A 144179-nucleotide genomic window follows, 5' to 3' on the forward strand; every position below is an offset into this window, starting at 1 on the left:
GAGTCAATCGACAGTAATTGGTACCTGTTGTTGTGGGAGTAATTAGGTGGTGACTTAGGAACATCTGGATATTTATGACCAAATCTAGGTCTCTGAGGTCTTGGTGTAGGTGTTGTGGATTGAGTGTAACTAGACTTATTTGTGGTAGTGTGGTGAGGAAAATTTTGATAATCTGGTGATTTGTGATGTTTGTTGGTGTAATGGTTAGATGTCTTATAGTTGTGTGATACTCTGTATCTATTCGGTGAAGAGTGATGTCTATCATAATTTTTTTGGAGATGGGTGGGGGGTCTTTGTCTGTTTTGAGGATAGTAATTATTTTGACGGTGACGGTATGGTGGCGGTGAAGAAGAGTGATGTGAAGATTTGTTGTGACGGTAAGAGTTAGCGTGATGAGTGTGTTCATAATTTAGATTTCTATTCTTAGTTGTGAATGTATCAGTGGTGTATTTTTTGTGTAAATTATATGTCCTCACTTGATTATTGCCGTAATCTTGTTTGTCTCTTATATATTTTTTTATTTTGATATGTTTTGTGTCCGTCTCTACTTTTTCAATTTTACTTTGTATTAAGACTGAATTTTGTTTGTAGGAGTGGGTTTCTGTAAAGGGTAGTAGCTTTTCTTTAAGGTTATTTATCTCCATATCTAGAGTAGAGAGTTTTTTACTTTTCTTTATGATTAAGGTTTCCATGAGGCCGAAGGTGCATACCTCCAGTTTGTTAAACCAGTCATTCATAAACTCTTCGTCGTCTTGATCTGTAGTGGGTAATTTATACAGTCTTAGACCTCTTGGAGTAATTTTCTCGTCAATATACTTTTTCAGAGTTGCTATTTCCCATTTTAATTTTATCTCTGAGGTTAAAGATTTCTCTAGTTGTCTAAATAAGTCTTGTTGATTATGAGTTGGATGTTCATTAAAGATTAGATCGCTATTGTTTGTGTCAAAAGCATGATTTATGTCTATGGTATAGTTACGTCTATAATCAAAAATAGACATAGTTCCTATAGAGCACTCTGCTGCTATCACCAGAGGGAAATGGATAGACAAAAGATAGGTATTGGATCAGCGCTGAGTGATCTAATAGGACTGTGAACAAATCGAAAGCTGCAACCTATGGGTATGAGGTTCCCTCTAATAGCCTCAAAGGAAAAATGGCAAAAACACAATAATAGGTCGCGCTGGATACAAATGGATGTGAAATAACAATGTAAAATAAATAAATAAAAATATAAAATATAATCAGATCAGAAAGACAAAATGAATAGTAATAAAATTATTAATATTAATATCACTTGCATACACTCTTACAGTAAGGAACGGAACAGTAATAATGAATAGTCCCAATACTTAATAGTCTGCTTGTATATTCCAATAAATAAGTGGAAGGCTTGGTATGTAGGAATTTCCAATGAAGAGAATGAGTCTTCTAATTCATGGGGTGTCTTGACTCCGTGGTATACATGGAAAGACAAAATAAAGAAAATCCAATAGTGCAAACTGAGGACCAATAAGAGCAGGGTGAATATAGGAGAGGTATATTACTCACCTATTATTGAGCATAAACTAGCTCAAGTATAATAAGCATTCAGTGGCGTCTGCCCCCCACTGGCGGGATAAGGTGAAGGTAATTCCTCGGTATAAAAAGAGGGGAAAAAAAAAAAAAACAACCAAATATAGTGCTCACTGTAGATATGATAAAAAATGAGTATAAATAGTAGAAATGCAGGTACTCACATTTGGATGAGCAGGATATACTGCTCAATCTATTCGTTTGGGTGGTATAGTCCCCACCTAGGATTCTTTAGCAGGTATCAGCTTCACAGTAGTATATGACCAGGTAAAATAAATAAATAAATAAATAAAGGATATATGGCAAAGTAATTCTAGGTAAAACCAATATTCCTTTAATAAGATAATAAATATATAAAAACAGCCAAAACGCGTTTCGCCACACAGGGCTTTATCAACTGGCAATAATAAAAATCAGCCTGGTACATAGATGCTTAAATAAGCTAAGAAAACAAATGCTTATTCAAATTTTAGCGCCAAAATGACGTCATCAATACACAGTGTAAAATACAAAAACATATTAAAACAGAAAAAATACAAGTCTTTAATGATAATAATAAAAAAATATAAATAAAACCCTTAATATTAACTTAAAACGAGTGTTATTAAGTAAGAAGGATAATTAATGAGAAGGGAGTACTCAATCACGTGATCGTGGATAGCCGCGATCACATGGAGTTCCCTAAAGACTTTTGGGTAATGTAGTGCTCAGCAAGGGGCATGGGAGGACCGGATGTATGAGAAGGGCAACTAGACACGTGATCGCGATCGTCCGCGATCACGTGGTATACCGCAATGAGCATTGGGCAATGTAGTCAGATAGACACGTGATCGCGATCATCCGCGATCACGTGGTATACCGCAATGGGCATTGGGCAATGTAGTCTAGACGGAGGTCGGCACAACAAAGCACACCTCCGTCTAGGTAAACGAGCAGGCAGCATAAAGAAATGGAAATAAAATGTACAGGGAAAAATAAGAATAAAAACGAGCATAATGAAAATAAAAGGAAAAAAAAAAAAAGGAGAGGGGAAAGAAAGCAAACTTTGGAATAGTAACAAAAAGTGAAGAGAGAGAAATGTGTATATGTGGACAGAGTATGAATATGTAAATATGTAAAGTGGGTATGTGTGTAAGTGTAATGGATCTACAGGGATGACAAGAATATGTACAAACTGGATAGTTGCCTTATAAACAAACAGAGATAACTTCTGAGTAAGTAGTGGGAAATGAATATAAATAAAATAGTCATAGAAGAAGAAAAGTAAGAATAAGAAAAATTGTAACTTATACTGGAGCAGCAGAATATAAGAAAGTAATGTGAGAGAAAATATATATAGGTAAAAATAATAAAAATAAAATTAAATTGAAAATAAAATAAAAATAAAAATAAAAATAAAAATTAAATAAAAATAGAAAAGAATAAAAATACATTTAGAGATAATAATAGGAAAATAATAATAATAAATAACGGGAAAATAAATAAGAAAATAAATAAATAAATATGGAAGAATATATATGAATATGAGTAAAGGGATTTGGATATAAAGAGCAGAGAAGAGAGAAATAATGATATAGTATATTATAAAAAGTTAAAAAGATCAAATTCTGCATTAAGTCCTTGTGGGGCAAGGGTTCTGAGTTGAAATACCCAATACATTTCTCTTTTGCCCAGGATATTGGTAATGTTACCTCCTCTCCATGGGAGGGTAACATGTTCTATCCCAATGACTTTCAGAAGTGTCGGGTCTTTATTGTGTATCATAAAGTGCTTAGAGACTGAGTGGTTGTCATAGCCCCTTTTTATGTTACGGCAGTGTTCTGCCACTCTTACTTTGAGACATCTCTTAGTCATGCCCACGTACTGTAATCCACATGGGCATTCCAATAGGTATATCACCCCTTTAGTGTTACAGCCAATGAAGTCTTTAATAGGATAAGAGGTTTTTGTAATGTTAGAAGAAAAATTAGTAATTTTAGAATTTGTGGTACCTTTTGTGGTTCTGCATACAATACAATTGTTACACTTAAAACAACCTTTAGGTTTAGATAAAAAATTCTTTTTTTGTTGTACACTTTTTTTTGTATAATTTTTGGTAAGCATTGTTTTGAAATTCGGCGCTCCTCTAAATATAACATTAGGTCTATCTGGGATGTAGTCTTTTAAAAGGTCGTCTTGTTTCAGAATGTGCCAGTGTTTGTTTATGATTTTCTTTAAGGTTTTATTCTTGTTGTTAAAATCTAAGATAATAGGCAATTGTGGGGGATCTGCTTTTTTCACTTTATATGTTAGGAGCTCTTTTCTTTCTTTCTCTTTTACCGACTCCAGAGCTACATCTAATTTATTTACTTCATAGTTTTTTTCTAAAAACATATTTTTCAATGAGGTAGATTGGGCAATAAAATCAGCTGTAGATGAGCAATTACGGTGGAGGCGAAGAAATTGGCTTTTTGGGATGCCATCCAACCAGGGTTTATGGTGGCAACTTGTCTGATCTATTATTGTATTTGTACAAACTTCTTTAAAAAAAGTTTTTGTTTGGATGCATCCGTCTTGGATAAAGATATTTAAATCTAAAAAATTCACTGACGTATTGCTGAATTCTGAAGTTAAAACAATACCTCTATCATTCACATTTAAATGGTCTAAAAACAGTTTAAGAGACATTTCTGAGCCTTGCCAAATAAAAAATAAGTCATCAATATAACGGAAATAGGAAACCAGGTTTGCCCGCCAGCAATGATCACCCCAAATAGCTTCGGATTCCCAATCCGCCATGAAGAGGTTAGCATAGCTGGGGGCAAACCTGGTTCCCATAGCAGTACCCTTCTTTTGAATATAAAATGAATCTAAAAACCAAAAATAATTGTTAGTAAGAATTATATTGATACCTTGTATAATAAAATTGATTTGAGAATCTGGGATGGAGCTGTATTGTTTTAAAATCCTTTCTACTGCCTGGCATCCAATATTGTGTGGGATTATAGTGTATAATGATTGTACATCACAGGTTACCAGTATATAATTGTGACACCATTTAAAATCACTTAAAAAAGATAAAAGAGTCAAAGAGTCTTTTAGATATGATCTCGTTTGTTTAACCAAGGGTTGTAGTAAAATATCTATATACTCTGAAAGATTGGATAAAACTGATCCAATACCCGACACTATAGGTCTTCCAGGGGGTTCTTCAGCATTTTTGTGTATTTTTGGGAGAAAATAAATAACTGGAATTTTTGGGTAAAGGATATTAAGATAATCTAATTCATGTTTATTTAAAATTCCCATCTCTACTCCATCTTTTAAAAATTCACTTAGAATTTCTTTGATATTGGGGGTAGGGTCATAAGATAATTTGTTATATACCTCAACATCATTAAGCTGACGATTGGCTTCTTTTATGTACATGGACTTAGATAAAATAACTAAACCCCCACCTTTATCGGCGGGTTTTATGACGATTTCGTCATCTTTTTGAAGTTCTTTTAGCGCTTTCCATTCTTTCTGAGTGAGGTTTTGATGATCATACTTATTGTGTTTAATTTTATCGAAATCTTTGAGAACCAGTTTTTCGAAGACTTCAATAGGGCCTGATTTAAAATTGGCAGGATAAAATTTAGAAGGATTTTTTAAAACGGTATGTGTGGTAGAACTTTCTTTAGGTGTGTCTGAATTGGGATATTGTGAGGCTGAATTAGATTCTGTAGAGATGTGACTGTTGTGGTTAAAAAATCTTTTTATTGTAGCTTTCCTTACAAATTTGTTAATGTCGAGAAAGGCTTGGAAAGGTTTAAAAGCGTTAGTAGGAGCGTATTTTAGACCTTTACTTAAAACCAAAATTTGAGTGGCTGTTAAAACTTTTTGGGAGAGGTTAAAAATTCCAAGTTTTTTCTCATCTATATTATTTATTATTGTCTCTCTTTCCTTTCTCTTTTGTAGTCTTCTGCCACCTCTCCCTCCTCTATACTTAAGCTTCTTTTCCTTGTTCTGGGTAGGTATGGGGTCTGTGTGTGGGGTAGATTGTGTGTGCGAATGTCTAAAAAATTATCCTCAATCTCTGAGTCAATCGACAGTAATTGGTACCTGTTGTTGTGGGAGTAATTAGGTGGTGACTTAGGAACATCTGGATATTTATGACCAAATCTAGGTCTCTGAGGTCTTGGTGTAGGTGTTGTGGATTGAGTGTAACTAGACTTATTTGTGGTAGTGTGGTGAGGAAAATTTTGATAATCTGGTGATTTGTGATGTTTGTTGGTGTAATGGTTAGATGTCTTATAGTTGTGTGATACTCTGTATCTATTCGGTGAAGAGTGATGTCTATCATAATTTTTTTGGAGATGGGTGGGGGGTCTTTGTCTGTTTTGAGGATAGTAATTATTTTGACGGTGACGGTATGGTGGCGGTGAAGAAGAGTGATGTGAAGATTTGTTGTGACGGTAAGAGTTAGCGTGATGAGTGTGTTCATAATTTAGATTTCTATTCTTAGTTGTGAATGAAAACCCGCCGATAAAGGTGGGGGTTTAGTTATTTTATCTAAGTCCATGTACATAAAAGAAGCCAATCGTCAGCTTAATGATGTTGAGGTATATAACAAATTATCTTATGACCCTACCCCCAATATCAAAGAAATTCTAAGTGAATTTTTAAAAGATGGAGTAGAGATGGGAATTTTAAATAAACATGAATTAGATTATCTTAATATCCTTTACCCAAAAATTCCAGTTATTTATTTTCTCCCAAAAATACACAAAAATGCTGAAGAACCCCCTGGAAGACCTATAGTGTCGGGTATTGGATCAGTTTTATCCAATCTTTCAGAGTATATAGATATTTTACTACAACCCTTGGTTAAACAAACGAGATCATATCTAAAAGACTCTTTGACTCTTTTATCTTTTTTAAGTGATTTTAAATGGTGTCACAATTATATACTGGTAACCTGTGATGTACAATCATTATACACTATAATCCCACACAATATTGGATGCCAGGCAGTAGAAAGGATTTTAAAACAATACAGCTCCATCCCAGATTCTCAAATCAATTTTATTATACAAGGTATCAATATAATTCTTACTAACAATTATTTTTGGTTTTTAGATTCATTTTATATTCAAAAGAAGGGTACTGCTATGGGAACCAGGTTTGCCCCCAGCTATGCTAACCTCTTCATGGCGGATTGGGAATCCGAAGCTATTTGGGGTGATCATTGCTGGCGGGCAAACCTGGTTTCCTATTTCCGTTATATTGATGACTTATTTTTTATTTGGCAAGGCTCAGAAATGTCTCTTAAACTGTTTTTAGACCATTTAAATGTGAATGATAGAGGTATTGTTTTAACTTCAGAATTCAGCAATACGTCAGTGAATTTTTTAGATTTAAATATCTTTATCCAAGACGGATGCATCCAAACAAAAACTTTTTTTAAAGAAGTTTGTACAAATACAATAATAGATCAGACAAGTTGCCACCATAAACCCTGGTTGGATGGCATCCCAAAAAGCCAATTTCTTCGCCTCCACCGTAATTGCTCATCTACAGCTGATTTTATTGCCCAATCTACCTCATTGAAAAATATGTTTTTAGAAAAAAACTATGAAGTAAATAAATTAGATGTAGCTCTGGAGTCGGTAAAAGAGAAAGAAAGAAAAGAGCTCCTAACATATAAAGTGAAAAAAGCAGATCCCCCACAATTGCCTATTATCTTAGATTTTAACAACAAGAATAAAACCTTAAAGAAAATCATAAACAAACACTGGCACATTCTGAAACAAGACGACCTTTTAAAAGACTACATCCCAGATAGACCTAATGTTATATTTAGAGGAGCGCCGAATTTCAAAACAATGCTTACCAAAAATTATACAAAAAAAAGTGTACAACAAAAAAAGAATTTTTTATCTAAACCTAAAGGTTGTTTTAAGTGTAACAATTGTATTGTATGCAGAACCACAAAAGGTACCACAAATTCTAAAATTACTAATTTTTCTTCTAACATTACAAAAACCTCTTATCCTATTAAAGACTTCATTGGCTGTAACACTAAAGGGGTGATATACCTATTGGAATGCCCATGTGGATTACAGTACGTGGGCATGACTAAGAGATGTCTCAAAGTAAGAGTGGCAGAACACTGCCGTAACATAAAAAGGGGCTATGACAACCACTCAGTCTCTAAGCACTTTATGATACACAATAAAGACCCGACACTTCTGAAAGTCATTGGGATAGAACATGTTACCCTCCCATGGAGAGGAGGTAACATTACCAATATCCTGGGCAAAAGAGAAATGTATTGGGTATTTCAACTCAGAACCCTTGCCCCACAAGGACTTAATGCAGAATTTGATCTTTTTAACTTTTTATAATATACTATATCATTATTTCTCTCTTCTCTGCTCTTTATATCCAAATCCCTTTACTCATATTCATATATATTCTTCCATATTTATTTATTTATTTTCTTATTTATTTTCCCGTTATTTATTATTATTATTTTCCTATTATTATCTCTAAATTTATTTTTATTCTTTTCTATTTTTATTTAATTTTTATTTTTATTTTTATTTTATTTTCAATTTAATTTTATTTTTATTATTTTTACCTATATATATTTTCTCTCACATTACTTTCTTATATTCTGCTGCTCCAGTATAAGTTACAATTTTTCTTATTCTTACTTTTCTTCTTCTATGACTATTTTATTTATATTCATTTCCCACTACTTACTCAGAAGTTATCTCTGTTTGTTTATAAGGCAACTATCCAGTTTGTACATATTCTTGTCATCCCTGTAGATCCATTACACTTACACACATACCCACTTTACATATTTACATATTCATACTCTGTCCACATATACACATTTCTCTCTCTTCACTTTTTGTTACTATTCCAAAGTTTGCTTTCTTTCCCCTCTCCTTTTTTTTTTTTTCCTTTTATTTTCATTATGCTCGTTTTTATTCTTATTTTTCCCTGTACATTTTATTTCCATTTCTTTATGCTGCCTGCTCGTTTACCTAGACGGAGGTGTGCTTTGTTGTGCCGACCTCCGTCTAGACTACATTGCCCAATGCCCATTGCGGTATACCACGTGATCGCGGATGATCGCGATCACGTGTCTATCTGACTACATTGCCCAATGCTCATTGCGGTATACCACGTGATCGCGGACGATCGCGATCACGTGTCTAGTTGCCCTTCTCATACATCCGGTCCTCCCATGCCCCTTGCTGAGCACTACATTACCCAAAAGTCTTTAGGGAACTCCATGTGATCGCGGCTATCCACGATCACGTGATTGAGTACTCCCTTCTCATTAATTATCCTTCTTACTTAATAACACTCGTTTTAAGTTAATATTAAGGGTTTTATTTATATTTTTTTATTATTATCATTAAAGACTTGTATTTTTTCTGTTTTAATATGTTTTTGTATTTTACACTGTGTATTGATGACGTCATTTTGGCGCTAAAATTTGAATAAGCATTTGTTTTCTTAGCTTATTTAAGCATCTATGTACCAGGCTGATTTTTATTATTGCCAGTTGATAAAGCCCTGTGTGGCGAAACGCGTTTTGGCTGTTTTTATATATTTATTATCTTATTAAAGGAATATTGGTTTTACCTAGAATTACTTTGCCATATATCCTTTATTTATTTATTTATTTATTTTACCTGGTCATATACTACTGTGAAGCTGATACCTGCTAAAGAATCCTAGGTGGGGACTATACCACCCAAACGAATAGATTGAGCAGTATATCCTGCTCATCCAAATGTGAGTACCTGCATTTCTACTATTTATACTCATTTTTTATCATATCTACAGTGAGCACTATATTTGGTTGTTTTTTTTTTTTTTCCCCTCTTTTTATACCGAGGAATTACCTTCACCTTATCCCGCCAGTGGGGGGCAGACGCCACTGAATGCTTATTATACTTGAGCTAGTTTATGCTCAATAATAGGTGAGTAATATACCTCTCCTATATTCACCCTGCTCTTATTGGTCCTCAGTTTGCACTATTGGATTTTCTTTATTTTGTCTTTCCATGTATACCACGGAGTCAAGACACCCCATGAATTAGAAGACTCATTCTCTTCATTGGAAATTCCTACATACCAAGCCTTCCACTTATTTATTGGAATATACAAGCAGACTATTAAGTATTGGGACTATTCATTATTACTGTTCCGTTCCTTACTGTAAGAGTGTATGCAAGTGATATTAATATTAATAATTTTATTACTATTCATTTTGTCTTTCTGATCTGATTATATTTTATATTTTTATTTATTTATTTTACATTGTTATTTCACATCCATTTGTATCCAGCGCGACCTATTATTGTGTTTTTGCCATTTTTCCTTTGAGGCTATTAGAGGGAACCTCATACCCATAGGTTGCAGCTTTCGATTTGTTCACAGTCCTATTAGATCACTCAGCGCTGATCCAATACCTATCTTTTGTTCAAGTAATTTAGTTTGCCTTAACAGAAAGAAGAACTATGGAACAAATAGAATTTAAAACTTAACTTTTATTATAATAATTACAATTTGACATATTTTCCTAATCAGCTCACTCATTAGTACATGTATACTGGAAATAAATGTCTCAATTCACTATCAGCAAGTGTAGGAGAAAGTACTATTTTATAAAGTAAGATCTATCTATCTATCAGTATTGGACAGTGCTATTTAATAAGATGAGTATATCTATTCCTTTAAATCCCTTCCCGTGTAAGCCCAAACCAAATACCAGGGGTCATGGTTTCTTTAGAGCAGGTATGCCCAAAAGGTAAAACTACAACTCCCATGATACTTTGCATAACTTTCGAATGACAAATCCTCATGGAAGCTGTGGTTTTAAATCATCTGGGGATTTACCTTTTGGGCATCCGTGCTCTAGAGCTTAGACCGTTGTCTCTTGTTGTATTGCTCCACAGCTATCATTAGGGGGATCTCCATTTCCAATGGTACTATGGTTCCTATTCCAATGGTAAGATAGCCTAGGACTAGTGATATAACGATAGTAACATAAGATAGTACAATAAACTACTCTAAAAGATACTGTGACAAACTCCCCTTCCCACGTGAGTTTGCCACAAGCTCCTGGAGGAGCTTGCTTGCCAGCCTCCTGCCCACAGACTATGGGCCCTGCAGGGAAACCTGTAAAAGACTACCGAAGTTGACTGACCGTTAGCACTGATTTCATGGAAATGTTTTGGGCATGGGACCATGCGTGCGGTCAGTCAAAACTATGACTTCCAGGAAATTCATGAACCCCTGAACCGATCTGGGTGATTTTTGGATATGTTGGTCACCCAGATCGGGGCTATCAGGGGATGACTTTTGTGGGGTTTCAATGGATTTTGGGGTTACCTTTGGGGTAGTGTTAAAAAGTATGTTTTTCTGTGCTTGGAGATAATTGGATTAGATTAGTACAGTTCCTGATTAAATTATCTCCTAGGCAAAGAGGAGGGATTATCTTATTTGTGTATGGGAGTGTCCCGGACCTAAGAGCCAATGTCATTGTGTGGTTGTTTTTACTGTAGTCTACTCTCAGGTCCAGGGGGGAGTGCCCCTTGCATGGGGACCTGCATATAAGACCAGTTGTGGCTGTCAATAAATGAGTTCCTGCCTACCCTCAACATAGAGTCTCATCTCATGTGTAGGGGGGAACAGCTGTATCTGCTCTGGGAGTTGCTATATCACTATAATCCTCTGGTTTAAAATTACTTGCTCTTGTAAGAGCAGCCTGCTACACTCTCTGGGGTAGGAGACTTCTGCCCACTGGAAGCTGGGTCCTGGACTTGGGTCTAGGGTGGGTGGAAGACGGTGATACCCTAGCCAAGCTGTAACGCTGGAAGTGGGGACTACGGTGCTGATGATGTCTGGTGGAGTGCTTGGAAGTACTCGGAGGTACTAGGAAGCAGTGATTAGCGGAGGCACCCAGTCGGGGTGCCAGGTGGTCCGTCACAGATACATTTGCAAATACAATGTATCAATACTAGTAAAATGTCTTAAGAGCTAGATACCAAAGGACAGAGACATTATAAGATGAAGAGTGCTGAGACGGCTGTTCCCTATTCTGGTCCTTGCCTGGAGACTTAACCCATAAGGACATCCCTAGTTATACTTAAATTAGTATATAGGAGGGAAACGTTTAAGGGCCTGAAATGTCAAATGGGAAGAATCCCCATTGTGCTGTAAGCATACATGGTGTGAAATTGGTGAACCCAATGCAATCCTTATTGAGTTAATATGTTTACCAAATAATATACAGACATACATGAATGCTCAGAAACATGTTTTTTAAATTTCTTATTTTTTCAACACAAACCTTCTGGTGTTGAAGTTTTAAATAATAAAAAAAAACATAAAAGGTAGACTTTATATATAACATTTTGTTCTCTCTATAACATCAGGTTGGCTTTTTTATCCACTAATGTTTGACTATAACTGTGATACTAAACCACATTATAAAATCCAGGTGTATATTATATTTTGTTCAATCTTTTTTCCCCAAAAAGGGGAAAACTAACAGATACCTTACATTACATTGGATTGCCATCAACCAATGTTCATATATCAGCCTAATTATACACTGTTTATTCAAATGGTGCTTATGCTGCGTGATGTAGAATTATTAAAAATCTTTATTGAACTTGTACTGAATTATTGTACTAACTCCATTTTAACCTCACACTGTGACAAACCCTCCATTTTGTCCTCATTACCTGACAGATTCTCCATCTTAAACTACATTACATGACAGAATTTCCCAGCAACATTTAATACAATGAACAGAGACTGTATTTTCTATAAAGACATAGCTGACTCCGGAATTATTGAATCTCCTGTAACATGCAACAAAGTATAACCAAGGCCAGAGCCAAGGCCATGAGAACACTGTACTAATGAAATGTTCTATTCATAAAAGAACCTTGCACCTGACCACAAGATTGACATCACTGACTGTGTAAAATGACGCTCAAGCCCCCCTTTCCACCGAGTAAACCTCATGCTGGGAAAAATGGCGCCTGAGCCTTCTGTCCACACCCTTGTCCAGAACAATACCACCTCCCGGTGGGAGGACACCTAGCTAGTCACTCAAATCCCTGAGCCAATTAATAATATTGATGGGTGGACACTGATATAGTCACATAACATTTAATCCAATTAATGATGTTTATTTGTTATTATCTGATATTCAATGATGATGTCATTTTGCCTTTAAAAAGGTCTGCATAACTGTTTTCCAACTAGATGGCATTACATTTTCTGAAGTGCTTTTAACCTGAACTCCATGTGTCAGTGTGAGCTTACTTCTGCGTATACGCAATTTAATCATCTCAGATTTGGACAGGAACAGATAGACATTTAAACATATTTGTTTATTTCTAAATTGATCTACATCAATTTGGCGCTTTCCAACGTGGGGCATCGGGCTATGTCTGGCCGGTGAGCCGTCCTAAGGAAGATGCTGTTGGACGGGGGAATCCTGGGGGTAGGAAAGGAGACTGATCACCTCCAGGTACACGGTAGAGACTTCTGCAGAGCCACCGGTATGTTCCGGCCCCTTTGATTGACCCGTCCACGTGTCTGTGACTGCTTCCCGGGAGGACATCAAAGACAGGTAATATCTTGCCCGGTGTCTCGTTACTCACTTGTTTACCTGCATTTAGTCTATCTGTTGCCTGGGTGTGTTTGAATTGGCCTGTTTTAGTTAAGTGCCCGGGTTGAGTGTTTATTTGTTTCCCCTTTTTGGGATAAAAGGGGGGTGGACCTGTGGTAGTTTGCCTGGGGGTCCTGTGTTTGTCTGTTGCCCCCTTTTGGGATAAAGGGGGGTGGACCCGGGGGATTTGCCTGGAGTCCTGTTGCCTGTTTTACTCCTTTTAGGAGCCACTTGTCTGTGGCTGTAGGGAAAAAGGGGGGTAGACCTGTGGAAGTTTCCTGGGGGTCTTCTTTGCCTGTTTACTTCTTTTAGGAGCCTCGTGGCTGTGGCTGTATGGAAAAAGAAGTTTGTGGAACTGTGGGATCTGTGTAGAATCATAGTTTCCTGTGATCCAATTTTGTGTCACTTTGATAGCCTAGCTAGCTTCACTGTGCGCTTTCGGACCCTCCGGCTCTAGTTGAGTTGGGGGCATCCTGACCCGGACCCTCCAGCTCTAGTTGAGTTGGGGGCATCCTGACCCGGACCCTCCAGCTCTAGTTGAGTTGGGGGCTTCCTGACCCGGACCCTCCAGCTCTAGTTGAGTTGGGGGCTTCCTGACCCGGACCCTTCGGCTCTAGTTGAGTTGAAAGTTCCCTGATTATTTAATTGTGGTAGGAGACTTAGTCTTGTGGCAGGGGACTCAGTTTCCTGGGGGGATTCAGGCAGGCATTGCTTGTTTTCCGCATCACGTGGTAGTGAGACTTATAAAGTGGGTTTTATAGGGGCACTACGAGGGTGAGGGTAGCGCGGCCACTATTAGTGGACTGCTGTAACGAGGGAGGCATATGGATTTCGGACCGGTGTTAGCTGTTATCCTTGACCGCTGGTAGTGAGACTTACGAAAGTCATTCTTCCGAGCGGGGACACTACGAGATTGAGGGAGGTGACTTTGGAGTAAACACATGATTAAAGGAAAGGGACTACTGTTGATTTCATTTGAAATGTGATGCATGCACTGTATTTCAACTGTATTGTTGTTTTGTTTGTCTAATAGGAGTCATTCAAACTCCTGTGTCTGTCTCTAAGGATTTTTCCTTACCTTTTACCTTTTCTACACTTCCTGTACTATTATACTATCCACTCCCATTCCTCTTAATAGAGAAGTGATTGGTCACACACTTCTCACCTCGCTCCAATCCGTGTCTACCACCCCGGGTAGGCGGATTCAGTGACTAGTCTACATTTTGGGAAGACGCACTTGAGAAGGGCCCACAATTCTCAGGTGGCAGTCGAGCATTGTAGACGTTCCTGTTCAATTTTCCTTGTCTTTCCCTATATCTAGGACGCTGGTGTAGGGGGAAAGGGATTATGGGGCAGGATTTAAGTAAGCCCAGTAAGGGCTGGTTAGCATGTGATTTAGTTGATGACAGAGAGGGTGAGGAGATGGTTAAAGGTGTTGAAAAGATTGCAAAAGTATGTAAAATTGCTGTGCCGACATGTGGCAGATTGCAACCAGAAAGTTGGCGTAGATTATTGATGGAGAAGAGAGGCAAGCTTGCAAATAATGATTTATTAAAAACAGCTGAAGCATGGTACAGAGTAGCGAAGGCTATTCAGCAAGAAGGTTGGGTTGAGGAAGAACTAAATCACAAAGGGTTAGGAATATATGTATATTATAATAATTGTTTTTGTATTTTGTGTTAGCCATTACCCTGGTAGAGGGTGGGGGTTTTGTATTCAGTTTCACTGAGTCTCTTTGCTTTTGCAATAATTGTGACGTAACTGTCTTTCCAGCACTGACATAGTTAAAATGTCATGCTTGCAGTCCCCCCTCTCCTACCCCTCCCTTTTTGCCTTCTGTGAGACAGGGGAGGGAGGAGGAGGGGGGGCGTGTTTGGGACTCAGTGCGATTCAGATTTGTGTTCCGTAGAGTTATTAAGAACTTAGCAATGGAATTTTTGCTCGGAAATATTCTAATTGTGTATTTTGCTACTTACATAGGAGTGATGTGTCGTATAGGAGGTTTCTAGGGTTTGTGTGTTGTTGCTGCTGCCATTTGTGCGACGCCAGCAGGTTCCGTGGCGTTGTATATGTATTTGGACGTGTTGAGTGATTAATAGCTGGTGAATGATGGGGGAGGTTGGTTGCATCCCGTGAGTTTATTTTTTGCACCATGTTATTCCAAAGCTTCACGGGCTGTTAAATGTATTGAGCTATAATTTAGTGTAAAGCTACTGCAAGCTGAAATGCCCTAAAAGAAAATGGCCCCTAGAACAAAAGAAGGTTGTCCTTAGTACCCACGCCTCCTCCTGCCCTCACTCTGCCCTTAGTGAAGTCATATCCGCCCATATATCGTGTCAATTCTGGCCATCCAAGGCTGACGAGATCTACTTCTACCACGCTCATCCTATCCTAAGACATGCTGTCTTCCTTAATTCCCATATATTATGAACAAAAAAGTTACAATTACTAAAATTATCCTACTATTAGTTTCCCTATATCAGGAAAGTGTCTGTGACAAGTAATGGTTAATATGTAGATAGAATATATATGTCTATCGTTTCACGTATAAGTAACAAGTATGTTTTAACTTTGTGTACAAAGATTGATAACATGCTGGAAGAGGGGTTATCTTAAAGAACATTTACTAAAAGAAAGTTCTAATAAACCAAGATTTCTTGAACAAATGGTAATACAATTAGGGATTGGTTTCAAAATGTTTTGATCGAATTGAAAAGGAACCAGTTAACATTATAAGCATAACTATTAACAAATGAATAAGCCAAGTTTAAAGACTGACTAACATTATTTTTGTTGTAAGCCCAGATATTTTATTATTGCATATGCATAGGAATTGAGACTTTGGGCATTATAGTATATTAATTCTAGATCTGTTACTAGCAGCAAGTGCCTATTCCACGCATGCTTAAACACTTCTACTGAGTTAACCTCTACCACTCCAGTTGGAAGGCTATTCCATACATCCACTACCCTCTCAGTAATGTAATACTTCCTGATACTATTTTTAAACCTTTGTCCCTCTATTTTTGAGACTATGTCCTCTTGTTATGGTAGTTTTCCTTCTTTTAAATATAGTCTCCACTTTTACTGTGTTGTTTCCCTTTATATATTTAAAATGCTTTTATCATATTTCCCCTGTCTCGTCTTTTCACCAAGCTATACCTGTTAAGATCCTTTAACCTTTCCTGGTGAATTTTACCCTGCAATCCATGAACCAGTTTAGTAGCCCTTCTTTGAACTCTCTCTAAGGTATCCATATCTTCTGAAGATATGGTCTCCAGTACTGTATCCAGTACTCTAAGTGAGGTCTCACCAGTGTTCTGTACAATGGCATGAGCATTTCCCTCTTCCTACTGCTAATACCTCTCCCTATGCAACCAAGCATTCTGCTAGCATTTTCTGCTGCTCTATTACATTGTACATTGCCATTAACAGCCAGGAACTGGAGAACAAGAAATGTGAATTCAGGTATAGCTGTTTAACAATGCTTAACAAAATCTCCATTATCTTTTTCATTTATTTTGCAGAAGACAATGTTATTTGTCTACTTTGTATGTTTTAAATATACATTATCAGTGAAGAGTAGAATAAATTTTATCCCATTTGCGAGACATAAAATTGTGATAATGTATATTTGTGATATAAGTAGGAATTACATTTTGGGATGTTAGATATAAATTAATAAAATAAAGAACGAGAGTCAGGGATAGCGTCTGTCTCCACGGGCACAAGTCTGGTGTGGGAGATGTGGCGGGCTAGCCGCTGCGGGACACCCACGGAGTGAAACGTTCGAGGCTTGTGGAGACAAGATGAGCATGTTAGCCTTTTATTATTTTTCTCTAGGGAAAGCATAGGGCCAGTTAATAGTTGTTGTACATGGGCTATTTGCAGCCTCCATTGCATTTCTACCTAGTCTTGATTTCTGATGTACCCTCCATTGCTACATCACCTGTCTGCTCCCTTACCTGCCCACCCCTGCTTACTCCTCCCACCGATCCCTCCCCTTCATCTACAGTCCCCCACTTTCTCCTACTACTCCTCCCTCTACTCCACCTTTTCCTCCTCCTACTCCTTCTTCCTGCTCTTACTCCTCCCTCCTCTTCCTACTCCTCCCTCTACTCCACTTTTTCCTCCTACTCCTCCCTCTACTCCACCTTCTCCTCTCTCCTCCTACTTCTCCTCTACTCCTCCTCCTAATCCTCCCTCTACTCCGCCTTCTCCTCTTTCCTCCTACTTCTCCTCTACTCCTCCTCCTCCTTCCTCCTGCTCTTACTCCTCCCTCCTCTTCCTACTCCTCCCTCTATTTCTCCTTCTCCTCCTCCTACTCCTCCCTCTACTCCACCTTCTCCTCTTTCCTCCTACTTCTCCTCTACTCCTCCTCCTCCCTCCTCCTGCTCTTACTCCTCCCTCCTCTTCCTACTCCTCCCTCTATTTCTCCTTCTCCTCCTCCTACTCCTCCCTCTACTCCACTTTCTCCTTCTACTCCACCTTCTCCTCTATTCCTCCTTCTCCTCCTCCTACTCCTCCCTCTACTCCACCTTCTCCTCCTACTCCACCTTCTTCCCCTCTCACTCTATCCACTACTCATTCTTCCATCTCCCCACCACCATATCTATATCCTTTATATGCTTCCTCCCTTCTTATTCCTTACCAATTTCCTCCGCTCATAGACAACTCTGCCTCTACCTGACAACATTATATTTTGAAGAAAAGTTGCTCTGGCCACTCTTCCGCCACTTCCCAGGGGGGAATACCACACTAACGAAAAATTATTCAGACATGAAAGAACTGTTTTGAGCACTCTCAAGGAAATAGTGCGGTCCTGACCCAGATTCCCATGGAAGTAAGACACCTGTAAGGGAGGTGGCTGTCCCTCATGTTTTTTCTTCACTAAGTCCCCAGAAATCTCATGAAAGGAACCTGACTCATTAGAACAAAACATGAACAATCAATTCACAACTCTCTACAGAGGGGGGTCAGCAAGAGAACTGTAAATAGAAAGACAAATACCCCCCAATCTCACACAGAAATAGGTGAGGAAACCTCTTCTACTGCTCCTCATGGTTGTTTTGAACAGATGAAAGAAGAAACAAGACACCTTTCAACAGAGCATGCAGTAGCTTTACCAGATCCTGACTCCACTCTGTTTGCGGATAAAGAGGAAAGGTACCATACTGGATTTGCTGTTGCTACAGAAGATCAGGTACATCAAGCATCTTCACTTTCCTCACTCACATCTGCTCAAGACGCTGAATTGACAGCCTTCTCAGTGGCATACAAAATGCCTGAAGGAAGACATGCCAATACCTACACTGACTCAAGATATGCCCTGGGTGCAGCACATTATTTTGGATCAATCTGGAAGATAAGAAGCACCACTCAGCTGACTAAAAGCTGCCAACCAAGCCACAAGTGCACCAAGGGAAGTGGACAGAATGGTGTCCGCTAAAGAAACTTCTATACTCACCATGTAGATCCTACCTACAGATCTCAAGCTTCTGAAAGAATAACAAGCAGCTGCTGACCCTGAAGAAATACAAAGCTGGAAAAACAGAAAGGGGCAACCCTTGAAGCCGGGCTGTACTCCAACACTCTCAAGCTCTGTTTACCCAAAAACATGTACTGGGCAGTGAGCCCATGGAACTTTATACCCATCCAAGACCCTCATGAACTCTCTGATCTCTAAATACTATAAAGTACCTAGAATTACTCCTCTAATCATCAGTTACTACCGATCCTGTGTTATTTGTGCCAAAGACAGCTCAGGCAGAAGAGGAGGAGAATCCTAAGCACCTAGCTAACTCTCACTATCCCTTTCAAGAATCCAGGTGACAAAGAGCTGCTGGGTCAAATATGCACTAGTTATAATAGACATTTTGTCAGGATGGCCAGAAGCCTAGCCGGTCATCAATGTGACAACCAAGACCATATACCCAATAGTGCATTGTGAAAGTTGCAGAGATCACTCAGTGGATTCATTGTTCCAGATTCAAGACTCTCTCTCTCTCTGCAACATGAGAAGTGACATTTGTTGATTTTGACACACTTTTGACTCTAAAGAAAAAATGACTTGTTAATAAAAAAATAAAAAAATAAAAAGATACCAACAAGTAGGTGTTTGATGGCCATAATAATGCCTGACCACCTGCCATTGATGGAAAGCCGAGGACCCCAAAAGGAGACCTCGTGAAGCTGAAGAGATCCAAACGCCAAGCTTCCTCAGGATTATTTGTCCATCCTGAGTTTGTGGTGATATTAATATTGACTAAATGATCCGAGTCCACCCACGCTGATGTAGCGTGGGACAGGTTTAATACTACAATGCATAAGCAAATGTGCCCTAGCCAAGGTTATTATGTCCATACACATAATACATGACAAGGTACTCTTGACACACCACATTCATGCTTCAGAACATAAAGAGGAGCACCCCTCTAAAGGGAAAGTTGACACATATATATATATATATATTGATGCCATAGGTGTGCCAAGGGGGGTACCAGATGATTTTGCAGTAAAAGGAAAGTTTGAGTCCATTTTCCCAACCGTCACTGCTAATAATAATAATAATAATATTTTGATTTGCATTTATTATATCTATTGCAACCAACAACGTTTACCTGTCACCATGACTTGTTGTGCCTATATTCCAGATAACACAGGTCCATATGGTAATGTAAGCTTGTCTATTTATGATGTCCCTCTGAAGAACTAAGAAGACTTTAAGAACCGTTACTTCATAGGGTTTTGTGCCTTTGGGCTAACCTGTCTTCTGAAACTAACCAATGAAGTTTATCTTTTAGAATTTAACATTTCATAGGGGGGACTGATGTAGAATTATTAAAAATCTTTATTGAACTTGTACTGAATTATTGTACTAACTCCATTTTAACCTCACACTGTGACAAACCCTCCATTTTGTCCTCATTACCTGACAGATTCTCCATCTTAAACTACATTACATGACAAAATTTCCCAGCAACATTTAATACAATGAACAGAGACTGTATTTTCTATAAAGACATAGCTGACTCCGGAATTATTGAATCTCCTGTAACATGCAACAAAGTATAACCAAGGCCAGAGCCAAGGCCATGAGAACACTGTACTAATGAAATGTTCTATTCATAAAAGAACCTTGCACCTGACCACAAGATTGACATCACTGACTGTGTAAAATGACGCTCAAGCCCCCCTTTCCACCGAGTAAACCTCATGCTGGGAAAAATGGCGCCTGAGCCTTCTGTCCACACCCTTGTCCAGAACAATACCACCTCCCGGTGGGAGGACACCTAGCTAGTCACTCAAATCCCTGAGCCAATTAATAATATTGATGGGTGGACACTGATATAGTCACATAACATTTAATCCAATTAATGATGTTTATTTGTTATTATCTGATATTCAATGATGATGTCATTTTGCCTTTAAAAAGGTCTGCATAACTGTTTTCCAACTAGATGGCATTAAATTTTCTGAAGTGCTTTTAACCTGAACTCCATGTGTCAGTGTGAGCTTACTTCTGCGTATACGCAATTTAATCATCTCAGATTTGGACAGGAACAGATAGACATTTAAACATATTTGTTTATTTCTAAATTAATCTACATCACTGCGTATGAAATCCACAAACTGTGTACTTTGTCTTTAGGAGATATTGCAAATTGACAAGGTGTTAGAAATGGAACATATCGTTTTTCATAGATGTTTCTCAGTGCATAATATGTTTGCGCCATTTTGTCCCAGACGAATTACAATAACAAGCTTCAAGGCTATACTACGACTCTTTCAGTACACAATATACTGTGGTAACCCCAAGTTAATGGAACTTCCCCAAATCCGGGAATCTCCCACGACTGTGCACTTACGTCTTAGTATAAACAACAGATAAGCTATTCAGACTTTAAGATGCCATGTTGAACTAAGTCAGGAAAATTTCCATGACGTATGCACCCTTTAGTTATGGCCTTGTATCTTTGCCAAATTAAGGGAGGTCCTAAATTGATTTAAAGTAGACAAGTTACTTTTTCATATATGAACTATGGTGACTCTAAAATGAAGACACCTAAGGTATAAATAGGTGTACTTTTAAATGTTAAGGGACAGAGGAGAGACTTGGAGACAGACGCTGCTCCATCTTAAAATGACAGAGAGGCTGACATGATGACATGTTCAGAAGGGTATGTTAACCTACTAATGATATTTGCAAGCATTTAATTTCATCTTATAAACTCTGCTATAATGGATTTGATATGTCTATATTTATATTTTTATATAATAAATATCTAAAAGACAAAATCTATTGCTTCCAAGACAATCCTTATTTTATATTGTATTCTCAATTATTTATATATGTTAAATAGAGGATCTCTTACTAACTATATAAAATTATGGCTAAGATATCTGTATGGTTAGCCCTACTAAGTTCTATGCTTTAAGACATTATAGTGGTAAATAAGGGAACCGCCAGCGGTTACACTGCTGCGTATAAAAATCTACATGCTATGTTTTGATAAGTCCTTTTCTCCCAAATAAATTCTGATTAAAAAAAAAAAAAAAAAAGGAAAAGATATATAATATGTGTTGGTGCAATAAATGAGAAAGATGGAAATTGCAGTACAACACACACAAAGCAAAAATGACTAAATTGCTTGGGCCCTTAAGTACAAAACAAACAAACTGAAGCTGTGTTAGTAGGAAATTAATTTAAAAAACAGTGATTTGTAAATAAACCCCCAAAAAACTTCAACAAACTACAAAAAGAAAAAATGTTCGACTTAAAGTTGGAGGTGAGTATGAAAGTGATGAGAAGTGATTGTGACAGGGTAAGGGGAGGTGTTACACTGGCAGAGTGAGTAAGGGGGCAATAATATATGGGGCTAAGTGTCTGGGGAGAATTACATTATTTGGGGAGGCAGTGTTAAACGCAGTCTCCCACACTATATTACTTTTTATTTATTTTTTACAACACTTTCCCCTCCGGGGAAGGAAGGGGGCAATAATCCATTCTTTGGTTGTCCGGTGGATTCCCTGGTCGTCCAGTGGGCTCCCGGGGCAGCCACAGGCCTTCCAGTCTGGCGCTCTTTGAGTAAGTCAGAGCACAGGATGGGAATCCCGGAGCCTCTGACTCCCTTACAGAGCGCCGGAACAGCAAGGGACCGCAATTAGACCAAGGACCACCAGGGAATATTTTTTATTTAAAGGGCGAGAGATATTTTGAGCTCCGTGCTGGCTCAAGGAGGGCCCGCTCAGAGCTAAAGCACCAAAGGCCATTATTTGCTTCTTATTCTTTTTGATATTTCTGCCACTTTCAACACTGTTGACCACCCACTTCTCTCTCCTCACCCTTTGTGGCCTTGGTGAGATCTGTCTTTCCAGGTTCTCTTCATATCTCTCTTACTGCACATTCCATATCTCCTACTCCCTTTCTTCCTCCCTTCTGTACCTCTCTCTGTTGGAGTTCCTCAAGGCTGTGTTCAGGGAGCTCTCAATTTAACACTGCCTCTCTTGGTAAGCGAATATCATCCTATGGCTTTTAATATCATCTGTGTACTGATGATAATCTAATCTACCTCACCTCGCATGATCGTTCTCCCAGTTTGCTGGCCCGTCTCACTGAATGTCTATCATCTGAATAGCTTCACGGTTCCTAAAACTCAACCTCTCCAACACAGAACTCATTGTTTTTTCTCTTCCTAAAGCTACGTCTGTCCCTGTGTCCCTTCAAGTCAACAGAGCTTTCATAACCTCAAATCTGCAGGCACATTGTCTTAGTGTGCTCTTCGACTCTGACTTTTCCTTCACCCATTGTATTAGTCAACAAATCCTGTTGCTTTCATCTTAAACAAATTTCTCAGGATTGGCTCCTTTCTCATTTAGGACAGCACCTAAGCCTATCAGCTCACTCCTTAAGTTCTTATCCCTTATAACCTTCCTCTCACATCTACTGTACCCCCTTCTCTCAATCGCCTTTCCTCAAATATATCCTTATCATTTTAATCCATCGTGTATTTGTCCTTCATACTTTTAGATTATAAACTTGTTTAGGTCATGTCTTCTTCTCCTACTGTTCTCGTATATTAAATATGTCTTCTTTTCATTATTTCTCATTGATTACCTATTGTACACCACTATGGAATATGTTGGCGCTATTTGACTCATCGTAATTGACCTGAATGGTAGGTAATATCAGAAAAAGCAACCGCACAATTCTCATTTACCATTATCAATCTCAAAGTGTCACAAATAGTTCACTGGGTAAATTGTCAAAGTGTTTCTCAAGGTCAGGGGCCTCTCAAGGTCAGAATTATTCACTAAAGTGAATTTAATAATTTAAGGACAAAATGGCTCAAAACTAAAAAGACTGATGACTTGGAGAATAATTTCCAATTCGGCTCTTTGGGACTAAAATGTGGAGTTAGCATTGAATCCCACTCCATTCCCATTTAGCTGAATTGGTTACACTGGCTGTAATGTGTCCTTATAGGCCTCACATTACAAGCACGATGACGTCACTCAGCTCCTCCCACCTGGCCCAGCCACACAAATCCCGCGAGATGTCACTCTCTCGAGATCTGCTTGATCACCAAGCACGAGTTCGAAACACTAGAGACACAACCACAGTGTTTCTCTTGTCTTCCAGTAGCTGAGGCGATTTTTCTCGGTGCGTAAAGTAGCGCGCAATCTGCAGCATTCGGTGGGGGAAACGTGTTGTTTGTGCGATATTTCACAGAACACGGCGTTATAGAACCAGTAGACCCGAGAAGTACGATCTCTAGTGTTTGGAACTCGGCTCTGGTTTGACGTCACCACAAGCGTTCGGCCATCTTCTCCGCTCTAGGCAGGCATGCTCAATCGATGATCAGATCGCATCGAACCAGACCCCCTCAATTGTTGGGGTTCTGCGCGGTTTTTAGCGGCGACGTACGCACGTTCCCGCCGGAACCATCGTCCGCCACTCGCGCTCGGACGACCCGTCGATCGAGGTGCTCGACAGGCCGCCTGAGCCGGAGAGGACGGAAGCTCTGACTCGATTGTTCAGGCCTGGGTAATGGCGCCGCTCCCCCCCGCCATGGCTCCCTGTCTCCCTGCTCTCTCAGTGAGAGAGAGTGGCCGCCGCTTGCAGCAGCTCACTAGGCCCGAGCCAGCGCCAGCTCGCCGAGACAGACAGCCGCCCGCACCGGCCCCGGGCGGGGAGACCCGAGGTGAGGCCGCGGGGTGGGAGTGGGAGCCCAGCCGCCTGCAATGGCGGGGAAAGCGGGGTCAGGCTCTGGATAGCGCACCCGCTGCGTCACACAGGCCCGGGATCCTCGGAGGGGGATGGGGGGGACGGAGGATACCGAGAATACCCCGGTGGGGCGGCTGGGAAACCGGCCCAGGGGGCAGCTGGGAGATATGGGTATTGGAGGGGGGTGAGAGGGACCTCGGGGGGAAAGGAGGGGGGCAGGTGGGAGGAGAGGGAGTAAGGTGAGGAGGGGGTTCATTCATTTAAAAATAAATATTTATAAAGCCAATTTAGTAACACATTCCATTGAAAAAAATTTTTTTTTGTTTTTTTGTAAACAAAAGTGTGTGTGTGTGTGTGTGTATATAGTGAGATAATATTTTATAATATATTTTTTTGTTAATGTAGCACTTCTGAAACATTGGTTATAATCTGCCATACACAAATATTAAAAATGAGAGCATATGGAAAAAATATTCATGTTAAAGATAATTTTGCCACTCTAAAAATGTTTTTTTTTTTTTTTTTACCATTATGACCATAATTGGCTGTGGTAAATTTATAAAAAATAAAAAAAACTGTGGAAAATCTTACTTGAAGTGGTGTTTGCGAAAGAACACATTAAAGGGTTACTCGAAAAGGAACTACAACAGCTGGCTGTAAAGTTACCTTGGCATCCTTGTTTTGGTAAAAGGGGCAAACAATGTGGGTCTATGCATCGAAATTTGCACAGAACGGACATTAGCCAGCCATGCGCTCTTGGCTGACTGATGACATCCCGTGATGCTGCTAGAACAGAAATGTAATGTGTTATTTGCAGTATTTTACAACGAAACGTTGCACGTGCAGGCTGAAGTGGTTATGGTGCTTTGACAAACTGTTTAACACAAATTTGTATGGCACAATTCCATCTCCATATTATCAACATTTATATAGCTCAAACTTATTCCTCAGCGCTTTACAATATTATAAAAAATATCCGCAAATGAGTTCCAAAATGTTACAGGAATAATTAGTTAAAGTGGACACTGCTTGAAAGAGCATAACATTTATAGTATGACAACTTCATCTCAACAAAGCCCATGTGGGGGTTGGGGTCCTTCTGGACTTTATTACCTTAAACGGCACCTGTTTATGCTGTAAACAATTTATGATCATTAAGTTGAGCATTCAATTTGATCTATACATCTTGCTAGCAAATGTATAAATTAGGTGAAAAATCTATTTTAAAAAAATTCTCCCAGCTGTCCGTCAATGCCTCGGGAGAGCAGAATAGGAGCAGAAAATGCCTCTGTGGTTGGTATTGAAATTCCCTAGACGGTGCTTCTAGTGCTGGCTAGGGAGTATAGGAAAGGGATGATGTGATCTTACTCCGTTCTGATGTTGGCACTGACAGGATATGCATCTCCAAGCAGGGCAAATCAAGAAGAGGTGCAGAACTGATGCTGGAACCAAGGATAAGTGAGCAAACCTTTTTTGCATGGGCGCCCATCTGCCCTGCGTTCTCGGTCCATCTCTTGATTGCTGAACTAGTCTCTAAGGCTTGGCTTGAGTGCTGGTGATAGGCTCGGAGTGTCAGTGGTTTTATTTAGGTCAGGAGTGTTCTTTTAACTTGAGATGAACCAAAATAATTGCAATTCCTGTATACAGCTGCACAGTTATGACATTTCCTAACAACTCCGTTAATATTCAGTATTGGTGCTAGACTCCAACAGTAATTGACAATTTATTTTTGTGCACTTTGTTAAATCATAACTAACATACACATAAAACTGGCGTTCTCAATTCTGCAGGGACATTGACATTTTGTCAATCAGAGGAGAGGGGCATGGGGGGTATAGTCACCTGAAGCTCTCCCTCCTCAGTGCTATCAAAATATCTTATAAGGGGCTATGCAGTTACCTACAGAGTGCACAGGATACTGGTTCCGCAGCTAACCAATCAATAAAGAAATGGTCCAGCATATCTTTGTTTATTAAAGTGTGTTTAGTGTAAAGAGCAGCAACATTTCGACCACAGTTGTGGTCGAAACGTTGCTGCTATTTACATTGACAAGACTTTAACAAAAGGACACTGTACTGCAATAACTCCTCAGTGCTGTGATCTTTCAGTTCAGAATGTGACAGATGAAGCCAAGTGGAGTCGCATAACTAGTGTAATTTCAAACATTCATGCGAGTACAAAGCAGGCCTATGGAAGAAACTGCAGAATACTCGACAGATGATTTTATTTGCGTGACTGTTCCACTAGGAAATATTAATGAAGTGGCAAGTGGAAGCTTTTTGCAGATGATTTTGCCAATTTGTCATGCATAAGACCTAGTCTAAATTTCGTCTTAGAGTATCCATTGATTTTACTTGACCTTATTATACGCTGCCTGTAGCAATTAATGCTTAAGAAAAGTACTGGAATGTGGGGGACACCACTTTACTGTTAAACTGTTCTAAAATAGTTTAACACTTACAGGTAAGAGGTGCTTGTGAACTCCGGGCACCATGACCACTTCATTGACATAAAGTGGTTTTGGTGGCCGAAGTAGTCCTTTAAGTATCTATAATCAATTTTACTTCAACATTAAAAAATGTATAATTAATTTTGAAACCTAGTACAATTTCAATATAATACTATACTTTTAATCCACTAGTCTTAGGTGAGAGAACTTTAATGCAATAACTGGACTTTGTTCATCGGCCAACTGCATAATATTTTTAACTCTTCCACTTGTCCTTGATTCAAAGTGTTGCGTGTAACGCTGTGCAAGCAGTATTGATTGCTGAAGTTTCTTGAATGCCAGCACTATATTGGTATTCTTAAGTCATGTAAAATGTTACACAACACATTACAAATCGCCTAATGTATTAAGTTACTGTTTTTGGTTAATAAAGTGTACTTCCGTGACAGATATGTCTTGGGTGCAATTAAAGGTTAGACAACTTACTTGAGGTCTGCCTAGCACACCTGCCTCTTCCTCCTGTGGAATCATAAGCTCTCTGCACTGATCTTGTCTAGTGGCGCAGGCCCTATAGCTCAGAGAGGTCAGCTAGTACTTTCACCCAATAAACCAGCTCTACACTGCATGTTTTAGCTCAGGGGAGCTAATGGAATTGGCAAAGTGTTCTTCTCAGTCTTGTACATTTAAAACATAAACATGAGCAGTCATCACCATGAAATAATTTACATTTAATTTAGTTTATAATGCATTTGGCACCGGATGACATTTTAGAAATCTGCCTGGGTTCGCGTGAACGGAATTTTATTAGCATAATAGATAATATATAGTGTGCAGTAACACTAGCACTTTCCTTGTATTAGTGCATGTATTTTTATGACTTCTACCCTTTTATACAGTTCTTCAAACTTCCCCTTTTGCATTTTCCTGCATGGATATTTGATTTTTAAATATCTATTAAAGAAAAAAAAAAAAATATTGCTTTCATTACTAAATGTTTTTATTTACTTTAGTCTATTCTTGACAATCAAACTTTGAGATATACATGTGTGTGTAATTATGTATAGTTAAAGCTGGCAATCCTAGTTGATATTAAGTAACATCCTGTTTACAGACCTTTACCGTTTGCCTTTTGTGGAAAAAAATCCCCCCAGTTATGTTATCCGGTGCAGTGACAGACTTATAGTTCTGTATGTTCATACATGATCAAATTGTGATAAAATACGGATTTAACTAAGGGAGATTGTGAGATAATGGCAGGAAATTATGTGAAATTTCCCAGTAATGGGGACACCGACCCTAAAATTCCAATATTCTTAAGCGTAACTATATGTTGGCACTGAAAGTTCAAGATTCTGAATGGGTTTATAACCAGTGCTTGACAAATCCATGACTTAGGAGCCAGCTGCTGGTGCATTTATAGGCATCTTTATTAAAGAACCCCAATTAAATAAATACTGCAAGTATAAATCTAGGATTTATGGTTGGCTACTTTGCTCCTAAGATTTACCCAGTTTAAAGGAATACTATAAGTGCCAGGAGTACAAAGCTGTATTCCTGGCACTATAGCTCCCTCGGCCTCTCCTCTCCTTTGTGCCAACCGACCCGTGTAAATAAAGGGTTAAAAACCCTTTATTTACCTTATCCCAGCACCGATGTCCCTCAGCGCTGGGGCGTGACTCTTCGACGAGCTGGTGCTAATGCACATGCGCGGCTAATGCTGCACGCGTTAGATCTTCCCACAGGTAAGCATTAAATTAATGCTTTCATATGGGGGAAAATCTGATGCTACCTACCACTGTAGTAGTGAGCAGTAGCAACTGTGTTGTTTACAGTGCGCCTTTCCTAACTGTACAGCTATTAAGACTTATTTGCTGACAGAGAAGGTCGTAAAAGCACACCATTTTTAAAAATCCCCTTATTTCATTATGTTTAATACTTACTTGCCAGTGAGGCCTGAGTGTGACGTTTTGAGAGAAATGTAATTCTTGTTTGTGCACACCTATACACTGATAGGGGAGATGAAACTGCTTGGTAAACGGAGCACCCACATTTTATTTGCAAGCAACCTCACCAAGTCTGTACTAATGACTCAACAAATGAGCACTGCTACAGTTAAATAACCTAACCAAACTGATAACACAATAAATACACATACCAATTATGCCCTAAATGTTTGTTTTTTGGAAAAACCATAAAAAATAAAAAAAAGAGGAGCATAGGCACATCAAACACCCACCAAGGATTTTGTCAATAAGAATCATTGAATGCAATGTCGCGTAATGTCACTGCCTGTACATGAGAGCAGTGAAGTAACAGTCGTGGCTCTCCTATCCAGAGGGGCTGGAGGTGTGACTTGAAGCCGCACGTGTAGGTTTTCTAACTATTACTATTTTTCATTTTTGAAGCTAGGACATGGGGACTACTGTACATACCATAACTTCATTTAGATGAAGTTATTAGTGTGAGTACAGTGTTCCTTTAAATCTTTGCCTCACTGTAACCTTTAGTTCAAAGTTTTTTTTTTTTTCTTTCTTCATTTAACTAGTCAGGCAATTAAGGAATCTGCTGTGATGTGTGTAATCTGCTGTGATGTGTAATCGGCCCTAATTTCCCTTTTGTTCACTAATCTATACTGTTTTTGATAATTGTTAAAAATCTTTATTTTAGGACAAATAAGACATTCTTTTGACACACTATATTATAAAAAATGTCTTTAAGTTGCATACATAGAATATTTTATATATATATATATATATATACACACACACATACACTAAAGCAATAACTTTTTATGAACATCTAGGAACAGGATCTTAGGTGCAGGTTTTTGGAGGCGTAACATAAGTTAGTTTAAAAGTACACATCTGACTGCTAAGTCTGTCCTTAAAATAGTATCATGACCAGACTGGTTTCCAAAGGCAGAGTTTCAAAATGCCTCACTAACATGATCACTGCAGAGTCCCAGTATTCTATCTGAAGGTGTTTGCAGTGACCATCAGAGACAATATAGTTTTTTTGCTGGTGCACATATTTATAATGCATTTTTAGGTCAGCTATACTACTATGACATGACAACATTGCACATTTCCCTGCTTCCTGTGGACCTCCCAGGTTTATAACTGCAGGTTTTCATAAATTGCTGCAGAGCTCTAAGACTGCCCCCCCTGGCTTTCAATCAAATAATTTTTACTTTACTTCCTTGTTTGCTGTCCTATGTCTGCCCAACTTGTGTACCCCATGGGAGAGAGAAATAACACTCATTGGCTTATTAGATCACTACAGACTTCCTGATTTCACAATGTAAATAACAAGTGAAAGTAGAAATCCCTTCCCTCTTTGCAAGTTTTTGGAAAGACCCATATAGTTAGTAGAGTCAATTTTTCTTTTATAGCATACTCTACTGTTGTGATTCCAGCAAAAGCAGCAGATCAGATTTAGTCACAAAACTGGGAACTGCTGAGAATTCACATGAGAATGGCAAATTTATTTTCGGTTGAAACAACTGAGCTAATCCCTTATGACTAGATTGGTTTAAAAGTGCAATTCTTGTCAATTCTCCACTGTATCTGATCTATTGAAGAAACCCTGATGTAGTGTCTAGGTAGCAGGATTGTAAAAAAAGGTATAGGATATTTCCAGACGTTTAAATGATTATTTCCAGTAAGACAAGAGACCAAGAAAGTTAGTCGTTCTCTTCCGGCAGAGGCTGTTTGATTATTTTAAGCTACATGTTTATTAGCCACGGTATATACGGCTAATCTTTACATTAGTAAAGGAAATTAAGGATTCCGTTTTATTCCCGATTTAATAATGTGTGTGTGTGTCTATATGTGCTTTGGTTTAGTTGCTGATTACCTACCTCTTTTTTTTTTTTTTGAATTCTTTATTTTTGCGTGCAGTTCTCAACAGAGCATCTTGCGTGGCCACAACAGCCAGTGCAAGTACATTGGATACAAAGGCATAAAGCATGATAACATAAGCACAATTTTTTTTAAAGGTGTAACAAGCTGTGTCAAGTGTACTATTGTACAATGTTGTGTGGAGGCAGTCTGTCTAGGTGCTAAGTGCGGGTTGTAATGGTGCGTTGATCTCTAGACAAGAGACTGATAATGAGTGTGTTAATGCTGAGGTGCTTCACGAGGGTGGGATGGGCAGTTGGGGGTTGCGTGCCTGAGAGTTGTATGTGATGATTTATTCCCTTGATCTGCCGGTACTCGTGTGCGCGGGTTTGATAAAATATAAATGGTTTCAAGATATCTCAAGTTATGTGAGCGTTTGCATAGTGTGCAAGATCTGGGCCTATAAGCCTGGTTCGTGTTTTGTGTGGTCTAGGGTATGCAAGCGGGTTTGAAGCCCCTGACCAGGGAGGCTACGGGGGGGGGGGGGGGGGGGAGAGTGTAGTATTTTCCATCGCTTAGTGCGGTTCTGGTGTCTGCCGTCTTGCCGGTGTGATCGTGTTCTAGGCCTGTGCCCAGTGGAGCTTAGGTAGGTGAGTATATGATGGACATGTAGTGAAACAAACAAAAGTGGAAACTTTCAGTGGTAGTGTGGTTTCAAATGTCCTATCTGGGCTCTTCATTCGGGGGTATCAGTCTCTCGTTGGTTCGCTGCTCTGGGGACGAACGGTTGTATGGAGGCCGGGTCCCATCTTGCTGCAGTTGTTCCTTCAGTAGCGGGTGTATCCGTGGGTGTCAGCCCCAGGGTTTCCAGGAGGGTTGCCGCCTCTAACATAGACGGTATCGTGTGTGTCTTTCCGTCTTGTGACACTGATAGGGAGCCGTTCCATCCCCAGCGGTAGGTCAGCCCTGCGGTTTGTAGCAGTGTCGTGACCGGTTTGAATGATTTGCGGAGCATGAGCGTGGATCTTGTCAGGTCTTGGAAGAAGGCCAGGTTTGAGTTTTCGAAGGTAAGTGGCGTTTTGTTCTTTAGCGCTGCAAGTATTTGGAGTTTGTCAGGTAGGGAGGTGCAGCGGAGGATAACGTCTCGCCCTGTGGTAGACCGTAGGTGAGGGGGATTCGGGAGGCGGTATACACTGTCAATGGCTATTTTCTTGGCCGTTGCATGTGGCAGAATCGTGGCCAGTAACCTCCTAACGTAATGAGGCAGTTCCTCTGCTGTTATTGTTGCAGGAATGCCCCTTATCTTAATATGAGTGCGTCTTTGGCGGTCCTCCAGGGTGGCAAGCTTAAGAGAGGTGGTCTGTTGCTGATTTTGCAGTGCTTTTATGGAGTCTGCCATCTCCGTGAGCTGGGTCTGTACCTCTGTTAAGGTGGCTTCATTTGTTCGGACTCTTTCCGACACTGCTCTCACTTCTTTTTTGAGGATGGCCGAATCAGCCGCCAGCATTTTGTGGATTTCTGCCAGCATTAGTTTTAGGTCCTTCTTGGTGGTCGGTGCGGAGTCGTCGGATGATTCCGGAGATTCAGCCGGAGGTGTTGGTGAGTGTCGCGGCCTGTGTTGTGGCGCCGCGCTCCGGTCCTTGTCGGAGTTTTCATTTGCGACAGAGGGCCTCGGCTGCGACTGCTTCTGGAGCATGGCTCCAATGTCTCTGCCCTCCGCCGGAGTGTGTGACTTTTGGGAGCGCCGGCCCATGCCCGACATGTTGGTCGGTGAGGCAGACCGGGTCGAGGTATGGGGTGTTTCTGCGCTGATCGTTCCGATGCCGCCCAGGAAGCTCTCGAGGCCTAACAGCGTGGGGTAGGCCGCGGTTCTGTGCTTCCGTCGTGCCGACTTTTGTGGCTGAAAAAAAGGCATCTATCGATGCTCCTCGGCTTCCCGATTTCAATGGTGGTATTGTGGGGTGCAGATTGGGCTTGGTTCCGCCTCAATCCTTAGGATTGGGTTTTGGTGTTGGGGAGCTTTGGGAAATGGCGTCTGGTCAGGATGCTTGGCAAGCCCCGCCCTTGATTACCTACCTCTTTTAACGTGTAATTCTTAGCACCATACCCCCTGCAGTCCATTGTGGTGTTGGGGCTCTCCTTGCTCTTACAGCCTGTCCTTTTTGCTCTATTTATGTGAAAGTTTATTTCTGCATTTGAGAAGTTTTGGGCAGTAATTGGCACTCTCATCCTCTCATTGCTGTCCTAATTTGTCTATGTGGAATCACACTTGCATTCGCTGTGATGTAGGAGAGGATCAAGGTTGCTAGACTTGGGAGACATCTGTTTTTTTGCCAATCTGGGGGGGATTCTTTGTATCATAACCAAAACAATGCTTTGTTGAAGGTAATTCACATTCTAAATATAGTGTTTTTGTTTTGCAGCCGTGTGCTCTGTGAGGCCCATACTCTGTATGAAGAGTGGTTGAGTCTATGGCCTCAGAGCTGGAAGCCACAAAGGATGGCTTCTCCACTGACCTGGCAAAGCCCCTCCACCTCCAGTATCTGGAGAGAGCCCTTCGACTGGACCAGTTTCTTCGCCAAACCTCTGCTATATTCAACAAAAGCATCTCAAGGTACTGCGTTCTCTACAATTCTCAGAACTTGTGCTCCACAGCTCCCAACATATTACTGCTTGTATGATATTGTGTTTTATACTACTCTATAAAAAATATCCTTTTGTATTCTTGCTCTTGTTGTTTGACCCTTCAGTCATAAGATTGACCTTGGAGGACAGCAGAGAAAGAAGATAAAATTTGGTAACTGCCTCTGAGAGTGGATAGATGAAGGACTGGTAGCTAGCTGTATGAATTGTAATATTTGATATAATGAGATTTGAATTTGAAAATGGGGAAAACGGAAGTTGTTTATTTGGTGGTGGCAATTTATTTGCCAGTATTTCAGCAGTATATTTCATGATTTTTCATGTAGTATATTTCATGATATTTCAAATGGTCAGTAAGCCAATGTAGATCATGTAAATTAAAAAAATAAAAATGTTTTACTACATTGAGTGTAGTTTTTACCCTCAAAATTTTGAATAATGCCTCCCAATCACTTCAGGTAGGCCTGGTATAACACAATCAGGCAGTAATTGCTGCTTGTTTTTAAAGCAGAAATCCACATCCTTCACATCCTTATCTAATTTGTTATTAATTTTATTAAGGTGGTTAAATAGTAACTGTATGTGCACAATATGGGAATAGTGATGTATGTTCATATGCTTAAAGGAACGCTATAGTCACCTAAATTACTTTAGCTAAATAAAGCAGTTTTAGTGTATAGATCATTCCCCTGCAATTTCACTGCTCAATTCACTGCCATTTTGGAGTTAAATGACTTTGTTTCTGTTTATGCAGCCCTAGCCACACCTCCCCTCGCTATGATTGACAGAGCCTGCATGAAAAAAAAAATGGTTTCACTTTCAAACAGATGTAATTTACCTTAAATAATTGTATCTCAATCTCTAAATTGAACTTTAATCACATTCAGGAGGTTCTTGCAGGGTCTAGCAAGCTATTAACATAGCAGGGGATAAGAAAATCTTAATTAAACAGAACTTGCAATAAAGAAAGCCTAAATAGGGCTCTCTTTACAGGAAGTGTTTATGGAAGGCTGTGCAAGTCACATGCAGGGAGGTGTGACTAGGGTTCATAAACAAAGGGATTGAACTCCTAAATGGCAGAGGATTGAGCAATGAGGCTGCAGGGGCATGTTCTATACACCAAAACTGCTTCATTAAGCTAAAGTTGTTCAGGTGACTATAGTGTCCCTTTAAAGGGACATTATAGTTACCAGAACAACTACAGCTTATTATTTGTTCTGGTGAGCATAATCATTCCCTTCAGGCCAGGGCCGGACTGGGAAAAAAGTTCGGCCTGGTCATTTTTTATCACAGCGGCCCATAAAGAAGGGGACGGGGCAGAGAGGGTGTGTTTTGCCATCACCAATGACAAACACGCCCTCTCTCAAAGTGAGCATGTTGGTTCAATGCTCTTCTAGGGCAGACCATGCGCAGAGCTCTGCTGAAGAGCTCTAGCATGAGAGAAAAGCCCTGTATTTGTTCTGCACAGTGCAAGCAAATTTAATAACATGCTTGCACTGTGTTTCCTTGCAACTTGTCTCTGGTGTCTCTTCTAAATGGATACCAGGAGGCAAAAGGGCCAGGAAAGAGTATTGTGCATGTGTTTGGAGCCTGCTTGTGGGATTGCGTGTGTGTCGAGTGAGCTGATTGTGGTGTGGTATTGTGTAATAAGGTCGGTTTTAGTCGTGTTGTGTTTGTGGTGTAATGCATATGTGGCTAGGGGCTGTAGAGAATGTGTGTATAGGGGATGTAGCAAGTGTGTGTGTGTATAGGTGATGTAGGGATTGTAGAGTGTGTGTTTAGTATGTGTTTGCTTACAAGGAATCTAGTGTGTGTATAGGGGATCCGTAGTGTGTGTATAGGAGTCTAGTGTGTGTTTGAAGGACCCAGAATGTGTATAGGAGATCTAGTGAGTGTGTGTATATTACAGATTCAGAGTTTATATAGGGATCTAGTGTAGCGGAACGCTGGTCTCTCACAGACTATTTCCGCTGGTAGTCCAGGTGTGGCTCAGGAACAAGCAATAATCCCAGGCACAGTACCCACAGTGAGAGAATAATCCAGCAGCATAACAAACACAATCAGCAGTAAAATCCAATAGTATCCCATCACCTTTCCCAATAATTGGACGACACACAGTATCAGGAGCAGAACTTAACTAACTTTTAACCACACAACCCCTGTTTCTTATGCAATGCTCCCGTGCAAGGGAGCCACCCACAATAATTAGTACATTAACCAAGTACAAGGTACAACCCACACATCTCCTCATCAGCTTATCTGTTAACAGAATTAAAATGTACATATTTTTCCCCAAATACATAGGGTACACCCCTGATAGCCTTGATCTGGGTGAATAACATATTCAAAAATCACCCAGATTGGACCAGGGGTTCTGGAGTTATGGGGTTTTAAAGTTTTGACCAACCACACAGGCAACAGTAGCTGAAAATAGTTCCATAGGTTTTGGCCTTGCGGTCGGTCTCCGTTCGCGGAATAAAAGTCACAAAATGTTTGTCATCCATGGCTATACTGGTGCTCGTGTGAATCCCCATGTTTGCATTAGTCTTTCTACCGAACGTCGGCTCGTTTGGTAGTTTCGGCACGAATTTATGGAAGTCTGGTGGTCTCAGCGGTGTTTGCCTAGTCGAGTGTCTGATTTTAGTTCCAGACACTCGATGGCAAAACAGGATTTTAGTTCGTATACAGAATGCAGGAAGTCAGTACAGTTTTAGGTGAAGAATCAAACGAATGCTTTTTAAATCCACACGAAAGCCTTATGACAAATCCATACAAAAGTCTTAGTAGTTAAATAGCAAAGTAATAATGAATCCGCCGTACAGTCCAATGTCTCTGCTATTCCATATGTCGTTGGCTGGCTCTCAAAAGGGCCAGCAGTGCCATGCCAACCTCCATTATGCCCAGCCATTGTGTTTAAAGGGTTCCATCTTCCCGGGACCATAATCACTGGGCAGGCGGCGAGCAAGCAACTCCCTCCAGGAAACCGATGCAGACTCTTGTACAGGGGCTAGTCTGCTACATCTAGTGTGTGTATGTGTGCAGATGAACCAGAGTTGAGTAGGGGATCTAGTGTGTGTCTGGAATGTAATGTGTTTAGGGGTGCTGTAGTGTGTATGTGTATATATATATATATATATATATATATATATATATATATATATATATATATATATATTATAAATATGTTTGGAAGTATTGTGTGTGTGTGTGCGCGTGAAGGGTGCAGTGTGTGTGTATGAAGGGTGCTGTGTGTTAGAAGGTTTTGCGTGTTGGGGGGGTAAAAAGCAAGTAAATAAAATAAGCAGGTATTATATTCCCCCCCCTTCTTACCTTTAGCCTGGGTGGTACCTTGGAGGAGGGCGGGGGCGGCACTCTCACACCATCCCTGGTGGTCCTAGCGGTGCCTTCTGGGGCAGTGCTGCACAGTGCACCCTCTGCATGCAGACACTGAACTTTCCTCATAGAGATGCATTGATTCAATGCATCTCTATGACGAGATGCTAATTGGTAAGGGCTGTGTTTGACTTGTCCTGGCTCTGCCCCTTATCTGCCTTCTTGACAATATCAGCCAATCCAATGCTTTTCTATGGTAAAGCATTGTGATTTTCTCTGATCAACACAACAGATGTCAGCCAAGCAGGCAGAGCCAGCAGCAGCAGTCTGGTATAAAAAGTATATACTTTTGATATGTATGATTAAGGGGGGCAGGGTGTCTAGATGATGTCTTTAACACTATAGGATCAAGTTCAAGTGTATAATCTATTTAAAAATAGGTATTTCTCCCACCAGTCAGTCAGTAATTTGGCACAGACTATATGCCGAAGAATTGACTGATAAGTGAAAGCAGAAAAATGTCTCCCGCAGGCTCTCTTCGCATAGCAACAAAAGCTCATGTGGGATGGTTGCCATGGTAACCCCATAGCTGTCGTTGCTTGTGCTATCTAGGGAGTATAGGAATGGACTGACTGACAACACACAAACTGAGGATAAGGAGTGAAGGTATACATATCTCAAAATTTTACATTAATTAAATCATGTATTTCTGTGATATATGGTGTATTTAATGTGTTTGGGGACTATTTAAATAAATTTAAAAAGCAGGTGGCAGGTTCACTTTAATTCCCTTGCCCCATGTCAGAATACCTCATGCTATCCTTGTTTTATACAGAAAATGAAAGATGAATGTAACCTTTGATATGCCTACAAGAACATCTGTATTTCTGTCTGGATAATCACATTAGGTGAAGGAAAATACCAAGCATGGTACACACTTAACAGAAGGGACCAATATAATGCTTCCTCATTTAAAAAAGAGACTACCAATCCCTTAGTCATACCAGATGACTGGATAAACACACTGGATATATCCCAAATTGCACAGAAAAAAAAAAATGCTCAGACACTCATTATGTAAAGCTTAAGGCACCGTTTAATGGAACTTCAAAGTGCACAGCAACGTTTCAACCTGTACCCAGGTCTTTGTCAAGCTTGACAAATACCTGGGTAAACGGTCAAAACGTTACTGTGCACTTTTATGTTCCATTAAACTCTGCCTGAATCTTTACATAATGAGTGTCTGAGCATTTTTTTCCCGGAAGTCCCTGTAGTGGTGGTTAACCCACAAAGGTACCGTATATACTCGAGTATAAGCCGACCCAAATATAAGCCGAGGCCCCTAATTTTACCCCCAAAAACTGGGAAACTTATTGACTCGAGTATAAGACTAGGGTGGGAAATGCAGCAGCTACTGGTAAATTTCTAAATAAAATTAGATCCTAAAAAAATTATACAAATTGAATATTTATTTACAGTGTGTGTATATAATGAATGCAGTGTGTGCGTATGGGTGCAGTGTGTATGAGTGCAGTGTGTGTGTGTGATGCAGAGTGTGATTCAGAGCCTTGGTGGGGGGTGGGCATTTTAATATATTTTTTATTATTATTATTTTAATTTTTTTTGTTATATTATTATTTTTTTATTACTATTTTTATTATTATTGTATTGTTATTATTTTCATTTTTTTTGTTATATTATTAATTTATTTATTTCTATTACTATTATAAATTTTTTTGGTCCCCCCTCCCTGCTTGCTAGCTGGCCAGGGAGGGGGGCTCTTACTCCCTGGTGGTTCAGTGGCATTGGTAGTTCAGTGGGGGGCTGGCAGGGAGCTGTAACTTACCTGTCCTGCAGCTCCTGTCAGCTCTCTCCTCCTCCGCGCCGTCCGGTCAGCTGTTCTGTCAGATCACATTGTAAGTCTCGCGAGAGCCGCGGCTCTCGCGAGATTTACACTGGGAGCTGACCGAGGTGCTGAACGGACGGCGCGGAGGAGGAGAGAGCTGACCGGAGCTGCAGGACAGGTAAGTAACATCTCTGACATCCCCCACAGCCCCCAGTCTGTATTATGGCAATGCAAATTGCCATAATACAGACACTGACTCGAGTATAAGCCGAGTTGGGGTTTTTCAGCACAAAAAATGTGCTGAAAAACTCTGCTTATACTCGAGTATATACGGTAATTATTGCAGTTTCTTAAACAATGCAATAATTACCTTTGCCAGGGTTAAGGGACCTGGGACAGTGCACCCAGACCACTTAAATGAGCTGAAGTAGTCTGGATGCCTAGAATGTCCCTTTAAACATACATGTATTGTATTGTATACATGTTTTGCATCTAAATTAGGTGTTTTTATACAGTTTCTGGATATCGGTAGCTAGGGCGTGAATTGATCTGTTGATTCTATTTTTGTATAACCCTTGATAAGTGCTGTTTTTTTTATATGTATTGGGTTTCTGGCAGCAGAATGGATAGATTTCATGGATACAGTACTTATCACATCATATGTTTATTATTTGTTTTGCTACTTGATTTCTGTCATGCTATTTAATCTGTTGTAGTGATGAGAGTGAAGATGGTCTGGATGAAAGTTCCCTGCTTCCAGAGTCTGAGTATCCTTCCTTGCAGGTGAAAGAGGAACCTATGTCACCTCTCCTAGGAGAACCGTCTGGACAAGAAAACCCAGGGTTGATACCAACTCACTCACTCAATGGAGTCTTGCAACTAGGTCTGTCTCACACACTACCAGTCATTAATGCCTGTGTGTGTTGGTTTCATTCTCTAATGCTTGTAAACCCGTTTCTTTGTAAATTTTCTCCTCAGAGCCAAAGTCTGACAGAGGAAGCTTGTACAACTTCTCAAAGCTGAAGAAAAGTAGAAAATGGTTGAAGGTAAGTGAGATCAGTACTTGAGATGTAACAATAATGTTGGTATTGTTGAAGGAATATCTCCAGATATTTTTTTAAATTTGTGTTATGATATAAAATATCACCTATTTTGTAGACTTCATTTTTGTATAACTTTATAATTTACACAAGTAAGTTCTGTGCATCTCCCGGTTTACCCATTTTTAAGTTCTATCTGGTTGAAAGCTTTTCTTATCAAACTTAAAACTGTAAAGGTAACCGCAAGTTCAAAATACTGGGCATCTCACAAAGCACATGTTGAGATTGTTCTACCTGTTCTTATTGTTCATGATGATTGGTTTGATAAATTGTCACCCTTATAGTCCCCTTAAAGGGACACTATAGTCACCAGAACAACTACAGCTTATTGTAGTTGTTCTGGTGAGTACAATCATTCACTTCAGGCTTCTTGCTGTCAATACTGTCTTTTCAGAGAAAATGCAGTGTTTACATTACAGCCTCGGGATACCTCCACTGGCCAATCCTCAGATGGCTTAGAGGTGTTCCCTGGGGCAGTGCTTCACCCTCTGCATGGAGACACTGAACTTTCCTCATAGAGGTGCTGATTGGCCAGGGCTATGTTTAGCTTGTACTGGCTCTGCCCCATATCTTTCTCCTTGACAGTCTCAGCCAATCCAATACTTTCATATGGGAAAGCATTGTAGTAGTTGTCTCAGATCACCACTTCTGGTGATATAAGCCAAGCAGGCAGATCAGGGACAAAGCCAGCATCAGCAGACTGGAATTTAAAGTAAGATTTTACTATATTTGTGTAGGGGGTGGGGGGCTGCTATAAGTTATTATTTTTTTTTTTAACTATAGGCTCAGGTATACATGTTTGTGTTCCTGACCCTATAGTGTTCCTTTAAGATGTATGAGAAAGAGTTGTTTACATTTATGTTTGTATTAATAACACAGTGCCTATAAAGTATGTAGTTTTGTTTTTTTTTTGGGGGGGGGAGGCTTATATATATATATATATATATATATATATATATATATATATATATATATATATATATATATATATATATATATATATATATATATATATATATATAAAAGCTTTTCCTTAAACTGTCCTCCTTGCTCCCATGCCATTAAAGATTTGAAATATTTTTTGATGGAATGCAAGGCGACCTTGATAATGGTGATTGTTTATAAACACAGCCATACAGTTAACTTGATGGAATTCTCAGAAAACAACCTTATTTTAGCTTGATGAGTAACTTCATAAGTTTTTGTGTGTGCGGCTGCTGGATGCTAAATATTTTTAGGACTTGTGCTGTGCAGTTAGGGGGAAGCATAGCTTATACCTGTTAAATATTGCACTGTTTGGTGGATGTTGACCATCACTGCTGCTTCTAGAACGAATTAAAAGGTGACAATGACAGGGAGCTCCTTTCATCATAACCTATGTATGGAGCACAGGGAGTTCTGGTGCTTAGAGTGACTCAGGGTTATAAGAGGAATAAATGTCTCACTTTACGTCTATAGAACATCTTACTGAGTGAGGACTCCACCGACACAGACTCTCCAAGTGATGAAGAGGAGGAATATACGCTATCTAAAGAGGAGCTGCATGACATGCTGAGATTGCACAAGTATAAAAAACTACACCAGAGCAAATATCATAAGGATAAAGAGGTATGCTCCATGATGTTTACACAGATTTTTGATCATAGCTAAGGCCCTCGCTCTCTTTTTTTAAAATTAATGTATTTATTATTTATTTATTGGGGTGAGTTACATTCAAAGAAATAGAATTATCTGGGTGTAGCAAGCAATTGCTCAAAGCATCAACGAATTTGGATTAGAATCTACCCACTTTTATATGAGCACATAAGAACAAAGGAAATGCGATAAAAATTAAGGCAAACTATTAGTAATAAGGAGCCTATTGGGCACACAAGAATATAGAAATATCAAAGGCAAATTAAGTCATGAATAGCTTAGGCTTATAGTAAATGCTCCATTAACTTGATGGGGATGAGAGTTATGTGGGTTATAAAACTATGAGTACCGATTCAATAAGTTTTCCCAACTCGCCAGGTGCAGAGGAACCACTAGGGACAAAAACGTATCAATGTCCCAGGTGAGTGATGGCAATGAATCCTTGGTCAGAGATGCTGAAGCAAAACTTCAGCAGCCTCCGATGTAAAGATCAGCTTGTCTTTTCACCCTCCACTGTTGATTATCAGTATACTGGGTATTCCCCATGTGTATGAAATTGCTTCAAGATGGTTTAGTCACCATCTTGAGAGGAACATGCCACTGTACACTGGAATGACATAGGCTGTACAAAAAAAATCCAGAGAGTGTTGTTAAAAAATAAAAGGAGTGTGTTGTTTGACTGCATTGAGAAATCAGTCCTTGTCACATCGTGACTTGACGTATTAATGACATCTTGGGACATTGTGGGTTGAATGTTTTGGTAGTCTAGTGAAACGGTAAAGTCCATCTAAGTGGAATCCTCTCCTTATAGTAGAAAACAAGTTCTCCTGAATCAGTAGTATTGAGTGTACCTTGCATTTTCATGTATCCTCTAGTTGTTTCACCTTAGAGGTGAGAAGAGAGCAGGTTTTGATTAGCTCCTGTACTTGGGCTTGTGTGGTGCTTAATGTAGACCCCCTGGATGTCTTCCTCTGTAGCCTTAATTTGTTCAGTGAGAGTATTGAAGGCTGCCTTCAGGATGGCATGAAGGCTGTAAAAAAAGGCCGCAATGTCTGACATTCATTTGGAAATGTCCTTTTTTGTGGCCAGGTGTGAATCAGCTGCCCTGGGAGCTGGTGTTGAGCTGCTCCCTCGAGTAGTCAGCATTTCTGACAGATTAGAGCTCTCCTCCTCTGAGGTGCTTGTTCCCACTTGTAGAAAGTCATGATTTGTGGGAGCATGTTGCCAGGCATGGTATTTCTAAACTCGCTCCTAAAAAATAAAATGGAAAATGCCTAACCCACCAGTTTGTTTAGCAACACAAGCAGAGCTTGTAGGAGATGCACCTCTCACATGGTTTAGCTCCGCCCCAGCCATCTCTTTTTGATCACCTGAATGTTTAGAAGCTTTAATGTGTTACATTTTAGTGACCCTAAATACTGTGGCAACAAAAAATTGCTTTAAACTGCAGCAGCTGTGAATATTTATAACTACAAACATTAGATATTCTGCTTTTGTGTCCTTCATTGCAGTGTAGTGATGGGCCACACTCTCAAAACTTTGTCTTTCCCCAGCTCCAGCAATATCAGTATTACAGCGCCGGCCTCCTGTCTACCCATGATCCTTTTTATGAGCAACAACGTCACTTCTTGGGGCCCAAAAAGAAACGAATCAAAGAGGAGAAGAAATTTAAAGGTGAACTGATATGCCTTTGTCAAAAGCAGGAAGGTGTACAATACACCAACCAGAGAAGTGGAGTGTGTAAGGTGTACTATAGGATACACCTACCCTTTGTTGAGATGTTGGTAAGGTGTAGGTGTATCGTAAAGTACACCTTACACGGTCCACTTCTCTGGTTGGTGTATTGCACACCTTCCTGTTTTTGATTGTTTGCTCTCACGTGTGGGTTGGAATAGGGGAGATATCAACCTGAGTGTAGTAGCGTGTGAACTTGTTATATTTTTATAACTGTACCTACGCGTCTAAATATTCACAGAGCACTTTGTTTTTTTCCTGATATGCCTTTGTATTTGCTAAGCATACTGAATTCCTGAGTTTCAGGTTTACATTTTATTGATTTTATTTATATTTTGCTAATTTTTTGCAGAGGTATTATGAATGGTATAAAGAACAAAAATACTAGTCTTGACTCTCATCAAATGTGGGGAGACTCAGCTGTTGCTGGATTCCTCACAAATGAGGGATTCCAGCAATAGACTCCTCAAATCTCCCCAAGGAATCTGATCACAGCAGTGATTGGACACCAACTGGCGTAGGGGGTGCACTTGTCACTATTGTGGCATATACCAGGCCATTGATGGATGTCTAAAGAACACAAGACATCTGGCAATAGTTTTACAGAGCCTGCTCCTCCCTTGTATTGCTGTGTCAAGTTGTCACATGATCCAGTGCCTGTCAGATCTTGCTGCAGGAAGGCTCTGTCTGTTGCTAGACTACTTCACATTTTCTGATTGGACCACAGGCCTACTGATCACACTGAGAGCCAATCACATGACATGCCTTATCTTTCAGCGAAGACATATCATCACTGTGATTGGTAAGGAACACTATGGGACGGGGGGGTGGGGGGGGTGGTAAGGAACACTATGGGACAGAGGAGGGGGTGGTAAGGAACACTATGGGACAGAGGAGGGGTGGTAAGGAACACTATGGGACAGAGGAGGGGTGGTAAGGAACACTATGGGACAGAGGAGGGGGTGGTAAAGAACACTATGGGACAGGGGAGGGGGGGTGGTAAGGAACACTATGGGACAGGGGAGGGGGGGTGGTAAGGAACACTATGGGACAGGGGAGGGGGTGGTTAGGAACACTATGGGGCAGGGGAGGGGCTAGTAAGGAACACTATGGGGCAGGGGAGGGGCTAGTAAGGAACACTGGGGCAGGGGAGGGGCTAGTAAGGAACACTATTGGACAGGGGAGGGGGTGGTAAGGAACACTATTGGACAGGGGAGGGGGTGGTAAGGAACACTATTGGACAGGGGAGGGGGTGGTAAGGAACACTATGGGGCAGGGGAGGGGCTAGTAAGGAACACTATTGGACAGGGGAGGGGGTGGTAAGGAACACTATTGGACAGGGGAGCGGGTGGTAAGGAACACTATGGGACAGGGGAGGGGGTGGTAGGGAACACTATGGGACAGGGGAGGGGGTGGTAGGGAACACTATGGGACAGAGGAGGGGGTGGTAAGGAACACTATGGGACAGAGGAGGGGGTGGTAAGGAACACTATGGGACAGAGGAGGGGGTGGTAAGGAACACTATGGGACAGAGGAGGGGGTGGTAAGGAACACTATGGGACAGAGGAGGGGGTGGTAAGGAACACTATGGGACAGAGGAGGGGGTGGTAAGGAACACTATGGGACAGGGGAGGGGGTGGTAAGGAACACTATGGGGCAGGGGAGGGGGTGGTAAAGAACACTATGGGGCAGGGGAGGGGGTGGTAAGGAACACTATGGGACAGGGGAGGGGGTGGTAAGGAACACTATGGGGCAGGGGAGGGGGTGGTAAGGAACACTATTGGACAGGGGAGGGGGTGGTAAGGAACACTATGGGGCAGGGGAGGGGGTGGTAAGGAACACTATGGGACAGGGGAGGGGGTGGTAAGGAACACTATGGGGCAGGGGAGGGGGTGGTAAGGAACACTATTGGACAGGGGAGGGGGTGGTAAGGAACACTATGGGGCAGGGGAGGGGGTGGTAAGGAACACTATGGGACAGGGGAGGGGGTGGTAAGGAACACTATGGGGCAGGGGAGGGGGTGGTAAGGAACACTATGGGGCAGGGGAGGGGGTGGTAAGGAACACTATGGGGCAGGGGAGGGGGTGGTAAGGAACACTATTGGACAGGGGAGGGGGTGGTAAGGAACACTATTGGACAGGGGAGGGGGTGGTAAGGAACACTATGGGGCAGGGGAGGGGGTGGTAAGGAACACTATGGGACAGGGGAGGGGGTGGTAAGGAACACTATGGGACGGGGGTGGGGGAGAACACTATGGGACGGGGGTGGGGGAGAACACTATGGGACGGGAGAGGGGTGGAAGAACACTATGGGACGGGAGAGGGGTGGAAGAACACTATGGGATGGGAGAGGGGTGGAAGAACACTATGGGACAGGGGAGGGGGGGTGGAAGAACACTATGGGACAGGGGAGTGGGGGGTGGTAGAACACTGGGACGGGAGGGGGGGGAGAACACTAGTGGGGCGAGAGGAACATTAAAGGGGGGCACTAAGGTACAGGGGAGGTAAGGGAAACGGCATCTGCATCTTTTTTTTCTGTTATTAACTTATTGTTATTGCATGTATTATTATTTTTTGTGTGTTATGTAAATTGCATTAGAAAAACAATCCATGTCAACCAGCCTTGAATGTGCCTTTAATACCAGGTGGTCACTGAAATGGAATCTCTACAGTTTTTCACTGTCTGCTCAGTGTCTATTACTTTTTCTAAAATGGGCTGCAAGGGGATTTTGTGAAACAGCCTTGCATCCTGATGCCAAGAGCATTTTAGAAAATCCTGGAGCATGTGGGGGTTGGAAAAGGAAGCAGATTGGGGTCATGCAATGCCAAAGCATACTTAACAACAAGCTGGCTTAAATGGAAACCTGTTCTGCAAAGCCCAGGGAGGGCAGATACATTTATTTTATTCACAGTTTGATTTTTAAATAATACAAGCACATCTGAAAACAGGTCTAATTGTGTTATGTAATTGTTTCATTATAATGAGTTCCATTATTTTAGGTTTGCTGACTAAAAGCATCCTAGTTGTAGCTTAAATGTTAAAGACGTATGTGAATTTGTTATATATCACTTAGTGGTTGGAGGTAATGGAGACTGTGTGTTAACAACATTCATTCAAAATTGTTAATGCCTCAGCACAAAAGTAAAATTCCAAGGCTGTTGCTTGGTTGCAGCTTTGTCCCACATTTAGAACACCTAAAGGTATGTTGGTTTTAAAAAAAGCATTGCTGTCTACCCAGCTGTCTAAACATTCGTTTCCCTCTAAATCTCCTTATATTTCTAAATGGTTTATTAAGAGATGACAAGAATGCTAATATAATGAAACAATTTTACTTATGAAGTCATGTGAATTCATGAATTGTCTCTTAATTCTCATGTTTCTTCCTTTGTGCACCTGAAGCCAAGTTAAAAAAGGTGAAGAAGAAAAGACGGAGGGAAGAAGACATATCTGAAGATGAGCTGCCACGTCGACACCACCACCATGCCAAAGTGTTTGCCAAGTTCTCCCACGATGCCCCTACACCTGTGGGCAAGAAGAAACACCTGACACTTGAACAACTGAACGCTCGTCGCAGAAAAGTCTGGCTTACTATTGTTAAGAAAGACTTACCAAAGGTAAGTGTGGAATATCCAACCTTCTCAGTCTGTTCCATTTAAGAAAGAATGGGAGACTATGTAAAATCTCCAATTCAATCATTCTGCAGCTATCAAGGAGAACAAATCAAGTATGTATTAGAATGCGATTTATTTAAAGGAATGATAAGTCAAACCGTGTATCTTATGGAATGTTTGTTAATCTTTTCTACTTTACTGTTTTGCAGGCCTACAAGCAAAAGGTTTCAGCACGCAACTTATTGATAACAAATAGTAAAAAGGTAAAAAAAAAAAAAAAATTTAAATCATGTAACTATGTAACATGTACAATCAGATCTGAGGTTACTTATTTTATTTTTACTTGTAGAAGTTATTAAGAACATGCTGGCCATTCTTTATATGTTTTATGTACACCGAACAAAATTATAAACGCAACACTTTTGTTTTTGCCTCCATTTTTCATTAGCTGAACTCAAAGATCTAAGACTTTTTTTGTGTACACAAAAGGCCTATTTCTCTCAAATATTGTTCACAAATCAGTCTATATCTGTGTTAGTGAGCACTTCTCCATTGCCGAGATAATCCATCCACTTCACAGGTGTGGAATATTGAGATGCTGATAAGACAGCATCACAGGTGTGACGTAGGCTGGCCACAATAAACGGCCACAAAAAACAGTCAGTATCTGGTGTGACCACCATTTGCCTAATGCAGTGCAACACATCTCCTTCGTATAGAGATGATCAGGTTGATTGTGGCCTGTGGAATGTTGGTCCACTCCTCTTCAATGGCTGTGCGAAGTTGCTGGATATTGGTAGGACCTGAAACACGCTGTTGTATACGCCGATCCAGAGCATCCCAAGCATGCTCTATGGGTGACATGTCTGGTAAGTATGCTGGCCATGCAAGAACTGGGATGTTTTCAGCTTCTAGGAATTGTGTACAGATCCTTGCAACATGGGGCCGTGCATTATCATGCTGCAACATGAGGTGATGGTTGTGGATGAATAGCAAAACAATGGGCCTCAGGATCTCATCACGGTATCTCTGTGCATTCAAAATGCCATCAATAAAATGCACCTGTGTTCGTGTGTTAATAACATACGTGTGTTAATAACCATGACCCCACCGCCACCCCACTGCTCACCCACATGACGCCATACATGCTGTCTGCCATCTGCTCTGTACAGTGCAAACCAGGATTTATCCGTGAAAAGAACATCTCTCCAAAGTTCCAGATGCCATCGAATGTGAGTACTTGCCCTGCAGTCAGGTTGAGACCCCGATGAGGAAGACAAGCATGCAGATGAGCTTCCCTGAGACGGTTATGCAAAACGATTGTTGCAGCAGCTGTCTGGGTGGTTGGTCTCAGACAATCTTGAAGGTGAAGATGCTGGATGTGGAGGTCCTGGGCTGGTGTGGTTACACATGGTCTGCTGTTGTGAGGCCGGTTGGATGTACTGCCAAATTCTCTGAAACACCTTTGGAGACGGCTTATGGTAGAGAAATGAACATTCAATTCACGGGCAACAGCTCTGGTGGACATTCCTGCAGTCAGAATGCCAATTGCACTCTCCCTCAAAACTTGCAACATCTGTGGCATTGTGCTGTGTGATAAAACTGCGCATTTTAGAGTGGCCTTTTATTGTGGCCAGCCTAAGGCACACCTGTGCAATGATCATGCTGCCACACCTGTGAGGTGGATGGATTATCCCGGCAAAGGAGAAGTGCTCGCTAACACAGATTTAGACAGATTTGTGAACAATATTTGAGAGAAATAGGCCTTTTGTGTACATAGAAAAAGTCTTAGATCTTTGAGTTCAACTTATGAAAAAGGGGGACAAAAACAAGTGTTGCCTTTATAATTTTGTTCAGCGTATATTAAGAAACGTTTTCATTGTTCCTCACTTTATCTTTGTTTTTGTTTTTTTTACATTTTTTTTTAAATACAGTCTCCCAACAATTCTCACCCTCATTTTCCATTTAGTGCAAGTATTGTAAGAAGGGCATAGGGAAAAAACAGCTTAAATCTGATTGCTATTAGTATTATATTCTTGATTTCTGGTAAAAAATTAAATAAATTATGGAGTTTTTGCATATTTTTCCCTGGCTGTTCTTTTCATGCTGTCACTGTTGCTTTCAGTTGGCACACCAATGCATGCGGGAAGTGCGCAGAGCTGCTATCCAGTCCCAGAAAAACTGTAAGGAAACTCTACCTCGTGCACGGAGGCTGAGCAAGGAAATGTCGCTATACTGGAAAAAGTACGACAAGGTGGAAAAGGAGCACCGGAAACGAGCTGAGAAAGAAGCCTTAGAGCAACGGAAGCTTGATGAAGAAATGAGAGAGGTATGGGGGGCCACTTATTTTCTAAGCAGATTTTGCAATTGGTTGACAGAAGGAAAATACCTTTTTGCTAAGTTAATTCCAACATAATCTCTAAAATCCAACCAGTTAGCCACACTTTTATATGACGTATATAAATTATGTGGAATGATGTACCTTTCTTCCAGAGGGAACCTGCTTGACTTTTTGGCTGAGCACAACCCTTATAGGCGAAAACAGCCTGGTATGCAAATGGTATAGGTTCTTTCTGTAGTATCACAATTAGATTAAAACTTGCTTGAGAGTCAAGTAGGAACTAAATAAAGGGCACGCTGTTACATTTTCATCAATCTCTGTTTTCTTTACATTCAGTTCTGATCTTAGAAATGTGTGCAATCACTAGTTGATGGTCGTATACAGCCTGAGATGCAGGGAATGTTATTAATTAGAACATACCTATACAGGTTGTGTCAGTATATATGTATGTATACTGTCGACTATTTGTGTGTTTATTTATTTTCTGTTACTTTATTTTATTCAGTTTTTCAGATAACTGCTTATCTTTTGCATCTTTCCTATTTAACTTCATCCATAGTAACTCAGGCATGCATTGCTCTGTCATGTGTTCCTGGACCCCTAACACCACCATGTAATATGTTTAAAGAGACACTGTCGGCACCAAAGCAATATTACCTCATTAAATTGGATACGGTCCCTGTTGAGCAGTGTAATACTAAAATAAGGGTCACTGGCCACCAACAGCTAATCTTATCTTCTAATGGAGATGACACATTTTCTTCTAGCCATACCAAATCATACTACCAATTGGCGTAATATTCTGAAAGTGGTCAGTTCGTTCAGCCTTACAACTTTAAAACATTGAACACTGAATGGGGGATGGTGCCAGAGAACTCAAGTCACTATAACCACTTCAATCAGGTGAAGCAATGCCTTCAGTGTCCCTTGAAACAACAAGTTTCTTTAACATAATTACTGGTTTGTACGGTCATTATCTCTGTGGAATTTTGCTGAACATCTGCATTCCATTGGTTTCAGGCTAAGAGACAACAGAGGAAACTAAACTTCCTGATAACGCAGACAGAACTCTATGCTCACTTTGTCAGTCGCAAGCGGGGATCTGGTCCAGATGGGATACAAGAGGAAATTCTGCGCAAACTGGATGATAGTTCACCTCAAAGGCAAAGTAGTGCAGGAGGCGCCAGCATAAGCTTCACTCAAGAAGATTATGGTATAACAATACAGGATTCCTTCCCTTATAGTCTTTGGTGTTAAAGATGTTGTGTAGGCTTTTAAATTAAGAGATAATTCAGCTGAAATGCCATGTTTGTGTGAAAATTCATTATTTTTGTTTAAATCAATAATATTTTTTCCCCACCTCATTAAATAGTATTGCAGAATTTGTAAGGGTAGAATTTATAGGAACACAATTACGTTAGGAATGCAAATCTGTATTCCAGCGCAACATTGTCCCTGTCCCTAATTAGATACACTTCCGTCCTCATTATATTTTATGCATTTTTATTTAACACACACACACTCGCACCTAATCCTGTTTTTAATTTGCTTTTATGGCATATTTTTTTCACAAATGATAAAAATAAATAAAAGCTGCCACTCTTGACATGAGTCAAAAAGTAGCAAAAATGAAACTATATACTATGTAGAAGGTGCGTATTCGTGATTTCCTTAAATGTATTTTTATCTATAACTGATCTTTTGGTGTTAAAAGAGAATCGCTAATCATTTTATGTCTGTTCATGTTTAAGTGCCCTCTACATAGCATACAAATTAATAAAAAAAATAAAAAAAGTTTCTCAATTTTATCCTTCGTCAAGGCTCTCTTGGCATGTCCTTCTCTGGCAATTGTCCAATCCAGAGCTCCTCATAGAGGTGCATTAGGGACCAGGTGTGCAACAATCACCATGCACACATCCAAACTTCAGCACAGGAATTTTTTTTTTCAATATTTTACACGATTAGTGCAGGGGAAGAGCATCTTGAATCACTTTTTAATGTAAAATAAAAGTTTATTTTTTTTAAGGACTGGTCCAATGCACCCAGACCTTTGTAATGAAGTGGTCTGGTGACTCTAATGTAACTATTAGAAAGAACCATATTTCTAAATGGCAGAACTTGGATAGTTAGCACTGCCATCTCGAGGGGCTCATTCTTCCATATTTCTTCACTCATGTGGTCCTTTGCAGGGGCGGACTGACCACTCGGGCAGATCGGTCATGGACCGAGGGCCCGAGGCAGTCAGGGGCCCGGCTGCCTTAACAGTCATACTCTCTCTGGCTGGGGAGTTCAGAGATCTCCCCAGCCAGAGAGGCACAATTAACATGATATGTGTTCCCCCTCACCTACTGAGACCTGGCAGCAATCCTGCTCTTGCCAGGTCTCCTCCATCCTCTCTACGCGGAGCTCCGTGTGAGGGGAGGAGGCGGAGCCCAGGAGAGGGGAAGTGACATCACTTCCTGCCTCCTCCTCTCCTCTCCTCCTGCAGAATATACTGAGTGAGCAGCCTGTCAGAGTCAGCAGGTATGTAAATCAACCATCTCCACCTCAGCACCCATCTCCTTCAGCCCCATGCCCCCTCCACCCACCTCAGCACCCACTTCATCTTCCATGCCCCCTCCACCCACCTCAGCAGCCACTTCATCTCCCATGCCCCCTCCACCCACCTCAGCAGCCACTTCATCTTTCATGCCCCCTCCACCCACCTCAGCACCCACTTCATCTCCCATGCCCCCTCCAGCCACCTCAGTACCCACCTCATCTCCCATGCCCCCTCCACCTCAGCCCCATGCCCCCTCCACCCACCTCAGAACCCACTTCATCTCCCATGCCCCCTCCACCTCAGCCCCATGCCCCCTCCACCCACCTCAGTACCCACCTCATCTCCCATGCCCCCTCCACCTCAGCCCCATGCCCCCTCCACCCACCTCAGCACCCACTTCATCTCCCATGCCCCCTCCACCTCAGCCCCATGCCCCCTCCACCCACCTCAGAACCCACTTCATCTCCAATGCCCCCTCCATCTCAGCCCCATGCCCCCTCCACCCACCTCAGCACCCACTTCATCTCCCATGCCCCCTCCACCTCAGCCCCATACCCCCTCCACCAACCTCAGCACCCACTTCATCTCCCATGCCCCCTCCACCTCAGCCCCATGCCCCCTCCACCCACCTCAGCACCCACTTCATCTCCCATGCCCCCTCCACCCACCTCAGCACCCACTTCATCTCCCATGCCCCCTCCAGCCACCTCAGTACCCACCTCATCTCCCATGCCCCCTCCACCTCAGCCCCATGCCCCCTCCACCTCAGCCCCATGCCCCCTCCACCCACCTCAGCACCCACTTCATCTCCCATGCCCCCTCCACCTCAGCCCCATGCCCCCTCCACCCACCTCAGAACCCACTTCATCTCCAATGCCCCCTCCATCTCAGCCCCATGCCCCCTCCACCCACCTCAGCACCCACTTCATCTCCCATGCCCCCTCCACCTCAGCCCCATACCCCCTCCACCAACCTCAGCACCCACTTCATCTCCCATGCCCCCTCCACCTCAGCCCCATGCCCCCTCCACCCACCTCAGCACCCACTTCATCTTCCATGCCCCCTCCACCCACCTCAGCACCCACTTCATCTTCCATGCCCCCTCCACCCACCTCAGCACCCACTTCATATCTCATGCCACTCCACCTCAGCCCCATGCCCCCTCCACCCACCTTAGCACCCACTTCATCTCCCATGCCCCCTCCACCCACCTTAGCATCCACTTCATCTCCCATGCCCCCTCCACCCACCTCAGCACCCACTTCATCTCCCATGCCCCCTCCACCCACCTCAGCACCCACTTTATCTCCCATGCCACCTCAGCCCCCATGCCCCCTCCACCCACCTCAGTACCCACCTCATCTTCCATGCCGCCTCCACCTCAGCACCCATCTCCCCCTTAACTCACATCAGTGCCCACTTCATCTCCCATGCCCCCCCTCCACCCACCTCAGCACCCACTTCATCTCCCATGCCCCCTCCACCTCAGCACCCACTTCATCTCCCATGCCCCTCTCCAACTCAGCACCCACCTCCTTTAGCCCCATGCCTCCCTCCACCCACTTCAGCACCCATCTCCTGCTTCACTCACCTCATCTCATATGCCCCCCATCTACCCCAGCACCCACTTCATCTCCAATGCCACCCTCCACCTCAGCACCCACCTCAGCCCCATGTCCCGCTCCACCTCAGCACCCATCTCCCTTAGGTCCCACCTGGGCCCCATACCCACCTCAGCACCCATCTCCCCCATCACCCACCTCAGCCCTAATGCCCCGTTTACCCATCTCAACCCCTATCCATCCCTACACCCATCACAGCCCTCACTGCACCCACTACAGCCCCTATACCTTCCTGCACCCATTATACCACCCATCACTCTTCCATTCTCTACAGGCACTATCTCCCCATGCACCTACTACGGTCCCTATGCCCCATTGCACCTACTAGAGCCCATATCCCCACACGCACACACTGCAGCTACTATCCACACACACAGCCTTAAAGGGACACTCCAGGCACCCAGACCACTTCTGCCCATTGGAGTGGTCTGGTTGCCAACTCCCACTACCCTTAACCCTGCAAGTGTAATTATTGCAGTTTTCATAATCTGCAATATTTACCTTGAAGGGTTAAGTCCTCAGCCACTAGAGGACACTTCCGTGTTCATAGAACACGAAAAGTGTGCTATAACATAGCTGGACGTCCTCACGCTATGTGAGGACCTCCAGCGTTGCTGAAATCCCCATTTGAAAGCATTCAATGCTTTCCTATGGGGAGGTCTAATGTGCGTGCGCGGCATGCGCATTAGGTCTCCCCGGCCGCGTGGGCAGATCCTGACCAGGAGCCGAGGGACATCGACGCTGGATACAGGTAAGTCACTGAAGGGGTTTTAACCCCTTCAGCAACATGGGATGGGGGGTGGGAGGGAGAGGGGACCTGCAGTGCCAGGAAATCGGTTTGCTTTCTTGGCACTGGAGAGTCCCTTTAATATCTATTATCCATACAAACACACATTACAGCCCTAGTAAACCCCAGACGCCTACTACAGCCCCTACCACACACACTGCAACACAACCAGCTGTCTCAACTCACATACTGCACTGCAAACAGTCTCACTTAAATCACCAGAAGCCTCACTGTATGCACACAATCCCACAAGCAGCATCCCCACACATGGAAAACAACATGCAGCCTCCCTACACAAAGCCTCCCTACAGTTATCACAAGCAGCATTCCTACTATTGCAATACTGCATACAGCCTCCTTACACACTCACACACACACACCATAATTACAACCATCTATATAGCACAAGCATATTCTGCAGTGCAGTACAATAGGTAAAAGGCAAAAAAATTTACACAACACACTGAACCCCACAAGTCGCCTACAAACGTTTGCAGGCTACTTGTATGGACTTGTATGACTGAAAACAAATGTGGGGGATGCTGCTTGTGATGTCACCAGCAAACACAGGGGAAAAAAACTTTGCACCAGAAGGGGGCCCTTGGTCTCCTATTGCCCGAGGGCCCTATGAGTTGTCAGTCCGCCCCTGGTCCTTTGTTTTGAATATGCCTTGCTGGTGCAGACAAACATCTCAAACCGATTCCACATAAGCATTTGTAAATGTCACACGGATACCATGTACACACATCATGTATACAGACATACATTCCTTACATATAGAATTACACTTTTCACATACGCATAAATAATTTTAACTCCATTATTTTAATGACCAAAGTTCAGTGGTGTGAATTTTAAAAAGCTCTGTTGGGTTTCTGTTTGATTGTAATGCGATTTTTGTTATATGCATTTTCAGACATTGAATATTTCAAGTCTCAGGCACTGAAGAATGCAGAAGAAGCGTTTAGGATACACCAGGCTCAGGTGAGTCATGCACTTAGTTCAGGAGTATTTGCCATTTACCTGAACTGCTTAAATGTGTTTGTTTCACAGGTGAATTGTGTGAATATCTTCTATATGCTAGCAGCACCTCTTTGTCAGGGCACATTGGTTTTATTCACTTAACAAATTTTAGTGAAATGTTAAGTCATAGTGAAGAATTTGGGACTTAAGGCACATGCACTGCAATTGCCACACTCTGTCAGTCTATCATTTCTCATAGAGAAGATTTGGTTTTAATGCTTCACTGTTTTCCATAAGTGAGGCAGGAAACAATCCTGGCTATCTGTTTGACAGCCAAGAGGGTGCAACGAAGTGCACATTTGTCTTGTAATCAGAAAATGTATAATAAAAGACAAAGGTGTTCTTTAGCTAACGTCTGAAGTACTTTAGCAGGCATACTCTGATACTAAGAACCCATGAATGTATAATTGTCTAACATGTGACTACTTCCCTCTCTAGACAAGGTCATTTGATGAAGATTCAAAAGAGAGCCGTGCAGCAGCTCTGCGAGCAGCCAACAAGCTGGAGTGTGGATTTGGGGAGAGTTACAGTCTGGCCAATCCTTCAATAAGGGCAGGAGAGGAGATTCCACAGCCCACCGTATTTAATGGCAAACTAAAGGGCTATCAACTAAAAGGCATGAATTGGCTTGCCAATCTATATGAACAGGTATGATGATTTTAGTTTCTTTTAAAGAGTCTCTCCTAGCACACAATTTAAAAAAAATATATATATATATTTTTTTTTCTTTTTAAAAACGAACTGTACATGGTCTTAAAATATTTATGTGTATTTAAAAGTAGAATGCTTTACCCCCGCTCTGTACTCATCTGTAATCAGATAGACTGTAGTGGCACTATGAGTGCAGCATGTTTACATATATCTTTATTTTGTATTTATTTATTTAATGTACAAGGATATTGTCAAAATAAAATCTCCATCAGTAAATAAAGAGAGATCCTTCAAATAACAACTATACGATAGCCTGCATATTTTTAGATAATAAAATAAGACGAAAGGTACCGCAGTGCTTGTGGATTGTATCTGAAGAAAAGAAAAGAAAGAATAACATATGCACTGATTTCAGATTAATGTTTAGAAAGTCGAAAGAAGCATGAATTAAAACTATAGATAAGAAATACTTTGTGTAACATCTGCACTGGTAGTAGATTCAACAGGGTTTAGTCAGGAACAGAGTAAATTACAATGCTTAACATATATTAAACGCGGGAGTCTCTATTAGACTATGACAGTATTATGTGTAAAGTGTCCCTGATGTGGCCTGAGACTAGTCAATATCCAGTAAGTGGATTAGTGTCCCCAGTCTGTAATAGCAACAAGAGATTGTCCGCCCCTCCAGCACCAGCCATGCTTGTTGACCGCAAGGTTTGACCGAGCAATTCTGTTTGAAGGTTAAGCTCAAGTGGCCCTCTCGTGACCACTGAAAAGTCCTCTCTCTTAGTCGAAAAATGACCCTCGGTCACTGGGTTTTAGGAAAGTTTGGCAATATATGCAAGAGTTGTATTGACCTGCGTCTGCTCAGTAGTGAGGCTCCATCCCTTATATATTATACATAAAAAAAAAATATATATATATATGTACTGACCCCAAATAGCTCTAATTCAATACTGGTTTGAGTGCTAAAATGCACAGCTAAACTCTGGATCAAAATCACAATTTTTTTTTTACTTTCTCCATATGAAAACAATACACTGATGTGTTTTAGAAGGGTAAATTAAATTCTAAATATAAATATATAATTGTATTTGTCTCAGAAATTGAATGCTATCTGGGATTAATTAAAAGCAGTAAATTGTGACATCTTTCATACTCTTAGCCTATATCACCTATTTTTGCAGACCATAATCAGTGCTTATTAATGCTTTGTGTTTTCTTTTTCTTTTTTTCACCCCAATATCTAAAGGGTATTAATGGCATCTTGGCTGATGAGATGGGCTTGGGTAAAACTGTGCAGAGCATTGCACTTTTGGCTCATCTTGCAGAGGTAAGGACATCTACTACTTAGCACAAATACTTTCATCTCAAGTTGCACAAAAGCAAGGATTTTTTTTTAAATGTAAAAATATCTAATTTCAGCGAGAAAACATTTGGGGTCCCTTTCTAATCATTTCACCTGCTTCTACTCTCAACAACTGGCACCAGGAGTTCTCAAGATTTGTACCAAAATTCAAGGTAAGGCAGTTGTATACACATTGGGATGGGTTGAAATGTATTTGAGTTTTTTTTGGCATACTTCGACATTAGGCTGCCCGAAGTATGGGTCAATGTTAAAGGAGAAGGAATATTTAATTGCTTTCCATGTATGGAAGCATGTTATGTGTTGTACTTGGACCACACTACCTGTTAGATATTGCTGTCTATTTTCTTTACTGAAAATACCAATTAATTAAACACCAAAGAAACACAGACCTTGATTTTAAATATTTTTGGATAAGCTTTCAAATGTATTTAATATTTTTGGCTATATTGTTTAGTGATTTAATATTGTGAAAATAATTACAGTCTGTAATGCTTTGATAGTTTTGATTTATTGATATATAGTGTATGTATATATATATATATATATATATATATATGTGTGTGTGTCTGTGTGTCTCTCTCTCTCTCTCTCTCTCACTATAAATATATACCGTATATACTCAAGTATAAGCCGAGTTTTTCAGCACATTTTTTATTGGGATCTAATTTTGTTTAGAAATTTACCAGTCGCTGCTGCATTTCGCACCCTAGTCTTATACTCGAGTCAATACGTTTTCCCTGTTTTTTGTGGTAAAATTAGGGGCCTCGGCTTATATTCAGGTCGACTTATTCTCGAGTATATACGTATACGGTATATGTATGTGTATATATATTATATATTGAATAACTCATTTTAAAAGTTTATGACAAAAAATATATTAAATCATTTGGAAATGTTACCCATCAATAATAAGTTATGGGCGTAGTTTGTAAAATAAGTTATTTTGCTGTTTGATTTTCATAATAAATGATGTGTTCTTAATTTCACTTATGATGCATTTTCCTTTTCCAGGTACTACCTTATTGGGGTAACCCCCATGAAAGGAAAGTAATCAGGAAGTTTTGGGGTCAGGTGAGTTGTGGTTTAAATTAAAATCCTGTAAATTGACAATCAACAGTTCATGTGACCATTTCTGTAAGCGTGACTTTCCAAAACTATTTATTCTTGTTTCGCAAGGCAATATTAATACTAGCCAAGCCCGAAGACAGTTTGACATGTAATAGATAAGATTTTAAGACACAACATATTTAAGCATAGTTTGTCTTAAATCTCGTGAACACTGGGATTTTTATCTTAAAGCAACACCGTAGTGTTCGAATACAAATCTGTATCCCCAACACTAGAGTATCCCTATCCCTAATTAGTTTCAGCCGCCTCCATATACTGTAAAAATAAATAATTTGACTCCTCTTTTCTTCAGTGCCGAGTCCCCTTGAAGTGGTGTCTTCTTGGGGACTGTAGGCGCGTGTACGGTACTTGCTGCAATGTGCCTATGATTATGCCATAGTGAATCATTCCAGCCACAATTCTCTGTCAGATCATGGTATGCCCGGGTATGAGAGCCAGAAAGTAACACTCCTGGCTTTCCTACTGAGAGGGTTTGAAGGTGTGGCTTGAGTTTCACTTCCATGCTTGATCTATTAAAATACTAAATTTGGGGGTTAATACTAAAGGTACTAAATAACAAGAACACCGTAAGCAGTATAACACCGTTATCATATGTAACTTATTACAGCACTGATAGCTACGTACGTTAAGCATGTTTTTCATTAACTAATGCATACTTGTTCAAGCTTAATATCCATCTATCTATCTATCTATCTATCTATCTATCTATCTGTGTATCTATCTATTATCATTGATTGCACTGGCTTTTACTTTCTGTGCATCTGAACAAATAGAGCTACTGCTGTAACAGTCCATCACCTTTAATTCAATAATTTTTTATTTATTTTTTCAAATTATTATTTTTGCTATATTGAATGATTGCAGCAGAATACACTGTTTGCTTGGCTGGAGACCTAAAAAAGCTGTTTGTTTCTTGGACTGCTTGTATACCATAATTTGCTTGTTCTTTATTTAAAGTGACATTCTAAGCTCCAAAATAATTTTATCTGAATTCAGACAGCCACTAAGGGCTTCCGACTAAATTAGATTAAATAACTTAATCCACTTTACATCCGGTGTCAGCATGCAAGTTATCCTGACCCCAGATACTGGGTGAGCATCCTTTGCTTCTCTGTGGGAAGCAACTAAATGAATACAGATCATCAAGTTTTATGTTCTCACAAAAGAAGAATTGGCCATGGGGGAGGAGCCTGGAATCTAAAATGATTTAGGGTGTTCGTTTTTTTTTTTAAATTTAAGGAAGATGTTTATTGGTGCAAACACTTAAACGATAGAGATAAAAGTCATTGTTACAGTATACATAGAAGGGTATTAAAACATTAATGATAACATATGTCACATAGTATGTAACGAGTTAGCGTGTGGGTTCACATGTGCGAGCAGTTTGATACAAGGGATATAGGTTCTATTTCCCTGACTTTTCAATCCAAAGGTCAATATATGCAAAACAAATTCATATTTTACAAACACAAGTAAAGTCCTTGCCAAAACTGTCTACCTAACACTACACACTCAAACCTCTCTGGTAGTATTACAGGTTAAGGAGCCACTAAACTGCTTCCTTGTGTATAGACAGTCCTGCTGAATGCAAAACAGACAGAACTCCCAACATAGCACCATGCAACGAATCAGAAGTGTATCCACCAACAAATAGGATATACACCTCCCTAGGCTAACAAAAACAGTGCAGTACAGCCAGTGACTTGGTGAGATGTGTGGAAACAGCCTCAAGCAGTCTGATGCAATCACAGTAGGACTACAGCAGGTTTGGCAGTATGTTAGACCAACAACAATATTAAGCGGCTTCTAGTTTACCCAAACCAAACATCCAAATCCATTGGCTTGCCCCCTTAAGTGAGAGGGTACCAAAAGTTTTTAAAATATTGGTGCTCATAAAGTATTTTTGTGATAAATGTATTTAAAATTTGATCACACGTTTCACGTTGCGTTAATTGTTGCCGAATGTTTTTGAAGCTAAAAATCAAGATTTGTGGTTAGTTAATCATGGATATCGTTCTTGCAGAAGACTTTGTACACACAAGAAGCTCCTTTTCATGTGGTTATCACGAGCTACCAGTTGGTGGTGCAAGATGTGAAATACTTCCAGCGGGTGAAATGGCAATACATGGTGCTAGATGAAGCCCAAGCTCTGAAAAGTAGTTCCAGGTAAGACAAGCGACATGATATTGTCTTTATTTTACATATGCAGCTCCAACATATTTTGTGTTTTTTTTAGCTGTGTTAAACTTGGCGGCAGATTTAAATTTAGTTTTAGTCATAGTCTTTTGACTAAAAAGCCATTTTAATTTTAGTCATCTGAATTATTTTAGTTATAGTCTAGTTTTAGTCGACTAAATCTACTGGAGGTCTTCATCAACACCACTAAAATCCTAATGGGTTGTGTTAAAGGATCACTATAGTGTCAGGAAAACAAACTTGTTTTCCTGACACTATATAACTCTTAGGTCCCCCCTCCCTTGGCGCTGAAGGGGTTAAAACCCCATTCAGTTACTTTAATCCTGTGCCGGGCTCCCTCTGCGCTGGCGACCTCTCCTTCCACTCCGGCCAGAGCCGAGCGCGCATTAAAAAGGCCCATAGGAAAGCATTTCTCAATGCTTTCCTATGGACGTTTTGCATGCTGAATGCGATTTTCACATTCAACGTCGCAGATACGCCTCTAGCGGCTGTCAGGAAGACAGCCAGTAGAGGCTGGATTAACCCTGCAATGTAAACATAGCAGTTTTTCTGGAAGGGTTAAAACCTGGGGGACCTGGCACCCAGACCACTTCATTGAGCTGAAGTGGTCTGGGTGACTATAGTAGTCCTTTAACCCCTTAAGGACCAAACTTCTGGAATAAAAGGGAATTATGACGTGTCACACACGTCATGTGTCCTTAAGGGGTTAAAGCCTCTGTCTCTTTTGCCCCTTCCCCAGCCCCTCTTAGGTGTCTTTCTCCCACGCCCTGGTCTGTCTCTTGTGCCCCTTGTGTCTCTTGTGTGTTAATTTTAGCTTTAAATTTCCATTTAGTTTTAGTCATTGTATTTTGACTAAAAAGCCGTTTTAGTTGTAGTTTAGTCATCTGAATTGTTTTAGTTTTAGTCTCGTTTTAGTCAACTACCGTATATACTCGAGTATAAGCCGACCCGAATATAAGCCGAGGCCCCTAATTTTATCCAAAAAAACTGGGAAAACTTATTGACTCGAGTATAAGACTAGGGTGGGAAATGCAGCAGCTACTGGTAAATTTCTAAATAAAATTAGATCCTAAAAAAAATATATTAATTGAATATTTATTTACAGTGTGTGTATAATGAATGCAGTGTGTGCGTATGTGTGTGTGTATGAGTGCAGCGTGTGTGTATGAGTGCAGCGTGTGTATGAGTGCAGTGTGTGCATGAATGCAGTGTGTGTGTGTATGAATGCAGTGTGTGAATGCAGTGTGTGCAGGGCCGGTGCAAGGATATTTCCTGACTTCCCCTCCTCCTCCCTCAGTGGTCCTTACCTCCCCACCCCCGTGTTCCTTCACCCCCCCCCCCGTGGTCCTGACTCACCCCTCCCCTAGTGGTCCTTACCCTCCCCTCCCCTAGTGGTCCTTACCCTCCCCTCCCCTAGTGGTCCTTACCCTCCCCTAGTGGTCCTTACTTCCCCCTCCCCTCCCATAGTGGTCCTTATCCCACCCCCTCCCTCTCATAGTGGTCCTTATCCCCCTTCTCCCTCCCATAGTGTTCCTTATCCCCCCCATCCCTCCCATAGTGGTCCATATACCCCCCCCCCTCCCTCCCATAGTGGTCCTTATACCCCCCTCCCTCCCATAGTGGTCCTTATCCCACCCCCTCCCACAGTGGTCCTTATACCCCCCTCCCTCCCATAGTGGTCCTTATACCCCCCTCCCTCCAATAGTGGTCCTTATCCCCCCCCCCCCTCCCATAGTGGTCCTTATCCCCCTTTTTTTGTTATTAATTTTTTTTTTTATTATTATTATTTTTTATTTTATTTATATTTTTTTTTTTTCGTCCCCCCTCCCTGCTTGATATATGGCAGGGAGGGGGGCTCCTTCCCTGGTGGTCCAGTGGCAGTTCAGTGGGGGGGAGAGGGGGGCTGGCAGAGCTGTAACTTACCTGTTCTGCAGCTCCTGTCAGCTCTCTCCTCCTCTGCGCCGTCCGTGCAGCTCCTTCTATCAGCTCACACTGTAAGTCTCGCGAGAGCCGCGGCTCTCGCGAGACTTACACTGGGAGCTGACCGAGGTGCTGAACGGACGGCGCAGAGGAGGAGAGAGCTGACAGGAGCTGCAGAACAGGTAAGTTACAGCTCTGCCAGCCCCCTTCTCCCCCGGTCTGTATTATGGCAATGCAAATTGCCATAATACAGACCTTGACTCGAGTATAAGCCGAGTTGGGGTTTTTCAGCCCAAAAAATGGGCTGAAAAACTCGGCTTATACTCGAGTATATACGGTAAATTGCAAAAATGTTAGTCGACTAAAATTTTACTAAAATTGTTATCCGGCAAAATTAACACGGTTTCTGTGCAATAGGTTAATGATAAATATAACAATTCTTTTTGAGGTTTTCGTCCACGTGCGGAGCTAACTGAAGCGGCAGTGGTAGTAGGATAGTGTGCACCTATTCCCTCCCACACCCCCATTGGATGTGTACGATTGCATGTGCAATCGAAGGAGGGGAGAGGAAGTAGAATGTTACAAACACATAACAAAGGTGTTAAAAAAAACCTCCCTTACAAATGCACATCATCTCAAAAGTACCTATGTCACTAAGGGGTTAAATGCAATTAATTTAGCTTTGTAAATGCTGCCATTAATATATGTATATGTAAATTTTTCCATACAACACACACTTTCCAATATGTGAAATGATCTGTATTGTTATGTTTTTTTTTTTTTTTTTTTTTTTTTTTTTTTTTTGCATAGTGTCCGGTGGAAGATCTTGCTGCAGTTTCAATGTCGAAATAGACTTCTGCTTACTGGAACTCCCATCCAAAACACAATGGCTGAGGTGGGTGTGCATTGTATTATAGGAAGTACGGATATTAAAAAGATATTTTGGTCACTAGACTGAATATTACAACATCCTATCAGTGCAGGCCTGGTTTTAGTTTCGAATCTAGTGGATATGACTGAGGAAGGGGGTGTTTTCATAAGGGTCTTGGCTGTTTTTTTTTTTTTTTTTTTTTTTATTGAGTTTGACTTGAACACTATTGGCATCTTGGCTTTGCAAATATGCCAGTTTAATATATGTTATCAAATTACTAGGAATTGGCACATCTCTCTTTAGAGGAGCAATGAGGAGGACATAGGGTGTTCATAGTGCATAAGGACAAAAAAATATTAATACACTTTTTAAATGAAGCAAGTAATGTTATACAATACAGACTTAACGGGACACAATAACCTTTTCAATATTAACACTGCCTTTTCAGAGAAAAGGAACTGTCTACTGGCAGTCACCGAGAGTGAGGAGTGTCAGTTCCAAAGTTAGAAACAGATTTTGTGGAACTCAATTGCAGAAAAATTAAGTAGCGTCTCTAATAAAAAAGCAAGCTTAATTATTTAAATAAACAGGAATTAGGAATGGATATCTGAATAAATCGAGAGAGAGTTGAATTTCCAGAATTAGTTTGGCAGAAGTCTGTTCTAGAGATAATCCAGCAGAAGTAATGGGAGAGTTAAAGGCTTTTAACTTGTATAGAAGCAGTTACTTTAACAACTAAGCTTGAGTTGAAAGGCTGTAGAGTAGTCAGAAGTCCGATCCGAATCAGGGATAGAAGATTGCAGAGTCAGGTTGGTATAAGCAGGGGTTCGGTACACTTAGCTTTACAGAAGGGAGCTCAGTCTGCAACTTTGTCTCACTTAGCAACAAATTAACTGAGCGATTTCAAAGTTGCCGCAGCTGCCCTTTAAAGGGGCTGTGTATCATGTCAGATGATGGGCGGAGTCGATTGGCGAAACCCGGAAGTGTCTCCGAGGGAGTTTCGCCGATTGGTAAGTATGACAAGGAGATGCTGATTGGCGTAGTGTTTTGCCACACCTACACAATAGCCTTTCATTTTTTTCCTATGGGAAAGCATTGGATTGGTTGAGATCATCAATGCCGATGCTGGTGAGACTGATGCAACGACAAAGAAAGGTAAGTAAAGCTACATTTTAACTGCAATCTGAGGAGGGATCAGAAACCTAAACAGACACTCCTGCACTACAGTGTTATGAATACATGTTTAATACTATAGTGTTCCTTTAATGGCCTCTGGCCAAGAAGCTAAAACTAGGACCAACATAAGCAATAACTGCAGGGTCAACATAGCTGCTTTATTTTTTTTTTCTTTTTAGAGCTGCCAGTGAAGCTGTAGGAGGTTCATCTCTAGTTGACATATGTTTAGTAATTTTTACAAAGCTAAGGCAGATTTCCCTTTGCTTTTAAATAAAGAACAATGTTACAAATGTTTTGAATCATTGCCTGAAGCGTGACATGGCTTACTGGCACGAAAAAGTGGTGAGGGCTTGAAATCATACTGTAAATGAATGTAGAAACAGAAGGTACATGATCTTAATGAAAAAGGAGGATCATATTGGAAAGGACCACATTTAGAAGAGAGAGAAAAGGAAGAGGCAAAGGCAAGGGATTACTAATGGTAAGCTTCGTGAAATAGGTGGGTTTTCAGACAGGACTTTTTTCCTTAAGTGAGAATTGCTAAAAATTCAAAGTGAATTCAAAAATGTAGGCCAAAATAGAAAAACGCTAGTCAGTACTGTTTTCAGTTTAGCTATCTTGACCTGTAAATTGGAATTTAAGTGAATCATTGAGACTGTTTATAGCTAATTAAGGTGGGGTCCCCTTAAGAGCAGAAACCTGTGTAGTGTGTGTAATAAATTACTAGGTACCACATTGCATCTTAGTACATAGTATTTTATATTCCACCTTGTTGTTTGATGTCCTCCTTGATGCACTTCCTATTGTGTCTTTATACTCCACTCCTTTAGTCATTGGTAACATTTTGTAATGGTCTCATTTATTGTTAAGTTTTCTCCTTTCATATTATTGTAAAGCGCTGCGGAATAAGTTGATGCTGTGTGAAGTCAACATCTGGAATTAATAATAAAATGAATAACTAAAAATAATAAATTAAAAACTGAGTGTAAGACCACACTCATTGCTTTCGACAATTCAACAATATTCAAACAAATAAACAATAAATATACATTTGAAATAGGCTACTATATGTTGCTATTAAAACTAGTCATTGATTGAATGGAAAGTAAACTAAACTAACATTGTGAAACAGGCGCATAGACACATGATACAGCTACCACTCCATTGATCATCATCTGAGAGTAAGAGGGTGTGTATAGTGGAGAGAGGGAATAGAGAGAGAGGGTGAGGAGAGCGAAATAAAAAAAATAGAGAGATATAATGTGTTGATCACAGGGTTTTTAACATGTTAGCCCTTCCTTCTGCTGGACACACCTCCCCCAGCCAATGCCTTAGGATCTAACAGAACCAGAGTGACTCCTGGAGAAGAGGGATTGCACTGGAAGGGAATGGGATAGGAGTTTATCAACAACTTAATTGGTTTTGCCTTGTGAAAGGCCATGTGCTCAAAGAAGACTCCATTATTGCCTAAGGGTAGAATGGGCTTGAATCCCTGTATTACAACAAAATAACACTTCATTGGCATACAGTTTGTCTGTTAACCCCTTAAGTCCGGCGGACGTATATTTACGTCCTTTTAAAAGCGGCTCTAAACGCCGCAGGACGTAAATATACGCCCGCCGTTTTTTTTTAACTTACCCGGTCGCAGGTGGTCCCACGCCGGCGATCGCGGTTGGGGGGACTCCCAGGGTGCCCCCCCGCGGCAGATCTGCCTCCTCCGGTCCCTCCCGGTCATGTGAGAGTGAGGTCCTTGCGAGGACCTCACAATCACATGGCCGGTATAGCTGGCTCAGGCATTGCCAGCAGGGGGACCAACTGTAATGACAGTTGGTCCCCCTGCTGGCTGAAAATAAAATAAAATAAAGTTAAAAGTGTAAAAAAAATAATATATATTTATACTTAGATCATATATATATATTATATATATATGATCTAAGTATATATATACACATATACACACATACACATACACCGTCTAGGTGTATTTTAATATTAATTTATATATAATTATATATATATATTAATATCAAATTACACGTAGACTGATACTGATTAAATATATATATAATTATTGTTATATATATATTTATAAATAATATAAAAAAAATAAATATGTAAATACGTAAAAAAATTAAATAAAAAAAATAAAATATAAAAAAATATATAGATGTGTTTTATTTCGTTCTAACTGTATTGTGATATTAATATATATATATTTATATCAAAATACACGTAGAACGAAATAATATATATCTATATACATAAATATATACGTATATATCACTATATATATACCTATATATAAATAAAAATATTTAAAAAAAAAAATATATATATATACGTATTATATACACATATGTATATATATATACATATATTAATTCTACACATATATTTATGTAATAATTTTACATAATTAGGTATCCTAATTAATTACAATTAGCGGGACCTGCCTGACAACCCATGCCGAAAGTATAAGGAATTTAATTTGCTAGCACTATATTTAACCCTATAACTTTCCAAGACACCATAAAACCTGTACATGGGGGGTACTGTTTTACTCTGGAGACTTCGCTGAACACAAATATTAGTGTTTCAAAACAGTAAAATGTATTACAACGATGATATCGCCAGTAAAAGTGACGGTTTTTGCATTTTTCACGCACAAACAGCACTTACACGGACGATATTACTGCTGCAATACTTTTTACTGTTTTGAAACACAAATATTTGTGTTCAGCGAAGTCTCCCGAGTACAACAGTACCCCTCATGTACAGGTTTTATGGTGTTTTCAAAAATTACAGCGTCAAATATAAGGCTTGTGTTTCATTTTTTTCACATTAAAATTCGCCAGATTGCTTACGTTGCCTTTATGACCCTATGGTAGCCCAAGAATGAAGATTACCCCTATGATGACATACTATTTGCAATAGTAGACAACCCAAGGTATTGCAAATGGGGTATGTCCAGTCTTTTTTAGTAGCCACTTAGTCACAAACACTGGCCAAAGTTGGCGTTTTTTGCATTTTTCACACACAAACAAATACTAATGCTAACTTTGGCCAGTGTTTGTGACCAAATGGCTACTAAAAAAGACTGGACATACCCCATTTGCAATACCTTGGGTCGTCTACTATTGCAAATGGTATGCCATTATGGGTGTAAATTTATTTCCTGGGCTACTATACAGTCTCAAAGGCAACGTAACCAATCTGACAAATTTCAATTTCAAATGTAACACGCTATATTTGACCCTGTAACTTCCCAAAACACCATAAAACCTGTACATAGGGGGTACTGTTTTACACGTGAGACTTTGCTGAATACAAATATGTGTATTTTATTGCAGTTAAAGCAAACAGTATTATGACATTGACAGTTAGAATGTCATGTAGAACTAAAAAAATAAAAAAAAATCTTATTTTCTACCATGTTTTTCATATTAAATTATGTTTCATAGCTAAATATTTGATATTAAATGAAAGCCCTGTTTCCCCTGAATAAAATGATATATAATAAGGGGGTGTGCATTTAATATGAAAGAGGTGAATTACGGTTGGACAGACATATAGCGCAAATGCCAGGTTTTGTTTACATTTTGTTTCGTTCACAACTTGTACATTTGGCTGCGGTGTTAAGGGGTTAATAAGTCCCCCCACTTATTACACTATATAAATACAAATAATAATAATAAAATATTTTGCTTACATTTTGAATCCGTAAATTGCATATAGTGAGACATGTACTGGTGAAAGCCAGCAGGAGGCAGTACATTAGCGTGAATGTATTTCCTTTTGGAATAGCTCAAGCTCTGTGTTGATGCCAGTAGCAACATGTTAACGGATGCATATTCATTGTCCTTGGCTTGACCTCAAAATCACATAATACATCTTACAAGAAGTCATTCTAGTTTTCCAAGTAAAGCGACTGTAACAATTTTTTAAAGAAATCTTTTGGCATGTTTTAACTTTGCCACTGTATTGCCAATCTGTTACAATTATGCATCAAAGAAACATGCAAAAGCTGTGAGGACTGGACAGAAAGGAAGTTGTTTGGGATGTCAGTGCAGTGGTAAACTGTTTCATTATCTGTCAAGTTTTGGGTTTCTCTAACTAAAAACTCTAACGTGACCTTTTTAGAATGAAGGAATGGAATTAGATGATCCAGTTTTCATTGTCTGAGCTCCAATTCTTTGTGGCTTCTTTATAAAGAGCAATTCTGGGTTTGGCATTATGCAATCAATTGGAACAGTCCAATGGTAGTAATGATAATTACTTCACATTAATTAGATTCTGTAAAGAAACAAACATTTAAAACATTGTGGTTATACAGAGCGATACCAGGCTGATGTTTGAGCATGCTCAGAAGCAAGGTTGACCAAAAGGTTGGTCTCCCAAATGATGATGGCTTTTAGATAGGCATATTGTGTACATCTAGAACAGTCTGGAGATTTGTCTTTTGGCCACCCTTGCTCTACATCCCCCATAATGCTCTTACACCTATAATGCTGGCAAAGCATCATGGGAGGTGTAGTCCAAAACATCTAAAGTGCTGAAGGTTGCCTATGTCTGCTCTATATTATGTATTAAAGTTATTCATTGAATGAAGTATGTATTGTTTGAAAGAAGTAGGATAACCTTTCATTGTTATTATCCCTCAGCTCTGGGCACTGCTGCATTTTATAATGCCCACTCTCTTCGACTCACATGATGAGTTCAACGAATGGTTTTCAAAGGACATAGAAAGTCATGCAGAGAACAAGTCTGCCATCGATGAAAGTAAGTATCTTCTTAAAGAGTCACTACTTCGGTTCACTGCAGTGGTTATGGAGTCCCCTGGAGTGGCCCTATGGTAAAAACATAAACCATTTACAAGCAGGTTGGCACTGACCTCTCTATGATTGGGTGCTTGCACTGCTTCCAGTCTGAGCTGGTATGGTAAAGCCGTAGTTCAGATTTCAGCATTATAATAACAGTTTGGGACAATATTCATTGATTTGGAGCTGAGAATGTTAGCAGACAGCTCTGAACCAATGAATAATGGCTCAACTTGGTATGATGCTTTATTAATAAGGTATTGCATTGTTGAATCCACGCAGAGAAACAAATTATTTCTTTTCATTTGTTTGATAAAGGTACCCAGAACACAGGTGTTAATTTGGATTTATAAAAAGTGGGGAGGTTGCAAGTGTCTCCATGACCATTCAATGACTGAGACTCAAGACTGAATATAATTCCTAAATAGTAATTCGAAAACATAGCAAATTTACTAGGAACCAACAAGTTTATTAGGATAATGGGTTTGTGATATGCTTACCCTTTTTCTTTAGTCTCCTGAACCCTCTAACAGGCCAGAATTTAATTTATATGAATTACATGCACCTATATGAAGTGTATGGGAGTTGGGTACAAACAGATCCCATTTTCATTTCTTATTTTATAAATCTTTATAACTTGTATTAATATAATCTACTACTGATTAGATACATCTTCTTCAGGCCTGATACAAAAAAAAAAAGGATGCAAGTCCATAAGTTTTCTACCTGGTTTTAAGCTACTCTCTAGCAACAATAGAATTCATACGAATGATATATTTTTTTTTACCCCCTGTTTTAGATCAACTATCTCGGTTACACATGATTCTCAAACCATTTATGCTCAGAAGAATAAAAAAAGATGTTGAGAATGAGCTGTCTGACAAGGTAAATGTGCTCATTTGATTACATGGGCATTGTGTATAATGTTCTCGTTTAACTGTAGACTCAGTCTAACATGCTTAGATTGGTTTTAGATTTAAATCAGTATAAACAAATGTAGTATTTTTGGATAGATGGTTTCATTCCATACAACAATTAATACCTAAATGAAAAATCCCCAAGTGGTGGTGGTCCAAACACGGCACTCGTGGGGAAAAAAACACATAATTGGACACTCCAGAGGTGTCCTGGGGCCTAACCCCTGTGTGTAGAAACACAATAATACTCCCGCTCCTGGATACAATATCCAGACGCTAGAAAATAAAGAAATAGTGACAGTATAACGTTACTACCCATATGGGTAGTAACATTATACTGTCATTATTTCTTTATTTTACAAGTATTTTTTTTCTTATTTCGAGTTTTGTATTTTCAACCAATTTCCGGTTTATATTCTAGCGTCTGGATATTGTATCCAGGAGCGGGAGTATTACGTTGTGAACAATTAATACCTTAATAGCCATCACATCTTTGTGAAATGATGTCCTCTGTGTCATGCTGTACATAACTTTCAAGATTTTGATGAGAGTTGCAAAACAGAAGGGAATTCAGCTACATGACTGTCTATTTGTGATTGCAGATTGAAATTCTGATGTACTGCAATTTGACAAGCCGGCAGAAGCTGCTCTACCAAGCTCTGAAGAACAAAATATCCATTGACGACCTTCTCCAGTCCTCTATGGGTACAGCCCAGCAATCACAGAACACCACCAGCAGCCTCATGAACCTGGTTATGCAGTTTAGAAAGGTGATGATAACATAATGCATGGAGCTAGTTACAAAGTGAATTTTCGTAATTAACATGTTGTAATGGTTATTTGCAATAGTTTTAGTTTATTAGATATTAGTATATATCAGTAGACTTGTGCATGGTAGAAAAATTTGGTTTGGCTTAATTTATTTGGTTGTCGAATTTCATTGACGCAGCATTTCATCTTGTCCATATTGTTCCAAGTTTTCATATCCATGTTCAAAGATGCAGCAACGTAGACACTTGCTTACTAAATGACTTTGAGTTTCTGTACCCATTAAAAGTGAGAACATCTCATTAATTTCTTTTACTTTTAATAGTTCATAGACAGAAGTAGATGATCCAATCGTCATATCTCTCATTTTGAATAAGTGCATAACTCTGCATTTGTTGCATAGTTACTGGGTTTGGTGATTGTGGTGTCTGCCAGAGTGCTTGGAGTCCTCAGGAAACGCTAGGAGCATCCTTTTACGGAGGTACCCAGTCGGGGTGCCAGGCGATCCGTTACAGTTACATAGCTGAAAAGAGATGTGTCCATGAAGTTCAGGCTTTCTCACATCTGTTTTTGCTGTTAATCCTAAAGATGGTAAAAAACCCAGGTTGAAGCGTTTCCAATTTTGCAACAAACTCGGGAAAAAATCCTTCTTGACCCCAGAATGGCAGTCGGATATCTCCCTGGATCAAGAAGCTCTTCTTCCAGTCTAAATGCATGACCTCATGTCCTATGTATATTATTTAGCTACGATTAACATCTCAAATGTATTGAGTTGTTATATCCCCAAAAGCAGATTCATATATGATAAACAAGCTATGTATAGGCTCTTTTGAGTTTCCGAATGATTAAATGAACATCCATGGAAAACATGAAATTGGATGTTACACTAGATGCTTCCATTATTCGTTATTGTTGGCATAAATTCACATTCCCCCCCTCCCTTTCCCCCCAAGAAAGGGAAATAAAAAAAAATAAAAAATCATAAAAATCTATTTGCACTACCTGCATCTTATTTTGTTTAACATTTAACAGTTTACACATTAACATATTTGCCTGTATAAATATTTTGAAAGAATTAAAAGTGTTTTTATTCGTACTTATTCATTTTGTACGTTCTTGATATTCTCAGGTATGTAACCATTCAGAACTCTTTGAACGTCAGGAGACCTGGTCCCCATTTACCTGCACCATAAAGCCGTACCAGATTTGTAAATTTCTCTACCGCCATGGTAACATGCAGAATTTCAGCTATTCTCGGAACCGGTAAGTACAAAAATGAATAGTGGGATATGTGGTCATTTGTGGTAGCATGTGTTATCTTGTGCAGGTCCGTAATTCTAGATATGCATGTAATGCTTTATTAAAAATTATTTAAAAAAAAAAAAAAAATTGTCATTCCATTATGGATTGTTAGAATATGCAATAGTTGCTCCTGTTCTTGTGAAATAGTTTTGTTTTATTATAATTTAAAGAGAGGAAAAGTGGTACATGTAAGTAAACAGAAGAATAAAAAGTTAAAATCCAAAAACCGCAACAACAAAATAAAATGTGGGGGATTCCCTGGCACATAAAACCCCTTCACCTTGGTATATCATTTGAGAATGTTTTTGTCTAAAATATTTGTATGAATAAGTGGAATTTGACTGCACTAATAAATAGGTGGACAAACACTCGGCATTGGTGTGGGAAACAGAGAAGGACTTGCCAGGTATCGCTCCACACTGGTGGCATTAAACAATGACAGGTTATCATAGAGTAAGGTGGTCCATCCTATGTGCAAGCAAGACTAATTACATTCTCTTCTGGAGCTCTGGCCAGAACTGTTTGACTTTGCCATATATATCGAATTGCAGGTAGAAAGAAAAGAGATGTGTAGGGGCCACAGACAGAATTTTTTTAAAATGAAAGATATCTAATAGTGAAGTTATATACATAGTACATAGTACATCAGAACTTCTATATATACTTTATGTATTTGTCTCTTCAGGTGGATCAATGTTGTTCTTTCTCCTTTTGCACCGGACCACATTCACCAATCTCTCTTCCATAGAAACGGTAAAGACTTACATTGGTTTTTTTTGTTTTTTGTAATAAATGCCATCTGCCAGGTTTTCTAAGAGTAATGTACGTTAGAGTAGTGTAAAGCCGAAGAGGACTACCAAATCTGATTCTTTGCCTTCAGGCTACCTCTAGTGTAAAGGCATTTCCAATGTGGTTTTATCCTATTCATAAGAGGGTACTATAGTTGTATGCAATACGCTCAATTCTGTATATGAATACACCGTGTGTACTTCTGTATGGTGTAGTTGCTTTCTATTGTAGGGCTCTGCTTGGAATAATTTATACTGCCCCACTATGGATTGTATTTGTGGTGGTATGGGAGACTATTTCAGTAATCAAGATGGGCAGTGATAAGCACATGCAAAAGTACTTTGGTTTCATCTTACATCAGAAAATTCGATTCTGGTCAAACCGTTAATTGGTGTCTCTTTACATGGAATAAAATTTAAAAAGATTTACGCTAGTAAAATACAAAAAAAAAAATCTATAGAGTGGTAGTTTTTTCCAAATGTTTTCTTCATTTGCATAATGCCATGCTGTTGGCATTAAGAACTATCAATCCAGAACACAAGTAAAAAATGCAGTATCTAAAAAACCCAAGTCTTCACCCACAAATGAGTAATTGTTTGATGCCACTAATATCAAATGTTTTTGTTTGATTTGTTCATTGCTTCTTCAGGGTGATGTTATGGACTGTTTATGTGAATCTTTGTATGTTGTTTCCCATTTCACACCATGCTTTCTAACCAGCAACATACGTGTTTTGTTATTTTTCTTTTCTTATATAATATATTTTTTCCTTTATCTTATATAGGGTCAGACAAAGAGAGCTGCTTCTCTTTCTTGCGATTCATTAATGTCTCTTCTGCAGAAATCCGAAATCTCATGCTTCAGGGTCATGTAGCCAGGTGAGAGAACAATTAGAATATGATATGAGGACTACACATATTTTAACAGGGCAGGTTTCTAGGTTTAATGGGCAGAGTTGGTAGTTGAAAATTATCATTATTTTATTATTATTTTTATGTGCGTGTGTGTTCAAGTTCGAGTGTGGAGGGATAAAAGAGCAATGAATACACCTGTGTGGGACTAATGCTGTGTAATTGAAATTAGTAAACATCTATGTGCTGTTTTCTGTTTCAGATGGTTAGCACTTTTCTTGTGTCTAAAAGCCTCCTACAGGCTCAACCACCATCGATTCTGGGAGGACAGGAGCGAGTGCCATAAACCATCTATGTATCTGGCCAACACGGATTTCCTTCTTCAGCTAAATCATCCGCTGTCTTTTCCCAACATTCACAGTTCCCCTGTAATACATGTAAGCAGGTTGCTACTAATAGCTCTTACAACCAGGCTAAATATTATATTTTTTTCATTGTATGTCCTCTCCTGCTGCAGATTTCTAGATTTGTGCTTGCTTTTCCTTCTTTATTGTTGTTCTTTAATTAATTGAAGTGTGGTGATAAACTCGAAGCTGTAGACGCCATAACTACTTTTCTCACTCCTTGGTAGCCTGAAACACGGCCTCCAATGACAAAATGGTGGAGGCGGTGCTATGCTTCCAAAAAAGGCGAGTACCACAGGCTTCAAGTCCCATAACCCCTTGAGTCCATTGAGGTGGTTATAGTGCCTACAGTGCTCCTTTAACTAGCACTTGCAAACTGCTTTGCTGTTCAAGTCAAATCAAGATACAACGAAGACTGTGATCAAATACACTACATTTTGCTCTAAAACAGCATATAAAGCTATCGTGTTCCTCAGGACTCTCCTTTAAACATTTTTAAAACTGTGCAGAGATGTTGGCATTCTTAATGATCAAGGAAATGCTGTGTAGGTTTGATAAAGGTGCTCAATTCATTGATAATTTCAGGGCCCATCCATTTCTGATAAAAGCCTTCTTTCTTCGTAATTATCTGCTGTTTACTGTGCAATTCCTGGGGTGCTAGTCAGGTTACGTTAGTAGATCTGTGGCCCGAATAATACAGATCTCTCCCCCTGCTTTGTACAGTTGACAGTGGGTGACATGGTATGACATACAGATATCTCTCCCTGCTTTGTGTAGATGACAGTGGGCAGCATGGCACCATGTGTAGTTTTCTCTTCCTGCTACTTTACTATACACTGACTGATCTGGCTCTTGGTCACAACCGCAAAAAAAAGGCTATTCCTATAGCACTGTACATTTGTGAGAAGCTTTAGCCTGATGTATATTCCATGGGTCCCAAGCCAACATGAAACGCTTTGTACATTTGTCAGGCAATCTGTCCAATTTAATAGAATAAAAATGTTCTCTTGTTACTTGCACCAGTGATCTTTAATACTATATGTCCCTTTGTGTTAGTAGGTGTCACTTTCTGACCGCGTCTGATTAATTGTTAATGCTCTCCTCGCTTTTACACTACATTTGTTTGAGTGATTTACACAATCCATCAAGAACAGTTTTATGATTTCCTCTTTCTTTATGGAATGGCCTTTGGCCGATTTATAGTTAGTGTTTTCATTGCAAGGTTTGTGCGGAGTTAGAGCAAGTAAGTGAAAGTTGCTTCCCTCCCTCTATCCAATGTATCCTTCTTTTGGCCTCTTAACACCTTAAGGACACATGATGTGTGTGACATGTCATGATTCCCTTTTATTCCAGAAGTTTGGTCCTTAAGGGGTTAAAGTAGCTTTAATAGAAGAAAGGAGTAGGTTAAACTTGTATAAGATGCTTCTTCTTCACGTGTTTTTAGATCTGTTTCCTCCTTGGCAACTGTCTCATGTCCTCTTTGGCTTCTCTTGGGTTGACCTCTGCCATGAAGTATGGTTATCTGATATTTTCTTGTAAGTTGATCCTTCTCTTGCTGGAGAGTGGAAACTTTGCCAGCGGGAAGCGGCTGTGATGACCATTCCAGCAATGAATAATTGATGCGTCTACTGTCATTTAACAACTCACCCAAGGCATTCCAGAGCCTAATATTAATAGTAAAATAAAGAAAAGGTTTTGCTGTACTAGTTCCCTCTTCTAACTGATCCTTGTGGCGTCTTTATTAAATTTCTGTAACTCCTGTGAAATGACTGCAGCAATATGTAACTTGATGACAAAAAGTGATCAGTTAAAGGGCCAGGCACCATTTTTACCAGCTTTATTCAGCTTCTTTCAATTTGTATTTGAAGATTACTTGAGTGCCAGTAAGTGTCTGACTGTCCAACTTTTAACAGGACTGCCTCTCGTTCTGTTTTGTCAAATTGGGGAATTACAATTGTGTACTTCAGTTTCTTCAAGTCTAATTCCAACTTATATCTTGCGTTCATTTTAAGTGTCTTTATCTGATTATTTCTTTTCATTTCCCCCCCCCCACTCCCCATCTTTAGGAATTGGTCTTCTCGAGCCACTGTAAACCGATCTATGGATTTTCAGACTATCAGATGCACCAGGAAAAATCAGATCAACCTCAAATTCGGTGCTGCCAAATAACCGAACTTCCATCCTTACTGTATATTGCCAGCCCTATGGTAAGTACAGGAAAAATATTTTTTTAACCAAAAGCGATGGTGTTTTCCATAACCCAGAATAAAATATAGACTGTTAGCAGCAAACGGCGTATCAATGTGTATATTTATCAGCAGGTGTGTGTGTGTAAATATACAGCTATCAGCAGCAGTATATGTGTGTGGTATATAGCAATCAGTAGCAATATGTGTGTTTATTGATCACATGTGTATGTGACGATAGGTATTGAAAGAGAGAGAGGTCGATCGATCAGCTGCATATGTGTGTCTGTATAGCACTATATTTGTAAGCAGCAGTATATGTATGTTTACATAGGTATCAGCAGCAGTATATGTGCGCATATATATATCTTATAGCTATCTGCAGCAGTGTATGTGTGCAGGGCTCAGAAGTTGCATTCACATTGCAAAATGTGAGTGGAAATTAAACCCTGGCGACGGAGAACTGATTGCCGTCAGTAGCACAGTCTGGGCTAGCTGTAAGGAGCTGTGTGATCTAATATTTTTCCTCTTCTCGCACTCTGTTTCGTGACTGAAACATGCACAGCAATAGCAAGAAAAGAGGGGAGGGAGCCTTTCTACCGCAGCCATCCTGCATCTAAAAAAATGGCATGATCTTGAATTCAAAATACAAAAACATAATCTTGCCTTTTACTTCCTTGACATTACAAAGGGCTTGTTTTTATGTTTGCTAAAGTAACTCCAGAAATTCAAACTTAGGAAATTAAGTTCTGCACTCAAACTCTCACTACTCTTGAACAGCACCAGTGACTATAGTACACATCAACCCCAATACATACAATAAAAAACGAAATAAAATTACTTGCGCACTTTCCCAAATCCCTGTGCACATTTAAATAACTGGAGGTGTTTTAGTATCACTCCAATGGCCATTAAAGTGTAAATTCACATGTCACATCAAGACAAAAAACCCTTTGTCTGTGGTTTTGCCTTGGTGTGGCAGATAAGTTTACACTTTAAGCATGTGCAGCAGATTGTAGCACTGTACCATGGACAGCATTAAGACACTGAACGTTGCTCCTGCAATTTTTGCAGGACTAAACCCAGAAGTCCCTTTAGTGGCTGTCAGAGTGACCGCTACTAGAGATGGTAACTACTAGAAAAGGTAGCATTTACACTGTCATGGCATTAGCAACAGGCTATATGCCCCAGAACCGCAACGTTTGGCTTTTTCACGTGGTAATTCATCCTTTACAAAAATATTGTCGGTAAACGGTTTTCTAAATGTATGGTATCTTGCATTATTTTAGACAGCATCTGAAATACTGTTTTTTGTCACATACTGTAAATATGATGAAATAGAGACATTTTAATGGTCGGTCCAGATTTGAGTCAGCATTTCTTATTTTTAGGCAGTTTGTCAGTATGAAGCTGAAATATTTTTTTTAAACACGCATAATCTTGTGGAAGCTTTAAAAAAAAAAAAAAAAAAAAAATTAGTAAGAGTATTGTTTTCTGCTATCCAGCATCTTAATGAAGCGTAACAGTCTCATTGCTAAACGTAACACTTGTGTAAAGGGAAGCTATATTATATCAACCATGCAGACTCTTACAGCTTAACATGCGTGGCTACACAAAAAAAGGTATCTTTGCATTACACCTTTCTGCTAATCCTGTCCTTGTGCAATATGATCTATGCAGCGGAACAGAAAAGAAGTGGTGATACTAGCTTAGACAAACACTAGCAAAACCACATTTAAAATATTGTTCTCCAGACCATGTCTTCTAAAGTTCCAGTTATAAGTTTAATGCAATAGTAATTTAGAGATAATGTAGTGGAAGGATCACTTAAAGGACCACTATAGTGCCAGGAAAACAAACTCGTTTTCCTGGCACTCTAGTGCCCTGAGGGTGCCCCCACCCTCAGGGACCCCCTCTCGCCAGGCTCTGGGGAGAGTAAAGGGTTAAACACTTACCTTTCTCCAGCGCCGGGCTCCCTCGGCGCTGGGGACTCTCCTCCCTCTTTGGCTGAATTCACGTGTGCGGCAAGAGCCGCTCGCGCATTCAGTCCGTCCACAGGAAAACATTCTCAATGCTTTCCTATGGACGCTGGCGTCTTCTCACTGTGAAAATCACAGTGAGAAGCGCGGAAGCGCCTCTAGCGGCTGTCAATGATTAACCCTAATGTTTCTCTGAAACTGCTATGTTTACAGCAGGCAGGGTTAACCCTAGATGGACCTGGCACCCAGACCACTTCATTAAGCTGAAGTGGTCTGGGTGCATATAGTGGTCCTTTAAGCGATACACAGCTTCACATCTTATATGGTAAGCCATAATTATTATATGGTTTTAAAGAGTGCATGTTACAAGTGCCCCCAATCTTCTATGTGTGTGTGTTGATGTATCTACATTAAAATATGTAAAAACAAAAAAGTATATATATATTAAAAACAAGATAAAAAGGGAGATTTAATTTTACTGCTGCTGCTAATCAATAGTCAAGCAGCAGCAAAACGCCCTTCCAGACCAGGAACAGGCTCCACCAATCAAAAGACTAATACTGGTCTATGGGGGTCTTTCTATTGTGTAAATCAGTGGTTACCAACCCAGTCCTCAGGGCACAACAACAGTAAAGGATATAGGCATATATCCGTTTTGTTCCTTAGCAAATACTTTCAAAACCTGCAATGCTAGGTGTGTCTTGGTGAATGCTTTGAGAGTCACTAGGATAAACCCATGTTTAACAGAAAATTTTGAGAATTGTAGCTCTGCTCCCAGCAACAGCCCCACTTACTGGTTCTTATAAGTTGACCTCTTAAATAAGCGAACTAAACCCATAACATAGAAACATAGAATCTTCCTCTACTTTGATCATGTGATAAGATGCTAAAGGCAAGACAGAAGAAAATACACCAAACGTAGTTTTACTTGTATGCTGACTGCTGGTGCTTAAGCATTCGCTGGGTTTGTAATGTCATAAGGATTACATAAATTCACTGGAAATAAACCTGGACTTAACAACACTTGTAAAAAATGTGAATATGTGATATTGCATATCCATGCAGTCCTGCAGATTTAAGCGTTGAACATGGCCTCTGCATCGTTTGTCAGCTACTTGCTGTTACAGGTTAGCAGTGACATATTGTAAAGAGCTGCAGAATATGTTGAAGCTATATATAATTATTATGGTGCTTTAATTTTAATTTTATTTTTTTCATTCCTGTCATCAGGTCACTGCGCCCCCCATAGACACTTACTGCAATGACAGGAGTGCTGAATATGAACGTCAGGCACTCAAAAAGGGAGGGTGCCAAGTTCCCTGGCAGTGTGTCATGTTTGGAGCACCAGAACTTTTTTCAGATTGGTCCAAGAGGCATTTGCAGTTCTTCCCTGGAAATCCGGGTGGTTTGGTGGCAGTTAGACCTCATCAAGGCTGGTCTTTTGTAAGGATCCCAGGTAGGTGGTAAAAGAAAGAACAATAACTGTATCTATAAATCTATAAATATATGTAAAAATTACAAGGGCAATTTATAAGCAAGGTAAACTTTAACTTATAGGTCCAGTAGATATTAGAGACCGTTCGAATTGCTCACAAACACTGATGAACACTATCTCTTTGTAACAATACTAAACCAAACCTCTTTTGTAATATCGTTGACTTAAATACCACCACAAGTACTTTTATTATTCTGTAGATCAGTTATTTTATTTATATTTATATATATATATATATATATATATATATATATATACACACACAATTCGATGGGAGTTTTGCACTCCAGCTCTCCTCTAAGTTATGGCCCGGTGCTCAGCTGCACATAAATATAACCTCCAAAAAGAAAGCCAGCACTCAAGGACTTTAACGTGAAAAGATATAGGCATTTAATCCAAGCGGTCAATGTTTTAGTTCACAGTTGTGAACTTTCCTCAGGACACAACAGTCCTTGAGTGCTTGCTTTCTTTTTGGAGGTCATATATAATATATATATATATATATATATATATATATATATATATTATCTGAGATAGCTAGGAGATCAAAAAAGTGATTTATACTGAGACCTTTCTACCTGCAGCCGTCCAGAGAAATTTGTTAAAGGCTAGGTCTCTTTAAGACAAAAATGCACATTCTAGTGCAATAAAAACAAATTCTATAGAACACACAAAATATCAGAAATTTACAGCAATGTGGCAGAAAAAGTCTTAAGCTGTAGGAAGTATTTCATCATGCAACATGGACATAAATATAAGTACCATTTCAATCAATCACTCCAGTGGATTATAGGTGGTGAAAATACCAATTAGAGCACAAGACCATTGATTGACCGCCTCCATGTTTTACAACACAGGATGCATTAGACATTGTATTCTCCCCTGGCAACTGTGTATCTGTCTCCACCTCTGGTGTTTTGTATGTCCAGGTGCTGGAAAACTTGCATGGATTCCATGCACAAAAACATGATTTTTCTAAACACCAGCGCCCATGTTCATACAAACACCTTCAGATCTGAATAGTTTCTTTTTCTGTATTTTGGATGTTGTTTTACTGTACTTGCAAGAGTTCTGTCAAATTAAGCATGCAAGGACAAAAGCAATAAAAATGCAGGAAAATTGTGTTCATGGCCATCCTTTTATTAAAATATGATCTGAATTTTTAATGAAGCCATTCATCATTTTATTTCTCTGCAGGGTACGTTTTAAAGTTTCATTTTGCGATATTGATTTTTTAGCTATGACTGACAGCAGATAAAATTCTCATTTTGATTGTGGCAGGACGGATTAATTTTTCATTTACATTATGGCAGTCCTGTAACTTGGAATTTCTCTATTTGTGAAATTTCTCATTTATGAATCCAGTAAGCCTTTAAATTTCTAATATGTTTTCAAATAAGAGCTTGAATTAAATTTTGTATATCTGAAACCTGTTGATCATACCGTTTTCAAAAATATCATATTTTATTTATTAATTGAGTTACTGCAAAATCGAGCGATTGCAGTGGGACCATATGCTTGTTCCCCACAAGGTCCTCAAATGCTTTCTTAGATGTAACTGTTATTTGTTTTAGTAATCTAGCTGCAAATTTATCAGCTGAATCTCTCAGCCTATCATTGGTTACCTACCTCTTTAGAAGCAGAGATGATGGAACCAGGAGACGGCAGCCAGACATTGGAGCCACAATTTCAGGGTTGAGCTTTTGAAAAAGGGTTTAACCCCTGGAGATAAAACAGTGCCGGGACACTCCTGCCCCTGTAATTTAAATGAGCTTAAGTTGTTATAAGGATGGGAACGTTAATTTAACAATCCATGATAGGGGCCCAAATCATATTCCTGGCATAGACTTGTCGGCCATTACTTACATTGTAACATTAGCTTAGTGAGCCATTCTTCTTTTCGGATATAAATATAGTAAACAAAAAGTAAGCGAAACACCTCCATTAGGCTTTTTCCAGTGTGCAAGAAGGCCTCCAGCACATTGGAAAAGGCAGTGCAACCGTAATAAGCCATTTGTTGTGCGACGTGTCTTTTGACACTGTGCTCCAATTCATGGCGACCCACTTAAATGGCCTGGTTTCCTGACCACATAGTAAAGACTGATATTGTTTGGGGAAACAATTAAAAATAAAACAAAAACAGTGAATCAGGGAATTAATACAACTGAAGGAACATCTTATGGCCATGTCCTGTTATTCATCAATATCAGAAGATCCTGTAATATGCATTTTCCAACAAAGAAATAGAGAAAAGTATTGGTGGAGTATTAAATTGTGTTTTATAAATAGCTGTAACATTTGCAGTTGGTCTCAGGCAGGCATATATGCTGGGGGGAAAAATGTGCATGTAGATCAGCTGGATTTATGTTGCAAATAAATGGGCATCTAAAGATACAGGCATCATGTTTCATAGAACATGGAAACCAGAGTATGTGTTGTACATTAGAGTAAATCAGTGTGTGTATACACAGCTTTATCAGACTATTTAAAAACTATAAGGTGGAAGTTAGGGGGGGAGCCACTTCGAAAGGGGGTGTTGGGGGAGGCCAAAGTAAAAAAATGACAGTGCCATGTATAGAGAAATGGCGGTTCACTGATGTCTGGCAAAGGAGACAAAATCAATAATTTTAATATAAAATCATAACATTTGCATTATCATGTCAGTGCATCGATGTGTTGCTTGCATCAAGGGGTATATTCATCACAGTCTTTTGTCTGCTTTGTATTTTCTATATGTTGATATGGATTGTTTTAACTCATTTTGCTGTCTCAAAATGAATGAGGCTGTCTAAATCCAGTCTCGTAAGCACTTATGCCCAAAGTAATATTTATTTTAAGGGGACAATTGTATGGTAGTGCCAATCCATTCCAGGTTAATTTTTTACATTGATTGGTGTGTTTATATTTTACTCAAGTACTGATATAGTTCCTTGTGCTCATTTCAGAAACCTGTTACATAGTAGAGGCCTCTTTGTAGATGTGACTGTACTGTGATCACAGGAGCAGGACAGTGGGATATTTATATAATTTTACTCATGCTGAGCTGTCTGCCTTGCGCATTTAATTTATGAATCTGTCAGCTACTTCTCATGCTCTTTGAATTATATGCCCCTTTCTCTTCTGCCAGAGAGTTGTAGTCCTCATAGTAACTGTGGGAATCTCCAGTCCTTTCCTGTCCTTTTGAGAAAAAATGGCTGAGGTTTAAATGGCAGGAAGTGGCTGCGTTGTTAGAACGAACCTTCACGACCGCTGATTGTGAGAACGAGACAAGGCCCTTCGTATGACCCTATTGTTTCTAGCAGTCTAAGGGGGAATGATGGGATACCCTCAAGAGACTTCAGGTTATCTGTCTTAAAGCACAACGCATAGAGTTTCTTGGCTTTCTTCTTATTTCCAGGTCATGACCTCATTTTTTTTATTTTATATATATATATATTTATTTTTATTCATTGTCAGCTTTGTAATGCATGCAAGCCCTTCTTTCATACACACATTTACTGGAATTCAAACAACTAGAAGTGGTTACGTAATTGTATTTCTTTTATCGAATGCTTTAGTTTATATTTTATGTAAACATTTATTTGTCCTGTTTGTATGCATGGATAAATTCATTAAACACCAATCTCTAATTAACTAAAAAGCAAACTGCGAAATCTAAGCAATACTAGTTGTTATGGAAACATTCTCCCAGGTTGGCTATCTTAGCCTCAATGCTATAATTTAGTGTTCCATTCACTACAGTTCACTGTCTGTTGTTGAATAGGAATCCTAACCTTTTAAGGTGGAACTGTCACTTTTTGGCAAACCAGCAATGGGATGTATGGTTGCGGGAGGGGTAGCAACTCGGAACAGCGTAAGTTCATCTGTTGATGATTTGGTGGTGGTGCGCTGATTGTGGACTCTTACTCTGTGCCCCCAGATGTGAGGCAACAGAGAACTAACCTGTGACCTGAATTTGGGACAGTGCTGCTGTTACTTGGCACAGCAAACGCATTTGTATATTTCTTTTCCCCTTATAGTGCACACGGGCCGCTCTGAGGCTCGAAGTTAAAGCTGCATCGATTTTTACAAACTCCTACACATATAAGCCATTCTCACACCTGACATTTTGTGCACAGTACTTAGTTCTTATGGTGCTGAGAGTCCCCCTTTAATCCCTTAAGGACACATGACATGTGTGACATGTCATGATTCCCTTTTATTCCAGAAGTTTGGTCCTTAAGGGGTTAAAGACCAGATGTTATGATTCTATAGACTGACATCGGTCCCATAAGAATTGTTTTTTTAAGAAGAGATTTTATTGACGGAAGCAGGTGTGCATAAATAGATTTTTTTTCAACAATGCACCTTATATGAAAATTACGTTCTGGGCCCTTAAAAAAAAAAAAATATATATATCTATATATCTATCTATCTATCTATCTATATAGATATATACACACACACAATACACAAGTTTTATATATATATATATATATAGATATATATCTATCTATATATATATAAAACTTGTTTATGTGTTTTTATTTGACCACAGTCATGCCCATTCTGGGACTCAGGATCTACCTATTTCAAAATGTACCAATGCTCGTTTTTATGGTTGACCCATTCTACCCTTTTTGGGGAGATGCCGCAGTCTCCACATGGTTTCCTGATCTGCTAGAATTCTAGAACTTATTCTAAGAACCCTTTCAACTGAAAAACAAGCCCTAATTTACCATTTAGAAATATGACTGAAGCATCCACTCCATCCTAGCGTACTGTAGAATTAAGAAAGAAAAATGAGAAAAAAAATAAAGACATTTTTAGTTTGTCATTTCTATTAGTCAAGTTTGTCTTAAAAAAGCAACACATTTCTAAGTATTTTTTTTTTTTTTTTTTTTGGAATTAGGAAAACCCATTGTGTGTAACCTCACAAGACTTACTAGCAAAACCACAATCCGGAGAAATCATGTGTGACTCAGTACTTTCATTTCTACCCTTTAGTGCCTCTTTAACATGACAAAACATTCGTTTTCACCAAACCATAAGCTAGAAAATAAAATGTGTTTCCCAAACCAAATCAGCTCACACGGATTGACTATTTGAATTTATCTTTCAATGTTTACGGCAAAATGAATGACTGTGCTATTGGACTTGCAGAACTGCTTAATTTTTCGGGGAGCAGTGAAGTAGACGGGTTTACTCACTGAAGTGTGACTTGTTGGAGATTTCTAAGTAAATTTTCAATTTTAGGCAATATTCAATTCAAATTGTGAAACGTCTTTCAAGTCTGCATTGTTAAATTTGAATTCACTTTGTGTATACTGCCAATCACACTATCAGTTAACCTCTTTATAACTTAGGTTTCCATCAACCTGTTATTTGCATTACAAAAAGATTTTGGCATTTTTACGATCCATTTTTTTCTACCTTAATTTCACCATTCTCATTAAATGCACCCATACATAAACCTATACATCTTCATATCAGCAGTGTTTCATGTAGCAGCTAGGTTATTTCAATTTGTATCATTTAGCATCTGCTGTTCTGATTAGCTAGGCCTAGAACAGTGCGTTATGTGTTTTCATGAATAAGGGAATGTTTCGGTTCAATTTCCCCTTCTGCTTGCGATCACACACAGAAAGTCAGCAGTTCTCAATTTATTGCGCAACCTTTTTACAAGCAGGGAATTGTGAATCGCATGTATCTTGCCTAACCTTTCCTTTTTTACACAGAAGTATAAAGGGGGCCCAGCCTTAAATCTTCCTTGAAAATTGTTTGGGGAAAACAAGTCCTCAAGTAGGAAGAGGCCAAGGAAAGGCTTCCGGCAACATGTTTTTAAACAAGCTGGCCTGATTTCCTGTTGTGAGCAAGCATGTTCTATGTTCCCACCAGGAATTGGATGACCTGTGTGTTTTCCTCAAATACACCACTAGGGGGTGCTCATAGATTGGAATTTAATTCTGTATCCAGAATTTAGTTATTCTAGAAATATATTTTATTGTGTGTTGAACCTTAAATAATATCTAGTGACTAGTTTATTTTGTTGTTTTGCAAGTGTATTCAAGTAACAGTTACATTATTTTTGTAATTACTTCACAGTATTTTATATATGATGAGGTCTGCTTCTAAAATGCATAACCATTGAGCTCCCCAGTACATAATATTTTTTACACAATTTGACGAAATTCTCGCTGCCTGTAAACAGCAGCTTAATGAATTGCAAAATCCTTCCACTGCAGAAGGGGTTAAGCTACTATCAGATCAAGCATCTCATTGTTTTTGGATTTGTTTATGAACAAAAGCTGCAAACAGGATGCTCATTTTCCTGAAATAAGCTGCAAGGCTATCCTCAGTATCTGTCGTGTTTCTCTTTTGCTGAACAGCTAAGACATTGGCACAGCTAATCGTCAGGCTATTACCCTAGATGTCAGATGTAGAGTAATTTCATAGCTGACTGACTATGGCGAAGTAATCATTGGGGGAAAAGTACTAATTATAGGTGTTTGGTAGTTATATTAGCAGTTAACATTATAGATACCCAGGCCATCTCAATGAAGTGGCCTGGGTGCCCTGCTCCTGAAGTTTAAACCCTGTATCTCAAAACATTGGCGTTCTGCAGAAGCGGCAATGTTTACATTGCAAGGTTTAAATGCCTGACAGCCACAAGAGGCTGCTTCAGCAGAACTAACCATGTGAAATGTGACTATTTCAATCATAAGGTCTCTCAGAGAGGCAGATAACCTGAAGCCTTCTATTCTGATATTCTCAGCCAAAAAGCTTCTTTACAGAGACCAGCACGACGAGTCCAGAAAGGTGAAGAAACATTGGACGGGACACTAATATAGATAGATTAAAACTCTAGTGGTAGGAATACATGTTTGTCTTTCTAATGCTATTGTGTTTCTTAAATGCATTTTATTATAACGCTGCTGCATAAAACCCTAAAAATGACTTATGTGCAAGCACATTAGGCCCTCCCCATAGAAAAGCTGCAATACATTCCTATAGGAATTTTACGGACGCTGGTTGTCCTCCTCAGGAGTGTCGCCTAGCAAAAAGTTGCCTGCAAAAGTCGCCTAGCAAGCAGGAAGAGCTTCTAGTGGCTGTCTGATTGACAACTACTAGAGGCTGTTTTAGTCCTACAGTGTAAATATTGCAGTATATCTAAACCTGCAATGTTTTACATTGCAGGGTTATGCGGGACAGGGACATTGCAACCAGATCACTTCAATGGGCTGAAGTTGTCTGGGTGTTTATAGTGTCCCTTTACATTTAGGCAAAGGCAAACATAGATGAAGAGCAGAACGAAAGAGTCATACTACTCAACGTTTTATAAAAAGTTAATTTATTATCATATCTATTAAATTGTTCGAAAAAGTGATGTCTTTCTTTATCGTAAATTCTGCAATTTTTTTTGTATAAATGTCCTCTTACAAAGTGTGCCATATTTATAGTGAGGGAAAATGGTGTTGCAAAAAGTGGCAGAAAAATTAAAAAAAAAAAAGGTTTGGTGAACAAATGAGAAAAAAATGCTAAATTCTTAAGAAATTGCACCAAAATTTGACCAAAATCTCTTGGAAAGTCAGAGCACTTTGGTTGTAGATGGAAAAATTTGCCCATGTGACTTGCAACTTCTTTTTACAGGTTTTGACTGTATGATTTGTCAGGTTGAGTGAATAACGCTTGCCTCCACTACACCACCTCTAAAAAAAGATGCTTTTGTAACACATTTAACTTACTGAGAACTACATAAGATGCAGTGCCCCAGTCTTTTTAGTCCTGCAATCTGAAACATTGCCATTTAGTAGATACAGCAATGTTTTGATTGTAGGCCTAAACATACCTCTAGTGACTGTTTTCCTGACAGCCAATAGAGGGTGCTTCTGTGGAAATGACCACATTTGAATCGGTTATGGGACGTTCATTGTCAAACGCCATTAAGTGTTGTTCTTAGGGATGCATTGGATTCAGTGATTCACTATGAGTAGCATGTGAGCTTGGCACTTGCCACGTATGTACGCCTCATCCACAACACTTCTCTATGAAAAGCGTTGGATTGGATGAGAAGCCAAGTAAAAGAGGTCTACGGGATGGCAGAACCGAGTGTGTCTCGGTGCTGGAAAAACAATGTAAATAAAAACATGGTGGCGTATGTGGGGAGAAGCGCCCCTGGCAGACCCTAGATGATAAGTAAACCCATTCGAAAACCGTTTAGATCCTTACAATGGGGGAGTTCCACTCTACTCCTGGTACCATAGATACATTTGAGCTGTGGAGGCTATGGTGCTGGGAGTGTTCCGAGTGTTTCTTTAACCGCTTAAGGACACATGACATGTGTGACATGTCATGATTCCCTTTTATTCCAGAAGTTTGGTCCTTAAGGGGTTAAATATGGAGTGCTTTGTGCATACATACACAACAGCAATTTGTACCACGTATGAAAGAGGAGAGATTAGGATTAAAAGAGCGGGTCTAGAGAAAATGGGCCTGTTTATGAGGGACACTAAAGCAATATAATTTAGCCATTGACAGGCAGTTGGGCAATATAAAGGTTATGATTTTGACATTTGACTTGTCGTACATCTGTAGTAACCTTCATGTAAGGCTGGAAATCCTGAGTAAAATACAAACAACATAATTATTGAATCATTTTGGCCGTGTGCGTGCGGAGGGGGGGCACATTCCAGCCAATTAATCTTTGTGTGCCAGAAGGTAAATTTGTACAAAATGAAGTCTCAGATTCTTTGAAATAGGAACTTTGTGTTGTGTATGCGTTTAGTAATCTTAAGGCAGTGTTTAAAGCAATTATGTATTATCTTCTTGAAGTAATTATTACTGTATTTCTTTTTTTACATTAGCAGCTCATAAGATACTCTAAACTAGGCATCTTACCCTGTTTTAAGTAAGACACCTTTGTTCTTTACAGATAAAGAGAGCCTGATCACTGATAGCGGAAAATTGTATGCCTTGGATATGCTTCTGACCCGATTGAAATCGCAAGGACACAGGGTGCTTATTTATTCACAGATGACCCGAATGATTGATTTGTTGGAGGTAATAACTGGAGTTGTCCCTGACAAGAGGGCTTTTTATGGGGGGGGAGGAGAGAGGGGGCCAGGGGGTGTAAATAATGTTTATTCTGTATTTGCTGCAAATCTACATATTTTCCATGGGGCCAGTAAGAGGCTGAGAACTCTCACAAAATCTTGGCCCTCTATTTAAATGTCAGCTAAAGTTTAGGGGTATGTAGTTCACCAGTCATTAAGAAGTTCAATTTATGAAAAACATGACTTCAGTTCCTAGGCAAAGATCAAGGAACATAAATCTATGAGAGAGCCTGCAAGTAATTGGAGGGCATACTTCATGCGGCCACATGGTGTGCAATTACTTGTACAGTCAGGCCCTGGATGTTATGCAATTGTGGGCAAAATATTTTAATTTCAAAATTCTGATTGATCACACGTTGAATATGCTGTGCAATTTTGGGCACCTGTTTTTAAGAAGGATATCATGGCACTAGAAAAAGTGCAGAGACAAGCTACAAAATTGATAAAAGGAATGGAGCATTTTAGTTACGAAGAAAGGTTAAAACATTTAAATCTCTTTAGTTTGGTAAAAACTGTGCCTCAGAGGGGATATGATAACATTATACAAATATATTTGGGGCCAATACAAACCATTATCTGGAAGTCTATTCATAAACCAGACTTTACATAGGACACAAGGTCATGCATTTAGGCTGGAAGGCTAGGCTGGTTTTTTTTCTTTCTTTTGGATCAACAGCAAAAACATATGTGAGGAAGGCTGAACTTGATGGACACAAGTCTCTTTTCAGCTATGTAACTGTATATTCAATTCTTGTTCTAGCAAAGGTGGAGAACAACCGAGTACAAAACAGTGCTCTGTCCACTAGAATTTAAATTAAAATTACAAGGGAGGATTGAGATGTGGTTTCATCATAATTATTATGACCTGAGATGTATCTAGCTGTATTCATACACAGAAATACACTAAAATAATTGAATAATATTTATTTGAGAAACAACTGAGAAGAGATGATAAAGAAATTGTGTATCAAAGGAGAAAACATAATATGAACAAAAAGGTACTGGTTATACATACACGCAGGTCCATGCTAATCAGGCAAGTAGCCTACTAATTCTGAAGTCTGCTGGTCTGCTTTACAGGAATACATGGTTTACAGGAAGCACACCTACATGCGACTAGATGGCTCATCCAAGATTTCCGAGCGGCGAGACATGGTGGCCGACTTCCAGACCAGGTACGTGTCTTTTGCTTATTCTTTTTCTTTAGAATAAAATAAACAATGTGCCAGTAGGCTTTTCCATAAAGAGTAAAATGTAAAAATTTTAAGGGACCCTAGTCCCAATAACCATATCATCTCTTTGAATTGGCTTAAGTCTCTGGCACTGTCCCTCCATTCAGTGTTAAACCATTTTAGAGCAGTTTAACACTAAATAATGTTCCCTGGCCATCCAAATTCCAGCCCCTTCTGGAGGTGTGGCTATACCAGAGACCACATACTTCCTTGTAGTCATAACCTTCATACTGTCAGTTGGAGCTCTGATAGGATAAAATCAGTCAGCTGACACTCTCAACCAATAGCATCTGCCCATTGCTGTTCAGGTTAATGCTTTTTATTAGCCAAAGCAGCACAGCGGGGATGGACTGCTGGGGACTCTCATTTAGCATGAAGACATCAAAAGATTAAAAGCTGTTTAATGCTGAATGAAATTATGGCACCATGGGATTTCAGCCATTGTAACCAGTTTAATGAGTGTCCATTTTCTATCAGTCTAATTTTTTTTTTTTATTATAAAATGCAATAAGTATTTAAGCTAGCATCTCACTGTATTTTCTGCTTTCTCTTTAGAACGGACATCTTTGTATTTCTGCTTAGCACCAGAGCCGGAGGATTGGGTATTAACCTTACTGCTGCGGATACAGTGAGTATAAGTTTGAAGCTTAATGTAAAGGGACACGATAGACAGGAAGTGACGCCATTTTCTAACTCATTGTATGCATGTATTGTATAAAAAATAATAATTTACATTAAAGTATTTTTTTCCCCTCCAATTAGAATTAGATTCTTTCTATCAAAGCAGGCTACCATTGTATTAGGCAGTGCTCATACAGTGAACAATTCATTGCAAGCATTAAGTCTTCAGAGATTTTTATATAACATTTCTAACTGTGCTGAAAATGGCTGCTGTATTAAAATGTGTAAAACACTTTAACTTACACTATTTTAAAAAGAACTTACACTATTTTAAAAAGATCCACATTTATGTAGCTAAGGCTTATTTTTTTCATGTTTTTATGTGTTTTTTAATACATTTTAAGCATTCTTCTTGCTGATTTCAAATAAGATAAATTTGCATGGCTCTATCCTTGGGATTTATTTAAAAAAAACACCACATTCTAATAATTTTAAATCAAATTGCAATATTTAGGCCAAAATATATGATTTAAAAAAAAAATATATATATAAATCTTCAGCTCCGCTATAATCATGACTTTTAGCCCAAAAATTGCAATTGTGTTTTCAATCACTACAATTCTGGGATTAGGGAATTAGCCATTAAGTGATGTAGCTGCATGAAAAGGCATCAACTATTTGTAATTGAGAAGCATAACATAATTTTGCCTTTCCTAACCTTTTTTTGTCTAGGTTATCTTCTATGACAGTGACTGGAACCCCACTGTAGATCAGCAAGCTATGGACAGAGCTCATCGACTGGGCCAAACCAAACAAGTTACTGTATATAGACTTATCTGTAAAGGCACCATAGAGGAACGTATACTGCAGAGGGCAAAAGAGAAGAGTGAGGTACTGAAAAAATAACTGAATAGACAATGAACAACTTCGTAGACTGACTTAGGGACTTGGAAGTGTTGGATTCTGTTGTGCTGTGTCATTATAGTCCAAATGTTTTTGGTGTACTTTCTGGTAGATCTTTCAAAACCAAGATTTGAAATGGTCAGTTAATATATTTGTTAAAAATTGCAGTGATGTTTTTTTTGTTTGTTTTACAGATCCAACGGGTTGTTATATCAGGTGGAAATTTTAAACCAGATACTCTTAAACCAAAGGAGGTGGTCAGCCTGCTGCTCGATGACGAGGAGCTAGAAAAGAAATGTATGTTTAACACCTATCCACACCACAATATCATTGTTTTATTTTATGTCGTATTTCTGCAGACCTCCCTCCCAATCCTGTGTAGACGTGAAAATTGGCTTCCTTTTGCATTTAGCACAATGATGGCAACAATAAGCACTGCTTACTCTGCTCTCTGCTCCAGCACTAATCTTCACCTTGCTGAGAAATTAATTTCTCCACCTGTAAATCAGTCAGTCCCGCTGTCTGGAGTAGAGAAACAGGAAATACCCGTCTATCCTCCCTTACGGCACAAATACCAATGTGACTCAAAGTACCAATTTGCAGTTAGTTTTAAATGAGTGTACTTTTTAATATATACTGTTAAATGAATTTGCTGCATTCCATTCCTAAAGCTAATATGTGACACAGTGTTTGTAATACTGCAAGGTAAGGAATAACAATACATGACAATTGTGTATGCATACATTACTTAATTACTAAGTGGGGTGGAGGCAAGGCACTGCGATTTGTGCACCAAATTGCAATCAGCAGCAAGATTTAAATACTTGTATTTGTGCACACCACCATACCAGCCTTGTGTATACATGAAAATCCGCTTCCTTTTGCATGTAGCACAATAAGCTCTGCTCCGGCACTGATCTTCACCTTGCTGAGAAATTAATTTCTCCACCTCTGCGACAGTCAGTCCTTCTGTCTGGAGTAGAGAAACAGGAAATACCCGTCTATCCTCACTTACTGCACAAATACCAATATGTCTCAAAGTACATTTGCTGCATTCCAGTCCTATTGCTAATATTTCACCCAGTGTAAGGGATAATCGGGCAGAAAGCTCAGTGTACCGATTTGCAGGATGTTTCAAATAAGTGTACTTTTTAAATAAATACTGCTACACATTGACACATTTTAATGCCCACCTGAAATGTGTTTTGAGCAATATAACTTCGCAATATATTGTACTTATACTAGTTCTTGTGCAAACCATTTTTTTCTCTCTTCTCCTTATTGTAGTACGGCAGCGACAAGAGGAAAAACGGCAGCTGGAAGAGACAAACAGAGTAAAAGAGCGCAAAAGGAAGAGGGAGAAATATGCTGAAAAGGTAATTTATGCTGTCAAAGTGGGATAAATAGAATACCTGAGTACCTGCAGTACTATATCTATCTACACATAGATATATACACATATGTAGAGGAATGCATTTATGAGTAGAAAGAAGGGCTATATTGACATTGTTTACTGTAATTGTAACTGTAATTTACCTAACAGTTGATTCACTCCGTGAGCTATTTTACTTTTCTCAAAAACTCTCTTTTGCAGCTTGTTATTCTAAATAGCCTTATAATTTATTAAGCGTATTATAAACCTTTTTGAGTTCTGTTCTGGTTTTTAGCAAAAGAAGAAAGAGGATGAGGTAGATGGCAAGAGGAGGAGAGAAGGCGTTAACTTGGTGATTCCTTTTCTCCCGTCTGCTGATAACTCAAACTTGTCTGCTGATGGCGATGACTCTTTTATCAGTGTGGACTCTGCAATGCCAAGTCCCTTCAGTGAGGTGAGTACCATCCTCCTCCCCACAAACGACAGTGGTGCTTGTTACATAGGATGTTCCCTTGGAAATATATTCAATGTTGTCAGACAATGGGGCTCATCAGCATGTATGTATGGTAAGACTGCTTGGTGACCAGACTTCAATCATAGCATCTGACTCCACCTCTCTGTAAACCACACTTCCTGGTCTGTTGGACTATGAAATCTGAAAATATCTGTCATAATAAAAATAAATATTTTGTTTAACTTTGTGAGTGCCAGTTATATTACCAGCACATTCAAAGCAATGTGGGTGACATATGTCTGGCACTTATTGTTACAAAGCATACTGGAAATGATCTATTACTCATTGTGCAGATGCTTGCATAGTCTAATGACTTATACCATTCATGTGTAAAAGGAAATCATAATTGTCAGCACAAATAATTCCTGTTAAAAAGATAAACACAAAAAGACTTAATAAATTGCAAGACAATAATCGGTCCATAGCCGGATAGTTTGACCGCATGTGTCATCAGACAGACATGGTGCTGTGATTGGGGCACACATTTTCAGAATGCAAGCATTAGTGGAAATGAGGAACACCTTTTCTGCAGACATGCGATTGGGCCACACACTTTTAGAAGACACATTGCTGGAACTGATGGACACATTTTCAGTAGATACAGTGCTGGAACTGGGGAACGTACTGTCAACTGACAAACCGTGTTGGTTTTGTGGGATGCTTTTAGAAGACACACAGTAATGGAATTGGGAGACACAATTTTTAGATTACAAGCCCAGTTCTCTACCTTCAGGCTTCTCTCAAGTAATGTGTTAGTAAGCTTCACATGCGCAGTTGCTCACAACAGCTTATCCAAAAAGTCATCATCAATGAGTCACTCTGTGCTTCGGTGGAAGAAGAGGAGAAACATTATGCACCGTGTGGTGTGTTTACCATTTATAATGGAATTACACAAGTATGCCATTAGCTTACTCTTTTATCATTGGCAAAAAATATGTTTAATACTCATTATTACAAAAATTATCTAAAGAGATGTTTCGATGTTGAGAAGTGGTTCTGTGGACGACCACCACTTGTAAGGCTAATACTGTACTTGGAACGTAAATCCTGTTAGTTATGTCAAGTAAACATGTTACAGAAAACCCTTAATTCTATGTACAGTATTTAATAAGCTAACCTGTTGCAAACATACAAGTAAAATATTTTTCCTTCATGCACTTAAATCTTCATTTATTGCTTTCAATGAACAGCTATCTATTAGCAGTGAACTCCACACAGGGTCAATAGCACCAGATGAGAGCAGTAACGACATGCTGGTTATAGTGGATGATCCTTCCTCGTCAGCACAGCAATCCAGGGGAACCAACTCCCCGGCTTCTATCTCCGGCTCTGTCTCTGACACGCTCAATGGTGAGTGATACTGAAACGTCCTTATCTGAATGTCCACTTGCAAGCCAGATAGTATGAACATGCAATAGAAAGGTGTAAAGAGCAAAATAAAAGGAATACTATTGTCTTTTTAGCAGTAAAAATAAAATATAATAAAATCTTACCTTTATTCCAGTCTGCTGCTGCTGGCTTTGCCCCGATCTGCTTCTTTGGCTGACATCATAAGATATGGGGTTCTGAGCCAATCACACGTTTCCCACAGGAAAGTATTGTATTGGCTGAAATTGTCAATGAGGCAGATCAGGGTCAGAGCCAGCACAAGCCAAACACAGCCCTGCCCAATCAGCATTTCCTCATAGAGATGCATTGAATCAATGCATCTCTATAAGGAAAGTTTGTTATCTCCATACAGAGGGTGGAGACACTGAATGTCACTGCTGCACACTGTCCAGCACTGCTCCAGGAAGCACCTCTAGTAGCCATCTGAGGAGTGGCCAGTGGAGGTATCCCTAGGCTGTAATGTAAAACTAAATTTTCTCTGAGAAAACCAGTGATGACTTTAAAAAGTCTGAAGGGACTGATTATATTCACCAGAACAAATACAAAAGAGGTAGTTGTTCTTCTGACTATAGTGTCCCTTTAATTGCAAATATATTGTATGCAATAAAAACTGCCAAAACAGCACCACAGACAGTGCGCTGCAGATTAGCGATTCCATATATTTTTTTATGTTTCCAGCTGGCATCAAAAGACTGCTGGCTGAGCATTTTGCTCAAATAAAAATTAGCCATGACTTTTTCCTGTACACCATTTTTAACTCACTATTTTTATAGATGGGTTGCCAACAGTTAGACTCTTTATAGAATCTCAAGTTTCATAATGCTTTGCCAGTGGCAAGGTATCATGGGAACTGTAGTTCTGCAGCAGTTAGAAGTCTACCTTTAGGATCACATGTCACATGTTCATTATGTATGCAGTTTCAGAAGTTTATTTTTTATCACTTGGCACTGTAGAAGAACATTATTAGAGTTTTAAAACATTATTTAATACGCAAATATAATTTGGGAATAAACAAATAAAAGTAAATTATACGAATTGTTGGGTTACCAATTTGTGGTGATTTTGTTTTGCTAAACAGGAATTACCGGCCAAGAGACACAGGGAAGTGGGCGTGCAAATTCAAATCGAAACAAAGGTCGGCCCAAGAGCGGCAACTCGAAAGGGGCCAAATCACGGAACCGCAAGTCTACGACAGGCAGCGCAGCTGCGATAGCAGGAGCAATGGCTGGGGCTGCAGCAGCTTCCGCCGCAGCTTTAGCAGCATATGGATACAATGTGTCTAAGGGTAAAGTATTTTTTTTCCCCTTGCCATAAATAGCCATGTTATTAGGCTATTATTTTCAGGTTTAGAAATGTAATACATATAGTTAGTGGTTTTCTCTCAGGAGTTTGGTTTTCAGTAACTGTTTCATAAGTTTCTTAGTGACCATTGTTTGTCATTGATGATAGGTACCAGTGTTTATATTTTTCCTGCTTGATGCTTACACGTTGAGTCAATAGTGATAACTGTGACTGTTACTTCTCAACTTTTTTTTTAATATTTTGACTTTGACACTTTAACCCCTTAAGGACCAAACTTCTGTAATAAAAGGGAATCGTGACATGTCACACATGTAATGTGTCCTTAAGGGGTTAAAAATGCTTTAACCAGCTCTCAATCTAAGGCATCAAGACAACAGGAAACCCCAAATCTCCTGATTCTATCTCGGATTATAAATCACTGTTCCTTTAACCCCTTAAGGACACATGACATGTGTGACATGTCATGATTCCCTTTAATTCCAGAAGTTTGGTCCTTAAGGGGTTAAAGAGCTGCTGTGGGACATACAGTAATATGGGATGTAAAAAAAAGTTTTAAATCAAATTTTTATAATGCATAGTCAAATAGCTGTGTCAGTATTGGCTCATTTCCGCATGATGGACATTTGCCCAAAGAAAAAAAATATGGAATTAAAATGTAATAAAATATTCAGGATACACTCCAATCACCATAATAAACACTACAGCCTATTGCAATGGTTCTGGTGCTAGAAGGCTATGAGTGAAGTCCTTCTAATTTTTTTTTTTTGTCAAACTGTTTAAGCAAACCAAGGGAGTACCCAGCATCCCAAGTCGACCCCAGTTTCTGTTCACTTCATTGTTATCACAAAATATGTATCATGCATTGAGAAACTTAAGTACTAGGACTTTGAGAACATGGCCACAAATATATCTACAGCCAAATGTAGTAATTTTTGTTGTTCATGATGTACAAATATTCTGGACAAATCACGAGGAAGTAAAATTCTTATTTTATGACACAGAAGGTTTTTTTGTTGAGCCACTTAAAGAAAGTTTGACAATAACTAAATTGACTGAACCCATATATGCCCATCATCATATCGCCTCAGATAAGCCGCTATGGTCATGGTGCTTGGAGTGTCCCTTTAAGAAAAAGATTTCTGAGCAAATCCTTTTAAAGAATCGGGGGTGCATATGGGGGGGAAAGTTCACAAGGGATCCCAGTGTAAAAAATATTGCCTCACCTTTTTCTTCCCTTTTTGTTTATTCTCTACTCTCCATAATTTCCCCAACTCCCTCACCAGATCTTTATAGTGTCATTTCACTCCATCCAGTTCACACTTCCATGTATTCTCTTTCTTTTTCCATCCAAGTGATTCTCTCTCTTTTCACCATACAGCTTCCAAAGTTCTCCACCTTTTGTAACCTTCCATTCTGTCCATCCCCTACATGATTGTTAACCCTTTACTTGTATTTGAATGTTTAGCCCAGCTTCAAACATTTTCTTCTTTTCCTTCTTGCTACGTTTTCCTAGATATGGGGTTGTACTTCAAACCATTGCTATCGGATGGATACTAATAATAATAATTTTGTTCTTGTAGGTCTCTCATCTACCAGTCCACTTCAGACATCTCTGTTACGACCATCTGGAATTGCTGATTTTAGCTCATCCTCACCAGTCAGCGGCCCCTTGAACAAAGGAAATTGTGTTCCCGGTACTCCAAAAATGATCAATCCAATTATTTCAAATCCAGAAACCCCAACAAGAAGGCATAGCAAGGGTGCCAACACACCAGGAGGGCTGTAATAATTTGGGTATATGTACTCCTGTGTTCAAATGGGACGTATTTTTTATTTGATGTGGAGACTCCGACATGTAAGACTTGTAACCCAAAATTCTACAGCACAGTGACTGTGGAAGCTGTTGAATTCTCTGCTGCATATCTCTTTTTTAGAATGGAGTTTATGTCAATCCCTCCACAAATAAGGGATATTATGTTGACAAAGATGAGTTATGAAATATCTACTTCTTTGGACACAAGTGTCCAAGATGTACTTGTCTTTTTTTACCCACTTAATGCTCGTTCTTGAGCATCTGCAAAACACACGTGTAGAACTTTTGATGCAATAATCCGCCTTGGGCTGCAGTGCCCCTTCCCCCTTTTCAATTTCACAATCTCTTCCTGTTGCTTGCACTATTGTCTGCACTACCAGAAATGGAGTACCGGAGAGCAAAGCAGTGTTGACACATGGGACATGCCGAGATATATAAATATATATGTATGTATGCTGGAAAACCAGCATGTTAACTTTTATTTCTTCTGTTTAGTCATTCATTGTAATTTAAACATACTCTTCTCCGACCCCCACCTGCTGCATAGACTTCTAGAAGCAAGATTAATCAACCCTTGAAATGAATATGTTAGCTGTGTTCATTGGTTTGCAGATAGTCCGAGATGCAGTCTCCTACCTCTTCAGTTATACTAGCTACTTCGTCAGTTCTTTGTTCTTCTGTGCAGAACAGCTATTGCTATCTTTGGTACTTAAGGGTTTGGAGTCTGAACCAGCTTTTAATGGGTTCTGTATTCCCAAGACATTTCAAGTGCTATGGTTAGCCATCACTGCTGCAGACAAAGGACACCGCATTCTCTGGAAGAAGCCAGTTCACCCATAAACCTTTGGTTACTGTTAACCAATGTTCTCCACAGGGTCCCTGTAACACAGCTGAAATTCCCCTTATTTAAATTGCCCCCCGCCCTCCAATTTTACACAGTAATGCAGCATTTCTGTAGTGTGTGTACATAAATTTATTTTGCGGGATTCTAAACAATGCAATGCTTTTTTTCCTCTTTACAATGTGTTGTCTATTTTTATATCTGAATTTGTATATATGTATAAAAAGAGACACATCTTTCTTTTACTAACTGGAGAGAAAAAAATCTGAATAAATTGAAGATAATTTTAGGTAATATTGTATCTGTGTTTTTTGTTTTTATTTTTTTTATGTGTTTTTTTTCTACTGAAACTGTAAATGGAGGAAGAAGTTCAAAGGAATGGTGGTGTGGGATTTAAAACACAGACTGCCTTAAATAACTGCATATTGTAAAATATTGTGTTTTGTGACTTTTATTAAAAAAAAAAAACCAAATACATTTGCTTTTAAATAGTGCTATTGTACATGGAGACTCACTTTATAAAGTGTTAATTTGGTAACATGTTTTGCACACATGGAAGATATGTTTAACACCTGCAACCAACTTTACTTCCTGTTTTTACTCAAAGAAGAGTTTGGTTTTTTGTTTTTTCAAATTCTTTATTTTTGGAGTGACATTGATATTTCTGTTTATAGCACAACACAAGTTACATGACAAGTTCCTCTGGGTACATTGGTTTGGGTACAATTCGCTGTGGAACATACCGCGTCCGCGGTTTAGGTATATTTTCTCAGGTTCGTTAGTGTTAGCTAATTGGTGTCACAGTTATACATTACGTACATTGTACATAGGAATAGTACAGTGAGAAACGAAAATATTCAAGAAAGAGAACGACAAAAAGAAAAACATAATAAAAGTGCACGATATAGCGGTGCATAGGTAAACTTAATTAAACCATGTAGCATCCAGCCCGGAGGGTCGAGCCTCGTAGCCCAGACCTGTGCTCCGAGTGTGGGGTATCCACTCATGTAACATCAAACAATGTGCGTTGGCTGGATACTTAATGAGTATGTCCTCTCGATGTTGTGGATGAGTAGACTTAGTCTGTTGTCCCTCATCCTCTCCATTATGGATAAACAGAGGGGGGGGGAGGATAGTCTAGGGGGGGGGGGTAGGAGGGGATTCTCATGGCGAGAGTCGGAGCGCCGTGTAGGAGTTGGTTCCCTTTTTACCAGTTTAGTGTGGTATCGGTTCAAGGCTTTGTGTCAGTGGGGTGGTCCTAGTATGGTTTACTCACGATCCCCAATCACCAGCCATCCACATTTCCCATATTTTTTCGTAGGTTTTTATATTACCTCTAACTCGTGCTGTGAGGTCGTCCATAACCCGTATGTCCTTTATTTTATGAATTACTGCGGTCACCTGGGGGATTTCTGGTTTAAGCCATGCCTGTGCCATGGTAAGTCTGGCCGCTAACGTGATTTTATGAAGCAGTTTTTGTTGCTTCCTAGGCCAATCGTCTAGAGTTCTCGAGAGCAGGAACACCCATGGGTCTATAGTTATGTGCCTGTGGAATACTTGTTGCAGTAGGTTCCCTATATCTCTCCAATAGGCCTGTGCTTTTGGGCATTCCCACCACATATGAATGTAAGTCCCCTTATGTCTGCACCCTCTCCAGCACAGGTCGTCTGGGGTTTTTCCCAAGCGGTATAGTTTTGCCGGGGTCGTATACCATCTCAGCATGGTCTTGTAGGCCTGCTCTTGTTGGGTGACGCATATTGAGATAGCCTTGTTCGCTTCCCATATTTCTCTCCAGTCTGTGCCCTCTAGTGTCTCATTGAGGTCGGTTTCCCACTGTGTGGTGTAGGGGAGGTTGCCCCAATCTGAGCTGTTTGTGCATAGGTGTGCGTAGAGGTTAGATATAAGCCCCTTTGGGGGATTTTCTTTGAGGCACATTCGTTCAAAACCTGTGAGTGCAGTGGTTGCTGCCGTTTTTGCTAATTTATGTTGTGCGAAGTCTCGAATTTGCATGTATCTAAAGAAGTCTGAGGGGCCCAACCTGGTCCTTTCTGTCAGCTTTTCGAACGTCACCATTTGGTTCCCTTCATATAGATGTATCGCCCTCTGTAGCCCCGCCTCCTCTATGTTTTTAAAATCTTGGGCCCTCATTCCCGGTAAGAAAGCTCTATTTCTAAACAGGGGCATCATTGGGGAGGGGGCCGTGGTTAGTTTGAATTTTAGGGCCGTGGAGTCCCATACCCGTAGGGAGTTCAGTATGGCTGGGCAGCCTGTGCGCAGGATAGCCCTGTGTTTTCTGGGTACCCATATATAGAATTGGGGCAAATCGGCTCCTGTTAAGCCAGCTTCTAGGTCTGCCCATCTGCGGTTTCCCGGCGTTGAATGCCACATGGCCACTTGTGCCAATTGAGCCGCTAGATAGTAGTTGTAAAGATGGGGTAACCCCAACCCCCCTCCGTCTTTGGGTCTGTATAGTATGTTGCGGGCCACTCTGTGTCGTTTGCGCTGCCATATAAAATCTCCGATTGCCCTCTGTAAGGGGGCCAGGTCTTTTTTAGTGACGGGGATGGGGAGGGCTTGGAAGAGGAAGAGGAGCCTGGGGAGTATATTCATTTTTATCGTGTGTACTCTCCCTATCCAAGATATGGGCTTATCTGTCCATTTGTCAAGGTCCGCGTCCAGGGTCTTAATAAGGGGGGTGTAGTTAGCTCCGTACAGCTTTCGGGGATCAGCCGTCAGATGTATCCCTAGATACTTGATCGTGGTATGTGTTATGGGTATGTGGTGGTGGTTCCTAATGTGCATTGTGTCGTTTGCAGTCATGGCTATTGGGAGGGCAGTGGATTTTGATAGGTTGACTTTATATCCTGAGAGGGTTCCGTATTCTGTTAGGTCTCTGTCTAGTGCCGTCATTGAATTTCCTGGATTTGTAAGGGTGAGAAGGACATCGTCTGCATATCCCGAGACTTTATATGTTTGGTCGCCCACTGTGATTCCCTCTATGGCCTTGTTTGATCTGATTGCTTGTAGTAAGGGTTCTAACGTGAGTACGAACAGGAGGGGTGACAGTGGGCAGCCTTGGCGTGTGCCGTTATGCAGGGTGATGGGAGATGTCTTGGCGCCAGGGATCCGTATGAGTGCCTTGACGTCGGTGTACATGGCTTGGATTGTTTTTATATATGATTCTGGGAATTGGAGATGTCGTAAGAGTTCAAACAGGTATAGCCAATTAACTCTATCGAACGCCTTTTCGGCGTCAAGAGATAGAACGAGCGTTGGGGTTTGTGAAGTCGTCGGCGTCCATATTAGGTTGACGTTACGTCTGGTATTTTCAAATAGTTGGTGTTCGGGGATGAATCCCACTTGGTCGGGATGAACTAATTCATGTATGTGTGGGGACAGTCTGTCTGCTAGTATCTTAGCTAATAGTTTTACGTCATGGTTGATCAATGATATGGGACTGTAATGTTCTGGGTATGATGTGTCCTTCCCCGGTTTAGGTATTAATACAATGTGGGCTGTGGACATATCTGGGTCGGGGCGTCCGCCCTGCATCAGGTGGTTGAACCATCCTAGTAGGTGGGGTATCAGTTCTTCCCTATATGTCTTGTAATAGCTGCCCTCGTAGCCGTCTGGGCCCGGGGCTTTATGTCCTTTAAGTCGAGTGATGGCTCTATCTATTTCGTCTGCTGTGAATTCTTCCCCTAGGGTTTCTGTGATTGAGGGGGTCAGTTTTGGGAGGTTAAGTTTGTGTAGATATTGCCTAATCTCGTCCTGCATGTATGGGGGCTTGTCTGCGTCTGTGGGTGTGTGGTTGTATAGAGTTTTATAGAATTCTGTGAATATGTGAGCTATGTCGGTGGGTGCTGTCTTTGTCTGACCTGCGTGGTCTCTAATTGCCGTGATATGATTTTGTTTTGGCCGCGGGCGGAGAGTTCGCGCCAATAGCGTGTGCATTTTGTTGGCTTGTTCATAGAAATTTCTCTTGGACCAGGTCATTGCCTTAGCTACGTCATCTAGTAGGGTTTCTCTGATGTGGCGTCTGGTAATTTGTAGGGCTGTGAGTCCTTCGGGGGTGGGGTTAGTTTTGTGTCTCTGTTCTTGGGTGTGGAGGTCACGTAAAAGGGATTTTAAGTGTGTCGTTTTTCGTATCTTTTTTCTGGTCGCCTCCCTGATCATGACACCTCTGATGACCGACTTATGAGCGGCCCATATGGTGGCTGGTGTCAGGTCCTGGGTGGTGTTTAGTTGGAAATATTCTACTATCTCTTTGCGAATAGTCTCTTTGATATCTGGGTCCTGCAGAAGGGAGGTGTTTCGTTTCCAATTCCATTGGGTTCCCGTGCACAGACTGCCCAGTTCTATGGTAATGTCTGCATGGTCGGACCAGGTGATAGATCCTATTGATGTCTTAGTGGTTCTTTGGATGGTTTGGCCATTAACTAGAAAATAGTCTATGTGGGAGTATGAGTCGTGGGGCGCTGAGTAGAATGTATAGTCGACCTCCCCTGGGTGTTGGGCTCTCCACGCGTCTATCAGACCCGATGAGTTTATGAAGTCATGTACCAGTCTATCTTGTCTCCCTCTGCCGTGCGAGCGTGGTAGACCCCTTATGGTCCCCCTATCTGTAGCTGGGCACGGAGCAGCGTTAAAGTCGCCTCCCATTATGATCATGCCGTGTTGTAGGGCCCGTAACTTGTCAGTCATTTGGTCCCAGAAATCTCTGGTAGGTTCGTTAGGTGCGTATATATTTATCAGGTGTATGGTGTGTGCATATAATGTCCCGGATAGTATAATGTATCTCCCGTCTGTATCCTGGTTGACCCCTGTGACCCGTAGTGGGCAGCGTTTGTGTATCAGTATCGCAACACCGTTGCGTTTGGAGTGCGCTCTAGCTTCATAACCTGTGTTGTATATATGGTCTTTGAGGGAGAACCCTAGAGATTTTGGGAGGTGGGTTTCCTGTAAGAAGGCTATGTCTGGGCCTAGTCGTTTGAGTTCCCTGTATAGGAGTCTGCGTTTTTTGGGGGCGTTCAACCCTTTAACATTCAGGGAATTAATTTGTGTGGTCATGGTGGTGATTGGGTTGCGTGCGTGTGAATTGACTTACGGGTGTTGCCTTCCTGCTGATTCTAAGGTGTTGTCTTTGGGGTGTCCCAATTCCTTGTTGCCTTGACCTCTTAGACTGAGACGCTCCGGTCACCATGAGGGGGGAGAGGGAGGGGAGGGAAAGAGAGAGGTTATTCATTTTAACATACACATATTTACAGAAACAAATAGTAGTAACGTACAAGAAACATAGTAGAAAGATAAACCGTCTGGTCTTATCGTTTGCCAGACTCGTGTGGGGCGTCTGCATCGGAGCTGCTCACCCTAAAAAATGGGTTCAGTGCACCGATACAAGGTCCCGAACTCGTATCAACTAGTCCATTAGGACCTGTGGTGAATGCATGAGCACGGCTGTGGGGTTGTCTCAGCGCCCTGGCAGTCCTGCCCGCCGGTCTGTGTGTTGCTCTTGTGGACTTTCCGCTGTTTGTCTCGTACATGGCTGGGCAATGTTCTTTTGGGCATCCCGACACCCAGGAGTCTCCCTATGTCTGGAAGAGGAGTGGTGAGCCTCTCAACCCTGTTATGCATGCAGTCCCTGTCAAGGGATCAAGTGTCCAGGTGGTATTCCGTTTCTCCAGGCTAGCTGTGGATCACCTCTGTCACTTGTCTGGGTATTCTACCTCAGTTTGTTAGTTTTATTGCTAATAGTTTGTTCTTGGATGTGGGCATAACCTTTAATAGTCTCTTTGTTCTTCATGTCCTCATTTTTTTTTATTTTTTTTTTAATGTTAGTTTACTGTATCCATTAGAGCCATGTTGGCTATCTTAATATTTTGAATGAGCTTGTTTTTTTATATTTTTGTTTATATTCGCTATTTAATAATATTTTTTTTTTTTTTTTGTACAATGAATTATGTCCTGCCGTCGTAAGGTTGGTTACTCTGGGGAGATAGGATCCCATTTACCACTTTCCATCTCTTTTAATTATCTATTTATATATATTTTAAGATTAATGTCCTTTTTTTTTTTTTTTTTTTTTTTTTTTGTGTTTTTTTCTTATATTACTTATATTTTTGGGGTACTTGGGGGGGAAGAGAACAGAGTGATCTAGGGGGGGGGGACATGGTCGTCCATGGTATCCCTGTGTACCTCACCCTTCCAAGGTTGCATGTCCATGTGGGGTAGGTCTTGATGACAGGGAGTAAGAGCATAAGTAGTCAGCAATGAGGGTCGCCTTCTCTATTCCCCGACTGTATACCACTCTCTGGGTAGCTGCTGTAGGTCCGTCGGGTTTGCGGTCTGCCATTGTAGGTTCGGCGGGGCCTGTATGTCCAGTGTTCGGAGGAAGGCCGTTGCGTCCCCATCAGGCGCCAGTGTCTTCGGCCTTCCATTTTTGAAGGCCATGAGCTTAAATGGGTGTCCCCAAGCATATTTTATATTGTGATTTCTGAGTAAGTCTGTGATCGGCCGCCATTCCTTGCGCCTCTGGAGGGTCTCTGGGGCCAGGTCTTGGAACAGGAGAACTTTAGCCCCATTATAAGAGACTGGGCCTTCCCTGCTGCGCTTCATTATGGCTTCCTTTGTCTGAAAGTTTTGGAACCGCATTATGATATCTCTCGGTTGTTTAGTGTCAGCTTTCCTGGTGCCCAGGGCTCTATGCACCCGATCAAGATGCCATTGGTGTTCAGGGATGTTTGGTGCAAGGGGCTTTAAGATTGCCATTACTATGTCCTGTAGGCTTCCCTCCCCCTCACCTTCAGGTAGGCCTCTCAGCCTAATATTATTTCGGCGTGAGCGGTTGGCTAGGTCTTCAAGTGCGATTTCCGCTGTCCGCAGCCTCGTGGTGAGGTAATTTACCTGGCTGGTGACCTCGTTATGCGCTCTGACGGTAGTCTCCTGTCTCTGTTCTAGGATGGTCGTGCGGTGCCCCAGTGCCGCGATCTCGGCCTTTACCTCCGCTGTGGTTCTGTTGATCTCGCCTGCCAGGAAAGTTTTCACCTCCAGCAGTTGCGCGATGATCTGGGAGGTGTCCCCTTTCGGTGAGCTGGGGCTCCGTGGGGACTCCGGTCGCACCAGCGTCGAAGTGGTCTTAGGGCTGTGCCGGCCGCCATCTTGCTGCTCCGGCTGGGCCGCGCGGGAAGCCGCGAACATGTCTGCCACGGACGTACCCGCTTCTGTCGGCTTCTTGTTCGATTTCCGCTGCAGCCTTCTGTCCATGCCGCTGCACAGGGTGAATTTTTCGGTGTTTTTTTGCTCTTTTGATAGCGATTGTGTGCTTTAGGGCCTAATGTCGGCGGGAGCTCAGCTTACATGCGTCCGCTCGGCTTCACGGTCAGGCCACGCCCCCCAGAAGAAGAAGAGTTTGTTTTTATTCATTTACAATAATTCATGTTTATATCTTTGGATTTAAAACGCTTGTCCGATTCACTTATCGATTTTGTTATATAGACATATATTTGATATTGTCTTTTTAAAGCAGGTCTGTCACTTTCTGGTTTTTGTATTTTTTTTTGCAAAGACCCCCAATGGTGATGTCATTTAGAGTGCTGTGTCCAGAGGGGGCTGAGGATATACTTACCTGATGCTGACCTCTGCCATCATCTTTTATTTATTTTTTTTGTTAACTCCTGCGCTTTCATCTGCCAGGAACCCATGTCATCGCAGTACTCTTGCACATGCATGAGAGCACAGTACTGATGCATATGGAGGGTCTAGTGGGCGCTTCCATAGATATTGTCTCGCAATGAAAGAAACTATGCTTTTTTTCCCCTCAAGCGATGATAGCAACAGCTGGGAGAAGTGACAAAGCTTGACAGCACTGAGGGAAAAAAAAGACAAAGTACTTTGCCTTATTTACTTTAGGAGGAAAATACCAAAACCAAAAGAAAAGCAGAATGGATCAGGAGTGAGAAAGAGAAGAGGAACAGATTGAAGAAAGGTAACTTTCAGTTACTAATTTTTTGCTTTTGTTCTAAGGTTTTTACATAATATAATATGTAAATGTTTAAACATCCTTGCTAATTTGTAGGAAAGGTTAGGCGTCCTTTATCTGGCCTTAGAATTTGTAGTCCTATATCACTGGCCAGGGCCGGCGCGTCCATAAGGCCTTAGGGCGCACCGGCTCTGGGGGCGCAAAATTCCAGTGACCGGCAGGAGGGAAGTGCTCCCTCCTGCCTGGACACCTCCTGGATCCCCGGAGCGGCGCTGAAGTGGATTAGGAGGCGGCGAGGGAGCTCTGATCTCTCTGACCGGCTCCCTCACGCGCCTTTTGCTGTTGCCGCTGGTGCCGGACAATGACGTCATATTCCAGCTCCCGCGGCATCAGAAAACAGCCTGCGAGGGAGCCGGTCAGAGAGATCAGAGCTCCCTCGCCGCCTCCTAATTCAGTTCAGCCGCACGCCTCCCAGCAGCCCCACTGGACCACCAATGAGAGACCCACGCCAGCTCTCCAGGTAGGGAGGCTGGGTGGGACATTTAAATTTAATTTAGATTATTAATTACTGTGTGTGCATGTGAGTGTGAGTGTGTATGTCAGTGTGTATGTGTGTCTGTGAGTTTGTGTGTGTGTTTCTGTCAGTGTGTGTGTGTGAGTATGTATTTTTCTGTATGCCTGTCTGTATGTATGTATCTGTATGACGGTATGCCTCTGTATGTATGTATGTGTCTGTATGTCTTGTACGTATGTCTCTGTATGCATGTATGTAACTGGATGTATGTTTGTCTCTGAATGTCTGTATACATGTCTCTGTATGCATGTATGTAACTGTATGCCTTTATGTCTCTGTATGTACGTATGTGTCTGTGTGTCTCTGTATGCCTGTATGTCTTTGTATGCATGTTTCTGTATGTATGTATGTGTCTGTCTGACGGTATGCCTCTGTATGTATGTATGTGTCTGTATGCCTGTCTATATGTATGTGTCTGTATGACGTTATGTCTCTGTATGCATGCATGCAGGGCCGGACTGGGAAAAAAATTAGGCCCGGGCATTTTTTCAATCAGAGCGGCCCCCTAAGGGGGGGGGCCAGAGAGGGTGTGTTTTGTCATCACTAATGACAAGCACGCCCCCTCTCAAAGTGAGCATGTTGGTTCAATGCGCAGAGCCCCGCTGAAGAGCTCTGGTATTAGAAAAAGGCCCTGAATTTGTTCTGCGCAGCGCAAGCAAATTTAATAACATGCTTGCGCTGTGTTAGCTTTTAAATTGTCTCTGGTGTCTCCACAAGTGGGATACCAGAGGACAAAAGGGCCAGGAAAGTGTATGGTGCATATGTTTAGAGCGTGCTTGTGGGATTGCGTGTGTGTAGAGTGTGGTATTGTGTAAATAGGTAAATTTCATTTGTGTTTGTGGTGTAATATGTGTGGCTAGGGGCTGTAGAGAGTGTGTATATAGGGGGCATAGTGTTATAGGGGATGTAGCGAGTGTGTGCATATGGGCTGTAGTGTGTGTGTATAGGTGACGTAGTGTGTGTAGGGGTTGTAGAGAGGGTGTGTTTAGAGAATGTTGTATGTGTTTGCTGACAAGGAATGTAGTGTGTGTGTAGGAGATCTAGTGTGTAAAGGACCCAGTGTGTATAGGAGAGTGTGTGTGTGTGTGTGTGTGTGTGTGTGTGTGTGTGTGTGTGTGTGTGTGTGTGTGTGTGTAGAGGCTTAAGAGTGCATATAGGGTAAGGGATCTAGCGTGTATCTGGAGCGTAATGTGTGTAGTGGTGCAGTGTGAGGGGTGCTGTAGTGTGTGTGTGTGTGTGTATATATATATATATATATATATATATATATATTTGGACGTATTGTATGTGTGAGGGGCGCAGTGTGTGTATGTAAGAGGGGTGCTGTATGTGAGGGTGTTTTTATGTGCCGTCACATTCTAGGTTTCTAATTTTCTTTGTCTGTTAACTCACTGAGGGTTATTTTATATATTATTTTATTTTTTATATATATATATTTTATTTTTTATATATATATATATAATATATAAAATAACCCTCAGTGAGTTAGCAGACAAAGAAAATTTAGAAACCTAGAATGTGACGGCACATAAAAACACCCTCAGACACACACAGCACCCTCAGACACACACAGCACCCTCAGACACACACAGCACCCTCAGACACACACAGCACCCAAACACACACAGCACCCAAACACACACAGCACCCAAACACACACACAGAACCCTGGGGGTGCTGTGTGTGTTTGGGTGCTGTGTGTGTTTGGGGGATGTGTGTGTTTGTGGGTGCTGTGTGTTTTTGTGGGGGCTGTGTGTATTTGGGTGCTGTGTGTGTCTGTGGGTGCTGTGTGTGTCTGTGGGTGCTGTGTGTGTCTGTGGGTGCTGTGTGTGTCTGAGGGTGCTGTGTGTGTCTGAGGGTGCTGTGTGTGTCTGGGGGTGCTGTGTGTGTCTGGGGGTGCTGTGTGTGTTTGGGTGCTGTGTGTGTCTGTGGGTGCTGTTTGTGTGAGTGTGAATGTATATTTTATTTAAATATATTTTTGTATTAAGAAAAAAAAAAAAAGTTATATCCCCCCCCTTCTTACCATTATCCTGGGAGGTCCATTCTGCCTGGGGGGAGGAGGGGGGTCCATTCTGCCTGGGGGGAGGAGGGGTGCCATGCTGCCATTCTTCCCTGGTGGTCCTGTGGTGAGAGTGAACTCTAGCCCCCTGCAGGCTAGAGTTCACTCTCGCGAGATCTGAGCGTTGCCGCGGTTACCGCGGCAACGCTCAGACCTCGCGAGAGGACCCGGTGGAGCTGCTGGCTAGAGCTCCGCCGGTCCTCTCTCCTGCCTCCCTCCCTCCCACACTCCCCAGCCGGCGGCCGCACCTGAGTGTCTCTGGGCCGGTGAGGGAGATCTTTGATCTCCCCACCGGCCCATGGAGGCACTATGCAGGGCTGGCGCTCGGGTAGCCCACATTTGCCCGGTGTGCCCGATGGCCAGTCCGGGCCTGCATGCATGTATCTGTATGTGTGTATGTGTGTATGTCTTTGTATGCATGTATGTATGTATGTGTCTGCATGCCTGTATGTCTCTGTATGTATGTTTCTTTATGCCTGTATGTCTGTATGTATGTTTCTGTATGCCTGTCTGTATGTATGTGTCTGTATGACGGTATGCCTCTGTATGCATTTATGTCTTTATATGCCTGCATGTCTCTGTATGCATGTATATCTCTGCTTGTATGTATCTGACTGTATGTGTCTGTATGTCTCTATATGATTATTTCTGTCTTTGTATGACAGTGTACCTGTATGACTTTGACTGTGTGACTGAAAAATGGTGCCTGTGGCTTGGGAGGAAAGACACACAGGTGAAGATGCATTTTTTTTTTTTTAATGAGGGTTGGGGGCGCCAAAATGCATCTTCGCCTGTGTAACTAAAAATCCTAGCACCGGCCCTGTCACTGGCCAAGCCTTAAAAGTTGGTCACCACTGAAAGCCATAGTATACCCTCAAGGATTGATTCTATACTAGTCAGGGCTAAATTTTCTTTCAATAAGAGTGAACATTTTGAGCCCTGCTTTAATCTTAATTGACCTTTTTCTCTGCACATATAAATGTTCCCCTCTGGACATACCCCATATTGCTCTCTTCACCTGGTAGGGATATTGATTGCCGTATCACCCTGTTGGATTTTTGGGATTATGTGTTTAACTATCTCTCAGTAACAAAAGTGTATATGATTAAGGTCTAAAGTCCCACAGGTCACGGATATCAGCTGTTAAAGCAGCACTCTAGTGTTAGAAATAAAAGCATGTATTTCTAACATTAGAGGTATTTATTAGGTTTTAAGATGTAGCCCCCCCCCCATAAGAGTTAAATAAAGAAGTTTAACTTACCTTCTACACATGCTGGGCTGGTCTTGCTGCAGTCAATACTCCTCCCCTGGCATATATCACCTGAAATTATCCAATCATGATCCTCACCAATATTTTTCCATAGAGGAACACAATGAGGCCTGCTGCATATGTGTAGCAATCAACACCTCTGTGCCAATCGGCATACCTACGTAGAGTATACTTGTGTTAACCAAATCCAATCATTTTTTCAGGTCCAGGTTTGTTGTTTTCTTTTACCTAATTGAGAATTGTGGGGTATGCCCCTACAGTATTAATGGCTGGACTGCCACTTTTAAGAAGAATAGCCACAGTATTAAACTATCTACATTTATAGGCAATGTGTCTAACAGTGGACATATAAATATATAAGCTCTCTGATATAACTTTTAACTTCAGCTCATTGAAGTGATCTGCAGTGACCCTGTCCCCTTATCCCTGCAATGTAAAACATTACTGTTTTAGAGAAACTGCAATGCTTAAATTGCAGGGTTAAGACTGTTTCTAGTGGCTGTCTACCACAAAGCCTATAGAGGTGTGTCCTGCAGTTTCACATAGTTTATCTCCATGAATTGATGCTGGAGATCCTCACGCTTTGCATGATGATGTCCAACGTCTTCAAAATTCCTTAGGAAATCATTGATTCAGTGCTTTCCTATGGGGAGGTTATTAAGGGCCCACTGCACTCGCCACACACGTGCATTAGATATCCCCATCACCATGATGTCACGGGAGAAGGAGGCAGATCTTCACTGGAATCAGGTAAGTGAAACAAAGGTTTTGTTTTTTTTCATGACTGGGGAAGTCTCTGAGATAGAGGGGCACTCTCTATACATATTATGAAAATTGTATTCCTAACACTATAGTGTTCCTTTAATATATGGGGAATTAAACTTTTGGGGTCCTTTACAACCTTGTCTACCCCCTACAAAAAAAAAATGCTCAGTCAACGTCTTTACTGGTTCTAGAGAATCAGGGGTTTAAAGGAACTGTATGGTAACCATAACCACTTTCCTGGCATTTTCTGAACTGAAGGAGTTAGACCATTCTCAAACAATTTAACCCCAAAGGTTGCTCTCCAGTGCTAGATCTCCCTTTTCCCAGAGGCATCTGGCTTCTTAAATTGAGTTTCAGGTAGTACAGAGTGCTGCCAGACAGGGGCGCGGGGCGCGGGGCCCAGGTTACGTATATCATAAGTAAAACAAGGATTTCAATAAAATCATATGCATTGTCTTCTTGGCAAACACAGGTTTATTCACTTTAATGGGAGTGTAGGGGGAGGCAGAGTTAAAGTATAGAGAATCTTTACTCCGTTTTAGCTGATTGTGCAATTCCCATGTCAATTTCCCATGCCTTGTTTAGTGATTAATACACAATGACATTATAAAAGTGAAAATATAGCGGGTACTGCTGTGTTTTAGAAGTGTTATAATGCTGGGTGTGTTGAAGGGAATGGAGGGAGGGGGAGGGTCATCACCTTGAACGAAGGAGACTATTTTTTTGAACCTAGCCTATTATCTATATTGCTGCACAGAGATAACTTCTGACAAAATAAACAAGTATATGTAGCTTGTTTTAGCAAGTCATCATCTGCTTATAGCTGTAAGTCAAGACTTGTAACAATATGTTCGAAGACATTTAAAATGCTGAATGGTTTAAATATAAAATTTCCACAGCTTTTTTTGTTTGATAGTTTTAGGACTATACAATAGATTGTCTATATACATATTTTTGATAACCTTTTTACGGTTTGCCCTTTTAAGTAGCCAGCCTGGAGAGTTCAAAGCTGGCTAATGTTAAAGGGACAATATAGTCACCAGAACAACTACAGCTTAATATAGTGAGTGTAATGAGTATAGTCCGTACTTACAGCCTTTTTGCAGTAAACACTGTATTTTTAGAGAAAATGCAGTGTTTACATTACAGCCTAAGGACACCTCCACTGGCCACTCGTTATATGGCTAATTGAGGTGCTTCCTGGGGGCGGTGATGCACAGTGTAGAGCACTGCCATTCAGTGTCCACCCTTTGCATGGAGACACTGAACTTTCCTCATAGAGATATTTGGTTCAATGCATCTCTAGGAGGAGATGCCGATTGGAATGGGGGGCATTTGGGTATCCCTGGCATCATAGAAAGCTGTAAGTGATTATGATCCTTGCAGTAACCTTTTAAGTAAGCAAGAACCGCAAGGTGTGCTTTATTGTAACACTTTTAATAAACATCTTCTGTTAATAATCATATGACAAAGTTCTGCCTATTTTGCTCCTACAGAGGGCCATCTAGGCTGGCACTGCAAAACATATTATAGAAACAGAATATTGGACCAGCTTGGCATGATGACCTCTGTATTGTTTTCTGTTGCAGTAAATCATGTCCATCTCTTCTTCCTTGTCCTCTTAATGACTACTTAGGGAATACACACAGATTTGAAATGAATGTTGGAAGTCAGCAGCTGTTTGAGAACTGCTCAGAATCAAAGAAACCTTTCTCTCCCATTGCATAGCTAGGTCAGTTTTATAAACAAACGAAAACCACAAGTGATCTAAGTTACCCAAGGAGAGCATTGTGATACTAGACCAGTTCTAGCGAATTCCATTACCCTTAAATATGCTAGCAATCAGTAGTCATCAAGTCCCATTGTTAGAAATCATTTATAATACAGTGCAAACCTCGGTTATGCTGAAAATACTACCTACAGAACCTAATTCTTTATGGTTTTCAAGATTTCCTGGTTGTTTTTCTTAAAATTAGGTGTAGTACAGGAGAGATCACATGGAATGCAAGTTTACTGAACACAGGCAGATAAATAGATACAGCAGCATTTAGGTGGATTCTATATGTACGGTAGGCAATATCCGTATAAATAAAACCAGACACACAATAACCACAGACAGCGTTTAATTACTTTTCAATGGGCTTGGCCGTGGTGTTTATTCAAAGCTCAAGGGGCTGCACAATCTTGATCAAAATTAAACATGAACACAAGCATGATTATTACTACGTTAAACTGGTTAAGACGTATTAAACATGAACACAAGCATGATTATTATTACGTTAAACTTGTTATTAATCTGTAATGCTTAATTAACAAAAAAAAAACCGAGGCTGTCATTCATAGGAGATGTTGCACTGTATCACTACGCTCCCAACTTGTATTTGAACGTACATCCCCTTTTCTTTATTATGTACCCCTCTCAACGCATGCCTCAATAAAAAAAGATTGACAAAGCTCAAGGGGCATACAACCATAACTTTGTAACCATAACTATATAACATATGGTTCACCAACATTCAAAACTTTTAACTTCGTTAACCACCAAAAAGCCAGCCAGTCATAACTAACCTGACCGCGTTTTACTTAAAACTTTTTTAAATTGATTGCCAGTCAGTCATAACTAACCTGACCGCCTGAGGTTGACTTTTGCCCCAATGCTTCATAACACTATGACAATACAATTAAATAAACGTGATGGGGGTGTCTGCATCGTTCCTGCTTCAGTCCACTCTGACAGGATTAAACTTGTGCTGCTTTTTTATATATATATATATATATATACTGTTCCAGTTTCCCGCTCTTTTTCTGCTCGCAACTTTCAACCAATCCCAGGCCAGCTCCAGCCCCCGGAAACGGCTGTGTCATCAATTCTGCCCAGATACCTGTCTAACTGACCAACTACCACAAGATGTAAAATTCCTCACATTCAAATCCTAGACAAAACCAGATTACTTCATTGCCACCATACATATATGCCACAGTGCTTAGTGCATGTGGCTTCTTTTTTTAATATTATGCCAATAAAAACATGGCAGTTATAAAATGGTGTTTATCTTTAACCTCAGGAGGGTTTTTTAGAAGTACTTTGCAGAATAAGTAAATAAAGGTGACAAATCACTGCCTGAACTTATTGTGGACACGTATGTTACGAAGTCATGGATTCAGTTTACTGAAAAGCTTCACACAGTAACCCCAATTTTACCACATGACAGGAGGCTTCCTATTTTGCATTAACTTTCTTTACTTTTACTCCAGCAGCAAAGTATTAACCAATCAAAAAGAAGAAACACAGAGTATATAAGTCTAGGTCCGCCCACACACTTCCTCTTTTTTTGTTGCTCCAGCAGGATACAGGTCAGAGTACTCCTTCCTGCTGTTAGACTTACAGCTTTATTGATTTATTTGTTTATTAACTGATGTTAGGCTGCATGCTTTAACATGGCTGTGACTGTCTTTTTGTGGCACCTAATAATTTGTTAGACTTTATGACCTTTTACACCCTTGCATCTTAATAATATTGGCAACATTTGAATAGGGTGTGATAATTTAGGGAACATTTTGATGAGGTTACATCTATCCAAATAAAAAAAAATCATGTTCCAAACCCTCAGTGTGTTGGCAACTAATTTTGAAAGAAATAGTCCTTTTAACCCCTTAAGGACACATGACGTGTGTGACATGTCAAGATTCCCTTTTATTCCAGAAGTTTGGTCCTTAAGGGGTTAAAGAGACAAACGTCACATAGTTCCCTACATTTTTAATATAATACTTTTGGGCCCAATTAGAGGGAAAGCTGTCACACCAGCTTCTTTTAAATTTCCGAAAGATTTCTAGAGCAATTGTTTTATATCCATTGGTTCGAAACTCTGAGATAGTGATACCGGAGAAACTGACGGAAGCCAAGCACAGAGAGATGGACACAGGTTTCTTCAGGAAGGAAGAGATTCTTTATTCGATTCACCGACCGGGACTCAGAGGGACTAATGCCACCAAAAACCAACAAAGTCTGAGTCCCGAACATACAGTGTAGGTCCCTTATATAGGCATGTAGCTCCTCCCATAATTAGCTCCACCCACACATACTCTTATCCAATCAACCGAACAAAGACTAACTTCCTGTTTGACCACATGGCTTGCCCAGCACAATGGAGGAGGGGAATACTCGTATATCCTGTATTGCTGCACATGCTCCGTACACTACTGATTGTATCGTTGCCACGTGCAACCAACCGACCGATACATCAGTATATGCACGCGCACATACCATGTGGCAATCTCGGCCTACTAAATTTATTTTTACCGAGATTCCACCACAATAGCAGGGAAAGTATCTGGGCATCGATGAAGATGGGTAATAGAGCATTTTGGCTTAGGGAAAAATAGTAGGAGAATGTCCGCAAAGGTTAGGACTTTCAGCTCCCAGCCACACACTCTGGCTATCAGGTTAGGTTCAAAGGCCATATTAAAACAAAAAGGCACTTTCATCACGATTAACATCGTTATGAAACAAGTATTAATGTCAGCCTTACATGTGCATGAATGGAATGAAATGTTTCTCATAAAGAATCATTGCTGACAAAAGGTGCATGGGAAGCAATTGCAGTACTTCCCCAATCAAATGCTTCTCATAAAGAAGCATTAAAACCAATGCTTTTCAATGAGAAGCATCAAAGAACGTTTAGAGTCTTCATGAAATGCATGATAACGTCGAACATCAAGAACGGAGTCTGACTTGGTTCTCGCCAGCCTGTTAGTCAGTGTAACAGCCACTAGAGGTGTGTTTAGCCCCACAAAGTACACATTGCCATATCTCCAAAATGATAATGTTTTACGTTGGGGGGGACCAACTTTGCTTCATTGAGATGTTTTTTGAAACAGGGAATGCATAACCAACATATGACCATATAATAACACAGCATTTTGGTGTATATATTTCTTTGCAGAAAAATGTAAAAATATAAATTATAACCGAATGTCAACTCAATGAGAGGCTCCTGAAATTCCTTCCAAAAGGAGACTAAGCGTCTGCAAAACCTTTTTTTTTTTTTTTTTTTTTGTTCTCTTGAAAGCTTTTGCAAACCACTACCAGTTGGGGGAAGGGCCCCTACTAAACTGAAATGTATTACAGAATCAGAGAGACACGATTTATTTTTTTATTTTGACACACACACACAGGAAATGTCTGTATTACGTTAATCAACTTTTTTTTTGTTAGCTTACACCCTTACCTTTATAAAAAGAATCTTAGGAGTACTAAATTTCTGCAAATACCACAAAAATAGTCTCAACTGTCTGGAATGCTAATGTAATGCTAACAGTGAAATGGTCTGTACCAATGATATGACCCACTGAAACTTTCTGCTCTGTTTGGAAGCAGAAGTAAGCTTACATTTTCAGCAAATTAGCAGGCATTTTACCCGTATCTAGTGAAATAAATTCTTTCTTCTACATGCTGGCAATCCTAACTAGAGTATATTTGAGGATGAGTGAGGCATTATGGACTACATTTCATTCTGCAAAATACATGAAAATAAAAACATTTATACTTGATTTAGGTAGTAAAGTGGTTAAGGGGGCTGTGGTATGTACAGTGCATCCTCTCCATAAGAGTCTCAGCCCTACTTGCAAGAGATGAGATCTTTCATAGGAAGGCAAGGTTCCAAATCATTTTAAAGAGCCCTCTAGTGATTAAGAAATAGTTATTTATCCTCCAGCCCCTCTTACTAGGAATTTAGAGCTCAGTTTTGTAGGACTTTTGTTTTGTAGGACTCTTTTTTTCTTTTTTTTTTTTGTAGGACTTCAAGATAAACAAACAATGTTTGTTTATCTTGAAGTCATGAAAATAATTTAGGCCTGTACAAAAAGTTAAAGAAACACTACAAGCTCCATACCCACTACAGACTGTTTTAGTGGTTATGGTGGCAGGAGTACCTTGGTAGCCTACCACTGTAAGTAGTCAAACCATTTAACCTTGTATGCTGTGAACTCCTCTGCAGCCTTAAAGCTCCCTGCACTGAGCTCGCCTAGTGCTGCAGGGCTTAGCTCACTGGCTGAGCGCAATGTTTTTTTAACTTGTACACACTATCATTACTTAACAGGCACATAGTCGCCATATGGGCAGGTGGAACTCCCCCCAAAAAATTACCCCCAAAACACACTGACACTGTTGCATGGGTCAATATGTCCACAACTTTATTAATATATAAATTAAATTCATTGCCGAGCCCCCATCACGCCATATAACATCATATGTCCCCAAAACAAAAGGCAATGACCCATTCTTTCTGTAAATATAAATAACATCAACAACATTAATAACAAACATCATAAACATAAGTGCCAAACTTTGTTAAATAACCACGGTAGTGATGTAGAATTATTGAAAATCTTTATTGAACCTGTATTGAATTATTGTACTAACTCCATTTTAATTTCACATAACCTCACATTATGACAGACCCTCCATTTTGTCTACATTACATGACAGAATTTCCTAACAGCATTTAGTATAATGAATAGAGACTGTATTTTCTATAAAGACATGACTAACCCCGGAATTGCTGAATCTCCTGTAATTTGCAACATAGTATAATCTGAAGGCCATGAGAAAGCTGGCCTAATGAAATGTTCTATTCATAAAAGAACCCTGAACCTGACCACGAGACTGACATCACTAACTACGCAAAATGACGCCCAAGCCCCCCTTCCCACCGAGTAAGCCTCGTGCTGGGTAAGATGGCGCTTGAGCCATCTGTCCACACCCGTGTCCAGAACAATACCACCTCCCGGTGGGAGGACACCTAGCTAACCACTTAATTCTTGAGCCAATTAATAATATTGATGGGTGGACATTGACATAGCCACTTAACATTTAATCCAATTAATGATGTTTATTTACTGATATCTTGATAATCAATGATGATGCAATTTCGCTCTTATAAGGGCCTGCGAGCCCGCTTTTAATCAGATGCTAATACATTTTCTCGAAGTTATTTTAACCTGAACTCCGTGTGTCAGTGTGAATTTACTTCTGCGTATACGCAATTTAATCATCTCAGATTTGGACAGGAACAGATAGACATTTAAACATATTTGTTTACTTCTAAATTATACTATATCAATTTGGCGCATCCATCGTGGGGCACCGGGCTATGGCCTCTGGCCGGTAAGCCGTCCTAAGGAAGACGCTGTTGGACGGAGGAATCCGGGGGGAAGGAAAGGAGATTGATCACCTCCCTGTACACGGTAGAGACTACTGCAGAGCCTATCCGGTATGTTCCAGCCCCTTTGATTGACCCGTCCAAGTGTCTGTGACTGCTGCCGGGAGGACATCAAAGACAGGTAATATCTTGCCCGGTGTCTTGTTACTCACTTGTTTACCTGCATTTAGTCTATCTGTTGCCTGGGTGTGTTTGTATTGGCCTGTTTTAGCTTAAGTGCCCGGGTAGAGTGTTTATCTGTGTACCCCTTTTGGGATAAAGGGGGGTGGACCTGTGGTAGTTTGCCTGGGGGGTCCTCTGTTTGTCTGTTTACCCCTTTTGGGATAAAGGGGGGTGGACCTGGGGGTGTGTGCCTGAGGTCCTCTGTTGCCTGTTTACTCCCTTTAGGAGCCACGTGGCTGTGGCTGTAAGGAAAAAGGGGGGTGGACCTGTGGACGTTTTCCTGGGGTCTTCTTTGCCTGTTTACCTCTTTTAGGAGCCTAGTGGCTGTGGCTGTAAGGAAAAAGAGGGTGTTGGATCTGTGGAGATTGTGTAGACTCATAGTTTCCTGGGGTTCCTTCTGGTGTCACTTTGATAGCCTAGCTAGCCTCATTGTGCACATAACTCTGCTTGCAGAGTCATGTCCTTCCAGAATAGAATGGCCTTAGACATGATTCTAGCTGAAAAAGGAGGTGTATGTAAAATTTTGCCCGACACCATGACATGTTGTACTTACATCCCAGAAAACACAGGCCCTAATGGTAAAGTTACCCTAGCCATGGAGAAATTAAATGAGCTCTCTGAAGAGTTAAAAAGGAATTCTGGGATAAAAGATCCCTGGGAAAGATGGTTTGGTTGGATGACAGGATGGCGAAAGGCTTTAATGCATATTGGTATAGCAATAATAATTTTTCTTTTTATCTTTGCTCTTCTCGTTTGTTGTGTCCTCCCTTGTCTGAGAAAATTCCTCCTGAAGACTGTAGACCAAGCGGCACCCACTTTCGCACATCTCAAAGTTGATGACCAAGATTTCCAAGATCTCAACTCACCCTGTATACCGCTGCAAACTATCCCTTTTATTGATAAAGTGCGAGAATTCTAGGTAGGGACCAGCTTAGGGACAGCATCTGTCTGTATGGGAAAAGACTACCGTGTGGAGAAGTAGTGGGTTAGCCACCGTGGGCCACCCATGGTAGTGAAGCGTTCGAGTGCCATACTGACGGATGAGTTAGCCTACTAGGGTCAGATTAAGGGACAGAATTGCACTTTGCAATAACACCTAGCTAGCGGCCACGGGGTTTCTGTGCCTTTGGGCTAACACGTCTTCTGATACTAACTAATAAAGTTTATCTTTTAGAATCTAACATTTCATAGGGGGGACTGATGTAGAATTATTGAAAATCTTTATTGAATCTGTATTGAATTATTGTACTAACTCCATTTTAATTTCACATAACCTCACATTATGACAGACCCTCATTTTGTCTACATTACATGACAGAATTTCCTAACAGCATTTAGTATAATGAATAGAGACTGTATTTACTATAAAGACATGACTAACCCCGGAATTGCTGAATCTCCTGTAATTTGCAACATAGTATAATCTGAAGGCCATGAGAAAGCTGGCCTAATGAAATGTTCTATTCATAAAAGAACCCTGAACCTGACCACGAGACTGACATCACTAACTACGCAAAATGACACCCAAGCCCCCCTTCCCAACGAGTAAGCCTCGTGCTGGGTAAGATGGCGCTTGAGCCATCTGTCCACACCCGTGTCCAGAACAATACCACCTCCCGGTGGGAGGACACCTAGCTAACCACTTAATTCTTGAGCCAATTAATAATATTGATGGGTGGACATTGACATAGCCACTTAACATTTAATCCAATTAATGATGTTTATTTACTGATATCTTGATAATCAATGATGATGCAATTTCGCTCTTATAAGGGCCTGCGAGCCCGCTTTTAATCAGATGCTAATAAATTTTATCGAAGTTATTTTAACCTGAACTCCGTGTGTCAGTGTGAATTTACTTCTGCGTATACGCAATTTAATCATCTCAGATTTGGACAGGAACAGATAGACATTTAAACATATTTGTTTACTTCTAAATTATACTATATCAGTAGGGGCATACCCGGATATCCCTACCACACACAAGGTTCTGAGCCACCACCGAGCTCGAAACCTACCAAAGTTCATAACGAACCGTTTAACCAAACTCTTCACCAGCAGCCTAATTCTATTTACACTACACCAGAGACTGTTTGTCCCCTAACTTTTCTCTCTCTAGCCCCGCCGCTGTGACCAAACGGGAGCTAACACCCCTTACCCTTACAAATGGGAGGCTTGGAGGGACAATTTAGGCTAGGTAAGCAGATTAAAAGTGCCTGCTGCTAAAATGGCTGCCTATTTATACTGGGCAAACCCACTTTACACTCTAACTCCACTCCCACATGGGGCCTTCCCCCTATGCCCGCCTCCTAGCTCTGTCAAGCACCTATTGCACTAAGCTGCACTTGTTCCATAGGGTTACATTTGTGGTTAAATAAACCTGTAGACACTTGAGTATGCAGTTTCAGGGACACTCCACTGCCCAAATACAAAAATTTGTTTAAATGAATTATTTAGTAGATAAACCCCAAATTAAAACATGCATGCATTTTTCACTGGATATATATCTAAAAACTGCTGGCAAAATTTGCATTTCTATTGTATTCTAGCTTTGCAAGCCCTCCCTTACTGACCCTGTCCAGACTTTATGTGACTGTCCAGACAGATTTCCCAATGCAGCTCAATGAGAAGTCTTTGCAAGGCTGGTTGTGGCAAACGCGCCTATCCCACGAGCTTCTGGAGGAGCCTGCTAGCTTGCCTCCTGCCCCAGGACAATGGGCCATATACAAAGACCCTGTTCGTGAGTTAAACCTCCCCAGCCACCATTAGTAGCCTGCCCTGGGTGCCCCTGGTTCGGCACTTTCCCTTCAAGCAAATGGAACCGAAAGCTGGCTCTGTGGTGGCCGTTCACATGAACCAAACCCACGAATAGTCCTCAGCGGTACTTAGCCACGATCGCTATGGAACTCATTTCGGCATTAGGACTTCGTGGGTTCCAGTTCACCTTAGCGGGACTTAGCTGCGAATGTTATGGAACGGTTTTCGCCATTAAGTGACTGCGGTTCCCGGACAACTTGGATCATGGTTTTGAACCACTTTGAAATCTGCCAGGAGAGCACTTTTTGGAGGGAAGTTGCCTGAGACTAAGGGGAACACACGCTACCAGAGACCCAGGCGGAGCACCCTGTATTGCGGTGGCAGAGGCTCCCGTGAGTTGACCCCACAAAGCACCAAATGCCCTGGAACTGTTTTGGGTATAAGACCACGTGTGTGGCCATAACTTTAACACGGTGCTGTTTCCAATACACTGCATGGATCTGAGTGCTATTTGAAGAATCAGGGCTATTTGGGGATGTATTATTTGTGGGGTTATTATATATTTTTATGATGTTTTGGGGTATTTTTATGTTTGTTTGCCTCTCTGTGTTCCTGGGAGATAATTAGCTTACCGGTGTTTAATGCAATTATCTCCCAGGCACAGAGATTTATGGGAGGGGCTTGTAATTGCATTGAATAGAGACCCCATGCTGGGGGCTGTGTATTAAAGCAGGTGACTTGGTCATAGTAAACCAGTTCCTTTACACGCTTCACTCAGTGTGGGCTAGTTTTTGGGTGGATCTGCTATACTCTCCGCAGAAGAGCTTAATCACTTGAAGCTGTACCCAGGACCCTTTTCCATGGTGGGAAGCGACGGAGAGACCCCAGCCAAACTACGGCGGCTAGGGGCTGAAGCACTCCTGTGTTCCAGAGGAGAGCTAGGAAGCAAGCTTGAAGGAGGTACCCATGACATGCACACAGTCGTTATTCGGCTACTTACAGACACCGTATTTCTGTTGGAATATAAAAGTCCACAGCTTTATTTATTATTATAAACAAGGTAACAAATTGGGGTCATTGCCACATAATATAAATTTACCCCCATCCCCCACCGTACATAAATTACCCCCGGCAATGACCCCGACCAATAACAATACATAACATTATAAATAACAAATAACACATAACACATGGCCTACCAAAGAGGCCCCATATCCATAACTTGTTTAACTGTAGGGGTGTACCGAGACCCCCCTACACCACCTGGTTCGGAGCCACCGATGAGCTCGAACCCACAAACCATTTAACACTCCGGTCTAATCCAACCTAACTTTAGCCTAACCACTTGATACTCCTCCTACCTTCCAATTACCCAAGCCCTATCCCGCCGCTGTGACCAAACGGGAACTCCAAAACTACAGGGAGGGTGGGGGGGACAATTACCAGGTAAGTGTCAGTTCAGTTAAAATGTCCCTTACTCATAAAATGGCTGCTTAATATACTCCTATCTTCCAACCCCCATTTACAGATAACCACGCCCCTTTAACTGGTTACTCCCCTGCCTACTCCTGGCTCTGTCAAGGCCCATTCCCCTGACTGCGCTGATCCATGGGCTTCAGTCGGGGTGCCAGGCGGTCGATTACACAGGTGCTCTGGGCAATTGCTGCCTTTTGAGTTTAGTTCCACTGAGCTAACCAAACAAGGAAGTGACAGAACAGGCTGTCTAGTTGACAGACGTTCGGTGGAGGAGTGTAACCAGATTAATTTATAAAAGTCTCAAATTATATTAAAATCTGCACTTTTTGCAAAAAACAAAACAAAAAAACATTTCGGCAAGTTAAGGGTCTGGAGTGTCCCTTTAAGTCCTTTAAGTTTGCTACATATCATAGGAATCTATGTTTGTAAAACGTCTGCACATGTTTGCAAATGGTTTTTTAAAATCATGTGGAATAATGTGTAAAAATAATCCATTGGTTGAATGATCAAATAAATATGTCCACTGCTCAAATTTGAATGAACACAATAATTGTTTCCCAAAGTGAAATTAATAATTATTCATTTAATTAAGGCTTTCAGATCTTGCAAAACCGTTTCAACATTGGCGTTCTTTCAGCATTCATGCAGTTAAAAGTGATTGGCGTGGTTAACTGATATCTTCTCTCATTTTGTTAGATTGAAAATATCCTGGTGTGAAAAGAGATTGCCCTAAATGTTGTTATCTTACGAGAACACACCCGGCCTGATAACGCACACATCCATGAACTCAATGACCAGAAGCTGAGCTGCCTGCAAGTGCAAGAGGCTGTATTGGTAGGTTCCTGTTGTATGTGAACTTGACCTTGTAACTCTAATTAACCTGTCGGGTGCAAAAACTGTTATGGATGTTGCCAAGAGCACCTAATAAATACATGAACTTTAAGCTGTAAAGCTGGTGGTAAAAAGTGATATAGAAGGTTGAATATTCAACTGGTTCAGTTCAGAGGCCAAAAAAAAAAATCACAGTTGCAATACACAAATTTATTTAACATAAGAAATAAGTATTCAGAAATCAGATGCAAGAAACGTAACTAGAATTTATCACAGCAAAAACAGGTGCTTTTCCAAGACGTGCTAAATATGGAGCAATAACCATGGAAACCAAGAGAATGTCTATCAACACATAGTACCCAACACACAGAATAATACTGTTTTTGTTACTTTTATGCTACTGCCCCCTATAATTAATATTTTAGAAGATATATGTATTTTTTTAATGGGTACAAAGGCGGACCTAGGGCATTTGGCAGCCGGGGAAGGTGGGGGGATATACTACATTTGGCTCCCCCCAACTTTAAAATGTAAAAAAAATACCCACACATTTTTAAAATGTATTTTGCACTAAACAGTGCAACACACCCGGCCTGATAACGCGTGTTTGAATGTAAGCATGGTTTTGTATGGAGTATGTGTGACTAAATGTAGGAGTCTGTTTGTATGTACTGTTGGCATTTGAATGCAGTCGTGCATTTGTGTGTAGTGTGTTTTTTTTTAATATAGTGGTGTGTTTGTATGTAGTGTTGACATTTGAATGCAGCGTTGTATCTGTGTGTAATGTTATCAAAATGCTGAGATGTGTGCACATATAAACATGTACACATACACTCGCATATACACACACTGACACAGATGCACATTGACAGACAGATACAGTTGCAAGAAAAAGTATGTGAACCCTTTGGAATTTCTGCACAAATTGGTCATAAAATGTGATCTGATCATTATCTAAGTCACAACAATAGACAATCACAGTCTGCTTAAACTAACTAACACACAAAGAATGAAATGTTGCCATGTTTTTATTGAACACACCATGTAAACATTCACAGTGCAGGTGGAAAAAGTATGTGAACCCTTGGATTTAATAACTGGTTGAACCTCCTTTGGCAGCAATAACTTCAACCAAACGTTTCCTCTAGTTGCAGATCAGACGCGCACAACGGTCAGGAGTAATTCTTGACCATTCCTCTTTACAGAACTGTTTCAGTTCAGCAATATTCTTGGGATGTCTGGTGTGAATCGCTTTCTTGAGGTCATGCCACAGCATCTCAATCAGGTTGAGGTCAGGACTCTGACTGCGCCACTTCAGAAGGCGTATTTTCTTCAGTTTAAGCCATTCTGTTGTTGATTTACTTCTATGCTTTGGGTCATTGTCCTGTTGCAACACCCATCTTCTGTTGAGCTTCAGCTGGAAGACAGATGGCATTAAGTTCTCCTGCAAAATGTCTTGATAAACTTGGGAATTCATTTTTCCTTCGATGATAGCAATCCGTCCAGGCCCTGACGCAGCAAAGCAGCCCCAAACCATGATGCCCCCATCACCATACTTCACAGTTGGGATGAGGTTTGGATGTTGGTGTGCTGTGCCTCTTTTTCGCCACACATAGTGTTGTGTGTTTCTTCCAAACAACTCATCTTTGGTTTCATCTGTCCACAGAATATTTTGCCAGTACTGCTGTAGAACATCCAGGTGCTCTTGTGCAAACTGTAAACATGCAGCAATGTTTTGTTTGGACAGCAGTGGCTTCCTCTGTGGTATCCTCCCATGAAATCCATTCTTGTTTAGTGTTCTACGTATTGTAGATTCGCTAACAGGGATGTTAGCATTTGCCAGTGACTTTTGTAAGTCTTTAGCTGACACTCTAGGATTCTTCTTCACCTCATTGAGCAGTCTGCACTGTGCTCTTGCAGTCATCTTTACAGGACGGCCACTCCTAGGGAGAGTAGCAGCAGTGCTGAACTTTCTCCATTTATAGACAATTTGTCTTACCGTGGACTGATGAACAGCAAGGCTTTTGGAGATACTTTTATTACCCTTTCCAGCTTTCTGCAAGTCAACAATTCTTAATCGTAGGTCTTCTGAGAGCTCTTTTGTGCGAGGCATCATTCACATCAGGCAATGCTTCTTGTGAAAAGCAAACCCAGAACTGGTGTGTGTTTTTTATAGGGCATGCCAGCTGTAACCAACACCTCCAATCTCATCTCATTGATTGGACTCCAGTTGGCTGACATCTCACTCCAATTAGCTCTTGGAGATGTCATTACTCTAGGGGTTCACTTACTTTTTCCACCTGCACTGTGAATGTTTACATGGTGTGTTCAATAAAAACATGGCAACATTTCATTCTTTGTGTGGTATTAGTTTAAGCAGACTGTGATTGTCTATTGATGTGAATTAGATCAGATCACATTTTATGACCAATTTGTGCAGAAATCCATATCATTCCAAAGAGTTCACATACTTTTTCTTGCAACTGTATACAGACACACAGCTACACACATATAGATACACAGACACACATTCAGCTACACAAACACTGGCACACATTCAGATACACACATACAGATACACAGAAACAAACATACAAATACACAGACACACACATACAAACAAAGACACACATACAGATTACAAACACAGATATAGACACACATATAGACAGACAGACACACAGATACACTGAAACATAAAGACACACAGGTATAAGTGTGTGTTTGTGTAGTGAATGCAATGTGTGTGTTCTGTAGTGTATGATACATGCTGGAGGATGGGGGTGAGCAGTTTGTTTGGGTTTAATCCCCCTCCATGCCTCTTACCTGTGGCCACGAAGAGGGGGGAGGGTGGAAGGGGGCAGCACTAGATCCTCTGGTGGTCTGGTGCACAGCATGGTTGTTCATGAAGAGGGGCCCAGGAGTCTCCATGCTTCACTTTCAGCAGGAGAATGTCCTCTATAGACACATAGTATCCCACAAGCAGACTCCTTAAACCCCTTAAGGACACATGACGTGTGTGACATGTCATGATTCCCTTTTATTCCAGAAGTTTGGTCCTTAAGGGGTTAAACACACACAATCACAGAAGCAGCCTCAAAACACATACAACACCAAATGTTTAAACAGGTAATTTCAGCGCAGTTTACAATGTAAAATAGAAGAGGTTTACACAGTACAAATTAAGTAGAAAGGTACGCTATGCGATATGCTGGCTCTATGTACTGTGAGTGGTAATTACAATGCACTTAGTGGATAAATATAGACAGAATCAACATCGAGCATGGTATGCATCAAAGAAAGTCTAATTGAATAATGGGAGTTACATGCACCAAGAGTGAGTTGTAACGTGCTGACTTCAATTAGTAATTCACGCTAGTTATACCACTGGAGTCTGGCCTAAGAGATAAAAATTTGAATAATAACATGCTATGTAAAATTACTTATACAGCAATGCTTGACATGAGAGCTGAGTAGAAGCATAAGTGAATAAGCAGAAATAAAACGAAAACACATAGGAAACCTGTAGAAAATACAGAGTAAAGTGTGGTCGGAGCATTTGAAACGCTCAAACTGGCGCCATCTTCTGCATGGTTTGAGAAAGAGTCCGTGGTGGTACTTTAGCGGGTTACCATGCAGGCCCCTCGAGTTGGTAGGCGGAGTAGTCATTCGACACTCCTGCGGCGGTCATGTCTCGCGATTAGGCTCGGGCCGCTTTGGGGGAGCAGTGCAGCATCGTGTAGGTGAGATGCCCCTCCAGCCCCGTGCTGTGGGAGAGCTGGTACCCTCTTGCCACAAGCCTGGGATACATTAAGGTCCAGGCTCTTCCTGGCCAGGATGGTGCGGTGGGCCCTGCGTGTTACAGCTGTGTGTCGTCGTAGGTGCCTTGTGGCCCGTACCTGTTGGTCGTAGCCCTTGTCACTCTCGGCTCAGGTGGGCATCTTGAGTAAGTTGCGCCCTTGTGAGGCTTCCCAGGCCTCCACATGCTGCGATTTAGGTCCCTTTTGGTTGGTATACTTGTAGCCTTTGCCGGCCTTATGCGAGCCAGCAGCTTAGCCCAGAATTGGTCAAAAATAGCTTCAAGAGTGTCTATTGCTCTAATACTGTGGGCCTATTATGTCAGGCTGCTGCAGCTGCGTGCCGCATGTAGCTGGGTATGATACGTCCGCCATCTTGGAGACCTCTGCACTTGTTCAACTTGTGAGGGCAGCTGGACCCTCACAGATGTATGAGGCTGAGGCAGCTCGGTTCGACGCAGAACCGGGATAACCCCCCCCAGGCCCACGGGGGGGGGTCAGTGAGTCAAGGCTCACGTGTGGCTTGGTGCAGCGGGATAAAAGTGGCCCTATTTCCACTCCACCATCTCTAGTAGGCCTCAACCTGATGTCGCGGCTCCTGGTGCCTCTGAGCGTCGGGTCTGGTAACCAGCGGTGCGTGCAGGCTTCCCCAATATTTATGTCTAAATATTGAGTGTGTTCCAGCACTTTGGCCCGAGAAATCGTCGGGTAGATCGCCCGTACAGCAGGAGCACATGCGAGACACGTCTTGTCAGCTCGCTGGTCAGGCTCCGCCCCCGGTATTTCTGTTTTTATGTGCTTGCTTTTTAGCAATATATCTTTGTTAAAGTACTTATTTAGAAAGAACTTGCTGGATATGTACATTCCTATGTTATATTTTGAATACACCCTTAATATTATTCACAAGTTTATTCCTGCTATATATTAGACATTGAGTGTGCATAAAAATAGGATTCTAAAAGGAGGAATTGGTCATACTGGGGTTAGTATGTAGCTCTTTGGAACTGACTGTCTCTAAATCATGATAAAATACGTTTATGACCGTGTGGGTTTAGACCACATGCCCCGTTTTTTAAAAGTTTTCTGAGTTAGAATTATACATTGACAAATACCCTATATGATGCTTTTTATACCTATTATAACATTTTAAATTACAAGTCCGTTTTAATTGCGCTCAAGAGACTTTTATGGACTATTTTATGTGTACATTGATGCCAGTAGTGGGCAGATATCATTAACTTTCTGTGACCATACAAAAGGTGGCCACAGGAGAACTCACCCATGCTTGAGAAAGCCCCGAGAGGTGGGGCGAAACGCGTACCACGCCAAACCCGGAAGTATCTGCACATTTACATAGTCTGCGATCAACTGGAAGACACAGTGAGATAGAATTTGAACGGTTTATCAACTAATGCTTAGGTTTTTGATCTACTCCAGTACAGTGAGAGTCACTTTTTAATCCTACACTTGTTAAGTTGTGAATAAAGCATTTTTAATTCACGTCTTCGGCTGAGGGTGAGTTCGTGTGACATACCACGTTTGGTCTGATCCTCCCAGTGCCTTATAGTTTGGAGTGGTACTCCACAATTGTGAGTTTATCCCTTATAGACCATTACATTACATAGCATAGTTTTACAATATTGCACTAGATCTGTGTTTTTATGTACTTTAGATCAGTGATACCTGTCAATAAGGAAAAGTGCAAGTAAACACTTGTTTGATACATCATCCCACCTTATCACAGTGTGGTTTTTCACTTTGGTTCAGTTTACATTTGTACAGTGATTATATATATATATATATATATATATATATATATATATATATATATATATATATATACCCCTGTACTCCTATTGGTGGCAATTTGCACATTTTATATACTCTGACAATGATCTATTTTTTCCCTGCTATCTCTTATATTGTTTTGCGCACCTACTACTTTGGCTTTGTATGTTTTATTTTGGGGTTATACTATATCAGAACTCCTTGTAGGTTGCTGCATACTCAAAATATCTATTCTTAGTGATATTATTCATCTTATATAATTCTTGTTGCAACATTTTATTCTGTTGGCATTTTTAACATCGCATTCAAAATGACTGAGAGACTTGAGCAACGAAACTGCATCAAATTTTGCATTAAGCTTAAACATTCCTCAGCGGAAACTGAGGCTTTCGGTAATGATGCAATAAGTGCAGAGCAAATAAAAGCGTGGCTTTGAAAGGGAAGAGATTTAAGACAATCGATGAGATTCAGGTAAACACGACCAGGCACCTGATGGCGATTCCAATAAAGGATTTTACAGAGTGTTTTGAACATTGGAAGAGACGCTGGGAAACCTGTGTGAGATCCCAAGTTGCCTACTTTGAAGTGGACTGAGGCGTCATTGTCCTATGTACAATGTTTCTTAAATCTTCTTCAATAAAAGTCTCTATTTTTCATATTACATGGCTGGATACTTTCTGGACAGACCTTGTGTTATTTACATGTTTATTACATAATACCACCAATTACATCACCATTTGTGCAGTGCAAGATTCTAAAATATGAACAGCCTGTTGAAATAACAGGCAGATCTTGTACTATAACTACAAACACGTAATTCTGATTCAGATTTTACTTTTAAGCAGTTAATCACCTGGTTATGTAACTCCACAGTACAGAAAAATTCATTTGTGGTGATCAGCGACCTTTTGAGAACTCAGGTAAGTCATCTGTGATAGTTTATCCCTGCTCAGTGACAGGGGACATCCACACATGCCATGCGTCAGAAAAGTAAACAGCATAGCATGTGAAGCACAGCACTAGACATTACATAGTTATAAAAATTAATGCTTTTGGGTATAATTATAAGAAAGCATGGATGACAAAAGGTTTCAACAGGTAAAACTGGTTTGTTAAGAGAGCATTTCAAGATACTTTTACAGTTAGACATGTCCTACCTCTGGGGAATAACTGATTATAAAGCAGGTGTCTGTGACATTGGAGTAAAAACATTGTGTCTGCTTCCTTTTATATTAGTATGATCAATAGTAGTTTCTGATGTACTCCTTTTATACATACGTCCAAATGAGTTGAGTTTATAGACTCTGTTACAGTTTGCCTTTTACGTTGGTTCTAAGAGAAGGACCCACAGGTGGTGATAAAATAGAGCCAAAAATAGAACAATAATACCGCACTCACAATTTCTGATGCTTAGAACAGCTGTAGTTTAATTTTCTCTATAGAAAATAATAATGAGAAAATGAAAAATTCTATAAAAATAATAGAGAAAAAATATAGAAAAAATTATAAAAAATAATAAAGAGAAAATAAACTATATCTGTTCTAAGCATCAGAAACTGTGATTGCGGTATTATTGTTCTATTTTTAAGATATATAGTTTGGGGATTTTTTGGAGTGTGAGCCGCAATACCAGCACCACCAGGTCAATAGGGTGCCAGTACCATACCATTTTTTAAGATACAATAGAGCCATAAGCACTCAAAAAATTCTAACAGGGTTATTGACTATAATGTGAATTTATGAAAATGTCTAATTTAAAAGAGGAATTGTCACTTCTTTGGTATTTACATTATTGACTAAAACATTGAAAATTACCTATACCTTGTTTTAATCTTTTTTTAATGATATGCTCCATTTTCCTATAAATCTATATTAAATATTTAACAAATGACATCATAAACACACTGGCATACATACCGCGGTCACCAGTTTTCTAGCCTCTTCTCCTGGGGCGTGTCACCAGGCAGACACATGGGCATTCTCCCCTAAGCGCTCTCTGCCCAGCTCCCTTGCATGCACCGCAGTGATGCCGGAGCTGGAATATGACGTCATTCCAGCATCAGTAAGCGGCGCGCGAGGGAGCTGTACAGGAGGATCAGTACTCCCTCACCGCCTGCAGGACCGGCCCCCCAGCAGCCCCACTGGACCCCAGGGAAAGCTGGAATCCCCTCAGCAATCCCAAAGTTAAAGAGGCTGGTGGATTAAATAAAAAAAATAAAAAAATTAAAATAGTGTTCGTGTGTGCGTTAGTTTTTGTGTGTCAGTGTTTGTGTGTGTCTCCTAGTGAGTTTTTTTGTGTGTGTGTGTGTAATGTATGTTTTGTAAGTCTGTCAGTGAGAGTGTATGTGTGTCTCACTGAGTGTGTCTGTCAGCTAGTGTGTATGCGTCTGTTCGTGAGAGTGTGTGTGTGGTTAAAACCCCTTTAGCACTTACCTTTCTCCAGCGCCGGGCTCCCTCGGCGCTGGGGATCCCTCTGCCCCGATTCCCCTCTCATCTCCGAATGCGCATGCACGGCAAGAGCCGCACGCGCATTCCAACTGCCCATAGGAAAGCATTACTCCATGCTTTCCTATGGACGTCCAGCGTCTTCTCACTGTGATTTTCACAATGAGAATCGGGGAAGCACTGCTGCAGGGTTAAAAATAGAGGGACCTGGCACCCAGATAACTTAATTGAGCTAAAGGGATTTGAGTGGCCCTTTAAGTGTTTGTGTATCTGCATGCGCTGGCGTACATACCGCGGTCACAGGGGTCACAGCCCTGCAACCAGGTGCCCGCCGCCATGTGTTGCAGCCCCGGCCTGCACAGAGTAAGCGCCGGGGGGGGGCGCACACGGTTTAATTTTGCCACCGTGCCCAATGGATCGTGTGTACGCCACTGCATAAACCAGTTCAGACAAGGCAAACATTGCAAATAGAAATATTGTTTAATTTCTCCTGTTCTTGTTTATTTTATTTTATTATTTCTAATCTTAACACTAGTGGTGCAGGTGCAAAGAGCTTGAGAAATGTAAAGCAGCGTTTACGTTTGTCCATAAGGCCACCTATAGCGACTGTCACACAGCCGAATGCTAAACATCAGAGAGTTATTAAGTCAATGCATCTCCATAAGGTGATGGCTGATTGGCACAGAGCAGCAATTACTGCGCATGTACTCTAGCATCCAATGCTTCCCTTTCAATAACATTGGATTGGCTGGGATAATCATCACTCGTGATCTAAGCGGGGGGAATGAAATAGGTGCTGCAGGGGAAAAAAGTAAGATAAACTATGGGGGGCGGACTTAATAAAAACTAGATAGGAAAACACTCTAACATTAGGAATAAAAACAAGTACTAGTGTGTTCCTTTAACTTTTGGTGCAAAAGTGGTACAGCTTTCCCTTTAAATATTTCTCAGTAGTTGCATTGCATGATTAATTAATGCCTCTTACCTCTCACCTCATTCCACATGTAAGATTCCTAGAAGTAGTCAACCGCTTCGGAGAACCTAAATTTCATATCGTAAACAGTTCCCAAAAAGTAGACGAGGAACAACAAGCAATAGCCGGAGGCTGGATATAGAAAACACATGAAACACTGTGCTCCAAATCAAAACATGCCTTGTCAGAAGGAATGTTAAGATAACCACATAGTATTTTAGAGGTGCCAAATAACAGCCACCCAGCTGTTGCAGAACTACATCTCCCATAATGCCATGCTGGCAAGTCATTCGTTGTTTTTGCAGAACTTATGCAATGAATTATATTATTATTTACTTACTTTTTTTATTCAACCCTGCAAATCATAGAGAGTAGGAAATACTGCTCACAGTCAGAAGAAAACCAAAAAAATCACACTAGGAATTAAAGTTAAGTTTCAAAACCAAATCTGTATACATGTCATCAGTTTGGTGACCCAGTCTTACTTTTTGTAATTAAATTACAACCCTTTCTTCACTTTAGTGACCCACGGACGAAGTGTTATATTAAAAATATTAAAGGAACAATATAGCGTTAGGAATGCAATATGAGCCGCCCGGCAAAAGTCTCCTCTCGCTCAGAAGCCGCTGTCCGCTGCTCCTTAGTCACCCTTGCTGCCGAGGGAGAACTTGGTCTGTACTTCCATGCAAAGTTCTCACTCCTCCTACTGTATAAGAGTGTTGCCGCGGCAACGCTCTGATACACTTCCTGGCGCTGGCCGGAAGCAGCTGTCTGCACCCACTAGGGTGGACACATGATGCATTTCCCACCGGACCACCAGGGTACCAGAATCTCCCCCTCTCTGGACCAAGGTAAGCCTCACGGAAGGGGGAAGAAACATTTAGTTTAATTTAAAATATATATATATATGTTTTGTAACCTTCCTCTTATTATCCCTTAATCCCCCTATCTCTCCCACTACTGCCCACCATTTCACTTAGCCCCCCACTAAGCCCTTGTGTCTCCCACTACAGCCCCTTAACTCCCCACTATATCACTTACTCCCCCACTACTTATCCTACCCCCTTCATTACAAGTCCTGATCCCCTATTCCCCTTAATCCCTCACTACTGCACCTAACTGCCACTCTAGGTCCTGACCCAGACTAAAGGGCCTAACCCCTACTACTGCCCCTAACCTCCAACTACATATCCTAACTCCCCACTACTACCTCTATCCCCCTACTTTAACTCTAACCCCGCACTACAGCTCGTAACACTTCACAAAAGCCTCTAATCCCCCACTACTGCCCCTACCCCTATTACAACACCTTATACCCACACTACATCTTGTATTTTTTTTTTTTTTTTTTTTGCCTAGGGCAGCAAAAGTCCTTGCACCTTCTGCCTTGCCTGAGCTCTGTTAACAGGTGGAATTCCAGGGTCTGATCGCAAGGGACAGGGGGGGGGGGGGGGGGGAGCAGGTAAAGGTGAGTTCTATTTCTACTTTGTCTCAGTATATTTCTTGACTGAGTTGGAATTTCAGTGAAATTACAACAGAGCCAAAATGAGTATTCCATAAAGATTCTATCTTTATAAAAATACTCATTTTTCAGGCGAGGTAATAGTCAACAAAGCATTTAATGGAAAAAAAAAAAAGGCTAACACAAGTTACAAGTGGTTTTTAACATTTTATTCAATTGTGTATATTCCAGAGAGGTGGCTGTTCCCTCTTATATTGACATAGTGAAACAAGTGCTTTGTGGATGTTAGAGAGCTGACAACTCAACTTTTGCTCTTATCGTAAGGTTGTAAACCAAATAGTTATTTAAGCTGCGTAGCAGAGACACAAATACAGTAGGACACACTGCTCTGACCTTCTTTCACAGTCTTTCTAAGAACTGAGAGAGCAAACTGGTGTCAGCTGATGTGCAGTGCTTTTATAGAAGCAATTCACAGCGGAATTAGATATTGATATCTTATACACCATTAACCTTGCTGATACCAAGGGGCTCCATAGTACATTGCTTTGCAAAGCCTCCAGGCCATATAGTTTAAGTTATCCATTATATGATCATTTAAAAGCAGTCATCGGAAACAAATAAGGTAATTATCATTGCTTGTTTTGTTTTTATGAATAAACTTGCTGTAAAGAGGTTTCTGAGATAATTTCAGATCACTGATTAAACAACATTGATGGCAATGGTTTATTAGTAAACTGAGAATTGTCTGGAATTTAAAGGGACTCTCCAGCCAAGCCTCTTTACTCACCTGATTCCAGCGCCGGGAGCCTCGTGAAGCCGCGCCCCCTATTTCGTCAAAATGACGAAATAGGCGGGCGCGAGCCGGGAGCAATCAGACGCTTCCATTTGGAAGTGTCATTGCTCCGTTGTGCGCATGCGGGGCTTCGCCGCACATGCGCACATACTTCAGAGGGCGGCATTCATGCCGCCCTCTGAAGTCCTTAGCACACTACCGCGCATTGCGCGCGGTGTGTGCGGCCGCAAGCTGAGCTGAGTGACAGCTCAGCTCGCGGTCTTTGCCCGCCCCCCTCCTCTGCTGACAGGCTGGAGAGAGAAGGCGCGCACACAGTGCCTTCTCTCTCCTGCACACGTCAGACGTATTTTAATACGTCTGACGTGTACAGGGCCTTTTTAGGGCCCTGCATGATAGGAAGTCCCGCTGGTGGCCGTCTGAGTGATGGCCACTGGAGGTATTCCTATCAATCAATGTAAACACTGTATTTTCTCTGAAAATACAGTGTTTACATTAGATTGCCTGCAGGGAGCTATAGATCTCACCTGAACAAATACATTAAGCTGTAGTTGTTCAGGTGACTATAGTGTCCCTTTAAAGTCCAAACTGTGAAGCTGTAAAAGAATCTTCAAGTCAGCTATGCTTACAATTTACCTACGTTCAGGGCCGCTGCAAGGATTTTTTTGGTACACAGGCAAAGATGCATTTTGACAGGTGAAACGCGTTATTAATATTTTAAGCTACTTTTTGTTTTGAATATTTTTATTGTTTTCACAATATAAACGCAGATATCAAACTGAGTCGTAGTAAAGCAAATAGTTGCCCGCGCAGGGGCATAAGCATCAGTAAATAAAGGTGCATACACATTGTCACTTACGTAGAAGCGGATTTGTCATAACTGGTATAACAGAACATAACGGTTCATATTATCAACTGATTCATGTACTTAATTTGGATTAGCGCTTCATGAGCTGATTGTGTACTCTATGCAGTTAATCTAACTTATAAGATCCATGCAAACATTATAGATCCTTACGTAAGTGAACGCTCCAGGGTATTCCTGTGCACTGTTAAACTAAAGGCTGCATGGTCCGACGTATAGCGCAGGTAATCATCTGAGCCTACACTCTGTATAATCGTTAGAAGCATATTTAATTTCTGGCCGAGGCGAGAGGATGTAATTATCTATGTATTAACCATGCTATTTAATATGTAAAAAACATAAGCACCATTTAGGTTAAACAGTATGCTCCTCTATTGGCTACATATCTAGTTAATTTAATTAGTGTTGCTCTGGCTGGGCCTCATCAAAGACTCAGTAAACAAAGATAAACTAATGAAGGAATTAAATAAAGGTAGGTCTCAATTTGCGTCCGAGAATTATCGTATAGCGCGTATTACCCATATGCTCCCTATAGAAGCTCAGGTAACCGTTGAAACGTGTAATACTGTAATCATACATGACAGAAGCACGGTATTAGTCTAGCATCTTGAGGCATCAGTAAATCCCAGCTATTAACATGTTTGCAGCAGTTAGGCACGGACAACTTAAGCACACCATAAAATGGGAGTGCAATCACTTATGTAGTTATGGAGGCAGTTTATATGCTTAACTAGCCAGCTATCGTTCCCTGAGTTCTTAAAGGACCTGTACAATGATGCTAACCGTTTAAAAATTAAATGCTTGCGTGGAAATAATAATATAAAGAAAGATACATAAATGTAAAAATGTAAATAGCTAATGACGTGTAGTTACAAGTGTACGTGCGTCTTCCTATTGGGATATGTTAGCATTGTAATTTACATCATGTTGAAATAAGCAAAAAACAGGGAAAAACTAAAATTACATAGAGAACGGTTTCTCAAACATATTATCTAAATACTGTCCCTATATCCTTATCTGTCTTTCGTTGCCTTATTTATTCCTTGTTTGGGACAGAGCTCAGGCGAAGTAAATAATAATAAAAAAGTCCCTCCGCTGGAGGTGGCATAGCCGTGCCTGGTTCGGTACGGTGCATCTGTGCAGGCCGCATCCCACTTTGGCCTCTGGTGCGCTCTTGCCAAGGGTGCTCCTACGTGTCCAGTCGGTCGGTCTTTGCAGGGTCTCCCTAGCACCTCCGGTGCATCCGTCCCCCCCATTTCTCCATCCAGGCCTGCTCTGGATGTGCAGCCGGGTACACCGCAGTGCTGTGGGCACTCAGGGATGTCGGCAGTCCGTCAGACTCCCACCCCTGAAAAGTCCTCGGCCCCTTATCCCCTGCACCTCCCCAACTACTGCAGTACCCCGTCGGAGCTCCAGCCCCATGGTGCCTCACCCTCCTCCGGTCACACGCTTGTCACCAGTGCTCGCCTCCCCAGCTACCGGTCTGCCGGGGGTCCAGCGCGCCCCTGCGACACAGGGCTCACAAAGTTGGGGGCATCCTTCCCTGGACCACCACCAAATCCTGGGGTAAGGGCCGGCTCCGCGCTGTCCATTCTGCCGCCTGGAGGGGTCTATCTGTGGGATCCGTCGCCGCGGAGGCCCAGGCGACCCTGCATACCTCCCTGCAGCTAGCACATTCTGCGGCCATCTTGGCTCTTCATAAGGAAGGATTCCCCATAATGTAGGCCCCTCTCCTCCAGGCTCCGGAGATGTGACTTATGGGCCAGGATCACCCCCGCCGGCCCGAGGGGGGGGGGGAGCGGGGCCGGGTCCCCATCTCTCCCTCTGCCGTGTTGTCTCTCGTCGCCACATGTGCATGGGCCCCGTGGGCTCAACCTGCAAGTCGGGCGGATTTTCAATCATGATCCAGCTGAGGCTCACGTGATGTGTTCCCGTTCCATCTCTCACTCGATGCCCGTATTTGCCTCGGGTCCAGGTGGGCTTTTAAAGCATTATTTTTTTTATATTTAGGCTGCTCGTTGCCAGAGCTAGCTCGGATGGCTGCCGCTCAGCACGGCGGCCCGGCCCCGCCCCCCTTAAGCTACTTTTTGATATCATTTTGTTTATTAATAAAACTAGTTTTTTTAAATTAATTTCTGAACCTTCTTATCTGCATCCTTGAGGATTGAGGATTCCCTGGTGGGGAGCATACTACCTATGCTGTTTAGGATTGAGCAATACTTATTTGCTCTTCATTTGTCAAGTAGATCTCCTTTTATTTATTTATTATTTTAACATTACAGAGAGCACTATTTTTTGTTTATATATTTTTTTCTTATATTACTGGAGCACTATCTACTGGCATACTAGATATTTCGGTGCTTTTCACTCACTCGCCGGACGCCATGTGTTTATTGGCATACTGGGAGTGAGGGATGCGCTTCACCTACCTCACAGTGGCCGGCTGTCTCCTCCACTCCTCTGCGGCATGCCATTGGCACAAGGCACGCTGCTGCCTCTCCAGTCTTCCCGGGTCCCGCAGATGCGCCACGTGGGTGGCGGCCTGTGGGGGAAGGGACACAAGTTCTGTACTTCCCCTCTGGTGAGCAGACTAGGTGGCATGTATGCCATGTACGCCACACTGGACCCAGGATCCACTGCCTCAGAACACTGGGAAACCTTTCTGGAAGCAGTGTGGGGAACAGTGGCTTTCAGTTTTCAAATGGACATATTGGCCCGCTGACACAGGGAGGTGTGGACACCCAGTTACCCAGAGGAGCCTTCCACTTCTATAGGGCCTTAGTCCCCTCCTCATGGGAGGGCTCCCATTCCCTTTTCCCTATTTAACAACTTGCCAATTGTACACATTGTGATCAAAACAAAACGTAAACAAAACCTAGAATTTGCACTATATGTGGTTCAACCATATTTCACTTTCATATTAAGTTGTAATTGAAACCAATGTGGCTTAGTAGAGAAGTAAAACAAGAGATTAAAAATAAGAAAAGGGCATTTAAATCGGACAAATCAGAGGCATCCTGTATAAGATATAAGGAAGCTAATAATGCTTGTAAAAAAAGGCAATCAACGTAGCTAAACTAGAAAATGAGAAACTGATAGCCAAAGAATGCAAAACCAAACCCAACATTTTTTTCAAGTACACCAATTCTAGAAAAACAAAAAATGAAAGTGTAGGTACACTGGTAACAGAGATGGGTCTGTTAGCTAATGAAGACCAGGAAAAGGTAGAAATTTTAAATAACTATTTTTCTTCAGTATATATTAATGAGGATCCTATGGCAAGAGATATGCAAATGATTGCTGCAAAAAACTTGCAAATAACTTGTAATTGGATGACACGAGACAAGGTGCTACAGCTGTAAAGAAAATTAATGTAAATAAAGCTCCGGGACCTGACGGTATTCACCCACGAGTACTTAAGGAGCTAAGTGGAAAAATAAGTGAACCTCTGTATCAGGTATTGTACCGGAGGATTGGAGGAAGGCAGATGTCGTTCCTATATTTAAAAAGGGTTCAAAATCCTTGCCTGGACATTGTAGACCTGTGAGCTTAACTTCTGTGACTGGGAAAATATTTGAAGGGCTATTAAACGATAATATTCAGGAATTCATTGGGAAGAACTTAATTAGCAATAATCAGCATGGTTGTATGAAACATAGGTCATGTCAAACTAACCTAATTGTATTCTATGAAGAAGTAAGTAGAAGTATAGATCAGGGTGTTGCAGTGGATGTGATTTACTTGGATTTTGCCAAGGCATTTGATACGGTTCCTCACAATAGGAAAGTGGTAAGTGGTGTGCCTCAGGGTTCTGTTTTGGGACCACTTCTATTTAAGATTTATAAATGATCTTGAAATAGGCATTGAAAGCCATATTTCAGTGTTTGCAGATGACACAAAACTTTGTGAAGTGATACAATGTGAGCAGAATATTGCTTTGCTGCAGAGGGATTTGGATAGATTGGGGGAGTGGGCACTAAAATGGCAGATGAAATTTAACGTAGAGAAATGCAACGTTATTCACTTTGCGGTCAAGAATGCAGAAGCAACTTACACCCTAAATGGTAGTGAATTAGGGATAACCACACACGAGAAGGATTTGGGAATTGTTATAGACCACAAATTAGGCAGCAATATGCAATGTCAATCTGCCGTTGCTAAGGCCAGTAAGGTTTTGTCATGTATAAATAGGGGCGAAATATAATTTTGCCTTTTTATAAATCGCTGGTAAGACCACACCTTGAATATGCTGTGCAATTTTGGTCACCTGTTCTAATGAAGGAGATCATGGCACTAGAAAAAGTGCAGAGACGAGCTACAGTAATAATAGAAGTAATAATTCATAGTATTTTTTCTTTTTTTTTTTTACGAAACAACAACAAAAAAATGCAGTGTCAATTAAACTGATAATGCTCTGAAATATAAAATCTCATTGCATATCACAAATCTGCTATATGAAAAGTATTATCAAAGTGACATTACTGTCCAAAGCCCCCTCACATCTATTTTATAGAATCTATATTTGTCTGTGGTCACCTCCAAAAGGGCGGGTGGGCTGAGAGGAATCTGATTCCAGACGTAAAGAAAAACAAATGATAGATAAGGAATCATAGGAACATCCAGAACATGCATTTTTATATATAATCTTAAGGGGGATTTTTAAATACATATGCAGGTATCTTTAAAAAAATAATCAATGTAAAAAAAAAAAAAAATATATATATATATATATATATATATATTTAAATTTTTTTGAATTTTGGACCCAATATAAACAGCTTTGTTAAACAGATTTAAGTACAAGAAATATACAGAATCCGTTTACAACAGGCAGGTTTAGTATAAATGCAAAGTTTTTTTGGGGGGGGGCAGGAGGGAATTTATTATTACCCAAGAAATCTCTGAACATATTCAGAATGTTTTGGAGCAGCAAGTAAAGACAGCAGATTGCAATGGGCACCATTACAATATTCCTTTGCTGATTGAGGTCAGAGCTTTAAAGAATAAATAAATTAAATAAATATTCTATAGCTGGCTAGACCACTGGCTTTTAATGAACATTTGGCAACAAATAAAATAGTTTCTTATACTGCACACATTATAGCTGTGACAAAATAACATACAGGGTAAAAATGCTATTTCACGGGGGGCGGAGCCTAACCACCGAGCCGACCAGACGTGCTGCAAAGCAGCTCCCGCAAAAATCAATGAAATCGGGGATATAAACCCCGTTAACGGACACGTTCTGGAGCCTGAGTGCACCCAGCGAATCAGGATTTCCATGGGGCGTCGAATGAAGCAACAAACAAGTCGCAAATCGCCCGGAAACCCGAAATAAGTTTATGGGGCCTACCTGTGCCGGAGCCAGGGAGAGACGGCCGCTCTCCTGGATGGTAATGCCAGGTGTCGACCCTTTCAAGCACTCCTCATTATTCCCCCTCCCCCCCCTGGACCGGTGGGGGTTATCCCGGTCCGCACTTTGCTCCAAAGGCACACAGCTAAGCAGACTGCACAAGCATGATACGGGCATACTAACCAGCAGGCCCGTAAAGAGACCAACTAAAATGGCGGACGACACATTCATCCACGTGTTGAGGGTGAAGAAGCTACCGGCTGCACTCCTGAAGCGCCCAGAGGTGATACAGTCCCACTCCTGGGACTCACCAGGGGGGAGACAAAAGGCAGCCACTGATGTACGGCGAACGGAACCGTGAGTGCCGGGGAAAGAGGGGACTACCCCCGGGTGCAAAACCATCTTACTCACCCATCCATGCGCAACCCTACCCACCCGGGCGGCAGGCCGTGGGGCATAGAGCCCACGAGCATCGTCCACAATGGCGGAAGAAAAAGAGCAGTAAGCGACAGACGACGACCCGCTCTTCCGTCTCTCCCACAAGTGGAGTAACCCCGGACCCCAAAGGCAACCGAGTTTGTGGCAAGAAGGTGCAGGCCTGCACTTCAGCCTGGGGCTGGGGGGACAACCTCTCGGACACATGCCTGGCAGCGAACCACAACAGCCCAGAAACGGACACACACCGCCTACACAGAACCGGCATTGGGTAATGGAGAACCGGATGGGGACCTCATGTAAACGCTGGTCTGGGACACTGCCACACAACTAGCCATGCATACTTTGGGCGCTAACATAACATACTCTAACAGCGGACCTGTGGACATTACTGAACTGTTGTACACGCTTATGGACATTATGATTTTTATCAAACTTGTCTTATTCCTCGCTATGTAGGTAATTAGGTGCATGTCAAGACACATTCACCCCACACACTTGAGGGCAGCATTACAATACACAGACAGGGATTTGTGCATACAGGTATCTCACTATTGTCTCCATGTCCAGCACCTACTCGTTTAAACATTGGTCGTGTTACAGTTCACTTAGCCCATACGCAGGTCATATCCGCCTACAATGTGTTGAGGCCTGCAACGTTACAATGGTTGTGTTCTGCTGTAGTCTGTTCGGTGGTAGTTTATTGGAGTGGCACCAGCTTGAATTGCACTATATTTATGTACTGCATGTCTAAAAAATCGTTTTGTATACTGCTATTCTTTGACACCCTAACATGACAGGCAGTCCTCTTGCTAATCGCGCTATATCTACTTACAGCATGCCTGAGAAAATGTATTGCATACTGCTATTCTTTGACACTTTAACGTGACAGGCAGTCTTCTTGCTAATCGCGCTATATTTACTTACTGCATGTCTACGAAACTGTATTGTATACGGCTATTCTTTAACACTTTAACGTGACAGGCAGAATTCTTGTTTAGATTATGTTTGCCCTGAACGACTAGTTAAAATTAAAAAACGAAGCATCGCTATCCTAGAAATGTAATAGTTTAAAGCTGATGATGTTTTAATCCCCTACTGTATTCAAACTATACGTTTCCCTCCTTCTCTTCTGTACCCCATCAAAAATGCTTCAATAAAAGAAAGATTGACAAAAAAAAAAATGCTATTTCACTGTTTAACAGATTTACCCAGTATTTAAGGACGACATGTTTCTTGCAAAGTCACCCTTGAAGGAGGTTCTAACTACGTTTAATTAATTTACTAAGTTAAAAAAAAAAGGTGTTTTCTTTTTTTTTTTTTTTTTCTTGCAAGTGAATTTTCAGTGCAATGTCATTTTGTGTAAACACTGTTCAGTTTTAAAAAAGCTGTTCTATTTGTCTCACATTATGAGCGGCCTTGTGATTAATATGCAAACTAAAAAATTGGCTTTTAAATGCACATTGTTTTACTTTAAAATCCCATTGTTAAAACAGGAAATAAAGTAATTTAAAGAAGGTATATTAATTGTAAAAGATTTCATTTATCTATCTGGGTCCACTGTTAACTGATCTCTCAAATCTCAGTCTGGTGTTCAAACCGTTTTTTTTCCCAATACGTCGTGAGTTTATATCCACAACTGTATATTGCTTTGTGAGAACAAATTGAAAGCCTGGCATTGTAATACGTGTATGGACATGCTTATAACAAAGCTTGGTCCCTCTCCTCACATAGTTGGTCATTAACAGGCGCTTTGATGCAATGTGTCTACCAACGCTATTCTGTTAAAGTGGTTACTGGATCACAAAAACATACCCTATCTCTCAGTCATGGTGCAGAGCTTTTGCTTGCAAGGATAACCAGACTTAATCCACTTGGTTATCCGCATAAATACTCCTATCCTTTAGAGGGGTTTATTATATGATAACCATTGAAGGTAATACATTGGTTTTTCTTCCTGTGAAGGAAAGAGAGACTTGCCCTAAAAGCCTATTCATGGCTAGGACAAGCTCATATAAATAGAGGTAATGTACTTCTAACTCCTGAAAAGCAATATCGGTGGCCCTATATGGGAAATACTGTAGTTCTTGTGTTCAGTAATTGTAAGCATGTGCTTAGTGATAACTAGGCCACATTACTGATGTACTGTTTATTGAAATATTAATACCTAACATACTTTTTGAATTACTTTATTGGACATTTGCCAACATCTTACTTTGGGAAATACGTGCACCTAGCCACCCCAAAGTAGTGGGGTAGTGGAACGGAAAAATACTGAGGGGAAATGGCTATTAACCAAG

At 40.7% G+C, this 144179-nt stretch overlaps 1 protein-coding gene across 1 annotated transcript; it reads left to right on the forward strand.

The window, feature by feature from the left end:
- Positions 1 to 24110: 24110 nt before the first annotated feature.
- INO80 (INO80 complex ATPase subunit) lies at positions 24111 to 99173 on the forward strand. Its single transcript, XM_063439838.1, has 36 exons — positions 24111 to 24453; positions 33188 to 33378; positions 39303 to 39469; positions 39565 to 39632; positions 41145 to 41294; positions 42875 to 42995; positions 46455 to 46669; positions 46876 to 46929; positions 48792 to 48995; positions 50028 to 50220; positions 54875 to 54942; positions 55420 to 55629; positions 56885 to 56965; positions 57058 to 57153; positions 58013 to 58072; positions 60153 to 60295; positions 63056 to 63140; positions 68954 to 69071; positions 69909 to 69994; positions 70629 to 70796; positions 71924 to 72057; positions 72782 to 72849; positions 73670 to 73763; positions 73999 to 74173; positions 76207 to 76347; positions 79536 to 79761; positions 88712 to 88839; positions 89973 to 90067; positions 90680 to 90752; positions 91478 to 91636; positions 91843 to 91945; positions 92936 to 93024; positions 93316 to 93474; positions 94725 to 94884; positions 96002 to 96208; positions 97806 to 99173. Exons 2-36 carry the CDS (start codon positions 33236 to 33238, stop codon positions 98009 to 98011), a joined length of 4647 nt encoding a protein of 1548 aa, XP_063295908.1. The 5' UTR covers positions 24111 to 24453; positions 33188 to 33235; the 3' UTR covers positions 98012 to 99173.
- Positions 99174 to 144179: the final 45006 nt, after the last annotated feature.

Source organism: Pelobates fuscus, chromosome 13 (assembly GCF_036172605.1).
Source record: "Pelobates fuscus isolate aPelFus1 chromosome 13, aPelFus1.pri, whole genome shotgun sequence".
NCBI lineage: Eukaryota > Metazoa > Chordata > Amphibia > Anura > Pelobatidae > Pelobates > Pelobates fuscus.

Excerpts from the sequence above, each read along its gene's own strand:
- INO80 (XM_063439838.1), top strand. The coding sequence starts at position 33,236 with ATGGCCTCAGAGCTGGAAGCCACAAAGGATGGCTTCTCCACTGACCTG. Across the intron at positions 48,996-50,027 it reads TTGATGAAGAAATGAGAGAG|GCTAAGAGACAACAGAGGAA; the intron begins GTATGGGGGGCC and ends CATTGGTTTCAG. Across the intron at positions 63,141-68,953 it reads TCCAAAACACAATGGCTGAG|CTCTGGGCACTGCTGCATTT; the intron begins GTGGGTGTGCAT and ends ATTATCCCTCAG.